Source organism: Microchirus variegatus, assembly GCF_963457635.1.
Source record: "Microchirus variegatus genome assembly, chromosome: 11".
Taxonomy (NCBI): Eukaryota; Metazoa; Chordata; class Actinopteri; order Pleuronectiformes; family Soleidae; genus Microchirus; species Microchirus variegatus.
Window position 1 is genome coordinate 8,475,891 of NC_139812.1, and position 144,179 is coordinate 8,620,069.

The 144,179-nt window shown below is 41.7% G+C and overlaps 1 protein-coding gene across 2 annotated transcripts; it reads right to left on the reverse strand.

Annotated features, from left to right (window-relative positions):
- Positions 1-34,224: 34,224 nt before the first annotated feature.
- meis1b (Meis homeobox 1 b) lies at positions 34,225-111,716 on the reverse strand. Of its 2 annotated transcripts, XM_083897602.1 has the most exons (13): positions 111,259-111,716; positions 109,267-109,481; positions 108,027-108,168; positions 107,655-107,705; positions 107,053-107,103; positions 105,596-105,742; positions 96,508-96,619; positions 74,462-74,607; positions 57,137-57,213; positions 43,774-43,832; positions 41,969-42,058; positions 41,064-41,161; positions 34,225-35,138 (listed from the first exon to the last, which is right to left on the reverse strand). In XM_083897602.1, the coding sequence occupies exons 1-12, from the start codon at positions 111,268-111,270 to the stop codon at positions 41,103-41,105; spliced, it is 1,161 nt and encodes a 386-aa protein (XP_083753728.1). In that variant the 5' UTR covers positions 111,271-111,716; the 3' UTR covers positions 34,225-35,138; positions 41,064-41,102. The 2 variants fall into 2 exon arrangements, with proteins under 2 accessions (XP_083753728.1, XP_083753727.1); XM_083897601.1 differs by lacking the exons at positions 34,225-35,138; positions 41,064-41,161 and having other exon boundaries at positions 41,370-42,058.
- Between the last annotated feature and the right edge of the window lie 32,463 nt (positions 111,717-144,179).

A 144,179-nucleotide genomic window follows, 5' to 3' on the forward strand; every position in this document is an offset into this window, starting at 1 on the left:
CCCTCCTTTTTGCTCTCTGTGTTTGGAGATTCGAGCAATCTGATTGGTCCAGCAGGAATAAATGCTGTGAAGCCAGGCTTGGAGAAGGAGTCACTGTGTTTTATGAGCCATTAAAGTTTTATTCATCCCTGCACCGAGGCAGCCTTCGGCCATGGGGTCACCATGCTTTAAATAAACTCCCATCATTCCTCTACCCCCCTCCTCTCCAATATCTGCCTTGCACCCTCCTAAAACCCCTCCACCCACAGACTTAATGGACTGTTTATTGTTTGATGTTCAAGTCCGACTTCATCATTTTTTCTCTCTTTCTCTCCTTCTCTCTGTTTTTTGCCCTCCACTGGTGTTCAGTGGTGTAGAGGTTTGACTGATGTGGTCGGTCTGTGTTTTCGTAGTACGTGAGTGTGTGTGGAAGAGAAAGTGAGTGTGTGTCTCTGCTGTGTGTGTGTGTGTGTAACTTACTGATTATGTCTCTGTCCACTCCTTCTACTCTGACGGCTGCATTTCAAACTTGTGAGGGAGAAGCCTCGTATGGCGGAACATCCACCGTTGTCCAAAAAGATTATTAAAAACATCATTCCGTGGCTCACATCTGCACTGGAAGACATTCCTATTATTGTCTCAATAACTTTGAATATGTGTTCGTCTACAGTTGAAAGTGCTCCTAACTTCTAAGAACTGTGATCCCTAGATGTTTTTTCATATCGCAGAGCGATAAGGATTTGCCGACGCGACACTGTGGTCTGCCTCCTGACAAGAAGATGTGACATCATGTGACAGGGTGCCACTCCTGTTTGTTCCCTATGTTAAGTGTAGGCTGTATCTTTACCTTGCGAAAGAACGCCGTGATAACTTTTCACACTTGTAAAAACCAGTCTTGCTGTTTTGGGAACAGCTATGCAGTGATTTAACCTTTAACCTACAACTATTTATCAAAATGGACCTTAATGGATGCAAATGCACATCCCCTTTTTCCCCTTCACTTTATTACTGGTTCCGGTCTTTTCATGCTATTTTTTTGACAATAAGCTTATCTTTATACTTTGACGATGCAACAGTTCACCATCCTGGAGCCTGTGAAGATCTTTCTGGCCAAGAGGGACAGGGAGTTTGTAGAGTTTCCCCTTGCATGTTGTGTTACAGCTGACCCTATCCTCAACTTTGACCCATGACTCCAGCAGAGATCTGTCATGAGAGGGAGCTGCTTAACACAAAATGGAGCCTGGTTCAAGAGTCAGAAAGCGAGAGGGAGAAACGTAGACAGAGCAAGAGAGGGAGAGAGGCGCACAGGCGACTCATTTATCTTCTCTCTCTCTCAGCTGCATTTTTTTTTCCCCCTGCTCGCGTTTGCTTTCTCCTTTGTTTTCTCTGCACAGAAACAGTTGCTCTTTCTTTCCTTTACTTCTCTGTTAACACTCCCCGGCTTTCTTCTTGCCCTCCCTTGGTTTCTTTTGGACAACAGCATGCAATCGTCAGTGGCCACCACAGGTACGGATTCATGGCAGCCAGGACCAGCAGGATTCTGGGAGGGAATTTGTGAGACGAGGCATTAATGAGAGGGACAGAGAAAGGCCTCGTCAGCCGGCGAGAAATGTATGCAAATGAGATGCACACACCAAAAGGACCCTGGGTAGGCAAGGCAAGCACCCGGCCGAGATCCCGCTGAGCTCTGAGGAAGATGAGCGGCTCAGGTCAGAAGAATGGCAACAAAACACCTCCTACTTCTTTTCTTCTGCTCTTTCTTTTTTCTTCATCCTGCATCTGAGAGGGCAGAAAAAATGCAAACAGGTTAACACAAAAGCAGAGAGATGAAGTGGTTGTTGTTGTTGTTGCTTTTACTTTAATTACTAGGTAGATAATTTATTTATTTTATAGGTTTTTTTTAATATTCATCTCTGTAAGCACAGTAGCATGTGTGCAATAGCAGTTTCAACACGTGTGTTTTACATCAAAACTTTGCACAATTTTAATTAGTCGTGATTTATGAGAGTTAAAAATAAAAGATAAAACTCAAATTAAGCTCTGAAATTGTGCTTATTGAAGTCATTTTTGTTAATAGAAAAAAAAATAATAACATTAATTACTTATTACTTATGTCACTTAATTTGGTAATTATACTCCTTAACTGTTTATTTAATCATCATAGTGTAGAGTATGTAATAGCACATGGTGTAAGTTTCAACAATAAAATCCATTTGTCTGAAAAGACAAAAGACGGTTGTTATTGGCACATTTTTTTTTTTTTTTTTTACACATTTAATGCTGAATTTGGTTTAAATTCACTTCCAGCATTTTCAGGTCTGCTTTTAATTTTGTATTTCATTTTTAAAGTAGTAAAATGCTTGTTTTTACATTAATTTATTTCTTTATATGAAAGTCTTTTTTTTATTGTATTTATTTATTTTACAAATCTATGGTAATAATGGGCATACTATCTAACTTTTAATAATTCCCAATACAAAAAGACAATTGACTTTGCAATGGGTAATTATATTTAATTTGGTTTATTTGCTTTTTTTTGTTTTTGGTCAGTGTCCACAGAAGATTATTAAATAATCTTTTTGCAAACATTTAATAACAAATCGTTTTTATCCTAATTGAATTCAAATTCTAAATTGCATAATAAACATGAAATAGTGTAATTTTCAGGGGTTTGCTTGTGTTTATTCACATCCGCCGCTGCTCCTCCTCTCCTCTCCGCATCGCTCCTGCAGGAGTTAACGCACCGCTGACTGTTTCTGATGTAACTGCCGCTGCAGAAGAGAAAAAAAAAACAGAGAAGGGAAATAAAGAAAACGAATAAAACTCGGGATGACACATCGGTCATCGCCTCGATAACGTTTGGGGAGCGTTAAATGCGCCGCCGCAGTTTGAGAGAGAGAGAGAGAGAGATGGCGCACAGATGAAAACCTCCAAACACCGTCTCCTTCGGGCTGGCGAATAAACAAGAGGAAACAGGAGGAGAATAAAAGAAGAAGAAGAAGAAGAAAAAAAAATCCATTGAGTCTTGGGGAAGAAAATGAGAGTGGCACCTGATGATGTCGACTTTGACACGTGTTAATTGCTGCTCAGCTCTCCTCATTAGGGAGTCTCAAATTATTTTAGCGCTCCGGGCCACAACGGCTTGTTTGGTTTGTGAGGAGAAGAGGCAATCTGGCCCAAAGTTAACCAGGCGTTATAGAGCACAATTTATATTCGGCTATTAAACAAACATGTAAAATAATAAATAACTAATTATTAAAACCAAACAAATGTAAACATATACAAAAAAAAACAAACAAAAAAAACGTAATATTGTTTCATAAAGAAACAGAGTATTTCTACAGTATTTTATTTTATTGTTGTATTATGATACAGTGGAATTATTTTATTCCCAATCAGGACATTTTGTGCTCCATGTTGCGCTCTGATAATCAAAGATTTACAGTGAAGGACTTTGCTTGTATTGCTAAGTCAATAAAATGGTGAAAATCAATCACATCCTCTGCATATATATCCTGCATTTAAATATCAAAATATGTGACTTCCACAAAAGTATGCGCAGATATTCAGTAAACAATATATGCATATTTGTTTTTTAATTCCTTTTTTTGTGATTATAATCAGATACGTGTCTGCAGCCTCGAGGTCAGACTGTTCCTCTATATACACACACACACACACACACACACACACATGCTGATTCAGTCCAGTGCTTGTGCACCCTCCCTCATCCATTCTGCAGGATTACTTGTTACCTGTTGACATGTATTTATATGGCCTTGCATGGTGAATTATAAAGCCTTTGTTATTGCCCTGGCTTGGGGTCGGGCCTCTTGTTTATGACACCAGTAATGGCGGTAATTGTTATTGTTGAGATTACCTGTCAAGAGGACCTGGGTGGTGAGCTTGGGGAAGGCGTCCCTCTCTTGACAAGGGGTGACAGGGGGACGGCGAAGAGGACAAGGGGGTAGAAAGATGTGGGAATGGAGGCTGGGACACCCTGATGGCTTCTCCACTGATAATCAGCTGCCGTGGCCTGTGGGATAATTCAGCTGTCAATGCCACCTAGCAAGTTCCAGCATCAGCCAACTGGGCCCCAGCTGGCGTCACTCATTTGGACTGAAGATGGGGATGAAGGTGAAAATAAGGGTGAAGAGATGCTGGAGCAGGAGGACACAAAGGTGTGGAGACGGTGTCTTCCTGTCTCTCTCTGGGTTGGCCTTCAAAATTAATAAATTGCAGTTATTATGAAACAGATTGGAGGAGGAAACATATCAGCTTAAAAATGTTTATCACACATGCATCTACTTTTAGAAGCCTAGAAGAAGCTTGTATCCCCCTCCAACTGTTAGCTTTTCATTAATTACACATTACAATTTGCGACAATACAATTAGCAAATCAGAGTTTGCAGGTTAAATTTAAAATATTTAAAAAAAAAACATTTAACACATGTTGGAAACAATTAATATATTTATATCATAAAAGTATTTTTTTTTTAGGAGAACTCATGGTAATGTTCGTTAATCTACAATACAGGGAATATTGAACTGCAACTTGACTTGAAAGCATCACAAAATAAACATGCAATCACAATATCTGTCAGGAAAATCACAATTAGATATTTGAGACACATTTTTAAGCCATTTTCAAGCATTTAGCAATAGCGAGTGTTTCCAACAGAGTTTGTTTAAGATTTCAAAGACCACATATTATTCCCAATTTCTTATGTTTTATTTATTAATATAAAATAATCGATATTTACTAAATTTATTGACTGAATGTGTTTCTGTTTCTGAGTGGAACAAATATGTATGCAACTGAAACTTGAAGATTTGATTGAAAACGCCATCACATTAACAGCATCAACGTCAAATTTGTGATAGTGTTGGGTTTAATTTTCATTTAATACTTTATGGACCTAAATGAGATGTTTGTGGCCTGTTTTTTTTCTTTTCTTTTTTTTTGTACGGTGCAACCTAATTCCTTCTTGTGCTAGGAGAGATCTCGTTGTCTTCCCGGACACGTGTGCATCATAAAGAGGGCAACAGCAGCTAAAATGGCAGGCAAATCACTTTTCGAATGGTTTTGGAGCAGCTATCAGTGTCATCCCTGAAAGGCTGTCTTTATCAATGATTCTGCCTGATGGAGTGGGGAGGTGTGGGTGGTGGGGTGTCCTATCTGTCTCTGAAATCATACATACTTTGAGGGCTGGGAGCTGCTGAGTAACGGTCAAAGATTTGGAAAAGCCGAAGCCCCCGGGTAGCAAATGGCAAGCTGTTTCTTTTTTTATCTGTATTCCACTGTGGAAACACAGGGTTGTAACACTGCACCACTGCTACTCCACTGGGATAATGACACCGAGGAAATAGTGCCAGGAATTTGTCTCCACTGCTTTTTCTTATATATGATATGAGGTATTTTATGCACGACTGAAAGACTTTTGGTCCATATTTTTTATTCACCATGCAGAACATGATTTGAAATACACAGGTCTTTTCAAAATGTAATGAAAGGACTGAAAGGTATCATTCACTATCTACTATCTATCTACTGTTCTCTGTTGTTGTATTATCGAATTATAGTTTTTGTCTGCTGAAAAAGTGAAGTTTCTGTCCATTTACTCATCAATGCATACACTATTTCACCCTATTTCACCCACCTAGGGCTGCAACTAATCACCCTGTTCATTATTTTCAATTATTTCCTCTATTAATCATTTAGTTGTTTGGTCCGTAAAATGTACTAAACTTCAAACTGTTTACAAATGTCTTCTTTAGGCCAAATATATTTGATTTGAATGGAATAGAGGAGCAGAGAAAACAGAAAATATCAGAACTTGTTATTTAAATAATTGAAACTCAAAGCAATTAATTGAATTTCACGGTGAGCAATTAATTTAGATGTTAATTACTGTAGCCCCAAACAAGACTTGTTTACTCTTTTAATTTACATTTATATTGCAGATCTCACGTTACGCGGCAAGGCAATATTTCAGGATGTGACAGAAGAGAAAATAAACATGACGGGGAGTTTACAAGAAACGAGTTTCACCATGTTTAGGTTCTTAAAGATTTTCTTTTTTTTTGCAGATTTGTAACTCCAATAAATCCATGTTGTGTCTAACTCTTTTTTGGTTTTGAACCACTCCTGTTTGTATCTTGTTGTCAGGGACCATGAATCACGCACAATTACTTCATAACTTAATTTTGCATCATCGCATGTTTATTGCAATGGCCTTTGGCTGATTGACAAAATGGAACATCATCATCATCTTCATCATCATCTTCATAATCATCATCATCATCACGACTCCACCAAGATATTTATATTAACGCGATCATTCTTCGATATTAAAGTAAAGCACAATCTCATTTCTTATTCAAATGATAGCATTAGCAAGTGTGCATTTATCACCAGATACAGGAGTGAGGTTATAAACAATGCCATTCATTATCTGGCCCAGATGCAGGGCTTGTTGATTAAAGGGCTTTGAATGTAACAGCCACACACACACACACACACACACAGATGGGTGGACATTAGGAAAAGAGAGAGGCCATCTGAATAGGCTGGAGGGACATTAACGGCAACAATGATTGATATTTGCCGCACAGGCTTTTTAATGGTATTGTTATTCCTCAGAGTTATACCCCGTCCTCCCCACGTCTCGTCTCGCAGATAAATGGAGGTGTAATAATGAATAGAAATTATCCTGATTATTTTGGTGGAGGTGGCGCGAGAGAGAGAGCATGCAGGGAGGGGGATGATTCATAATCTAACATGGAGCTTCAAGCTTAGTCATCAGTCTGCTCTGGATGTTCTTTAATGTTTGACAACTTCCTCGTGATGCAGGGTGCAGCTCTGAATGCTGGATTCATTTATTTATTTAATGTTTATTCAGATTTCTTAATATTAAGGAGCAAAAAAAAAATTATGTGTGTCATCCCATAGCAAGTAAATGACACTAGATACAAACCTCAAGCAGATTGATTACTGATCCTCACTGACATGTGATGCACAAAAATCATCCCCCCTTTACTTCATTAATGTCAGTGTTAGCAAAAAAAAAAATCTGCATTTAATATAACTTGGTAATATAACTCTGTAAGTTGCATTTTTGAAATAAAACCCCTTGCTTGGTTGACTTTAATATGTCATTAATAGCTAATAGCAGGCAAACGGATCCATAACTAAACCAAAATGCTGTGGTGATGATCAGAATAACTACTGTCTGAGTTTTCTTGAGAGCCTTCACTGCGGCTGAGTGTTGATCGTGTGCACAGCTGAAGTGGACAACGCCAAAACACATCATTTGATGTGGGAGGCCAGCTTGTCCAAAGCAGTTGTGTTTATTACGTACTTCTTTTGGCACCTGCTGCAGTGAGTCGGCCTGCCAGGACGCACACAAACACACACACGCACACATACAGTGTCTTCCAAAATCTCATCATTTAGCCACTTTCCACTTAAATGCTGGCCATTATCACTTTTCAATTATATTTGCACGACTCAGCTGTGTGTAATGCATCCAAAAACTACATTTCATTTAAAGTCACATCGACACATTACCCAACTGGAAGGCTTTAATAAAAAATAAAAAAATGTCTTAAAACAATATTAACAACCAGTGTGGTTTTACAGGTTTGAAGAATATTAAAACGCACCAGGGGTGGTGGAAATAATAGTTTGTAAGATGCAGTTTCAATTTTTGTTTTTGTGGATGAAATGTTCACATTGAAGCTCATAGTTATCTGACTGCTCATGTGGATTGATGAAAAAGTAGCCGTGTGCATTAATATGGAAAGCAGAAGATGCAGTGCGTCGTGGAATTAAACCGCTCACTTGATAATTGGAACCAGATCAAATCATGAACCAGTGAAGAGGCACAGCCCTCGTATATGCATACAGTGCCTGATAATGGATATATGAGGGTATTGTTTCTGCTCGAGCATACAGTGTATTTATAGCGAAATTAGATTTAAATCAATTAAAAACGACACCATCCACGTTTGTATATACTGTATAATGACATTACTTTCAAATGCCAATTTCTTCATTCTGTAACTGAAGCAATGAAGACAATAGTGTTGATCCTCTATCGTTCATGTTTCTCATGAAGGTGTCCTTATTAAGACATGACACCAGCCCTGAGGAGGAGTCTATGTGTCCTCACCGTCGTCTCACCACTGCTGTATCTGTATCTGTGCAACAGTTACCAAATAATAAACCACCAGGAACCACGAGGGACATGGAAGTTGTCTGTCGCCTCTTTAACTCTGGTCTTGATGCTCGTTGCCTGTAGCTGTCACCTGTTGTTACGCGCTCTCTATTTCTCCCCCTCTTCCGTTTTGTCTCTCTTTATCTGTCACTGTTGTGTGTTTTGCTCACCAGTGGTAACTTTCATTCCTCTTGTTTTGCTCAAAGAATCATTCTATTGACTTTGCTGTTTTTCCAGCTTCTGCTGCCTCCAATATCACTATTCCTTATTCGTCCTCTCCTACATCCAAAACACGGGGATATTTCCTATCCTCCCTTCTCTCTTTTTTTTTAAAAATTCTTAAATCTCTCCAATTCACTCTTCCTCTACTTCCTCCTCCTTTTCCTCCTCTACATGTTGTGCATCCTCCACTCCCTCCATCCCTGTCTCTTTTTTTCCATCTCCTCGGGTGTAATGGTGTGATGCTTCCCTCCCCCCCCCACCCCTGCACCCTTCCACTCTCTTTCAGTAATCAGGGCCAGATGGAGGCAGAGATGGAGTGATGGAGGGAGGGAGGATTGGGTTTGGTCCTAGCAGTGTCTTAGATCGTGGGGAGCTGTCAGCCCTGCAGGGAGAGAGGAATTCTCCAGCAATAAAATAAGGATTTATCACCACTCTACCACAGCGAGAGAGGAGAGAGAGATGGAGAGAGAGGGGATGTGAGGCAGAAAAAGGGACAAAGAGATCAAGAAAGTCAGATAGAGACGGGTGACGTGTGAGAGAAATGGATAGAGAGAGGCAGAAAGAGAAACCCACAGAGGGACAAAGAGAAAGGCAGGAGGAAAAAAAAAAAACTCCTAGAAGACTCTTCATCATTGAAAAGCTTCAGACAGATGAGGGAGGTTGAAGGAGGGAACATGCACGATGATGGACTGATAAAGGTCTGGAAGGGGGGACCGAGCCAAAAGACAAGAGGAAAAACAAAATTAAGAGAGACAGTTGTGTGATGACACCCGCAGCTCATCTGCTCACTTTTCAGCAGCCTGACAATTTCTCTCTTGCCATCTGTAGCATCAGGAGAGGCTAACATCTGTCCAGAGAGTAATACCCAGTTGTGCTCATGGGGATGGGGAGTTAAACAAAAAGACTCAGCCTCCCCTACTGGGCCAAATGAACCTGCTAAAATAACTGCTCCCCACAATCGGCTGTGTAATTGAAACCAGAATGTGCAGGATTTGATAAATTGCTTGACCCTGCAGGAATGTTAAGGTTGTAAATTTTTAGTGCATTTTGGCCGTGCTGAGGTGTACATAGGTGTATGTTAAGAGCTCGTCCATTAAGTGTGTGTGTGCGTGTGCGTGTGTGAGAGTCTGAGATTCGCAGAGAACGGCTGTGTCTGTATTTATTGTTTCAAAACATAAAGGTCTGCCAAAGTTGTGTTGGGATTGCGAGACACACACTTATATTCACATACTGTATGTGTGTGTGTGTAACCACAGTTTGCTGGATTATATTGCACCTTGTATTTTAGTGACTAAATGCACTATACATTATCTGTTTTGCATCTACACTGGTTTGGAGATCTAATGAGAAAGCAATCACTATTATATGTGATGCCTAAACAGATGCATTTAAATCTTTAATACCAGGAGAACATGTATCTATTGTTAATTATTAATTAATGAAACCCTAATTTAATTATAATAATAGGCCATATCTCTCTTAAAGAGTGTATAAATAATCCAGTATATGCTAAATGTAACTGGGTGAGCCCCAGTCTGAAGGAAAGCTATTTCTCAAAATGGCTACATTTCTTACATCTTCCTTTTTTTTCTCTAGCAAATGGTTGCAATGAGTGTGTTTCATACGAATCTGACTTTATGACTGCTGCTCAAATGCCGCTCCAACTCTTTCAAATATTTTGTGGCTGAAAAAAAAAAAAAAAAAAAGTTTCTTTTTTTTTTAAATGCACTCAACGGTCTTCTGTTCACAACACAGTTTGAAAGCATTTCAGAAAATGTGCGCCAGTGTGTAAATCACTAACCCCGGCAGACTAAAAATGATGACTTTGCAGTCAGCTGCTCTGTGCAGGGTCAGGTCTTGAACATTAATGGTGTTCAAGAGTTGAGGGATGTTACACGCATTCATTCAGGCCCTTTTTTTTTTTTACTTGTGTGGTTTTTTTGTTTGTAAGTTTTTATTTCAGCATGTTCAGCATATACAGTGTCTGATCTTGTGTGATGCTGTCATGTTATGATTTTGAAGCAGGATAAGGTTAAAATGTCCTGGTTTTAAAGTGTTATACCTCTCTCAAATGGCCACACCCACAAAGATGGTGATGGCTGTCATGTAGAACAGTGGAATCAATGTGGTTGCTCTGTCAAATCTCTTTCTGACATCCAGTGTTGCTCATGGTTGCCATGAAATGTGATACAAGGAGATGTGCAGTTCATATGCTTTACCTTCTCTAGTCAGTTCAAAGATTTACGCAAAAAAAAAAAAAATTGCACAAATACTGCTCTGCGACCTGTCCAGGGTGTACCCCGCCTTTTGCCCTATGTCAGCTGGGATTGGCATCAGTACCTCCCGTGACCCTCATGTGGAGGATATAGTAGTAGAAGATAGATGGATGGGAATTCTGCTCCGGATGTGCCTGTCCGTGGAGTTTTACAGCCCCGAAACTGAAAAGTTAGTTCATTCAGGAAGAGCATTTCAATGAAAAAAAAAAAAAAAAAAAAATACTTTATAGGAAACAAAATCCACACATACCCATATTCACGCTACTTCTGAAACAGCACTGTAACACTTGTCTGTGTGCAGATTGTTTTTATCTGAAAATGAAATACAACGTATGGATGTATCCAAGATTAAAGACACACTTTAAACTTAACATTGCCAAAAGTTTTCTTCTGCAGGTGCCGCACCAAAACCTTTGGCAGACCTTAGTAGGTGATTATCCATTGTTCAGATCCTGGTCCAATAGTGAAAAACTACACCTATATGTTCTTCTAGCTGCCTTAGATCCTGTGCAGCGTCCTGGTTTCTTTAAATTCTGTTGAATGAAGCAGTTGCACCAGCATTAGAGCAGCAGCCTGGCGCTGACTATCATAATTTTTACAGTTTACAATTACATTGTAAACACAGTTTTGAAGAGAACAAGGACAATTGCAAATCCAGATTCCAAAATCCAGTGACATCAGAGCCTGAATGATTTGACTCAAATCTGTATACAATTAGCCATATGCAGACACTACTAAAGTTATGGAAATGAAATGTGTGTGTAAAAATCGTTCCCGCATATGTAGAATACACTCTGTCTTTCTGTATGTCAACAGTGCTGAGGACATAGGGAGCCCAGCCAGGTCCAGAGGGCATAGAGGGGTCAACACAATGTAAACATAGAGTGCTGCACAATTTATGATGTTTTGTGGCTGTTAAGACGAGGGTCTGCACATTCTCACAATCATAATTGCTTTTTGCAGCTTTTCAATCAATCCGACATGGTGGACAATGTTTTTGTATTATTTTTTTTTCTTCACCCCTTGTCATCAGCGAGACTGCTCTGTGTGTCAGTCGCTTCCTTTGTGTGTATACGCAAATCTCCAGCAAAAGTCCAAAACTCAAACAAACTTTCTCTCGGTTTTGTTGTCTTTTTTAAAAAATTTTAATAATTCTCTTGCATTGTTTTTCTCTGTGTTTTGAAAACTACGACTTAAGCCACTCTGGGCAACGGAAAAAGGGGAAACCCAGTCACATATATTGACATCTGGTTGGACGCAAAGAGCATGCAGCTGGTTGGAAAACGAGAGAGCATGCAGCAACTCCACCCCCCCTTCATCTGTTGACAGTCGTTACCTGTGCCCCAGCGGGCCCTCGCTGCCCCTAGATAAAACGACCTCTATCCAGAGCCAGACGCATAAATATTTCTCTTTCTATTTTCCAAAATAGCTTTTAATTTTACAAGTTTTATGACCCTAATATTAAGTGCATATGTTTTACAAGACAGGGTGTCCTCTGCTTCACCCCACGGGTTCCCTATTGGACTTTTTTTTCTGTCTTTTAAAGAAAGAAGGGAGGAAAAGTAAAAGGCATAAATGGGGAAAAGGTAAACCAGAGGAGGATTTTACTGCAAATCTACATTTCACCCGAATCCCCGGAGGATTAGTTAATGTTACATGTGGCTTTTCTTTCTTAGCAGTTAGCAGTTCAGATGTAGCAATGCTAATAATTTTACGCCACGCTGAAAGCACAAACATAAACAATGGCAGACATGAAAATAAGCATAACAAGAGGGTACAAAAATTATTTAGCAGGGTATGAAGCTAAGTATCCCACGTGTTGGCTTTTAGAGCTTTCTCTGCAACTGTTTCGCCTTTCCATGTGTATCAGTGTTCTTAGCCTCTCCATGACCTCTTTTTCTCTTCTCTCCCTCAATCTCCTCCACATCACCCACATGTGTTTCAGTGACCAGTATAGGGCACAGAGCTCTGATTCATCTCTCATGCTGCAGATTTTTGATTTTCATGAGGATACAGTGTGTAACCAAGCAGCATGCGGTCACTTGAAAATCTCTCTTTCTGAGAAAATAATCGAATCAAAATACACTTTATTCTGAGTGAGGAAAAAAAATAATTAAAAGCTTAATAGAATCAATTTGTTATCTTCCTGTTGCTTCAGAGATATATCGATCTGAATATGAAATATCATTAAAATACTTTTTGAATAAAATAAGTTGTGGATTCATACAAAAAACTTTAATTTACCTTAATTCCAGTAGGGGTATAAAAAATGTTTTACATTTTTCTAATGTTTTTATTTATTATACGATGAAGCAAACCTGAATATTACATTTTCCTCGACAGACACAAGTGATGTCTTTCATTTTATACACAAACAGCCTCAGTTCCTTGTGGCAGAACTTACACAAATGTTGGAAACATTCTTCTGAAATTTGTGTACATGTGGACATGCTTTTTATTTTTATTTTTTTTTAACATGATGTCTACAGATTTCTCAGAAGCCAGTTTCACACAGGGAATCTCTCTGTCTACCAAATCTCAAAGCTGTCTGAGTGAAAGTTGATTTGGTAGCTGCGGGAGGTCAATGAAGTGAACTCATCATCACACGTGTATTCTGCCTCATGATGTTGGTGCATTGTCATGTTGGAAGTTGTTAAAGTGCCACTTTAGTCAGCAACAACACTGATATTCTGTGGTTTTAATAAGGATACAAAAATAACTGATTTCATGATTCTCCTCTATCTGTCAGCACAAACCTATCAGACCTTTCTCCTTTAACCACTACTCTCATAAAGCCATTGCTGTCTAGAGTTTTATTTTATTGTATTTTTATTGTTTTGGGGCACCCTTCTGTCTGAAACAATGCAGTAGGCATCGGTCTCAAAAATAGTCAAACTACGTCGCATTTTTCTTCCTCACAATGTTTGATATGAAAATTAACTGAAGCGGCTAATCAGTATCTGCATGGTTGCATGGTTTCTCAGAGGTACCACATCAAGATTAAGATGCCTTTATTTTTATGTTTCATTGTGGGCTTCCATACAAAAATCTAAACAAAATGCCAGTCCTCTTAAAAGATGTGACGGAATATTCCCTAAATGAGTATTCACATAGTAAGTCATTCTTTTTTTAGTCATCGTGATTAAAAGGATGTTCATGTCCACATAGAGTGCAAATGCAGGAAATCCGGCAGATGTACAAAGTGTCCCTCATAAAGTGCTCAGTAAGTATTAAGAAAAAAGAGTAGAGGAATAAGATCAAACCAAAATGAAGTAAAACCGAGCTTGATATTGAAGGATTTCTGTAACTCAATCCTATTTTCATATCATTGCACAGTCAACGGCACAGCGTGTCCATGTGCCTCTCTGCAAGACATCCCGGTTCACAAGTGCAAAACAGACATCAGCGCAGGTCCAGCATTGCCTCAGATGAAATACGGCACAATAAATCCCCTCGTGTATATCTCCAACATGTTTGCATCACACCGTCCGCTGTGCTCAGATTCGGCTCCACTGGTGACATGAGTTATAGCACTCTGTCTGAAACTACCTTGTGAGGATTTATGACCGTGGCATACAACTCTGAATGGAGGAATATGTGGGGGGGGGGGGGGGAGACTGATGAAAGAGAAAAGTGGGACAATTTATTTATTTTTGCTTTAGATTGAGACAGAAGCATTTGGATGAAGGACAAAGGCAGGATTGTGGCAAAGATAGAGACTGAACAAATATTGTTATGTTGCAAAATGAGGTAGTCGCTCTTTGATAAAACACATCACAGAAGGATTTATTGCAAAATGAAAACAAAATGATGATATTTTCTTTGAGAATATCAAATAACTTGATGTCATCGATTGACAAAAATTATAAATCTTTAATGGCACCGTTCCTCTATCTTTTAGATATATTGAATGATGAACTTTGGAATTTTTGGCGAAACAGATGTTTTCAAATATTTTTGATAAATCGGTGATGTTCCTGAGGTACCGGTGGAAAAGCCATTTGTTTTATAGCTTCCACTTTACAGATGTGGAGAAAGGGAGAAATAAGAGTCGGGCAGAAAATGGAGATCCTTGTTTGTTCTTTACTTTGTCTCTTTTCTACTTTTTACAATGTGATTCCACATCTCACAAAATACACAAATGTTGAATAGCTTTTTTGGAATATATGAAATCCTCCCAAAACTGTGGAACATTTTAGGAACTATTCTTATTATTATTTGACAATGGTTAGAATTTTGTTTGTAAGTCAGTTAGATGGCATTTGTGTTTCAAAGAAGCACAGTTGACCAAACAGAATACATTTTAAATGTACATATATATATATATATATATATATAGCTTAGAGCTTGGAGAAAGATGTATTCTATGGTTGATATTAAAACTATTTAGTACTTTAAACTTCCCAACTGCTGTGAAATACATTAATACAAATAAATTAAAGTGTTAGTCTTTTAAATTATACTCTAAACAAACAAGAAATAATATTCCTTTCTAGTGTTCACTCTTATTGTTTACCTGTATCCAATTTCAGAATTGTGTTCTTTTATGGTTGTATTACAATTATTATGTCATTAAAATGAATTACTGAAGCTCTGTATTTGTTCAGATGTGTCAGATACAGGTAGATCTGCAGAACTCCCAACTATTTGGTAAAAAGAAAAACAACACAAAATGCATATTATTGTCCATGTTCCGTTTTTACCATTCAATGAAATAACTCAGTAAAATGCCTCTGATTTTCACCTTTCACCATGCAGCCACCGAGACACACAGTGTCACTTTAATGCAAACTGTTACCAAAAGCAGGTGTTGACTTGTGGAAAGCTGCCTAGTGTAAAACTGCTGCTCTCACCAGCAATTTCAAGTGTTAAGTGCCTTGCTCAAGGACACTTTTATAACTCTGAATAAAGAGGTTAGTGTCTCTTGTCCATCTTGTTCCATCCACATGTTTTTTTTCTGTGGAGGGGGGAGACAGAAAAGAGTTTGGCCAAGAAACAGAGAGACGAGTGAGGCTTCAGGGAACTTGGCCCGGGGCCGTTCCCCTACAGGGACGAATTGATGTCAAGTCTCTGTATCCTCGAGGATTAAGTGTGTGTTTGCTTTGTGTTTGCACGTGGCACTGAGGGACAAAACCCACATGTCGTCACGACTCACAAAGACACCAATGATTAAGCCCACGCAGACAGGGAGGAGATACGTAATCTCTTTACCTAATCTGTATACACAAACAAATGCACATCGTGTTTTTGAACAATTCAATTACCCCAGGATAGCAGCTCTGTGCTCAAACTGTCAGATATACTGTGTACAAGTGTGTGCCTAGTGTGTAATATCTATAGAATATTATTTAATACAGCTGCTGATTTTTATTTGAATTTTTCCACAAATAGTATTCTTCATTTTTTATTTTATAAGCCCTCACAGCCAACATGGTTACTGCAGCGTGGCAGACATGCAGCCTCTCTCACATGATAAATGTTCCTTTTTTTCTTCTTCTACTTCTGATATCCAATCCAGTAATTTTCTGATATTCAATCTAGTGGTTTTAACCAGTATCAGACCGTGTATTGTATCGACTCATCTCTCTCTCTCTCTATCTCTCTCTCTCTCAGTCTGAGTTGCAAAACCTGAAACACAAAATCCAGCCCGCTCTCCTGTTCCTGAAACTTTGTGAACTGATGCTTCAGTTTTCTCTTTCTATGCTCTGCTACAGACCATAAACCCCTTGGGCTTGGACCGCAATCCTCTAGCCTGTGTGTTTTAGAGAGCCTCCTTGTCCATAATGCCATATAACATAAACACATTGCATTTGATTGGTGGACATAAACATTGACTGTGGCTGGAGCACAGTTTAACACCAGGCCACAACTCATGGCCACTGCTAACGGGCCTGCTGCCATAACAGAGGGAAGCCAAGGTCGACCACTGCCCTGTGCACTCAGGGTCACGGAAGAAGATGAGAGATGAGAAAACTGATGTGAGGAGAGTGTAAATAGAAATTACACCTGTTTTTTTTTTGATTTTTTTAGACGTCAATAAATTGAAAAAGGGGTAGAAGATGAAAATAGTATATATACGTTAAGGTCACGATTTGACCAACTTTACCGGCATATTTAGCTGTGGCATGAGGAGCATTTTACACATATTTGCCTGTTTATTTTTTGCACTGGACAGTGAAAAAGTACAACCACTAAGGGAATTATCTGGTGCCTTTCCTCCTAGTGCCAAAAATACCTCTCTTGAGCACTTTTGAGTTTGCACAGCGTCAACACAACTTCACATGTTGGCACGCAGGGAGAGATTATTTGTAGTTGATGTTAAGACCTTGGCAGTCTGGTGTGAACCCTTAATATCTGACTGTGCAGAATCTGTGTGGTACTACAGTATCTATAGACACAAACAGGGAGTGAAGAGGGAGTGGGTATAGGTGGTGAAATGAGCAGCTATCTGTTAAAGGGAAGTTGCTTGTCCCAAATGGGACTGGTATATTTGGATTCAACAAACACTTTAATCTTGTTCATGTTATGCTTTAAAGGGAAAAGCCGAGGACTTAGGCGTGGACCCGAATGCAGAGCAGGACAACCAGGTATCGATAAGACAGTATTTATTATAATAATAATAAATATATATATATATATACGATGACAACAATAGCCGAACAGCAGTATACGTGATATGAATATATATATACATATATAACAATAACAATCTAGATATAAAATATAGATATAATTATAGGTATATATAGATATATAACAAACAACAACACGCGCTGTGTTAGCTAACGTGACAACGGGGACAGAGACAGTAACAGATTGAGTGTCCAGCAAACGCAACGTCGGCGAGAGGAACAGGAGGAAGCGATTCCGGGGTGGTATGGAATCCGCGGGAGACTCCGTGATCCTCTCTCGGCAGGAGACGTGGTGACCTGAACAAGGACGTGAGGTAAGTACCAACAAAGTCAGGATTTCTAGCAGCAAAGAACGAGAAGTTACCAAGCGAGCGAAAACATGGATCTGACACCAGAAGACGCGAAGCTCCGCCTTATAAGCCCACGTGATCGCTGATCAGGAGCAGCTGGGCTGGAGCTGCGCAGGTGGAAGTCATTCTGGTGTCATCAGGGAACTAGGTCAGCCACGCCCCCTGCAGGGTGGAGAGAGAGAGAGGAGAACACAGAGTGGCAACGAACAAAACAACAACAATAGGTCTGTGGTGCGAATGTGGATCGTGACAGTACCTCCCCCTCAACGGGCGCCACCTGGCGCCAAAGCAGGTACATCGGGGTGATTGCGGTGGAAGTCCTGGATCAGGGACTGTTCCAGGATGAATCGACGAGGAACCCAGGATCTCTCCTCCGGACCATAGCCCTCCCAATCGACTAGGTATTGGACCCCTCGACCGCGCCTGCGAATGTTAAGAATTCGATTAACTGTAAATGCTTCTCCGCCCTCGATCATCCTGGGCGGAGGCGGGGGGTCGGCGGGAGGGACCAGTTCGGACTCGACCACTGGCTTGATGAGGGACACATGGAAGGTTGGATGGATTCTCAGAGCTTGGGGTAACTTGAGGCGGACGGATGTGGCGTTGACCATTCTGTCAACCGGGTAGGGACCAATAAATCTGGGTGCCAGTTTGCGGGATTCGACCTGCAGGGGTAGGTCCTTGGTTGATAGCCAAACCTTTTGGCCAGGAACATATTCGGGAGCAGGAATCCGATGGCGATTGGCCTGATCCTGGGAGCGTTGGGACGCCCTGAGGAGGGAGGCTCTAACCTCCTCCCAGACCGCCTGGCAGCGCTCCATGTTGGCGTGGACCGAAGGAACCGCCGCGTCTCTTTCCTGGTAGTCGAAGAGGGGCGGCTGGTAGCCGAGAGACGCCATGAACGGGGAGACGCCTGTTGACGCAGAGGTGAGAGAGTTGTGTGCATACTCGATCCATGGTAAGAAGGCGCTCCACTCCTCTGGATGGCGGGCAGCAACACAGCGTAGGGCCACCTCCATATTCTGGTTGGCCCTCTCCGTTTGTCCATTAGACTGAGCGTGATAACCTGAGGATAGACTGGCAGATGCCCCCACCGCTGAACAGAACGCCTTCCACACCTGGGAGGCGAATTGGGGACCCCGGTCCGACACAATGTCCGTTGGAAAGCCATGAATTCGGAAGACGTGCTGGACCAAAACCTCTGCTGTTTCCATAGCAGAGGGGAGGGCGGGGAGGGGGATGTAATGGACAGTCTTAGAGAACCGATCGATGACAGTGAGGACAGTGGTGTGATTGTTGGATGTGGGAAGCCCGGTGACGAAGTCGACAGCGATGTGTGACCAGGGACGATGGGGAATGGGAAGAGGGTGTAGTAATCCAGACGGGGGACGATTAGACGACTTGCCTCTCGAGCAGGTGGGACACGCTGAGACGAAGGTGGTAACATCTTGAGACATGGTGGGCCACCAGAAGCGCTGTTTCAGGAGAGTGCGTGCGCCCCCAGGGTGGCAAGCCAGCTTTGAGGAGTGACCCCATTGGAGAACCTCCGAGCGAGTGACCTCCGGCACGAATAGGAGCGAGTGACCTCCGGCACGAATAGCCGGTCGGGAGGTCCTCCTCCGGGGGCAGGTTCGTTGGCTTGAGCCTCGCGGACTCTGGTTTCCACAGGCCACGTAGCTGCGCCGAGGATACAGGTAGGGGGTAGGATGGTGCCTGGTTCCAGCTCCGGAGGATCAGGTGAGTAGATTCGGGAAAGGGCGTCGGGTTTGACGTTACGGGAGCCAGGACGGAATGTCAGGGTGAAGTGGAAACGGCCCAGGAACAGGGCCCAGCGAGCTTGCCGGGAGTTGAGCCGTTGGGCGTTCTGGAGGTAGGCCAGGTTTTTGTGGTCCGTCCAGACGATAAAGGGTTGGACGGTCCCCTCCAGCCAGTGTCGCCACTCCTGCAGGGCCAGGACGACCGCCAGGAGCTCCTTGTTGCCCACGTCGTAGTTTCTCTCAGCCGGGGATAGCTTGCGACTGAAGAAGGCGCAGGGATGGAGTTTCTGGTCGGCGTGGTTGCGCTGGGAAAGGACCGCCCCTACCCCGGTGTCGGATGCGTCGACTTCGACCACGAACTGGAGATCAGGATCCGGGTGCGACAAGATGGGAGCGGAGGTGAACATCTCCTTCAGGCGTATGAAGGCTGATTCAGCATCGTTGGACCACAGGAACGTCTGCTTGGGAGAGGTGAGGTTAGTCAGAGGTTCAACAATGCGGCTGTAGTTACGAATAAAACGTCTATAAAAATTTGCAAATCCTAGGAAACGTTGTAATTGTTTCCTAGATGTGGGTGTGGGCCAGTCTTTTACTGCTGCGATCTTTGAGGGATCAGGAGCGAGACTACCTTGTTCGACAATGAACCCCAAAAAGGGAACCGACTGTGAGGACACTACACTTCTCGGCCTTTACGAATAGTTTGTTCTCCAGCAGCCGCTGGAGAACGAGGCGGACATGCTGGACGTGTTCCTCCTCCGTCTCCGAGAAAATCAGTATATCGTCCAGATAAACGAAGAGGAACTTGTCCAGCATGTCGTGCAGAATGTCGTTGACGAGGTGTTGGAACACCGCAGGAGCGTTGGTGAGGCCAAATGGCATCACCAAATACTCGAAATGTCCACTGGGTGTGTTGAAGGCCGTCTTCCATTCGTCCCCCTCCCTGATTCGAACCAGGTGATAGGCGTTGCGTAGGTCCAACTTGGAGAACACCTTGGCTTTGCTGAGGGGGTTGAATGCGGCATCTAGGAGAGGGAGGGCGTACCGGTTCTTGACTGTGATGTCATTCAATCCTCTGTAGTCAATACATGGACGGAGGGACCCGTCCTTCTTCTCTACGAAGAAGAAACCTGCCCCCACTGGAGAAGATGATGGTCGGATGAGACCTGCTGCAAGCGACTTGAGACCTTGACGGGAGGTTGGCGCCAGGTAGGAGGTCGATGCAGCAGTCATAGGGTCGGTGCGGAGGTAGGGAGGGGCTCGGTCCTTTGAGAAGGCCTCTGCTAGGTCGTGATACACCTCGGGAACGTTGGAGAGGTCTGGGGGTGCTGGTGGTTCCCTGGGTGATCTGGTCGAGGATGGTTGAGCGGAACGAAGACATCGGGAGTGACAGGAGACGCTCCAACCAGAGAGACGACCAGAGGACCAGTCGAACGACGGGTTGTGGAGGGATAGCCAGGGAACCCAGAACCACCGACGCCGAGGACGCAGGGATAAGGAAGAGCTGGACCTCTTCAACGTGGTTCCCGGACAAGGTCAGAGTAAGGGGAACGGTACGGTGAGTCACCTCGGCCAATAAGTTGCCATTGATCTCAGAAATAGTCTTAGGTTGGGTCAATGGTGTCGTCAGGATGCCGGTCTGTACAGCGAACTGAGTGTCTATGAAGCTTTCGTCAGCTCCGGAATCCACCAAACAAGTAGTGGCAATGTTCTCCTGGCCCCAGCGAAGTTGGGCCTTTAATGACACACGGGTGGGTGCAGGACTGGAGATGGTCAGGCTCACCAGCACTCCTGCATGAGCTGGTGAGCCTAGGCTTTTGGGCGAAGTGTGCAGGCGGCGATGAGGTGACCCATTTGTCCACAGTATAGGCAGGCTCCCATCTGCCTCCGACGCTGGCTCTCCGTCGTCGAAAGACGAGTGCGGCCCAGCTGCATGGGTTCCGAATGGTTAGGAAGATCAGCAAAACCAAAAGGAAGAGAGGGGACTACTGGTGATGGGGTTAGAGAAGAACCTCGGGTGGTTAGCTTCAGTCGCCTGTCACGGTTTCGCTCCGTGAGTACTACCGTCTAATCGAATGGCTAATTCCATTAATGAATCGAGGTTGGGTGCGACATTTCGTGTAGCTAACTCGTCTCGTAATTCGTCATTTAATCCCCGTCGAAATATTGCCCGTAATGCTGAATCCCCCAACCACTCTCTACAGCTAGGATGCGGAAACTGATTGCAAAATCTGCGGCCGACGATCTTCCTTGGGTAAGGGACAGTAGCTGATTAGCAATATCACAGTTTTGAAAATTATGGTCAAATACCCGGGTTAGCTCTGTCGCGAATGTCCCGAAAGTATGTCCCCCCTATGATACCCGACTGGAGGAATGCAGAAGCCCACTGAGCAGCTCGACCCGTCAATAAGTTGACGACGAAGGCTATTTTAGCATGGCTAGTAGGGTAAGTAGCAGGCTGCAAGTCGAACACTAACGAACACTGGAACAAGAAACTAGCGCACTTGTTTAATTCCCCTGAAAAGTGTTCGGGTGTTGGGACAAACGGTTCGCAACTCGTGTGTGTGGTAGGAGCTACGGGCGAAGCGACAGGAGCTGGAATGGGAGCGGCGGCGAGTGAGGAGGGCACCGGCGGCCTAACGCTAACAGCTAGCTCCCGGAGAGCGGAGGCTACGTCGGTGAGCAATCCCTCATGCCGACGGATAGCTTTGCCGTGTGCGGCGAGCGCCTGCATAACCTGGTCTCTGTCTGCCGGGTCCATGGTTGGTCAGATCCAACTGTTATGCTTTTCCCTTTAAAGGGAAAAGCCGAGGACTTAGGCGTAGACCTGAATGCAGAGCAGGACAACCAGGTATCGATAAGACAGTATTTATTATAATAATAATAAATATATATATATATACGATGACAACAATAGCCGAACAGCAGTATACGTGATATGAATATATATATATATATATATATATATTTAACAATAACAATCTAGATATAAAATATAGATATAATTATAGGTATATATAGATATATATCAAACAACAACATGCGCTGTGTTAGCTAACGTGACAACGGGGACAGAGACTGTAACAGATTGAGTGTCCAGCAAACGCAACGTCGGCGTCCTCAACGACTCTTCGTGGCAACACAGTTCGTAACTGTTCCTCCAGGGAACGGACTCACTCGTGGTGACGAAGAGTGGAGTCGGGAAGCACACGAAGATCGGAGAAGAGCGATGAGGCGATGCTGGTGTGGAGACGACGACGGAAGTGGAGAAGAACAGGAGGAAGCGATTCCGGGGTGGAATGGAATCCGCGGGAGACTCCGTGATCCTCTCTCGGCAGGAGACGTGGTGACCTGAACAAGGACGTGAGGTAAGTACCAACAAAGTCAGGATTTCTAGCAGCAAAGAACGAGAAGTTACCAAGCGAGCGAAAACATGGATCTGACACCAGAAGACGCGAAGCTCCGCCTTATAAGCCCACGTGATCGCTGATCAGGAGCAGCTGGGCTGGAGCTGCACAGGTGGAAGTCATTCTGGTGTCATCAGGGAACTAGGTCAGCCACGCCCCCTGCAGGGTGGAGAGAGAGAGAGGAGAACGCAGAGTGGCAACGAACAAAACAACAACAATAGGTCTGTGGTGCGAATGTGGATCGTGACAGTTCAGATCATTTTATTGATTATGCATTTACTTGTTTTGTTTTTTTAAGAAACCAGTCAATTGCTCTGTGTACTAGTTTATAATAGTTGGTTAGTTATTCTCTTAGTGCAAACTTTAGGAGCTCATTTGCATATTAGGGATGTCCTGAATTTCAGGACACATTGTCTGTATTGCACCTCAGGATCCTTGGACAACGTGTCCATCATTTGGTAAGATACTTTATTGTCATTGTAGTTATACAATGAAACTGCACATGGTCTGTATTTATAAAGCTTTTCCAGTCTCGATGACCTCTCATAGCTGCTCTACACTACAGTTTTGCCATTCACCCATTCACACCTATTCACTAACACTTTCATACAGCGCATCTATCGCTCATCTTTCATACCCATTCACACACTGCCGTGGGGTTAAGTGTCTTGCCTGAGGACACATCGGCATGTAGACGAGCGGAGCCGGGAATCAAACCCACGACCTTCAAGATGAAAGCTACCATCGCTGCACTGTGCCAGCTGCTGTGTCTGGTAGCTCACCGACAAACCATCAGCAATAAGCAAATGCCCTCATCTGAAAATGGTCCAGGGTCAACCAAGGTTGATTAAGCCCTGGGTTGCGTCCTGCAGCCAACTCGGTGTCTATTGTTTAGAAAATGTCATGATCTATAATTTTTAATCATTTAAATAATTATATTTGGGACTCTGGAGGTCGTATCACTCGGCAAAGTGTGAAAAAAAGATTACTCACTCATGTTTTTGTGGTCCTCCTCAGTCTAAGTACAGGAGATAAAACACGCAATGTTGACTTCCGTGCTCATTGTGACGTCACAATGCGCTAAATTCCTGGAATTGTTGAGTTCTTATTGAGCTCTTACACAAACTTCCAGCCTCAGATGATTAGAATTAGAAGCGATTAGAAGAGATACTACTAAACAGAGCATTATGAACAGGGCTGTTTTGGCAGGGTGATTGAACTGCTGTGGTGCTTCATCCTTATGGTGTTTTGACCAAAGCATGTCACAGACATGTTCATTAGGATACCAGGGAACAAGGTAAACTTGGAGAAATAGGGTATAGTATGATCCCTTTAATTTATTCATCCTTTCTTTGGATTATTATAATAATAATAATAATAATAATAATAATAATAATAATAATGCATTTTATTTGGAGGCGCCTTTCATGACACTCAAGGTCATGAAAGGTAAACGGTTTTATTATGATGATAATAAAACCGTTTACAGTGTCATTTCAGCCAGACAACAGCCATTACTGTGCACATGCTACAGTATTGACAGAATCTAAGGTTGTTTACTGTCACCTGATTCTAATTCAACTCCCTGTTTATGCTTGATTCACCAACATGGTGGTAACTATGTTTGTCTGGTCTGATATGCTTGGATTTCTACGCTTATTGTCAATGTTTAGCAAAAGTCCTTTAAATGTTTCCTCAGTTTACTATGAATCACATCACTCTGCTATAGCAATTGATAACTGAGCGTGGTGGATGTTATATTTAGAGACTGTAAATCCTGCCTATACTTTCAGCACTCACATTTTTGGGTTCGCACTCAGGTTACCATCTCACACAAGTGCCTCCTTGTTTACCTTGAAACTGTGTTTGGCTCATTGACGTCCCATTCAGATGCAGTGATCCTGCTTATCCGGAGCCTAATAAATTCAGCTGTGTTTTAGTCGGTTAGCACTAAGGCACCTCCGTTTCATCCATCATGGAGCTTAACAACAGCCATGTCTTCAGCTGTTTCTGCACTGCTAAAAGCTTTTCATGTGAAACCTGCAGCCGTGCTGTGTGTGTGTGTGTGTGTCCTGAGGGGTGCATGTGTGTGTGTGCTTGTATGCTGAGCCTTGTGCGTGTGTGTGTCCTGGGGCCTGCAGCTCTCTTTCAAACCTCTTATCAGATGGATGTGTTTGATAACTCTGCTGCCAAGGATTTCCCATCTATACATAAACAGACCTTGAAACACTGGCAGGTTGCACCGGTGAAGGCACATCATTGAACTTCTTACATGTTTAGCAGATCTGTTTCACCGCTCTTATGTCTCCCACCCTCCCATTCAATCACCCTCGATGCTTTATTAAACAATATATACTCGGTGAGAGAAAAATGGCCCCATATTCGATGAATGTCTCTCGCTGACAGCAGCGCTTGTTTATTTAAACATCATTTGAAAAGGTGGAGAATGTGAGCGCGTAACTCACCTCCCCGACCGGATCAGTGACGTCTGCATTGATGTCAAGCTAACTAGCAGCTTTGGCTTGCCATTGTCTTGTGGGAATCAATCATCCATTTGCATAACAAGCCATCCTCATGACACCAACGCCTCCACAGATGTCAGGCCTGTGAGGGAAGTTGCTACATTTTTTTGATACAAACATTAACATTGTGGTTTTGGTGGAGTCGTCCGTGTTTGACGCAATGTCATAAACATGATTTTAGGACATGATAAGATGTTTTTTCATACTCGAGCTTTTGGAATTTTTTTGGGGTTCCTGTGAGCAAATCCGTCACTCTGTTACAACTAATCTTATACAAGTGGTAAAATTGTGTTTTTTTAGGATTGTTCTTTTGAACAAATAACACAAAATCTGCTAGTTCAGCACAATTACCAATAGAAGTGTTGTGGCTTTATATTGGAACAAGATGATATCAGATGTTGAATATGAAAATTAAAGTTCATTTATATTGTAAACCAACTAAGTTGTTTTAAAAGGATTTAAAAGTGGATTATTGTGCAGTGTATTGGTAATGTACTTGCATTGAACGGTTGTAAATGATGCAGTTACTATATAAGTACAATGCTACATAACGTATACATTTATTACTTTCAGTCAGTCCCAGTTTTACTTTTATGGCTGAATTGGTATTAGACCAATGTCAACACACCCGGAGACTCCTACATGATAAACTGTCGATGTCATAGTCTTTTCAACAATTATCCTTTACATCCTGACTCAAATGCCATCGACAATTACTTCTGGAAAGTGAACTGAGTGATGAAGCAGCCAAAAGCAGCACAGACTCAACATCTCAGTGTTTCACACAAGTCAAACAAGAGGGGGGAGGGGGGGAGTCATGGCAGCTCAAAGACTCTCTTTCATATTTGGTTGGAATGGTAAGTGGCCGTTGGTGCTCCCTGCTGTTTTACGTCACAGGGGAAACATCTTTATCAGGGCGTATATTATTCCAAAACACAGCATCCTGCATGGAAACCATCCCCTCTGTCCTCGCTCCGCCGGCCTCTCTGATAGACTACATTGCTTCTTATAAACTGTCCATGGTCCATAAATTGTGCAGCGCTGAGCATAACACTGCACAGTGCCGGCCTGCAGGGACATGCACGCTCATGGCCCCCGCCTCTCCTCGCTCCCCTGGCTGAGTTTTGCTTAGTAAATTGTGCAATAAGATCCCAGGGTTTTTGAGGAAAGATTGTTGTGAGGCAGAAGTTTAAAGAGTGAGTGAGTCAGTGAGTGAACTCGGAAAAATAAATATAAACATTCTGAATATCTCGTATATACTTGATACATATTATTAAATACTATCTGTCTGCCTGTGGTTCATACCATATAGATGATGTAAACCCCATTCTTCACCGCATATGCCATAGTGTTTGTTATATTTATAAATTCACAAGCTTTACTTATTTTAATTATTGCTGACTTAGCATATTGTCAGTTGGTAGATTAAGTGGCTCGTGACATCCGGTAAAAATTACAATGTCAAGGCCACTGTCATGCCAATTTTTTCAGATGCTACTTTGCATCCTGCCATGAGACGAGAGTTTGTGTGTGTGTGTGTGTGTGTGTGTGTGTGTGTGTGTGTGTGTGTGTGTGTGTGTGTGTGTGTGTGTGTGTGTGTGTGTGTGTGTGTGTGTGTGTGTCATTTTCAAGATAACACAAATACACAAATAGTCAACATGCGGTCTTTAAGAAAAGTGGATTGTTGGCATGTAAAATCATGTGCATTTCAGCTGAGACACTTCAATGACCACCAGTAAGATTTATGACTAAACGCTCCTTTTAAAAGAACACGCACGCACACACACAAACAATACAAAGCAACAAATCTTACTCCAGAAATAACATCTGTGTTGTGTTGAAGAGTTGAAATGAATGAACTGTCAGACCGCAGCAGTGGGGCAAGATTCTGACATCCAAAAATAAGAAAGAGACCAGTGGACAGAGAATAATTATTACATCACATCTAAAAGTGTAATCTGTAGGTCTGTAAACTAAAAAACTGAAACTCTCATTCAATTGGAGAAAAGTGTTAAATCACAATAAGCCAAATGCTATTTATATAATAGTGAGGTTGGTCCCATTACTTTATGCACATCCAAATTAAATCTGAACTGTTACTCTTCAATGACAAGGTCACTGGTGCTTTGATTGTTTCAGTTGCCCCTGTGCTCTCCCTCTATCTCTCTCTCCCACTCTCTCTCTCTCTCTCTCTCACACACACACACACACACTAAAGGCTGCAATTTGAGCAAACAGAGAGAAACCCAGATGAAGACACAAATTGTCATGGTTGGAGAGTGGAAAGCGGATGACAGGGTGAGAGCGTCTGGAGCTGACATTTCTCTTTACCCATCACTGTTGTGAGGCTGACGAATATGTGAGCTGGAGAGCACATAATATTCACAGCCTCTGGTGAGAGGGTAGAGAGGAGACTTTTGACAAAGTATTTCACTTTACCTGTTTACTTAAACAAAATTAAACATGCAATTACCCTTCATTTGAAAAAAGATTTAAGGAATTGTTTTTGTTTGTTTGTTTTGTTTTTAATATTAAAGCAATTATATAATCCAAATATAGGAAACAGTATTTTCCAGCTTGCCTTCATTATTAGTATTATTATTATTATAGTGGGAGGCTTATCTGGTTATTAAAGCTCTGCCTACAAATATTGACCATAACAGGCCATGCCGTTATTATTTAGAGGAAATGTAAAAATTTAAATGTGTATTTATTATAATAACAATAAAGGATATTGACAACAATAGTGTAATATAAACCTAACAGAGTTTTAAACTGATTTAGGGAGGAAAAAAAGAGTTGGAGTATAAGTACCATATAGGTGAATGCTGTTTTGCCCGCATGTGCATCCATGAATGGAATATTCTGGGAAATGTATTCTTCTAAGAAAGCTGGATCCTATACATGTTGTTCATCACACTTAAAAATAATGAATTAAATCTTTAGGATGCTTTCCAGCATTTATATCAAGCACTCACGCTGCCTTTGTGAACTATCAAGCTTACTTACTTACAATTCCCTAAAACACTCACAATCACCACCCAAAACACACTTCTGAGATGAGAGCAGAGAGGGGATTGTGTGATGAATGGGCTGAAGTCGCCTGCACATACAAATGAACTAATGAAAGACGTGGATCTGGGCCAATCATTTATCAGTATTGTTCCTGTGGCTGGAATTCAGCCCCTCATGCCCAAAGTCTGCACTTGCTGCCTCGCAGTTTGCTTTTGGAGGCCTGAGCAGTCCGTTTGTGCAGTCACTGCAATTAAAAGTCAACAACTGCGCATGAGCTAATTAATGAGGGCGGCTGCTGGCTCACACCTCAGACTGCGATGCCTTTTTTCTGCCTTTTCCCCCTGGATAATGATAATGAGTAATTGTGTGGAAAAAATAATAATGATGACCTTGCAAAAAAAGAATATTTTCATTTTGAGACTGTCAGACAGAATGACAAATTAAAATGTTCAGCCTCCTATTCCAGATAATCTAACCTCTCATTTTGAATGAAGGCACTGGCAGAGTGGTTATGCAAAGAGGAGCAGAAATGAGTATTCTACTCGGATCCAGCGTTATAATTAGGGCATCCACGACAGCAGGTGGCGTCGAGAGGTTAAGGTGGGCACGTGATCTTGTGTCTGAGATGTGGAGGAGGGGGTGGTTGCTATTGGATGCGGCCTCACAGGTGAGCTGATCCTGCGCTCTGCTCCTCTGGCCCTGTTTCCCTGCTGACTCTGCCAAGGTGACTTTTCAAAGAGAGAGAATGAGGAGGAGGAGGGGTTGAGGAAGGTGCTGACAGGAACATCTCTGGTGGTGAACCAGCCGCGGTTTGTTTCTCGCTGCCAGAGACCTGCGTCTCAACGCACGCAGCAACAGCCATATCAAGAAAAAAAAAAAAACACCAGCCAAAAAAAACATTGTTGTCCTTCCCAAACACCGACATCTCTGGTCACAAGCTGCAGTATCCTGCGGAGTATCTGCTTGTCCACAAACCAGACACTGTGTGTCTGTGTTTACCTGTAACCGGCCTGTGCGCGCCCTGAGCCACAGCTTGTGTCTGGCGCGCACTAGTACGCATGTCTCCAGTGTCAGGCCTACATATCCACGTTCAGAGACTATACCTGCTGTCAGCAGCTCCCCTTGGGCGCATTGGCGAGCAAAGGGTTATCTCCAAATTTGCAGAGCATCATAGCAGTTGCAGCCTCCCAGATTATGTATAATTTTATTTCATAAACCTATATGAATCCTGGATTTCTAAACTTTTTTATATAAATATGTGTATTATTTTCTTATATATAATCAACAGAATATATATCAAATCATCACATTCACACGACATTGCATCTTGCGCATAGTCCATGTGATATTTCAGATTATCCAAGCTAAATCCTTCACTTTGTTCCAGGGTATAAAACACACTGAGATAATATTTAATTTGTCAGCTCACCTTAAATACATCACTGCACGTCTCCTCTTTATTACGGACCACAATAAGGAGTTTGTATTCGTGTGCGAACTGAAATTGAAGGATGAAGAAAATTTAGTCTGCAGGGGAAACTGGACCGAATGACATCATACCCCCCGTGAAACAGGGCCATCTCCCACAAATGCGTCAGAATTCCAAGCTTTATAAAAGTCTTTCTGTTCATGGAACACGTATAACCGGAATCAGATTATGCTACCGTTTCGTCATCTGCATAATACGTTACATGTTACGTACTATGACGTCTCCAAAATGAGCGTAAAGCTGCTGTGCACTTTAATTCAAAATCTCGTTTTTCAGACTTAATGGAACTAATGGCATAATACTTAATCACGTTATACTTTCTCTCTTCCTCGTTTGCATTTCTATGTTTTATCTGCAGTGGCTTGGGGTTAAACAAATTAAACGAGCTGTTCCCTCCTCCTTCTCCTCCTCCTCCTCCTCATCGTCTTCCTCTTTTCTGTGAAATCTCAGTAGAGAGCAGACCTAACGTTCTGCATAGCCTGAACGCAGAGAGGCTGCAGATAATGAGAGCCTGGTTGCATTAAACGGACAAACAGCAATCCGGCTTCTCCTGACCCCTCGATGCTCCTCTCGGCTCCATTGATCATCCCCCCTTATGAGATAATGCAATTACAAACATCAATAAGGAGCTGCGAGGGGAATCATTATGTGTTGACAGTGATAAATGATGCTGCAGAAAATAGCGGCTTCTTCTCAAACAATCCGTGCGCCCAAGGGGCTTTTGAGGGCCGGGGCCCCGTCGCCAAGGAGACAGATGACATCCAAAATGGCCCCAGCTCAACAGTCTCCCTCTCTCTCTCTCTCTCTCTGTGTGTGTGTGTGTGTGTGTGTGTGTGTGTGTGTGTGTGTATCTCCCTCTCTCTCTCCACCAACAGATTTTTGTTTTTCTCTCACTCCCTTCCTCTTTTTCCCCCTCCTCTTTTTGTTTCAAACCCAGCTGCCATGCGACCTTTGAAGGTGCAGTTTTTGGGAGGGGGTTTGCAAAGTCTGTCCCTGTCATGTTCGGATGCTGCAGTTCCTTTTTTTTTGTATTGATTTCATAAAACCCCATGTATTGACAACACATGTCATCTATGTGTCGGCTGTTTCCTGTGCATTGTTTTTTCGAGTTAGAGACAATGAAAGTTGAATATTGGAAGGTGGGATCACGTGATTGCATATATAGGCCCATAATGAAGCCTGACCAATCTGCACATTTAATGACCAGCGTTTAACTTCTGGCTCTATAAAAAAAATAATTTATTGCACCTTGATCTAACCTGTGGTTTTTATATAATTTAATCTCAGTCATCAGAAACATAAGACATCCACTTTTTTTTTATAAAATACAATATCAGCAAGGACACGTGACTATGGTAAATCATATCCGACGTGTGTGTATAAAATGCGTATGAATACAGCATGGGATAAAAACAAACCTAGTTACAAGTGAAGTATTCAGTCAACACACATTTTGCCTAAAGGCCCCATGCATCCAGCATGCAGTGAATCGGTGGTTAAAATTAATGAGGTTACACACATAATTGCCACTGAGATTTGTCAGGGCTTGTGCTGTAGTGTTGCACAGAACACGAGGCGCGCAGTTACGTGTCCAAGTTCCCAGTTTTCAGCCACAAAGACGCACAAATATCTGCCTTGTGTTGTGTGAGTAGGAGGACAGGCCTGTCCGGGCACCTCCACTGCTCTGGAACACATTTCTGCTTCATTCATTACAGTTCACTCCGCGGTCAGTCGGTGTGTGTGCGCGCGTGCATGTAGTCGGGTGAGTGCATAGGCCGCTCCATACCATCATTAGTGAATTCCAACTATAAGCCAAACTTCATGCAATTCCGTGCGTAAGATCTCAGATTTTTTAAAAACTGCTCAAGCACGCAAAATGTGGGTCAGCTGTAAAATGAATAAAAAAAATAAACAAATAAACAAGCAGGCACAAAACAAAAGTTTTCAAAACACAATACACTTTTCACTCTTCTTTTAAAATACGTCTTATTTATGAATTAACAGTTATTTGTAAAGAACTGTTAGACCTACAGTTAGTCTACATGTATAAAAGCTCCAAAAAAATAATGTTATTTCACTGACTGAACAGATTCAAAGATGTATTAATTCCAATGGACTGATGTCACTCATGTATTAATACTAAGATAAACAAAATGTATTGAATGAAAATACATTAAAAACAACAAGAACATGTTATTATATCAGTTACAGAAATGCCCAAATCTTAACTTGTGATTATGGGGAATAAAATAATAATATAAAATAATAGTTCTTAAAAACAACAACTTTTTTTGTCTTTTGCTGTGCAATCTGTTGCAGCAACACATTCTTTTAAACTCGTCTTGCGTTGTTCACAGTGTTTTGCTGCGTTTTGCGTCCGTGCGTAAAAGAAGGAATGGTGCTGTGCGCCATCTCCAAATGTCCCTGGCCCGGACAGTTACCAGGCCTCCCTAAAGAGGGCAGTCAAGTATGGGCTTTCTCCTCCTGTCTCCACAGCTCCCAGCGGCCACGGGCTCAGGAATTCACATTTCACAGCCTCGGATTTTCCATCCGCGGTGGTGGAGAGGAGAAGCAATTAAAACGTCGCCTGGGTTTTTTAAGAGCGTGTCTTTTCACCGTCTCCTCCTCCTTCTTCTTATTCTTCTTCTCTTTTAGTGTAAATATCATTCAATTCTGCAAAGGCAGTAAAAACACAATAGTTGCGCGGAGGAGAGATGGAGGCGGAGAATGGGGAGAGTATTGATTTATACGCGTATATTGTCGTGGATAAAACAGAGTCTCTCTTGTTTGCTGCTTTGGAGAAAGAGAACAAAAAAAACAAGACAGTGACTTTGGGATTCAGAGCTGCTCACTGAAATGTTTTAATCAGACTGAACTCAGCTCGGCGCGTCTCAGTCGGCTCAGCCTCTGCCTCCTGAAGTGCAGTGTATCAAGGGAGACGACATCGGCTGCAGAGCGGAACCCTTTGACTGCGGGCAACAAGGCGTGAGGGAGAACAAATCTCCCCATTTACATGTTTGTAGCACTTTTACCTAAATTAATTTTAATGCTAAACGAAGGATAATTCGTTTTCTTGCCGAGCTCATCTTGTGTCGCTTCCCAGCTCCACGTGTGAGACAATTACAGCATTAAGTATGCATTAGCTGTACCCATTATCTACAGCAATGGGCTGAAGGTTAACTTAAGTGCACATTCCTTCGAGTCTAAATTGATCTATTTTCTTCAGTGGACATTTGTTGACATGTAAATATGTTTGTTTACAGCATCCCCTCGTCCAGTTATTTACTTTTTTTTAATTCAAACCACTTCACCACTAGTAATAAGTACGTTTAAAAAGTTCTATACAGGCATATGATGGTAGACTATAGTTGTGATTCTGTTACTTGAAGAAAAAAAAAAGTATTTATTTACGACACAGATGCACGTATATACCCTTCTAAATAAAAGCATAAGAAGCAAGACGTCTTCAAGGGAATTTTAAAAGATGTGCGTTATACATGTTTGAAGCAATGGGTAATGGATGGTTGGAAGGATTTATGCACACACATGACTGTCACACTGACACACACACACACACACACACACACACACACACACACACACACACACACACACAGTCTCTCACTTTCCGGGTGACTTTTACATTCTCCCCTGTCTGTTGATCAGTATTATATCATGAATCAATCACTTTAAAAATCATGTTGAAATCAATGTGGATTGTGGTATATGTGGTGTTATGTCATAGCCTCTGCCTCCATAAAACTCTGTGTGGATGTTGTTTCTATTGGAGATGCGAGGGCTCAGAGTTGTGACATAAAACACAAATGCCCTCACTCATGGACACAGTGAGACACAGGAAACGTCATGTTTTCAGGACACACACACACTTAGTGTAGTTTCCCATCCACAGTGATATTTGTTTTTTAGATTGTTAGTGAGCATTACTTGAATCATGTCTGTTATAGCCATGTTGAACCCTACATTGCAGTTCTGTCGTTCATTTGAGTATAATATGCAAAATGTTAGTATATCAAAAACAGTTTCTAACGTTGTCATTATGTCTGGAGAGTCAAATAATTTTCTACATCAATAAAAAAAACTTTCCACCAGTAGAGGAACATTTAATAAACTGATATGAAAATATCTTAAACCCACCAAAATTAGAGTTACAAGGTGTAGGCACAGCAACAGTAATACAATTAGCTGCACCCTGTATATGAATGTGGATGGGCTATGCATACTGTACAACGAAAAAACAAACAAGCAGACAGACAAAAAAAACAAAAAACACCAGGACATTTGAATTATCATCACACTCTCTCTTACCATCCAAATAAAAGCTTGCCAGAAATGACAGACTGATCGTATTGTCCATTTATTAAATTGTTTTCTTTTAAAAATCGTGATTTAATATGGGGGGAAGGGGGGGTCAGAGTTGATGATGGAGACGGCACACACATAGTGTGGAAAGAAACCAGGAAAAACAAAACAAAAAAAGTTCACATCCTTTTTTTAAAAAAATCTATTAGAAACAACATAATATGCAGAACAATACAATAGCATTTACAATACTTAAATTCCCAGTCCGTGTGAGAGTCCAGCATAATTTTACAACAGTATACAGTATATTTTCTTTCTCCACTCACTTCCCAAACTAGGGTTTGATATAGTTATAGTTTTAATTTCTTTTCTCTTGCTTTACCTCTTCCCATGTTTCAATCTGCTATATTTTTAAAGGGCACCTCTTTTGCTTTGTTAGTGTCCTGTCAGATACAGACATTGGCTTCTCCTTGGTCCAATTCCATCGTCCCAAAGAGTGGAGTGCTCTTCGCAGGAAGTCTCTTGTGTTTGCCAAAGAGTCTAGAAAATATCACCAAGTGCCACATTTGCTGAAAGTACAGGCAGAGGACCCAGTGTGTCTCTCGTGTGTCATCTCAGTCGCAAACACTTTCAATGGAGGAATCCATGTGAAAGTAGTGGCCGGCAAGAGGGGAAAGTCGAGTGCCCACCAGAGAGGAAGCAGGGGTTTGTCTGGGACACGGGTCGTCTGAGTTTGGTGTGATTTGATCTTCTGTGAAGCACCGTCACTGGATACATAGATTGAAGGCAGTCATGGAAGGTTCCCATGTTGCAGATGGCTGAATAAAATGCTGTCTGTTCTTGAATGTTGACATAAGGGTTGCTGTTTGTTGTCGTCGTCTAGAAGTCGTTGTCCCGTTCCCATGCTCTGTAGGCCTCTGTGAGACAGGTGATCCCCATGTTGCCTTTCAATTCTGTGCAAAGAGAAGAGGAAAATAGTTCGTAAATGATCAGTTCTGCAAAGATACATGAGAGAATTCACATTTGGCACGCAGATTGGATCCTGCTGCGCACATCAGGGGGAGGATTTTGTTTCAAGCTTCAATCCAGGAAGTTACACACTCCTTCATAGGTTGAATGACATTCAGAGTCAACTACCTATAAAGCTGAACAAATTAAAACGTCCATTAGATGTTTAAGCTCGTAGCAGGTTGGGCTATTGTCTCTAACACTAGGGCAGAAAGCATTTAACTGCATATGAGTTAGATATCATTAATCATTCATTAAATACAACAATTGATCACACTAGACTTCAGAAAGCAGACTCTCGTGTTACAGACTGATAACCCACAAACATGGCAAGACCTGTTAATAATACCCTGGAGGAGCAACACAGTCTGGAAACTGCAAACCCACCATCGTGTTAATCTCAGTCAGAATACAGACTCTTGTCTGCCCTTCACTAAGACTGTGTGGATGTTTGAGAGAGAGAAAGAAGGCATTGGAGGGTTTAGTGAGTTAATCCTCCGCCCTCAGTAATGCTACTTTAACAGTAGGAGAGAACTTAGAGACCAAACACACACGATCAACTTGAAATGATACAGAGGTCCAGTCCTTAACATTTTCTGGATAATCAGCTTAACAGGACTACAGGGAAACTTAAAATTAGCATTGGATTTACTGTTTTTTTTCCCCTTCTTCTTACAGTCGGCATTTAGCTAAACAAATGTTTGTGTCAGAAAAGATCCAGCCTCATAAATTCAAATGACCTTAGTTGTCACATCAACCAATACATATTTAAGTGATGTAACCTGCACATGCCTTCAAATCTCCCACTACAATGAAAAATGATGCACAGAAATCCATCTTCACCCACTTCTCTCCATGCATTCCTCTATTTAAGGCCAACAATAGCCACCATCCATCTCTGAAGGTGGAAAGTCACTGCTGAAAAGCCATGGCCATTGTTGTCAAAACCAAAGAGGAGAGGTGAGGCTCATGGTCGCCCGTCACCTGAGAGTGCCTGGGGCCCATCCACGTGTTCACCGCACACAAGAGGAGCACAACAGATGACACAAAGGCAGAAGAAAAGGACAAGGCGGAGCAGCAGGATGAGGACAATGGAGAAGTAAAAAGCAAGGACCTTTGTTTGTTCGTTCCCTCATCCATCAGTTTCACCTGCGCTACTAAGCTATTATGTGGGCTGTGCTAGCGTAATTTAGCTTGCTTTCAGTGAGAGAGGTGGTAGAGGTTACATATCTCTGTGGACCTAATGGCATTACACCTGTGACCTTTCTATTGTGGGACAGAACCTGTAGCACCACAACAAGCTGAGTCATTAGTGACGCTAGCGGCCCGTGCCCATTGTTAATGCACTGATCCATTACATTTTCATACAGTATTAAATGTCTGTAAGGGTGAATTCCAATTCCTTGCTTAACCCTAGATCTTAACCCTCAATCTCAAAAATGCGCGCCCCCACTAGTGCAAGTGCTGTCCCGATTCTCAGAAAAATTAAGTTGAGGGGCGAGTTTAAGGGCTGTATCGCCTTCAATATTGAGATTTTCCGAGACCACTCTTGGGAGCAAGGGCTACCCAGAATGCTTTGCGTGTTTTGACATAACAAAGATGGCGGTGAAAGCAGCTAAACAGGTACACTACAAATTAAGTATTTTCTTTGTTAATAGAGATGTAAAAATTATCAAAACCATTGTATTAGCTTAGTTTAGGCCCATATTATGGATTACTTACGTCATTGTTGCGTAACATTTATCTTTATTTTACGATCGTTTGTCAATAGCCGGCCGGTGCGGACAATCGATCGTTTGCTAACGTTTCCTTTTTAATAAGCCGTGGTGTGTGGTAACTGTCAGCTGAATATGTCCGTGGTTGTGGTATTTGTAAGAGTATCATCTTATAACTAACTGACAACCTAATAACTTGACTGACAAACGGATCGTAATAAATAATTGTGACGTAAATGTGTTCTTCTACAGACTGGACGCAGCTTTCGCGTTATTCTGCCCCCCACAGTCTGAAGACGTATCTGCATTTAAGGGGTGTCCCATTTCTAAGTGACAAAATAACGCCAGTTAATATTAAGGGTTGAGCTTGAGGGTTAAGATTGAGGGTTAAGATAGGACTTGGAATTGGCCCTAAATAACATAAGCATGTTGTATGTTGTGTTGTTGGCTAGCATTGTTGCCCCACAGCAAGACAGTCATTGGTTTGGATCCTAGTTTGACCGTGGTGGTTCCAGCCCCCCGCGATCCTTATGTGGAGGATAAAGCAATGGAAGTCACAATTTAAATGACGAGTGACTAACAACCCTTTACAGTCAAAAACAATCCAAAACCCAAACATCCAAGGGTACATTGGATTGCTACTTGGATTTTTTTTTAGGGTTTTTGGCAAATTACAAGAACATCAAGGTTGGAGTAAAAGCTTCACATGCTTGAAGGGACATACATTGCTAGTACTTTTGTTTTTCACTTAATAAGCCAATCAATACATTGAGCTTTAGGCCTCCTTTCTTATTCTCCAAGGGGGATTCCAGAGGGACCAAATCAACAGGGACACACATTCACACACACAATACAAGGGGGTACTAAATCCCCATCGGGAACTGTTTTTTTTTACCCAATGTTCGTTAATAGAAAAAGTTCATCCAACAGAAAGAGGAGTTAAGGGTAGGGGGTGACAGTGGGAGGAAGAGGTGGTGGGGGGTGAGGGGAGATCTTGACCCCTCAGCAGAAGGTTAACAAATTTGTGCTTAATGATTTGAGCAATGAATGCTGGGACAAAAGGTCTCCAGCCGAGAGCAAAGGGGTTACTCGCCGCGTCCACTCAAGCATTTTTCCCGACATTTTGGGAAAAGCTCTGAGTGGAGAGGTCCAGGAAAAATCCATATGCTCTGCGCCATGATTAATTATTCCCCGTGTGGTAACTATTGTCCTGAAACTTAAAAAAATACAGTTTTCCAGGGTCACCGCAGGCTAATTCTGTGGACGAGGGAAAGCAGGATGGAGGAAGAGGGGAAAGGGGGTAAGGGTCATTCGAGAGTCATTTTCGCTGCTATCAAAGGCTGGGCTCACTTCTGCTTGACTTGCTGGGCTTCATCTCTGCTGACAGGTGTATTGTTTCGCAAGGGGATATAAGCTCTGTAATCATCATTGGGTGGAAAGCATACACTCTTCACTAAGCAGGACTAATTGGCTTTAGTTTTAACTAATGTTGCAGTGTGACTGCTAGGCACACCTTCTGTATCAAGGATGAGCACTCCCCGGCAAAATAACCGCTCATTTTAGCCCGGCGGTAACAAAAACTCAACTCTGCTAATGAAAATTGCTTATAAAATATAATGAACCTGTGCTCTCTTAATCAAATAAGATAACTGTTCCAACCCCCCTCCTGTAATAACCTATTAATTTAATTGGTCATGAAAGAATATAACACATCACTTACATTTAATTGACCTAGAAAGGAAAGTAGCAATTTGACGGAGACGAGCTAGCAGCTAGTGGTGACTAGCTGATGAAGCTGTAAAGAAACGATTAGTCGCAAGGAAGACATGTTTCTGTCACCATCTCTCACCCAGCTTCATTTTTCTTCCTTCCTTCCTTCCCTCCCTCCTTCCCTCCTCCCTTTTGTCATTTACTCTTTTCTCTCAAGCCATCTCTTCATCCGCCCCTCCCTCTTGATGTCTACCCCTCTTTTTTTTTCCACCGCTGTCTACTCGTCTTCCCTGTGCTTTACCCGTCTCGCAGAGGATTCCTCTGGTGGCCCAATTACGAGATTCAGCAGTCAAATTGAGGCTGTTTAAAGCAAGGTCTGTTGGGAAGGCTAGCAGCTGCTGAAAGAGGCTGCTTGGACACAGTGAACCAGCCCTCATGTTTACACACTCGCACACATAAACACAGACGCACACACGCCTCATTCTGAAAACACAGCCTTTCTATTACCATGTCTCCCTGCATTTCAAACCTGAAAGATGCCATTCGATGGGAGATTTTTATGTTTTTTTTGCCTTTGTTTTGGTTGTAGAGATTTGTAATGGAAAAAAAAAATGGTGGTATATTTTCATCGTGACATGCACACATACGCACGCACATTCTGTGGAGGGTTAATGGTCCCTATTTTTGTAAACCGAATAAGTCAAATCCATTGGTCACACCTCTGGTGATGGCATATTTAATTTGGATCTAGTCAATTAGGCCCAGCTAAGCTCCATACCCTGCTGGCTATGTCCTCCATTTTGCACTAGTTTGTGTCCCCTCCCTGTGCCAGGAGTAATCCTATTACCATACACGCACATGCACATACACACACACACACATATACAGTTAAAGACACACTCAATTGTACACGAGTACACACCCACACATGGACAAATGTATGTATTTCACATGAATGTTTCTGTGTGGTATATATGTATGCACCTATATAGGTATACACACATGGTGTACAGACAAAGACATATGCTCGCTCGCTCTCTCTCTCTCACACACACACACACACACATGAAAACAATGATATTTCACTACAACCGGTCCTGTAGCTACTTTATACACTCTGTGCACCATGACAACACCAAGCCTGTATACATCCAGAATTATGTGGGAGTCTATTTGGCCCTGGGGCAAGAGAGAGGAAGGGAGGGGAGGGGAGGGGGGGAGAAAGAGAGGGACAAGCAGAGAATTAAAGAGAAACAGAAAAAAGGTGTTTGTGAAAGAGAGAGATGGTGAGAAAAAAAAACACACAGAGGGGGTGAGAGAGTTAGCATTAGAAAGACAGAGAAAAAGAGAGAGAGAGAGAGAGAGAGAGGGGTGGTGGTGGTGGGTGGACTCCTCTCGCTGGTTAGTATGTGTATTAATGTGGCTCATGCATCAACAGAAACCTGGCAGATTTATGACACTTAAGGGGCACTCACTTCTCTCTCCCCTTCTCCTTGCACCAGCGACGACTGCTTACATTTTTGCCAATCAGTCTGTTGCCACGGCAACGTCCTACCTAACCCCCCCACCCCCCACCCCAGTCTCCCACCCCATCCTTGCCTTCTTCTCCCTGTCATCACTCCTCTACTCTCTTTTTTTTGTTGCCCCGTTTCCCTTCTTTCTCCTCTCATCTGTTTGGCACATACACAAACCAAGAATAGTTTTGTAGAGATGCGCGCGTCAAACACTCTCAAGTTGACTCTCAACTCAATCATTGAGATTTTTGAGAAATTTTTCGTGACACTCAAACCATATTGTGTAACAGATGTTTTCATTTGTAAATTGTATATGAATGAGTGCATGCACCATTTGTTTGCCCCTGTCTTCTCCCGTTCTCATTTTTTGAAATCCTGAAATCCACCCTGTCCTCCCTGATATGCAGGATGTTTAGTCCTGTAGTTACTGGATAAGTGAGAGCTACACACACACACACACACACACACACACACACACACACACACACACACACACACACACACACACACACACACACACACACACACACATACACTCTCTCTACATACACAGTTACAAGGTTGTGATCAAAGGCTCTTATCACCAGACTGAGGGTGGGAGAGTTACAGAAAGAGAGTGTAACAGAAAAATCAGTATAGGAGGAACAAAAGCCTGTCTGTACCAACAAATTAGATTCAACGCAGAGGATGAAGGTAAATTTAAAAAAAGAATAATAATAATGATAATAATAATAATAATAATAAATAAAAGTTTGGAAATTGGAAATAAGCTCTTAAGAGCAGATCCACAAAAAGTACATGTATTTGAATCATGTTCTGTAATCACTTGAAAGATCCAAATTCAAAAATTATGTGTACATGCTTCTGCTTAGCTGGAAAGTTAAAGACATCTTTCATTGCCAGAAGTCAGAATGTTTAGATTTTTACTTACATCCTCTTTTGTGTTGCGACTGGTTGGACTGGGAGGAGGCTACATGTAGTGCCACTGACCTTCCATGCCCATGTTCATGCCCATGCCACCCATTGGTCCTGAGAGACACACAGTAAAGTGAACTTAAATGCAAAATCATAGTAAAACAGTTTAATATGTATAGAATCGGACTATGTTTATTCAGGAGGAAAAGAAATGCTCATGAGCAAAGTGGCAAAAGTCTAGGTGTGGAGGGTGAGGTTGTGTGGTGGACTTGAGGTTTAAGCAGCCTGGCAGTTTATCCAAACCTGCTGACTTCGAGTGGAGGTTGAGATAGGGTTAGAGACTTGGGAGAATCCCAGAAAACAGGGGATAGAGGAGGAGGAGAGGAGCTTAAGGACAAACTCTGGGATTAGACCTGATGGCGTGAGAGAGGGACTGAGTGCAAGGGAGTGAGGAGAGAGAGGCGATGGTTGTGTAATGTGATTGACCACACCTGTTCTGTTTTGTGTTTCAAGGGAGGGGGAGGTGTGTATGTATGTGTGTACATTATGTGTGTCTGTGTGATGACTGTCTTTATCACTATGTTTGAGGGTGCACGGCCCAGCTTACACTTTAAACACAAGGTTGCTATACAGCTTCCACCGAATCCATGTCTGTTCTCTGGCAGAGTAAACTGGTATCATGGCAGATACTGTATCAATCACCTTGACATCTATAGATGTCTGTAGACGATGAGAAAATGTGAGTAAAGAATAAAATAGGAGAAGATGGTGACTCCATGTGAGGAAAGCATCAGCGGTGAGATTCATTAAATGGGGAAAGGGAGGGAAAAAATGCATGAAATTGACTAATGACAGCAAGGGAAGAAAAATGGGAAGTGCAAGGTAGGAAAGAGAGGGACAGACATGCAGAGAAAGCCTTACCAGGTGGTCTGATTCCCATGTGCTGTTGGCCGTCCATGACGAAGCCCCCCATCGGCTGGCCATCTGGATTGTAGGGAGCTCCTTGACTTACTGTGGATGGAGGAGGAGACAGAGGGAGGGATGGAGGGAATCGAGGGAGGGGATGGAGTGGTCAATTAGTGCTTTTAATTAAGGCTCAGTGGCCGAAGCAGGGTCATCTGTTGGCTGGTGCACGCACAAGGAGCCACCGTTGTTTTTCAACGTCACTGTGCCCCGTGTTTCAGCAAACGGCTTTTCAATGTAATCCCCTGGTCAACTTTAAATGCATCAAAATGCTCTTACAAAGACTGGACCGAACAGGTTAAACCAAACCAAGTAGTTTTTACAAAACATCGCTTCTAAAATGCAATTTGAACCATCTGGAACAACAATGTTGTCGTTTTTTTTACTATGAACAATCAATAGATCATGTTAAGAGGCCTTAAATTATCTTGAAGTTTTGCTTCTAATGTAAAAAATCATCTTGTTCAACAGACTCTGAAGATATTGTACAGTTTTTCTGTTTGATATTTACACTTAGTTGAATATATTAACCCTCTCTGAGACTCTTTTATGTTCTGTGCATAATTTTATGTTGTATCAGAATTTCAAATTAAGTTCTGACTGGCTTACCAATAAGATCTGTTTTAAAGATGGAACATCTAAGATATGAGTTTTTCTCATAAAGTGAAGAAAGAGCATTTAGTGAGTAGAAATGTTTGCCATACTGTTTTGTACTAGTTTATACATACATACACAAACAAAATGTGTTTCATGCAGTAACTGACAAGTTTGACTAAAATGTATTCCCTTTAATCTCTTTTCAAAATACTTCTACTCCTATTTAGATGTGATTATACACAATAGCAAAAGAACAAGACGTCAAAGCAAATGCTCCACTCAGTTTTCCTTTGTGACAACAATATGTAATTCTTGCTGAATGACCTGCAAATCTACTCCTTCTTAAATGCTTTATTTAATAAATACTGCTTAGGGCTGAGCAGCAACTATAAGTGAAACCTGATAGGGTTCCTATTTTCGCTTGCCTCCATTGTCCTGCCCTCATAGAAATCCACTTACCTTCGATTTAGGCTGTTTGGGGGTCAGTCAAGCAAAAGCAAGAACTCAGCCCCACTGAATGCCTTTGAACTTTACTGCGCCCCTAATGCCACCCTGACCTCTGACCCCTATTACAGGTAATAAAGTTTACGGCAGTCCAAACCAAGCCATGCACCAGGGGGACCGCTCACTCACTCACTCACTCCCTGAAACACTCACGAATAGGGTTGAGGTGGGGTGTCAAAGAGTGTTGAGGGGGGTGGGTAAAAACAGGTCTGGAGCCAAAAAGCCAAACAACGGTCATCCAAAAAAAGAAACAAGTGTAGTTCTCTTTATGTTTTGGTTTGAGCCAGGGAGGAAGGGTTGAGTGGTATTTTTTTTTTCTTTGGTGGGAGGGGTTAAGAGCAAACTTCACTTCAGTTCAGTTTGTTTATGGATGACGACAAATAAACCAATTTGTCGTTAACGTATTTGTGAAATTATTATATTTGATAATTAATAGAGCTTCTCACCCCAAATGGCATATCAAAGTTGATTAATTGTTGCTGTTAATGTTGTAACATTAATGCTGTAATGAAGGGGGCAGCCCCTGGAGCTTTGGAACATTCCAGGATTGAGGGGGGGGGGGGGGTCTGTCCTGTATTTACCAGCTGAGAGGCCTCCAGGTGCATGGAGTGTGGACGGCTTTCGCCTGCGCGACTTGAATACAGTTATTATAGGAGACTTGCCTGCACGGTTTGACTGGTCGATCATGGGCTGGACTATTCTTCTCCTCGCGTTAATGAACCTGAATAAAATGAAGAGAAACGGGAAGGGTATGGATGGGAACAGGGAGGGTGGAGAAGAGACAAAGAGGGAGAAAATCAGTCAAAAAATGCTGACTCAGACTTTGGAAATCCTGGCACTCATCATGAAAACAAACACATTGCAAAACCAGACTCTTTCTCCCAGCAAACCATAACAGTAATATGGAGAAATGATTCACATATAAGCAACCCTGAGCTCTGCTAAAGCCTCTATAGATCCACAGCGAAAGTCACATCTTAATAACCTTAACAAATGAGGCAGTTGTCTTTGAAAAAGCAGCAACTCCTCGACTTGTACAAGCTTGCACAGCCATAGTGTACACAAAGTCGCATCGACCTAAACAGTGAGGTCTTTGAGGGGCGAGGCTTAGTCGGGATTTTCTCTCTCTCTGCCTGTTTGAAACATGTCGATCCATTTTGCTTTGTTGGAGATGTTCCATCTCACAACGAGCTGAGATTGCTGACTGTTTAACACACTTGGCAGTGTGGGAAGTGTTGCTGACGGAAACATGTCACGTCGCCACTGGTGCAAGGCATTGTTGTGGGTGATAGTCAGTTAAGACAGGTGACCATGTGTTACAGCAGGAGCTTTTTATAGTCATGTGTGTGTGTGTGTGTGTGTGTGTGTGTGTGTGTGTGTGTGTGTGTGTGTGTGTGTGTGTGTGTGTGTGTGTGTGTTTGTGTGCACGTTTATGTGTGTGTGCTCACAGGAGCAGTACATATAGCCTTGGACCAACCCCTTCACCCTGTGACCTCCAATAAAAGCACACGGTCAGGCCATTTATTGCACACACTAGCACACACACACACATACAAACACATACAAACACAAACAGGGTGATTTACCTATATTTAAATCTGATGCTTGCTCATTTTCAAATACACACACACACACACACACACACACACACACCCACACACACACACACACACACACACACACACACACACACACACACACACACGCACACACACTTAATCTCTCTCCCTTCAGTTCACACACATTCACGCCCTGGCACACACTGGCCCAGCTAGTGCTCTGGCCTTGCTCAGCCTGACCCCTTGTGAAATGACCCTCTGACCTGTGATGACCCTAAGGAGAGACGGCTTTTGGGGCTTCTGACTTGATTTATGTGTTCCTGCTGTTGCCCCACCGGACACTTCTATTTCATCTCTGAAAAGGGAGCATTAGCTGAACTTTAAGGGAACAATGGCCCTGCTACCCTTCTGAAGCTGCAAAAAGGAGCATTTAAGGGGTCAAGGGAAAAAAAGGGAAGGATGAACAGAGACAAAAAGACTCTAGATGGTGCATCTGTTTGACTTTTAATTGGAGAATTGAATCCTCCCGTTTTATATCACTTTAATATATGCTCGGTAACTGGTTTTATTGTGCTCCTCTTTTTTCTGCTTGCTATCTATCCTGTATCAATGTCTACAAGCAAGGCTGCAGGGAGATAAAGACTGGTGGAAACATAGCAAAATAAAGGATGATTAGCCATAGAATTGTGTCCCTGTATTATTTTGTAACGTATTGCAAGCTGTTTTTAAAAAGTACGTTGTGGTGGGGTGCAAGTGGAACTCTCTGTGATATTAAACGAGGAAGAGAAAAAAAACCCTGAGATATTTGACATCATTGCATTGCCAATTTTGTTCTGTATTTTGTTATAATGTTAATAAAGTATGTTGAATTGGAATTTAAAGGGGGCAGAGGGAAGGGAGGAGGAATGCAAGAATGCACTGACATGGCAGAGCACCATCAAATGAGGGAACGTCTGGAGTTTTATCACCAACACCCCCTCCCTTCCTCCCTCACTACCCTGTTTTGTTGGAGGAGATATGGAAGGAGGAGCAAGGGGGAGAGAGTTGAGGAGGCCTCACAATTCTTCTCCTCTCTTCTCCTCTCCAAAAACCAAAAACGATGAGGTCAGCTTGAGGCCAGCACTGCTAACGATTGACTTCTTCTCGTCACCTCCTTCCTCTTGTCTTTTAACTGCCGTCTCCTTGCCTCTGCTCTTCCTCTCTTGCACTTTTCTTTCCTTCCTTTTTGTTTCTGTTCTCCCCGTTCCTCTCTCAAAAACAACACTGATGCAACAAAGGAGGCTGATTAGGCAATAGGTGTGCACTTCTTAGAGAGCCAGGCTTACGTTCCTGGTACAATTGAGCTCAGGGAGGAATCTAACTTGAGTTTACCCCCCAGAAATATGGCACCAGTGCCTATTTACTCTTAGGATTTTACAGACTATGAATCAGAAGAGTAATAATCCGACTAATCACTGCTACTGCAGCTACGAAACAAGTGCTACTCCCAAAAGAGAAAAAAACTACAGCAACTCTACCTCTCATACCTCCCTCCCTGTTCCCTTCTATATCTGTTTCCTCCTCCTTATCATTCCTCTCCTGTATGGTGGAAACTGTCCACCTCCCAGCAATGAATCCACACTCTAACCCAGCAAACCCCCTCCTTCTTGCAAAAACTCTCACTGGTTTCCTGTCCCCTTCGTCCCCATATCTGAGGCCAGATGCACCATGGGGGCTGGAACAAAGGATAAAATGCCTCTCATAATAGCAACCAGGGGAACTGAGCGATGGAGAATGGGAGGGAAGTAGGAGTGAGAGGGAAAAGGGGGAAAAAAGGGAAGGGGCTCTGGTCTGCAAACCAGACACTCTTGCTGTGACCGTTAATAAGCTAACAGAGAGAAAGACTGAGAGAGAGGGAGAGGTTGGGGTGAGGGAGAGGGTTAGAAAGAGCAGTGAGGCAAGAGGGAGGAAATATGAAAAGGGAGAAGACTCACAGAGATAAAGAGTGATGGAGAGACAGAAAGGAAAGAAAGAAATAGAGAGAGAGAGCGCGGGAACGCAGAGAGAGAGCGGAGCTCCTCTATTAGGGGAGTGAGGCTTCACCTTTGCACGACCCTTGGGTGCTATAGGGCCAGTGTTTATGGCCTGTTCATTCCCCTGCCTCCCATCACAACACAATGAGCTGCACTATTCAGCTCTGCTCAGTGCAACAATAGCTGCGCTATTTTGGCATGACACACCACTGGTGGTACACCCAAAGTTGGGCAAAAACATAGACAGACAAGAGGGAGGAAGGAAAATGACCCGAAATAAAATGCAACCATCCATAGTTCAATACATCCAACACAAGATTTGAACTCAACAGGCTTGAGTTCCACTCCCACAGTGGGCACAGTGGATCAAAAAAACATGGCGGCCATATGTCATGGCAAAAGTGATGGCTCTAAGAAATCATTTAAGTCTACTGGGTGAATTTTATTCTTTGTTGTTTTGCCTTCAATCTATTTCTCCTTCTGAGCTTTCTAATGTCTGGATTAATCCTCCTGCCCCTCTCCCTCCTTCTCTGGAAAGAGTGGAACTGATTGCGACGGCGTCTGCCAAGCCCTTGCTAATGTCCTATTCTCATTACACCCGAGACACACACACACACACACACACACACGCAGACACTAAGCTGAGACAGTCGCACACAGGTGTACACGAAGCACACGTGAAATGCCCAATTAAAAGCAAGAAATTGTCTTTTTCATCAGCTGCCTTTGATGCGTGACCAATTAGGGGATAATTTAATAACGAGCACTGGAAAGATGCAGATTGGATATACAAAAGGTTACTCTGCGAGCTCGCTGATTTAAATTCATGTGGAGTTCTCAATTTCTCATACTCGCACGCACACACGCACATCTCCAGAGCCTACTACCAATATTATATTAGTAATATGAGACAAACTGAAACGCACAGGCGTGCGTGCATGCACATACACACATCCTCTGCACTCACTAGCAGTATTACATTAGTAATCTGAGAGAATGTGCACACGTGTAGAGGCCTACACACACACACACACACACACCTCACATTTATGTATTTGAGTTTAACACGCATGCCATAAAGACTCGGCGGTGGATATCAGTGCGTGCCGACAGAGCTTTACATGCATATTCAAATGGGGGGATCCGCTTAAAATAACTGTAACCGCACGCTCCTTCTGGCTGCCAATCAATGTGATTTAAAAGCACTAAAAAGAAAGCGAGCTCTGATGGGTAGGTCATGTAACTTATCATCAGGTTGTCACTGTGCACTATTGATTGTGTGCCGCTCAACCACAATTAGTGCCTAGCCCTTGTAGCCGTCCTACTCACTGGTAAATACAGAGAGAGACACAGATCTGTAGGCTGTTCATGTCGTCTATCTGCATTTTCTTTGTTTAACTGATCTATAAATGTGATTTCAACACAAATTAATCCATGCAAAAAAATAAAAACTTGCACGGAAGTGGCTGATTTGCACTTGTGCACCCACACAAATGCAAAAATAAATCATGAGATAAGCAATCACAAAGCAAGTTAGAACTTACCCACACACACACACATTACACAGTCCAATCCGACTGCCGTCACACTGTATCCTGCAGAACTTTATTATCCTGTCCTGTGTCCCAGCACATCTCCATCTTCTTAAGTAATTAGTTATTTTATTACAGAGCTCACATATTCTTTTATGTGCAGCAGGGGGTGGCAGTGCATTCGTGCACATGTACCTACTTTATGTGTGTATATGTATGTGAGCGTACAGCGTGTGGGGGTGTTAAGGGGAATTGCAGCTATGATTTTCTCCCCTTGTTCTCCTCAGTTGACAACTTAACTCATAAATCACCTCCTTCACTTTTCTTCACATCCCTCCCTGCCACCCTCCCTCTCTCCTTCTCTCCACCTCGATGTTGGTTCTCAGGTCAGATGCTTGGATTAGATGCCTCTGATTAGTTTATATAAACTGTGTCAAAGCTGTTTGCAAAAGAAAGGCATAAAAAGTAGTTCAAGGTTTGGTCTTAACATGAAACAAATACATGTCACTAGTTTTCTTATTAACTACTAAAAGTTTATAGTGTGTGCATGATTTGAATTTGGGCCATTACCACGAAACAACTATAACACCAAAGTGTGACTTCATAAGCACTATTTCATGGAATTATATGCTAATCAAATCACTGAGGGAAAAATGTCTTCTTTCTTTAAATCAATAATAGCTATTCGAATAAAGAAGGATTACAGCAATTGTTACACATTTTGGTTCTGGGAAAATAAAGCAGTGTGAACCCTCATCTGAGAGAGAAACATATTACATTATTATTATCATTATTTGTTTGTATCGTCTCTGTTAAATAATGACATGACCACCTCTTCAGATTTGGACTCATTTGCAACAACTAAATTAGAGGAATTTTAAGAATAAGGATAAGATGTAAGTGCAAAAAAAATATGAAAAACTAGTGTGTTCTTCCCATTTGTCTGTGCATATTTCAACAGGTACAAACACTTAATATTCTGACACATGCGCTCACTTGTCAAAGGATAGCATCACTCCCACCGGTTTTCCAACATTACTCATACTGATCATACTGATCCCTCTGGCTTCAAATAGCAACACATGTCAGGTCCTCAACACCTTCTTTTGGAAACAAAACAGGCAGCTTGCTAATTCCCATGATCCTCTCTGTTTCAGTAACTTCCTCCTACAAAGGGAAAGGAGCTGTGAGCATCAAGGCGTGGTATCTTAGATATTACTTTGGGATTAGCTACGCCACTGTGATAGACATAAACACATGCGTGTTCTCACAAGTGCAGACACGTCAAATTAATATGAAAAACACGCGCACATCCACACTTGACAAGGAAGGTTGAAGTGAGGTCATGCAGGAGTCACATGGCCAGGTCTGAGTGCTGCTTGGCTGCAGCTATGTTGTTATTAGAAAGGAGGCCCATGTTTTCAGTCACTGATACATAAAAGTTTTTATTAGCAGCCAAAAAGCTCCTGGGCCATCTCTTAATGCATTGCAGTGTGCATACACAGGCACACACCCTGACACACGTATATACATGAATGTATGTATATATATATATACATACATATATACATATACATATTTGTGTGTGTACATATATATATATATATATATATATTATATATACACATATATACACACACATTCAGGACATGCAAGTCTGCTGATCCAGCTCATAATAACATGAGGAAGATTAGCTGGATCCGGAGCCACATATGGAGGGAAACATTAGAAAGCTGTGAAATTTAAAAGGAGCTTTAGACGGAGAGCAGCCATGGGGTCACTTAATCCCCATTACTGCTTCCACATAAAATACAAGTATGTAAGCACATGTGCACACACACACTCCCTGTTGCTCCACTGTCCAACTATCCAAGAGCCCGATGTCCATTAAGTGAGCCATGAATCTACCACTAAAGCTGGTTTTACAGAGTGGAGCGACAGGCTGTGTGACTACACACACACACACACACACAAACTAGAGAAGAGCTCAGTGAGTGTGTGTGTTTATTGTGTACGTGTGTATCCATGACAACCAGGTGCCTCACAAGGGTTACAGAGAGGAAATGTTGGCCACTTGAAAAACACACATGAACTCATTGGCTGGGCTGGATTTGCAAAACTCACTGACTCCAAACAAGGAATTGCCAAAAGACAAAATATAAACAGAAAGTAAGAAGGAGAAGGGAAGAGAAAGAAGGAGGGAAAACAAAGAAATGAAGATAGAGACCAAGAAGGAGAGTGTATCTGTCACATTTGACCTCTCTTTATCTCTGTCCCTGCTTCCCTTCACACACATTCAGACATTCTTGGACTCAGTTAGCCAGTCATCCATCAATGCCAGAGAGAGGGTGATGGCTCAAAGCCCGGCTTTACCCAGAAACAACATGGCTGCCCTGTGCTGCCCACTGCACAAACACAACATTGGACAGAGTCTGTGTCCTTCAGCCTGGACTTGAATCAAAACATGTATGCATCTGTGTGTGTGTTCAAATAGCTGTAGTAGTGCATGTGTACAACCTCTATTAGAAAAGCTTGCCGTGTGCATGTTTTTTTTTTTTGTTTGTTTTTTTAAAGATTTTCAGAAGGGTTTTGTGAATGCATTTGCATGTAAACACAGTTTACACACACACACACACACACACAGAAATGACCACAGTGTGTCACACAGAGGCAGCACTGCTGACAGGGCTCACAGTGGGGACTGCTGCAAATGCAGTGGTTGACCTAAATCCCCTCACACGACCCGTGTCATATCCTGTCTCTGTGCGTATCACTTCCCCCCACTGGCTCACAGCAGCCGACACTATGGGGATCCCACTGAGTGCCCAGAAACTAAAAAAAGGCACTTGACATCCACCGAGGAGTGGAAGACTGGTGACTACACAATGTCTGAATTTAGAATTTATTTTCAGACATTACATTAGGGGGTCAGGTATTACAGCAATATATCTACAAATCAAAGTTAATTAATGATTTCAGTCATCAAAAATTTAAAAACACATCAGTGCCAGTGTCAGTTGCTTCCCTAATATTATATAAACATTATACACTTTCATGATACGTCTAGCCTGATCATTGTATACTTTGTTGACACATCCATTACATACGGTAAAGCCATTACTTATCTTAATTGCATGTAATCAATGTCTTCTGCCAGTAAACTATAGATGTAGGTGTCCTATTTATTTCCCCAAGATATTCAATTCTGGAGCAAAACGCTCACTATCACTGCAGACTCACTCCAGTGTACGATCAACACTAGAACACCAACATCAGCATGAGAATCACAACTATTTGAGCAAAACAGCTACCGTATGAGCTTCAACACAGACCCTGGCATTCACTTTGTGCTGTCTTTCATGCTCAGGACTGCCCCCCCCCAAACACACACTACAAAAGGAGGTTGGAAAGCAAGGGAGAGGGGTAGTAAGAAAAGAGGAGGAATTAATAAAAAGACAGAGAGAGAGGGAGAGAGGCAATGCAGGTTTGGCCTTGGGCAGCGCACTGTGATGTGAGGAAAACTGGGGGAAAGAGAGCTGGTGATCAGTTCACAGAGTGTCTTTGCAAATGGACACCTATATTGTATGTGTGTGTAAGCACTTTCACACATCCACACACGTCTCTGTTGCCATAATACGGTAAAGACAGGGTCGTGTCTGCACAAGCTAAAGATTCCTGTAGGAGCTTATTAGTAGCAGCACACTTTTAAGCTGCGTGGAGAAGATACTGTTTTTGACAAGATTTTAACATTAGAACTTTGTGTTGTAATCTGAGGGTGAGGTCATATCTGCTCAAAAGTGTGCACTTGTGTGCGCGCATGTGCAAGCGTGTGAGGTATTTGCTGTAATGTCAGTTTCAGGCTGTATAACCTGTCAAAGATGCAGTGTATGTAACAGGCTTTAGGGCACTGACTGAAACTGGGCCTGCTAATTCCAACACACACACGCGCACACACACACACACACACACACACACACACATACTTCAGAAGACTTTCTCTGAACAAGTTCCAGCATCTCTCTCTCTGCAGCTTGTCACCATACAGTCATACACCTCATCTCCCCACCTGTTTGTCTGTCACACATTATGTAAATGAGTACAACACAACAAGTCTTATTTGTGTTTGGATTTCACCATTATTTCAGTTGGTTAATTCACAAAAGCAATTGATCATATCATACAGAATTTATCAAAATACAATTACAAAATCCAACCGTAAAGATTCTACAACAAAACGTGTTGCCACTTTTGGTCAAAGTTGCAGCTGGTGCTTGGTTTGTAAAAAGTGCAACGGAGGTTAATGACAGATCGTGTCGGTAATCATCGCACTGTGTTCTCTTCCATGGGTTGTTTGGAATTCGTTTGAAACCTGTCTGTCTTCTTTGTTGCGACATACTCAGAACAGTTCAGTGTCATCATAGCTGCCAAAAAAAAAACATTGGGCAAACTGAAGCAAAGACAATTTGGATTTACTATAAAGAGCATTATCATTTATGTAAATGATGTTAAGATTATAGGCTTTTTTATGCAAATTAAATAAACAGTAAATACGTCATTCTCCATTTCTCTCTCACCCCACCCCTTCTCTGTGTTCTCATTCACTACTTCCTTTCCCTCACCTCTTCTTCTCCTCTGCACTTGCTCAGCTCGTCCTTTCAGAAACCCGATAAGAGGCATATACTGTATGTACGCACTGCACCGCTCCTTCCTAAGTAGCCTCCACGTCCGTCCATTCTGCCCTTTTAAATACTAGCTCCCTCTCTTTCTCTCTCCCTTGTCGTCTTCCCCGTCCATGCTTTTAAGACGTTCGTAAAAGGAGGTCTTATTGACAAAACAATCACCCGGCAAGGCTTAAACACTGCCTTTAAAGGGGCATTATTAAATTGCAGGCAGGAAAGGGAGGGGCAGCCAACAAGGGAAACCTGATGACCTTGCCATCGATTTTTACATCACTGAAACGTTAGGAGAACTTAGCACAGAGATGCTGACTGTAGCCGGAGAAAGAGAAAGACAGGCCGTCATGTTACACCTTTGTATTACAGTTTAAATGTGTCAGCAGGTACAGGATTGCATAACCAGACACTAGCACTAAACCATGGACAAACAGGAAACACTTTTGTTTTTTGTAACTGCTGGATGTCTTTCCTTTTCCATCATGTGTTGTGGAAATCTTTCAGGTCTTGTGCTGCTGTCAGTCATTTGCAAATGTTTGTCACAGATTTCTGCAAACATTATGTGAAGGAAGCTGCAGGCTAGTTGTTTGGGTACATCTTAGGTTACACTGGTTTGTTGTAAAGGTCAAAATAATTTTTATTGTTAAGGTAAAGGTAACAAACTTACTTTTCAAACACTTGTTTTGGAGGAAATATTTTAATTAAACTGATTTTATACTTTTTAATACCGTAGTTTCACTGAGAACACGGCGATTTAGTTGGTTTGGCCCGGGGAACATCTTTTATTATGCTGTTGTTACACACTCCTACAGTTGTGTGAACGTTTGACTTTCAATGACATTAGATAAAAATAAAAATGGTCACAGAACAAATCGAAATGCGAGTGGTTCTGTTACACAGAATTGCATTATTCTTTATGTTTTTCACGACAAAGAGACATCACAAATCAAATCAAACATTGATGTCCGTTTTTTTACCGAACAGGAATCCATAAATACACAGAGAAATGTTCAGAAGTTGTCGGACAAGGTTTTTGTCCGGCTTCCTTTGTGTCATGTGGCAACTTATATTATGTGTGTGTGCTGTATGGGTGTGGGGAAAAAAAAAAGTTTGTATGCACACCTAATAGGAGGTGTGAGTGTATGTGTGTCACTACCATATAGGGATGTGCCTGACTATTTGTATTTGGGTGTGCGCAGCATTGCGTGTAAATTCTCTAATTGTGCAAATGTGAACATGCACTACCACCCACACCTACACACTTTCCATTCAAATTGAGATTCCCTGGTGCAGAGTATTTCTGCCAATAATTCATGAGTGATCTGCGCCCCCTTGCCGGCCTTTAGCATTTTTATTTAATCTGCTGAGCCCTACCGCGTGCTCGCTCATCAATAATACACACTCGACATGTGTGTTAACACATCTATGGTGTGTGTGTGTGAGAGATAGAGAGAGAGAGGGACAGACAAGAAGGAAATCACATTGCACACATAAAAAAGAGAAAGAGGTGTGTGTGTTTGTACTATGCTGCGCTGTAACATGTCACAGGGTTTCACTGTGCGTTTCATTTGTCAGTTGTACATGTTTTTTATTGTTAGGTCTCCCCCCCCCCCCTACACAAACACGAATGACCTGCAGTTCATCTGTGGCCATTCGATGTGAATTCAATTCAGTCCTGATGGCCTGCGTATGACCGTGAAACACACTCCCAGTAAGTGTTTTATGCTGTCTTGTGTCCTCTTTGCCTTGATTTCACAGCTGTAGAGCTGATTTGGCGCAAGTGAACACATGAGAAAATGTGTGTGAGTGTGTGTGTAAATCTGAGAGACTTTAGACATGCATGCATGTGTGTGAGAGAGAGAGTGTGTGTAAGGGCAAGTGTGTGTTCTTCAACAGCACTGACAAACATAATCACAGCTCGGGAAATTGACTTCAACAAATCAGTGGGTCAGGAGGTAACATCACCATGGGTTGCTATGGAGACACCCAATGACAGGGCTTCCCAATCAGCACAACAACATGCCTGTGAAATGGCAGTTCCCCTAACGTAACCTCTCTTCCCTTATCTCGCTCTCTCTCTCTTTCTCTGTCTGTAATTGACTCTTTTTCTCCCCCTTTTCTCCTCCATCGTCTTTTTTACTTACTCTCCTCCTTCAATCTCTCCTTCCCCAATCCTGCATCTTTTTTTGTGACAATTAGTTTGTCTCCAGCTCTCTGTCAACCCGTCTTTTTTCCTTCATTGTTTTCACTGTAGGTCCCCTAAATGCTACGATGTACTGCTCGCTCAAACAACCGTGCATGGAAATATGCCTGTGGACAAGCTCGCACACACAAACAGACACACTCATACAACGAAATGTGAGGGGGCAGCAGGATCCCAGCATGCCGGGTTTAACAGCTAATACCCCTTAGATTAACCACCCCCGGTTCATCTCTCTCGCTCTCTCTCTTTCTGACTTTTTCTTATGCGCACGTACATACACACACTCACACACAGACACTTAACACAAACCAAGATTAACCTCCCACAATTTACACAGTGTGTGTTGGTCTCGCACAGACACACACACACGCACATGCACACACCTCCAGGGTGTGTTGCTATCCCCCAACCAATAAAAATAACAAACAGAATGAGAGCACACATTCAGCCTTAAGTGACCAAACTACTGTTCATGTGACTGCCTGTCTTGCACACACACACACACACACACACACACACACACACACACACACACACACACACACACACACACACACACACACACACACACACTCCACACGCACACAGCTTGGCTTTATCTCAGCTGTAAGAATTGATCCCCCGTGGATTTCAGAGAGGTCACGTGATTTGATAACCTCAACAGGATTCCCTCTGGTCAGGAGGCTTTTTTCTACCAGTGTGTGTGTGTGTGTGTGTGTGTGTGTGTGTGCACGAGAGTGTGCATTGTTTTTGGCCCAGAATGAACTGAATTCTCCATAGACTGATACACCATACCCTAATCTAACGTCTGTCTGTCTCTCAGGTCTCAGATTGAACAATGGCTGGGAATAATGTTAACATCATTAGACTCCTGGTAATGGGGATTTATCATGTCTCATCTCCTTCTCTCCCTCTGTCTTTATCCCTCTCTCATTCTCTTCATCTCTTTTTCGCTCTCTCCTTCTGCTGCTCTTTACGTCTCGGCACTCTCCACTTTCATGCTCCTACCTCGCAACTAACTGATACTTTCAAGGATTATTTTAAGGGCTGCTCAGATCAAACACCCTCTGCCTGGGCCTTACCTCAGTTACCCTGACTCCAGCCCATTTAATTAGACATGGCTAATAACACTAAGCATGTGCTGATAGCCATCTCTCTGATAAGACTAGCTGCACAAGGACATAGGGCCCCTTTCTACCTTTTACAGTGCTACCTAAGGTTAAAATGGCTAGTAAGCAGCCTCATTTTATGGCCCCAGCCAGTCACGCTTGTTCCCAATTAACAGGCTAGTTGGCACTTACAGAGCATTAATTTGCAATGGCAGGTTTGCAACCAGGCTGTGCAAGGCTCCCTGCTAACAAGGACAACTTCACATGCTTTATGCATTATGAAAAAGTACTCAATAACAATGTGTAAAAAGATATAAGGTCAGCGGACTACCAATAAAATGACCTTTAAAAGTAATGAAAAGAGGAAAATACCTAGCACCTGCTCTAATGTCAGTACATTTCCACTTTTTTGTATTTAAAGTTAATATAAAAGTAACTGAACTGCATCAGTGTGTCTTAAAAAATATACTTTTAGGATGAACATGAAGTGGGAATAAAAAGTATGGTGAACAAGATGTTCGCTGTTTAATTAAAACCAGCATTAATCACAGTAAAGGTGCTACAAAAACCCACAAAGTACACCAAAGTAAAAACCTATAATTAGTCTCAGAGCTACCACTTTGCAAGTAATTATTCTCGTATAACTTGTGCATGTTGGATGCTTTTATTGGATGTCTTCAGAATGTAGTTGGACTCTTAATTAACATGGCTGCTCATGTTTGGGCTGAGTTAGGCTGTTGGTCTGGAAAATCACTGCAGGCCATATCTCTTTAGATGGATTGATCTAGATGAGGATGATTCAGTAAGTGGTGTGTTTGTGTGTGTGTATGAAAATAGGGTTGGAGTGGAGGCATTAATTCCGATCATTAAGAACTGGGATAGCCTGGAGGGATCAAACCTCTGAAGTCTACTGCATGTAAACTCCGAAATGACTCACCAGTTGTTCACTTGTAGGATGGTGAGGCCTGTGTCTTGTGCCAGCTGTTTCTTCTGTTCTTCTGATGGGTATGGATGCTGCAGAAGAGAGAGACGACATGTATGAGAAAAGACTGGCCACATATTGTTAAATGAAGCACGCTCTTGTTGGGTTTGATGCATCTTACAGCGATGATGCTGGGCAAAGGTTACAAACAGACACGCACACACACAACCACGCACAGTAATGAAATGAAGAAAGTGAGACGTGTGCTAATGCTCATTGATGCACAGGTGTCGACATGGGCTTGTGTCACTGCCTATCTGGACGTATACTGTAATGTGTGAGAGTGGGTGAGTGGTGTACACGTTAACGTGCTTCTCTCACCGATCATTAATGGAAAATGAAATCATGTCATTAATGGCAGCCAAAAAGGCAAGCCAATTAGAAAGTTAAGTGAAGTGAAGAACCAGCTCTGGTAATTAGGCAGCCTCTTACACAAATATATTTGCCCCACTGCATATGTAATCAGTGAGCTGGAAATATGCAGTGTTCATTTGATGGAATATAGACAAGAAAATGTTACGTTTTTCTAGTGTGAGATCGCTTTTGCAGTTGGTGCAATAACATGTAAAGTTTGCCACTTTTTTTGCTGGAGTTGTTTCTCCAGACACAGATGGAAGTACAGAAAGCCTGGGATTATTCATTCATTCCTTCATAATTACAGCAAACAATGATTTGCACTAATAGTCAAATCACATTACTCTTGAAAACTTTATGACGCTGTAAACTTGCAAATATGACACACAAGTGATAAATTGTTCAGATGTTGCAAAGGATAACACAAATTGACCAACTGTTTAAAATACAAACTGTTGACTGCATGCTCTATGTTCTGGAGCAGCTGAGAACAGTTAAAGTCAAGCCACCTGTTTAAATATATAGAATGAATAAATTGGATAAATGTGAACTTGGAGAGTGTGTTGATTTATATTAGAGTGAGTTGGGGGGTATCACAGATGCAGGGAGCCTTGTTCACGGAGGACAATGTGCTGGTTCATGACTGAAACAAGACATGGACTGTGCTGAACACCAGTGGCATGCCATAAAAGAGGAAGAGAGGAGGGAGAAGCAGAGGAGCAACCAAGAAAATAGATTGTTGAATGGATATCACAACTAACTAATGTATATTCTGAAATGTTTGTACATTCAAGACAGAGAGATTACCCAACTGATCCATTTTGTGTTTTTATTTTGTCAACGAGAGGTGTGAATTACCTTGTTGTCACTCATTTGTCAATACTGCAAATAGAGATAAAAATTCAGCTATATAATATATTGAGTTTTAATTTCTGCTAACCAAAGAAGACAAGAACAGTAACAAGATATTTAACCAGCAATATTATCAATATCAAACATCTGTAATAATCGTTTGAGTAGATCCATTCGAATGTCATATTATTATTATTATTTATTGACTTATACCATGTCATGGTGACCAACAATAGGCGCCACTCAACAAATGGCCTCTATAATATATACAGTATGTCTCCCAAGAACACACAAACACTTAATAGTCAATCAGACGTGCAAAATCAGTGTGGCGCCAGTGTTTTCATATTTTCATTACAGTTTTTTCAGCGCATAATGAGCACGATTGTGTTTAATGCTGGAACAAGTCAGCAGAGAGACAGGAGACAGATTTCCTCCCAGCCGCTGTTCCTCCATGTGATTGGTTGTGGTGAATGGGAACACAAGGAGGCTAATTTCACGCGCTAAGTTATTACTGCATTGTTGCCTCCGGCCAAATTTGTGTCCACTTCTCTTTCTGTCTCCAATTTTTTTTTTTTTCAGTGCACTTGCATGTGACTGTGCCAGTGTTCATATGAACTTTCTGGTCATTCATATATCTACCGCATGAACTATCTCTCACACTGCGGAGCGATAATATCAGAATCGAAATTACTGCAGCGAATCGGTGGCGCCACTCGTCTGCCTGAGTGTTGAAAGTGAGGAAAACATTCTTTAGGGCTTATGTCATGTGAGCACTTTACATATAGACATCACACACGCTCTTTGCCGAAATATTAAAACAAACTGACTCTTATGTCTTTCTTCTTGACAAAGTTGATTGAACATGAGAAGATCAATTCTACGTATTGCAGATCTGTGGACGTAGGACTGTCTGCCTTGTGATATATGGGAGCTGAGGCGACGCTAGGAGCCACAATACAGCACAAGTGCACCCTGTTTCTGCGCTGCTGTCCTTCCTGCTTCTTGGCAGACACAAGCAAACAGATAGATATAGGCATAAAAAAGTTAGTAGCCCTGTGACAGCAATAAAATAATTTAAAATGATTAAAATGATGGATAAATTGAATATAATATGGTATACACAAATATGTCAAGTGCACTCCAATAATAATCAAATAAACATTCATAATAATAATAGTATTATAAGTATAATATAAAAAAACATGGATACATTAATTTTATTATAATAATAATAATATTTTTTCATTATATATGTATATATATATATATAAAAACATAAACTGTTACTGTGATGTATGGCTGGGTATTTAATGAGTCACTAGGACAAATCTGCCAGAAACATGAAAACAGTTTTTTGTCCTCCCTCTACCTAAACCATCAAATTAGCTCCTGTCTTTCAAAGCACTGTGATTTAGTTTCCCGCTTAGCAACAAGTTGCCATGTTTTAATATTGTCTGTGAGTGATTTTGGTCCTTTTTTTTAACTGCCTTTGGCTATGGTTCAGTAGGCTGAGGGAGAGAGAGAGAGAGAGAAAGGCCTTTAGTGAGGAAACCAATAACATGTTCTTTAAAAGAACAGATGGAAAGTTTCTGCGCATCCTTTCCTCCCTTCCCTCCCCTCCGCCTATCTTAATGATATGTCTTCTCCAAATATACAACTCCTTTCATGAGAATTTCCACCCTGCTCTCTGCTGGGCTCCGAGCATGTGGGTGCCAGGAGGGGGTGTGGGTTTGGACTTCTCTCTTTTCTGTGTGTCTTATCAATCCCAGTGTGCGTGTGCACGTGTGTGTGTGTGCATTTGAGTCAAGATTTTGCGTTTTTGTGTGCGCTGATATTCATAAGTTCATCTGTGCGTTTTTTGTTCTCATTTGAGCCACTGAGCTTGCTGGGCCAATGAGTAAGTTCAGCCGGGCATGATCGTGTGTGTGTATCTGTGTGTGTGTGTTTTAGCGCAGATGTGTGTGTGGGTGAGTAACAGAGCATCAGTAACATCCCCTCCCTGTCTGACTGTCTTCCTCCCTGACCCTGTCAGACAAGAACAAGAGAGGGACAGATAGTCAGAGGGAAGAAGGAAAGAGAGGAAGAGGGAATGAGGAGGCAGAGGAGGAGGCATGGAAATGGATATCTGGAGCCCTAGGGGTTTAGCATAGAGATAAGAGCATAAATATTCTGCAAAGACCCCTCTTTACTCCCCCGTCCCATACCTAACGCAGAGGAAAACTATTCTAGACAATGTGGTAAAAATATGTTGACTAAAATAAGCATACTACAAAATATGTACTTGAGCTGTGTATATTTAAAATACTGTATATATAAGACAATCAATACAGTCCCAACATTTAAAAATATATAGTTTTCTTTTATGTTTCAAATGTGTGAAGACAAAAAAATGCTAATGGCTCGTTGCCATGATTAAGGTCATTCAGACAGAACACGCAGCTATTGTGATGAGTGAACTTTTGACATTTATGGGACAAAACTAACCCATCAAAAATGTTATCTCCTCCGCAGAAGCAATAACTCACTGAAATGTTTACAGTCATAAAAAAGCGAGAACTTTCTAAAGGTCATGGCTTACTAATTCTTGTTTTCGCAACTTGCAAACTGAATAAAGCCTCACCTTTAATGTCTCAGTGAGAGGTGAGAGGAAATGGAAAAAGAGGACGACTGAACAAGCCTGACTCACTCTTTTGCTGGGGATGCTCCACTTCACCATGAGGGGAGGGTTATTTTAGAAATGTCTTTTATCTTGCTGCTGTTCTCCATTCTCTTGATCTTGCCGCCTCAGCAAAACCAGTTCTCTTCTCTACTCTGCTCTTCCTGCTCCATGTAGTTGGAATTTGGCTCAAAAACAATGACCGAAATACTGACAAAGTGACTTTGTAATGCAATTTTTGCACATTTTCTTTCTGTTTTGATTTATGAATAATATGCACTGCATATGTAGTGCGTTTTAAATGTGACCTTACATATTACTGCCATAGTCATTACATTGCGGCGTTGTCATTGCATATATTCCTATTCGGTGCTGTGCTTTCTAAGTTTCTATGTATCACATTAAAAAGACTTGACGTGCCATTTAGCTTTTTAAAACTGTAATGGAGGATGGAGGCAGGAATAAGAAAGAGAAAAATCACATTCTGTCAGTCATGTGATGAAAAAAAGACACAATGCGTGGATATCAATAAGGTTGATAGCTTTTACTGCACACTTATGCAAGAGATCTTACACGTCTGACACTGTTTATCCCAACAACCCCAAGCGTACAGCATGCACCATTACAGCAGCATTATTCATGCCGCATGTGGCTGTTGAGGTAAAAGTGAACAGTCTTGACTTGGCCAGGTCTGTTCCCCTCACTGTTCCCAGGTCAAATCTCTGTGGAAACTGAGCTGCCCATCAGGAATGCCTGACGGCTAATCCGGGGGCCTTTTTGGCTAGAAGGGCATCAGAGTATCATACCAAACTGTCTTAAACACACACACATGCACTTGCACTCGTGCACACACATGCACACAGTTTACTGGAAGTGTAGTATTCCCCCTGCCAGAAGTGTATGAGATTACCTTAAATATTTGGGGAGGCAAGCACATTGTTATGCTAACAACAAATGCCCAGAACCCTGAGCATGAGCAGATTTTAAAACAAGCGTTCGGAACTGTACGCCTGCTGTATCTCATACACCAAGCTTCCAATTTCCCAACTTTGTTGCTCATTCAGTGGAAGTTCCATCCTCTGTATGTGTGTGCATACTGCGCTGTGAGAGCGTGCACCATTTCAAATTCCTCTCTGTGTAGGTGGCATCGACTGACATCCCTTTGACTTCATTAGGGAGCAGGGACCCAGCAACAAAGCTGGCTCTGGGAGAAAGGGGGGATTAAAGAAAAGAAAAGGAATGGGAGTGAGGGCGAACAAAACAACAACAGAAACAACAAAGCACTCCTAACCTAATTTCCTCTGATTCAGTCTGCACCGATGCAAAATAACAAATAGAGCAAGAACAGATCTTTTGAGAGGCTCATTATGAACCAGTTACAGGATGAGAGTTTTTCACACTGCCCTTTGCTAGGTCTGTGCTAAATAAATGCCGTTCATTTTCCTGTGCTAAAACAAAAAAAAAGGACAAAAACTGAATGTTACACTATGGTAAACCAACTCAAAGCTTGTACCATGAATAATTCACCACAGCTCTTTTTTTAAAAACCTCAATATATGCACCAAAAATGGCAAAGAAACCCCCCTTTCAAACTGTTTCTGTCATCAAATATCTCCATTTCGTCTGGACCCGGAGAAAACCAATGAAAAGCATACAGTATTTTTTTTTTTTTCTATTTTATTCATTAATGAGCATTTCCACTCTCAAAAACAGCTTTTGTTGATTTAGGGAAATCTCACAGCTTTCTGGCCTATGGGAATTACATAAATCTAGTTAGCTGGTGAGGCAAAGGGTGAAAAGTATATTAAAGCTCCAGTACAAAGTGGATTAGAGAGTGTACAGCATTAACAGCTTCTCCACTACGGTAATTGATGATTATCATCATTCATCACTTTTCCAAAACTCTACGAGCTCAAAACATAATGCAGGGCAGCAGCAGTCACTGCTGCACCTATTGTTCTAGCTGCTGTGCTAAAGGGTTTGAACAGTGATCCCTGTGCTTTACAGCTGGGTGGGTCTCCAGCTTATGTGTATTCTGAAGCTTATATCATGTATGCACATGACTGTCTCAAGTCTTAACAAAGTGCTGCATTGTTAACACAGAGCGAAGGATGAGGTATGTTGATACTGAAGGAACGCATCTCTATTGTGTGTTGTATGTGTGGCATCTGCACTCTCTGGCTGCTTTCACTAAAAGCAAGGGCGTGCTTCATTAGTCCTCCCTATTCTAGCTCAGGGGAGGCTAAATTTATTAAGGGGGCCGGATGTTGCACAACACCTGCTGCTGTGCTTCCCTCTGTGCAATAAAGGGAAGGGGGTGCAGTATGATAGCTAGTGCTAGTGGTAAGCGCTGCTCGTTGGACTGAGGCTGATGAGCTGGGGCTAATTCAGGGGGTGATTATGTAGTTTGCTGGACCACTAAACCTCTTTAAGCCCATAATTACTGCCTATTTGAGCGAGGGGAGGCACTCCAAAGCAATCGGTACTTGCACCAAGTGGTGCAGTGAACGGCAGCCACAGCTGGAGGTGTGCTGCCTCAGGGCTGCCTGGAATGGAGGGGGTGTGTAAATGAGGAGAAGGAGGGATCCACAAAGCCTCATCCCAGTCAGGTAGCGCGTAAAGCTTTGAGAAAACAGTGGGACGCACCTCGGAGCGCCAGTTTGCAATCTTCAAGCTACAGTGCTCGGAGCTAGCATTCTATCAGTGATCTGTAAATCTACAAACAAATGTTCTCCTTTTACAAACAGCCACTATACACAGAGCTGCAGAGAAACACAACGTGACTACAAGAGAGTTAAAGCGGAAACAAAAAAACTATTAAACAAACCCTATGGACTAAATTAAGCTTGTAAGGAGTATGCCACTGTGGTGAGACACATCTCTTAAGAATTGGTGTCCATAACATACAAGAGGGAATCAGATTTGAAGATTGTACTTGGGGGGGAAATCCACTTCAATTCACCTGACTTTGAAATTTGGCTTTATGTAATGCCACTGAAATCTGATCTCTCTGAGGAAGCAATTTGGGGACCACAGAACATTCTAATAACCCTGGCGATATTATTATGTTATTATCATAATTACCCTTTTGCTCCTGTCGTTTTAATTAGAAACTCACCGTTTGCCCCTAGGGGCTAAAGAAAACCAGGATTGGGGGAATGCTTAAACTCGGTAAAGGTATTTCACAATTGCTCCCTTATGCTCTTTGGAGCAGCGAGTATAAGAAGCAGAAGGAAGCAGTCGCTGCTATTGAAAGATGAAGCTTTCTCAGCCATGTCATTCAGTGTACACCTCCACCCCTCCCTCCTTCTCCCATCCCTCTATCGCCCCATCTAACTCACCCGTCTCCACCCCTTCATCCCTCTGTTCTATATTTAGCTTTTTTGCTGAACTATTTTTTGCTGCCTCCTTTTCTACGCTCTTTAATTCCACCTCCACTTCACTCCTCTCTTTACCGTTAGCTCTCATCTTTTCCTTCAAGTTTAATATCCTCACCTGTTCCTCCTCAGCCAAAAGCTTCCCTCCACCTCCCTCCTCTGCTTTCGCTGTCTCGCTCTTCGTCTCCAGCAGCAGAGAGCCTTCTCCATCAGTGCACCGCTTTTACAAATCAATGACTTAATCTGTCGTAAAAACAAGTGAGCAGCACCCTCAGCCATGTTCACTTCCCCCTACCATCACCAACATCACAACAGCATGCATCAGAGAGAGTGGAAGGAGGGCAGAAAAAGAAGAAAGCTGACAAATATGCAACATAAAGCTGAGAGGTGGAAGGTGGAAGAAGAAATGAGTGAGAAGGGGGGATGAAGTAAAAGAAAGACAGCATAGAAAAAAAAGTAAGAAATGAGACTGTGTTTTCCCACCACACCCCCTCAGCCCTCAGCTTGGTCCAACTCCTCTACCATGAGTTATTTCCTGTCTGCATTCACCACCTGGGTCACTAGTTATGATTTCTCTCACTCCACTGGGCACAGACACACACACAACACAGTCAAACACACACTCAGAGACACACATCCACATGAATCCTTGCATATACAAACTGGACCATCACTCTCCAGGGCACAATGGGTCAGCTGACCAAGTGTAAACCACAAAAAACCAATAGCCATACCTTCCATGCCACCTGCCTTTAACGCTGCACTCACACATACGAGGTGGAAGCTTCACCTTAGATGCTTACGTTTAAATGGGACGGTGTCACACATTGCCAAACTCTCCATTGCTACTGTTTGTTTTCCTTGTGTGTGGCAGAAGCTGAGAAATGATCAACTTTCAAAGCAGCAGCACAAGAACCAGACAATCAAACCCTGTGCTGAAAAATATTGCAGCACAGGCATTAACCAATCAAATCACATTTATGCAGGACAAGCTCATTCTCCTCATTGCAAGGTTGTGTTCTTTGGGGGGGTTTTTTGTGCATGTAACAACAATACAGAACACAAGACACTTTAACAACATTAGCAAGTTATTGCTACGGCGTCACTAACTTTCCATAAGCTGCCTTTAGCATTAGGTTTAAATGACAAATGTGTGTGGGTGCAGTCTTCTAATGCAGAAAATGTCACTCATAAGACAAGTCGGTGTACAGGAGGAGTTATGGGTAGATATCACAGGGTATCTCATTTGTAAATAATAGCTCCCCAAACTGCCCAAGTGCAACAATTGCTATAACATCATGGTTTAAGACCATTAAAATGTATAAGGCAACTCTGTTGTACATTATAGAAAAATAGAACGAGAAAGAGTCATGGAAGAAAGAAGGAGAGGGAGAGATAAGTCAGAGAGGCACAAGGCATGCATAAAAGATGGGAAACCCTTACAGTTTCTCTTAAAGGAGTGTTTTGTCTGAGAAGGCAACAGAGACGGAGAGTGTAGAGGAAAGAGAGCGGGTTCACGCATGGGAGAGGACACAAGTGGGAGGAACTGAATTGATAAATTAGTTCAGCCAACGTGCAATCTGATTACCACGACGACAAAGCAACAGGATCCATGAAGCGCACGCATGGAACGAGGCTCGCACACACTCGCGCCGCTGACAAAAAAAGAGACATAAAGCTGACACATACAAATACCAGTGCAACTGCATATGAAATCGCAGACAGATGTGCGCACGCTCATACACAAACATGCACACACACTAAATGTATCTAGGGCAGGCCGCTGCAGTTGCTGTAAGTAAAAGGTATTGAGCTGCTGACTCCAGCCAGAAAAGATTCCACAATCCTGTGGATCACCAAACACAGCCTAATGGATAATGGCAAACAGCTAGTGCTAATGTGATTTCACACTTAGCGGAGTTCATATATCAGTGGATGAACAAAGTCATGCTGCACACATAGCGTAGCTTAACTATTTTTTTTATTTTTTTTTTAAAGGTGATGAATATAAGCTTCACTGATGGTGTTTTAACTTAAATAAATGGAGGTTGTGCATTTGCTTGGCAGTAGCAAAGCTAGTGAGTAGTATTGATAACCTGTGCTGGATCATCCATCAAGCTATAGCCACATACTTATGACAGTGATTTTCCCTGACTCCTCCACACATCACCATTGCCACTCACTCTCCAATAAATACCACAGCAATGGTGGGGAACTCCACACTCCACCCACCCACAGACATTACTACTGGAGGCCCATGTTTGAGCGTTTGTGTGTGTCTTCATCTGAGTTTGTCTGTGTGTGTGTGGGCTGAGACTGAGCCTCTTTTTCGGATTTGCAGATCATCGTAAACTGATTAGTGGGTACCAAAACCAAGAGTGATTTCACACATCTGAGTTAATGGGCCTTTGTCCCACTCTGAAGACACACACACATACACACACACACACACACACACACACACACACACACACACACACACACACACACACACACACTCACATACGCTTATCACACACAACTGATAATGAAAAATAGAACTAGTGTGAAACACAGCTTCAGTATGAAGCTATCAATCACTCTGACGTACAACAATGAAACCACACACTGAAGTGTCTCATAGTTTCCCAACTATGAAATTATATGAGAACCAGGTAGAGGAAAAGAGGGATGATGAAGGAAGGAGAAGAGATAGTAATGATGGTGACAATGTAATTGAATAAATACAAGTAATATTGAATGTTCCCTCACCTTTTGATAAAACTCTGTGATTGAAACAGCTTAGGGACTAAAACATTAATACAACATTTAGATTCTGTAACCATGATTTGTGTGTGTGATTGTGCTGTTTTCCACAGCCATATTAGATCTCTTGTGACTGTTGATCCACTCCAGTGCTACTTACCGACCTTGAGTGTCTGCAAAGTTTTCACGTTCTAAAGGAAACACATCGACCCACCACTCGGCTAAGGTCAGATCAACTCACAGACACACACACACATGCTTGCTTCCTTTTGGCTTTTGTTCAACGGCTGCCATTTTGGAAAAGTTCAAAGGTGACATGAATTAAAAGTTAACTGCCCTTGAGCACTTATAAATAGACAGAGTAAAATGATACGAGAAGAGAAAGTGGAAGAAAAGCTGATATAAAGGGTTATTACAAATAAAACAATGATATTTCTATCTTATTATGATGGTATTGCGAGTAAAATTTCATTTCCAAGCCAGCTGTGGTAGCTTTGTATTACTGTTGTGTGTTTGAATTTGAACCCAGCCAAGTGAAATGTCAAATAAGTTACAAGATTTATTTCCGTGTATAACGATTAAACAAATATGACATCCATCCACACACAGGTTTGGAACAGCAATGATTCAATATTCAATTTAAAGACAAAGCATTTAACAATGCAATGTTTTTAAAGTGGCCTGCACCCCGTCTTTTGCCTTGTGTCAGCTGGGATTGGCTTCAGTGAACCTCATGTGGAGAATAAAGCGGTAGACAATGAATGAGTGAATGAATGTTTTTCAAAGAATCCAATCGTAGGATAAAAACAGCTCCTGAACAACATGAACTTGTGAAGACCAATGTAAGATCAAGATGCCAGTAACCCCACAATAATTCTGCAATCAGCTTGGCTTCCAAAACCTCTACATCTGTCTCTCTACTGTATCCCGCTATCATCTATTCATCCATCCATCATTCCACACATCAATCATGGAACAGATGGCCTTTCAGGAGCCCATGTCAGGACTGATGGCTTCCCTCTGCCCTCTCCATACCATTACCCCTCCCTCCACCAACACCCCCAAAACCCCACATAACACACACACAAATATATACAGACACACCTCCTGTCTGCCACACATCTACCAGATGGACCACACTTACTATCTTCTCACTATCACCATGCACACTCCATGGTCATCTGACTATCAGCTTCTAGTAGACAGGATAAAAATTAAAAAAAACATGCATGCATCTTATGAAATGATTACAAAGAGCAAGTATGTGAGTAGCAAGTTTGTGTGTCTGTGAGGGTCAGTTCACAAAGAGAAGCCCCCAAAGAGAGCTGTCTGCCTTTGGTCTCCGGGGCCTGTCAAGAGGGATAATTGATGATGTTTTCATTACAAGGTGTGGGGTAATGTGGGGGTTGGAGCACAGTAATGGTGTGTGTGTGTGTGTGTGTGTGTGTGTGTGTGTGTGTGTGTGTGTGTGTGTGTGTGTGTGTGTGTGTGTGTGTGTGTGTGTGTGTTGTGGGGGTAGGCAGGTTGACTCAGCTGCCTCCTTTCTGACACCAACCACTCCTCCGATTGGTACACTGGTTTCAAATGCCCTCATACAAGCAATCGCACATGCATTTCCACAAACACTACTCCTCACAATCAGATACACATGCGTACAATCGCCTAGCCCAAAGCCAATTCCATTTGTAGAGATAATGTATCTGAAACCAAATAAAACTGTTGAGAAAAAGACTAAATTGTTCTCTTGTTTGTCTCTGTTGCCCTGTCTCGTCACAGTGTCACGCCAGGCCTTTGGCAGATCCGTCCGCCTGTCTGTCGACTCTGAAGTCCTCTTTGAAATCCTAACGCTGAGGCGCCTAAGATTCTGACTGCCACTTAGATTAAATTAAGACCTAATCGAAGACACCAGGCCACATAGACCACTGTATTACTTTACAATATCGAGATGGACATCATGCCTGTGTTGCTGTTTATGAATAAATGAATGAAAAGTCAGATGATGTTCTCTTTTTTAGGCTCCCTTCCTGATGAATTTGCAAAGCTATATATTAAAGTGATGTCTGCCAGCTAAGAAAGTCACGTGTTAAAAAAAGAAGGAATATATGCAGTGGATAGCAACAAAAATCACAATACAAATAATACTGACTTTTATCTTACTATATCTCCTTTCTCTGCCCTGTTTTATCCTAATCAATATCACTGTGTAGTGAAGGCAAAATGAACAAAAGGTAGAATGAGGACACGATCAGTATAATCACACTCTTACAGGCCTGTGTTGCCCCAGGTGACTGGGGTGCTGACATGTCCAGGCTCCAGCAATAAACAGCCGAAGACTAATGGCATCTGAGGCAACGTCGAACTTTGACCTCTAGCAAAGTTTTTCCCCTCTCACTTGTGTTGTTTAATTGAGACTTTGCATATCTGGTTTGTGTTCTCTTTGCTGTGAGGTTAAGGTAAGGTTGAGGGCATATACAATAGTCTATCTACAATTGTCACAATTGAGTTGTTGGGTTTTATCCATACTTTGGATCAAAAGTGCTTTTATAAATAACGTCTGATTGTGAAGTGATTGATGGCTCTTGTAAGGATAGATGTTTCCTTTAAAGCGACACAATGTAAGATTTCAACCTTCAAATAAGGTCTACAACATTACTTAGATTTTACCTCAACTTTTGGTTTTGTGTCTATGCCACAAAAAGAAGAATTCTACCGGTATCATTGGCTTGTCAACAAATGATCGTGTTACGCGACATATATTTTAAAGTTGCAATAAACAATACCGTTTGCCAACTGTGGGGGAACCCAAGAGCAAATCATGCACTCTACGTTCTCTGAATTACAGAATTATCTCGACATTAAAGATTTTTCACAAGAAGAAATATCTTCCTTAATGATTGTGACCCGATATCCCTTCGTTCATTAACATCACCTCTGCCATTGCCCCCAACCCTCCCATCCTGTGCACCATGTCATGATTTCTCCGCCACCCAGGTCCCACCACAGCGAGGCTCCTTGCCTCCTCTGCCAGCGCAGAAATGAATTATATCACTTTTCACACCTGTTTCTGCTCAAAACCGACGGTGCATGCTGCTGTGGGGGGGGGGGGGGGACAGCTCTCCCCCAGCTCAGCTACATCTGCGTATGCAAGCGGTTAAATTAGACTTTAATTGTATTAACGGGGGATTATGCTTTTCAGTTGTATTTTTTAATACTCCCTCTCTCCCTCTCTCTCCATCTCTCTCTCTGTGCATTTTACATGTTTTAAGGGCTGAGAGAAGGGGGGAGGTGGCTCACTAAGGGTTTGCGGGTTGGCTTCTTTTATGAGCTGCGATCACGGCTGCCCCTCGTTACACTGACTCTGTGTACAAATAGGAGGGGCGGAGAGCCAGAATGAGAGTGTTGGTGATAATGTGTAGGAGAGTGTGAGTCCCAGTCTGCCAGGCTAATATAGCAATGCTAACACTTTCGATGCCAAACCCCTCCTGCTCCCCTCCACACACACACACACATACGCATGTGCACACAAACACCTACTTCAGTTTAGCAAGGCAACAATCTAAATGAGGATTTGGGTAGTGTGTGTGTGTGTTGTAGGAAGGCGGGAGTGAATTCCATCTAATTACTCTATCACATAATTTCACAAATTGCCTTTTCATAGGGGAGTGGAGAGCAGAGCACAGGGCGCATTGGGGATTCGAGGCCTGAGCTTTCATTTACTACTCATTTCTTGTTAAATTAAACAAGAAAATACCATTTGTTAGGAGAGGAGGGTGCAGGCAGGGGGTGGATTCCAGCAGCACAATAGGAGAGATGAAGGTAAAAGAGATTGGGTACCAACTCTTTCTTCATGTTAAGGCTCATCTCGTTGGCTGTAACACAAAGCACTAATGTATCTCAGCCATTTACGCTATCAGATTCCAATAATTCAGCCTTAATTATTTTGTCATACATGTTAAAATAGAATTATTTATACAAAAAAAAGTGCTTCAGTCACTATCTACAAGTTATCAAATTAATTCTTATTGGTGTCAAGCGGATACAGATGTGACAAAAAAAACAACAACTTTTTATGGACTTCTTTCATCAAATATCCCATTCACAGAATGTAACTCATCACATCATCAGGATATCAGTGGAAAACAAACAGTAAAACAAGATGAGGACACAATTTGAGATGCCCCCTGCCTGCTTTATGTTGGTTCCCCACCAAGTTTACAGCTGCATGTCAAGCTGGCAGCAAGCTGCATTGTGTGGCCATTTGTGACAAGCGGTAAACACTAATGTTCTGCAGTCGCTCCAAGTGAGAGCAGCCAAATTCTTCCAACAAACTTCTCCCACAAGCACTTGAGAACACATGAGCTCATTGGGCGTGTTGGAGAGAAGTCAGAGTTGCAACTGCCGTCATCGTCACAGATTCAGTACCACTTCTCTGTCTTGTCACTCTACCCATTGCACAATGAATAAAAGCACAGTCAAAGACAAAGTACTGAGGCTTTCACTGAGGCCATGAAAATGCAGTTAACCTGTAGGCATAGTGCAACCCTTTCTGCTGGTGATGTTTGTGCTTTTTTTTTATGCACATCATGCATAAATATTTCCTTTGTTTTTCAGCAAGGGAAATTAGCATCATTGATGAATAAGTGAGGACAGATGCAGAACTAATTTTCAAAACAACCCTAAAAGAAAACAGCTATTTGAATGACATCTACCACCTACACTTCTGGTGCACTTGCAGCCACTGTTTGCCACCTACCTTCTGCTTCAGTGTGATGTGAGGGCGAATAACAGAATATACTCCAAATTGGGTACTGAAACATCAGCCCGTAGTGATTCTATTGTATTCTGGTTTATTCTGTCCTCTTGGTGTATCAGTACTTCATCAAACTCTGGCATATTTATTATCCATGGGAAAGGGAAGATCCTGACTTCCATGTGTGTGCATGCATGTATCTCTCTGTGCCTAATTGGTATTTTGTCTATCTCTAAGAGGCCAGACTCACATCCTCCATCCCTTATGTGCAACAAAGGTGGTTGATGACGCTGTGGATGAGCTTGGATCAGCTTTCCATGCTCATGTCCACACCAGTAGAGGCAGAGAGACATTGCATTGAAACTGTAAATGATTTTTGCAGTTTCAAATATATGGTGATTTAATTAGAGACCACAGAGAGAATTTCTCTGACACCAGTGGTATTGTTGGTGCCAGTGTTTCTAAAAATTGAGACCAGATAGCCCAGAAACAAAGACAATGCTCCTCTTCTCTTTGTCTGGGTTTAATTTCTGTTTGGCTTCACGATTGAAGATAAACACTGGAAGACATGTTTTTGAATCAACCATTAAGATTGAAACAGATTTAAAATCGGTTTGCAGTGAGGGAACACCGTCAAATTATATTATTGTTCCATGCCATATAGAGGGATTAAGCCAATGTGCCACTGTGTGCTTTAAATGTGAGCATGTTTTAGTGCCCTTAGCCTGGGAGAAGAAAAAGGTTGATAGATCCTCCTTATCCCCTTCTTCATCTCCTTGCCTTCACCTCCTCCTTTTCTCTTCTCTTTTACTCCCTTGACAATCACTTCCCACAGTTTGAGAGCTGACAGTACAGAAGTCTTCCATAAGCCATACTCCCAGTGTAATATGACACAGCAAGTGTGTTTCTCTGTGCGTGAATGTGTTTTAGAAGATGTGTGTGTGCTATGCTGCACCTCCATAGACAAGATGTGTGTATGTTTTAAACACCTTTCCTCTCTTACACCAAAGGTTTCAGTGGATGCATGAGTTGAGGTCAGGCAGTTGGAGGAGAAGTGAATGTGTATGTGTACTGGGCAGTGCAGGGATAGTGATTTTTTTTCAGGAGGAGGCAGGGGTCAAATGGAAAGAGAAAAGCACAAAGAGGAAGCTTGTGAACTGCACTGTGTGTGCACATCACTTTGTCTAGGATTCTCAAATCAAAAGCCTGTTTTCCACTGGTCAGAAAAACCCAATAACACCTGCAAACATCTGGCTTTTGTCTGCAGTGGGAACGAATACAATGACTCTACAACAAAGATGGGGTTTTATCAGTCAGCTACTTTTGGGAGAAAGAAATTTGTCTTCACCACTTTTAGGAAACAGGGGGACACTGCATCAAAGACAGTCTCCAAATCAATCAGTCAATAAAAGTGGAACCCATGCAATATCCATAATCCAGCAACTAAATTACTTTCCCAAGCATCTTCCCTGTTGGCCTGTGCAATTTAAACCAACACCCACTCAGCCAAACTGCATCGGGTTCTCCACAAACACCTGACACAGACAAATATGTGGAGCCCAAGGCTGGATGAAGTTAGTCCCTTATTTAAGATGTCACAATTAAACACCTGTTTTAGCTGCTGCTAATTTTTAGTTCCATAAATGCATTGGTGCTGCACCCTAGACTTGTGTTTTCATTTGGAATCAGACATGTGAGTGGCCATCCAGAAGCCAGAGACCCAGCTGTATGAAACATGCCAGTTAATGGGACAGGCACTTGTGTTAATGCTATTTTGGGCCAGCTGTACTACCAAATAATATATATATATATATATATATATATATATATATATACATTAGTAACAGTAACATGTTTCTGTTTTTCTATTCTCTGATGTGTACTATGGGCTCATAATGTTTTCTCTGGCTGGAGTTGAAATTATTTGAAACTTAGGACAGGATAGTCCAACTGCATTTTTCCCCACACCATTTTCCCCTCAGACAATTTCCAGTTTTCCAAAACCAGTGCTGTTTGCACCAGCTAACAGCACTGGTGTTCTTTGCTATAATTGTGCAAAAATAAAGCCAAACCACAGGCCTCTGCAGCATCCCAGGCATCTGTTAAATAATGACAGATTTGTTCCTAATAAGGTTCATCTATGTATCTGCGGCAGTTATGGCCAGGGGCGTCTCTCCTTGGCTTCAACCTTATTCAGTTTCAACAGATGAGGAGCGAGAACGCAGGCTGCTGAGATCACCAGCAGATTAAACAGGCCTGTGTCTTTGAAGTGTTCACTGTACAAACCAGGATACTTTGTGCAGTAAGGGAGGGGCTCCAGTGCAGTGGTGTGTGTGTCTATGTATGTGTGTCAATGAATGTCCCTTTGTGTGAAAGTGAATCTAAGTCAAATAATGGAAGAGATCTAGAAAGACAGAACATATGTGTGTATACTCTATGTGCCTGTCGATGAGTCAGAATATTTGTGCCCGTGAAGTTTGGTGTGCACACATGATGTGAAAACTGGAGGAGATTGAGAACAAATGCAACTGCATTCAACTCACTGTTAGGTGCTGGAAGAGCCATGCTCTCATGATGTTGGTGGCCACCTTCGGGAAAATGCCTCTCTTTTTGTTGTGTTTCTTTTCTTTTTCCGGGTCATCGTCGTCCCCTGTGCTCGGTGAAGCCACGCTGTTGTCCAGGCCATCACCTGTCACATGACAAGAAACAGGAAGAGACAGATCAGACACACCGTTTGTTTACTTCCTGCATTTGCTGCGCCTCTGCATGCATTCAAAGCAAATAAATATGATTTCGAAGGAATTCTGCAGGGCTTTGTATGCACAGATGGAGTGGTATAGAGACACAACAATAGAAAGCAGAGAATGGCTGAAAAACAGCACCTCATAAATGCATTCATTTTTAATACATTTATAAATAACCCTGCCTTTCATCCCCCCCCCTCCGCCACTTGAAAACACAGCAAGCGCTCGCATCTTTCTGCAAGAAAAAGAGCGAGAGAGACGGGGAGCACAAAGGACTTGTAAGGTCGCATTTCCCCACTCTCCCATCCAAGCCCGCGCAGAATTGAAAATGACAGAGAGATTTAGTCTTTATTATCCTGAGGGGAAAATAGTTATTGAAGCGTCGCCCTGGCGCATTCTGCCATTTTACCTGAGGTGGAAAGAGTAACATGGCACTACAAAAGGGGAGGATGCCAGGAGAGGGGAGGCAGAAAATAAAAGGAAAATAGGTGGAAAAAAGGAAGTCAGAGGCACACAGCGCTAACAAAGCTAGCTGTTTTTCATAACAATGGCGTCATGGCTGCTTACAGCAACCTGTAGGGCTTTGATAAGGCTCTATTAAGGGCAGTTAACCTCACCTAAGGGGGGAACTGAGACAGCTTAGAGTATTTGAGCACGGAGAGGAAAAGTGAAAGGAAAGTGTGTACCATGGGCCTTTTCTCTGCATACACACTGAACATACAGCGCATACACACACACACAAGCGCACCCAAATACTGCACATATTCAAAACTACCCAATTACTGTTCACATTCTATACAGTGCCATTGGAGAGAAAGAGGCTCTTCCCATCTGTGGCGGTGAAAAGCCTAATTGTTATTATCATTATACAAAAATGCGAGCCACCCTCAATGAAGATGATAATCATAAAAGAAACATGAGCCAGGATAAACAAGTGGCACCCTCGCTGCCTTTCTTAACTGGGAGTAAGGGGAAGCAGAGAAGGAGAAGAAGAAAACACCGAAGCATGGCACAGAATTGGATCCAGTTATTTATTGATTACACACAAAGCAGGTCTAAAGCTTCGAGTGCTATTCACTGTGGCGGGAGTAAATAGCTGTGTTCTAGCGGGCCTGTACTCCACTAACTTGTAGTCAGCGACACCTCGCACCTAGCTAAAAACTAAGCCCTCGATTCATCGATAATTAATGGGGATGTTGGTGCTAATCCGGTTGGAGATTACTTTTTTCCAGCCTGCCACATCAATGGAATAATCATGGGCCAAAAACCCAGGCCTTTGCTCCCCATTACCTCAGGCAAAAGAATTCCTGAAAGCATGCCTGGAGGGCACCTGAATTATATACACCATTAGGAGAGAGAGGCTCTCAACGATCCATACGAAACAACGTTGTTGGCTAGCTCTCACTCTCTCACTCCGACTGTTCTGGCAGAAGGAGTTACATATGCACACATATTGAAGGCTTTTTAATGAACCTCGTGTGGAAGTGGAGGTGACGCTTCGGATAGTGGGGGAGGGTAAAAACAAGAGCTTGCTTTTCATAGATGGTGTGATACTGATGCAAACGCCAGCCACTGCACATTAATAATGCATATGCATGTAAAGCTGGTGAAGTTGGGTTACTGTTACAATGCCAAAGGGTCATAAGTTGGATTTGTGGCGAAAAAGAAAGCCTCATGGTGCGTTTAAGTGCTTTTAACACAGCCAGAAACCTCTTTGCAATTATGTCTCATGCTCTGAGAGCAAATGTACAGCACGTACAGACACACTTTTAATCATTATGCACTCGTACTGTATAACTGTGATTATCGAGTAACATGTTTATTTATTTATTCAGTTAATAAACAGTAAAATTCCACTTGCAAAGTCAAAAACATTGGATTTACAATGTGAAGAAAAAAATAAACATTCACACCTGCAGGCAGGGACTCTCACTCTGGCAGTTCAATTAATTACTTGTACTTGTAAAATAATTGATTATTAATTGATTAGTTGACTAACATTCACACATTGACTAACACTACACATAGAATGCATCACATCCACAGCAGCTTCTAGTCCTAATCTCTCTGTCTGAAAACACACTCACACTACAGGCTTGAGTTACATCATTAGCCTGGGACAAACGCAGCCTGAGCTTAACATGTGAGGTTTTTTTCTGCCTACTGTTTCAGGGCTAAAATACACCCACCCCCTTTCCCTCTTCCTCTCTACGGCTGGTGGAAAAAAGGGGTGAGCTGAGCTGAGGACCTGTAATCTAAGACCAGATTTTCATTGGAAGCAAATGCTTTCAATCCATTGTAAAGACCGGCTCATGTTCAGCAAAGCCTACAATAACAAACCCAGGGGCTTGTCCCATGCGAGTTGGGAAAACAGAAGCAAGCAGCCGGAGTATCAGCTCAGTGAGTGAGTGAGTGAGTGAATGAGTGAGTAAGTAAATGAGTAGACTCAGGAAGAGGTGAAAATTCATGAGAAGAGTAATTTAAGTGTGTATTCTCACAAGATATTACATGAATCGGATATGTCTGTTGCCACTGTTTCATTTTATACTTCTTGTTTAATCCAACTTTGATGAGTACTCTACTGTACACTTAGTTATATTTATTTTTCGTTGTAGCTATAATAAATGAGAGGAAATATCAAAGAGGTGTTGTAATCGATCCACCAATTTTTATGCTTTTTTTCTTCCCTTTGCCTCATACATAGTAGAACGATATCATACCACCATAACCGTCATTTAAATTAGGACATATTTATTGAGATATGGCGAATTAAATGGTTTGCAAGCAGCTATGATCTTAAAAATGTATTAACACAAGGCTACAGAATATAAAATAACCCCAAAGACCTCATTATAACAAGATGCAAAATGTGAGTGAAATAGTGCCTACTTCATATTACTACAAGAACACAGAAGCACTGTGTGTTTTCATTCCAAAAATGCACAGGATCTGCTCAACTTATTTACAGCTATGAGTAAAACGAAACAAAAGTTAAACAGTTTGGGAAATAAATGTAATGATGACCACTACTAATTGAATTTAACCCTCAAGTTTGAGAGGGATACCCACCTAATATTCCTTATTTTACCTCCTTCCAACACTTCTATGTATGTTTGGCCTACAGACACTTACTTACCGATAAGGGAAAAAGGAAGGAGGAAGGCTGGGGAAGGGCTGTCAATTTTATTGGCATTTTCATTTCCACTGCAATTTGATACCAATCACCTCTGCAAGGTCTGGGGCTAATTTCTGCTTTTTCCTTAACCCCAGCATATGAGGGGGGGAAACAAGAGAGGAAGACTGGGGTGAGGCGGGGAAGGTGATGAAGTTGTGTCTGGCAGCCATGTTGGGGGAATGTCAACAGTGTTACCTCAGCTTGTGTAAGAGAGGGAGATTAAAACAAGGGAAGAAAAGGAATGCAAGATGGTGAAGGAGGGTAAGAAGAGAGGAATAAGGAATAATCAGCAAGAGTGAAAAGCTGTTAGCTCAAACTCAATGGGGAGAAAAATAGGATAGATATAGATAGATAGGAGAGTGGGGAGATGTGTGGAACATTAGAGTTATCAAAGGAAAAACACTTGCTGTATGGATTGCAATGTAAATATTAGTTTCTCTTCTTTTAGCCTTTCAAACTTTTCCACCACCACTTAAAAAAATGATCAACATGGGGAAATGCAATATGAAACATTCCTGTGCAATTAGAGCCCATTTTAATAACAAAACAACATAGGTGTTTGACGCAGACTTCTCGCAAATGCTGAAGAATCGTCTGTTATGTGATATGACAGCTCTTTGTGAAAACAACAGGATAAACTGGACTTGCTGGTACATTCTCTTCTCCACATGTTTGCTCTGTAGTCAAAGAGATCTTTCCAACCAGGCGTTGCGTCATTTGATGCTCATCAATAGATGCCTGTAGCACAAACAGCATACAGACAGAAGTGGCCAAGCGAGTATTAGTCGAGAGTGAATTTGAAGGGGGGGGGAAGCGTTTTTGTCGGGAATTGACTCACAACCATGTTAAATATATAACACAATAACATGTAAATATAACACACAGTCAGAAAGCTACCCAGGCAGCTAGTCAGCCAGTCAGCTAATGAATCAGTCACTCTCCATACACAGGCTGCCAGGCTCATTAAGAGCATCAGCAGGCTGTAACCCATGGGCTGCAAACATGCGGGCAGCTCGACTAGCAAGCTCCAGTCTCCCCACAAGGAAGAGCCAACGGCACAACTGTGGGCCCGGCCCACTGATCGGCCACGACAACGTCTTTGCAACTAGTTAGAGGAGGAGCTGGGAGGTGGAGGTGGTGGGAGGTGGGGGTCGAATCAATGCAGGATGGTGGGGGTGCATGTTCGTGTGTGAAGAATGCATGCATGCATGGATGTGCATTCATCTGTGTGTGTGTGTGTGTGTGTGTGTGTGTGTGTGTGTGTGTGTGTGAGTGTGTGTGTGTGTGTGTGTGTGTGTGTGTGTGTGTGTGTGTGTGTGTGTGTGTGCGTGCGTGTGTGTGTGTGTGTGTTAAAACTGTCTTTCTTTGTGTGTGTGTGTGTGTGTCAATTAGGGAGCAGGCCAGTGACTGGAAGGAGCCAGGGGCAGTTGAAATGCCCCGGGGCCAACCAAGGGAAGGAATATTTTATCAGTCCCCTCACACGCTGTATACACAAATACACACTTGAACACACACCCCACACAGATAATGACGTAAAAAAAAAAAACTGGGTTAGCTTTGCTCCGTGCATTTCCACAAGCTTCGTTAGCATCAGCTAAACACACTTAATTCTGTGCTCATTCAACTTCAGTGCCGTTTCTTTAAGTCTCCTTTTCAATTCATGTTTCATCCCTGCTTCCTCCTGCTTCCTACTCCATTAGTTCTCTCTCTCCACTTTCTCTGTCTGCTGGAGTGTGAGGTCGGGAAGGAGGTTATTTGCACAGTGTTTGGGATGTAAGAGAGAAGCATTGTTATCTTTCAAAGGAGTGTTCCTCCTTTGAAAAACCAACAGAAATGTAGCAAAATATATTTCATTAATTAATCTCACATTGTTTGACATATTTATTCCTGTCATTTTCAGTAGCTTCAACAAGTTCAACAAGTAGAGTGCTAATGATGCTTCATCTGTCTCTTTGTCTCTCTCTCTTATGTCTTTATCACTTCTCTACATCTCTCTGTCTCAAGGCAAACCCTGACATTATCAGGCAGTATCTGGGCTAATCTGTTATGATCTGATTATGAACCATATCTCGGTGTAATGCAGAGATTGGTACTGCCTGCCCCCTCTGTGCAGGCACATGTGCCATTTGCAGGTGTCAGCCATTTTTCTGCTGCCTGGCAAATTAACAGCCACAGATTCACCAGTCACTCATTTGCAAACAGTGATCTTGTCAGACATGTTGCTTCTAGCACAGCGCTGGAAAATTACGACATTTAGCTTTCTAATATTTTTCTTTCTGCTGAGTTGAAGAATATAGGTTATGAATATTAGCTTTGTGCCAGATGTCATGAGTGGAATCTTGTGTGAGGAATCACTCGCATATGGCTTAACGTTTTTGGAGGTTACTGTGAGATGTTCTTGCAAGGTTTTATAGGCTGTGGATGAAGTGAGAGCGAGAAGAGGTGGGGACAGGTCTTTTTTTTTGCGCATTTATGACAGTGCATTTAGTCTTGGAGAGAGCGAGAGAGTGTGTGTTTCACTGTGAGTGACCTGGAGCTGATCCCTCATGGGCCACTCCTAAAGTTTCACACCCCAGAAAACTCACATGACCCTGGGTTGACTGCCCAGGCAAGACTCGGGCCTCAGGGGCCTGCTATCCTGTTCCAATGGGATCCACACATCTCATATTGGCAGGCAAGACATTCATACGCATACACACACTCAACACATGATACACTTAACACACACACTTGCAGAGGCACATTTACTAAAGTGCTCTCTTTCTTGCTAGTTTTCTCTCTTGCCTGAACACACAAACATGCACACACTCGCAAACGTAGGCATACGTTACCTTCTCAGAAATCCCCACACGGGTAAAGAAGGGCTTGCAACGGGAGGAGGGAGAAAAGTGGCATTTATTGTATTCAGGCCATTCATAAGCTCTAGACCTGGTTAGGGGGTGTGGGGGTGCAGGCGGTGGGGAGGTTCCCTTCACATGGCTCTGGAGGGCCCCTCCCATCTCTAAAAAATCTGAACATGCAGGAATTCCTTGCAATGGAATTCCCAAGAAGGGGCAGATTTTCATGTGTCTCTTACCGTGTCTTTACCCATGCACCACATTATTAAGAGCACCACTATTTTAAGTCCATAGCTTCCCAATGATGACCACACAAGTATTCCAACTCAACATATACACACACAAACATTTACTTCAATACAAAACACTCTATGTGACTAATGCTGTTTTGCCTTCCTTTTACTCCATGGACTCAGTGGAGGAGGAGAGACGGAAAGAAATCCCCATGACCATTTGACGGATAATGACATGTGCGTCGATATAACAATATGGCCAGTCTAGAATTCCCTTCCTGCCAGAGAAACACTCCACTACAGTGAGTGTATTGTGATCAACTAAAGCATTGCTCATTCTCTACAGAAAGAAATACTTGAATGTAGCATTTAGGCAAAAGTTTCATGCGGGTCATTTAGACAATTCTTAACTGATAAACCTCACAAGCATATGAGGCAAAATGTCACCCAGGGACAGAAAAGTTTGTGGTTTGGTGTCTAACATATGAGCAAGAGCGACGCCACTGTTAGAAACCAAATGTCAGACGTTTGTGTTGCAGCGTCCATGTGACCAAATGTCAGATTTAGTTTTTGGATGGATGTTACCCGCCTTTTGCCCTATGTCAGCTGGGACTGGCACCAGAACAACCCCACGACCCGCATGTGGATACAAGGACACAACGGTGTGTTACGTAACAACATTCATAACCAGGAATTAGATACCACCCCCCCCCCCCCTAAATTCTTCTTTCTTGTTGACATATGAATAAGTCATGTCATTTTGGCTGAGAAACGTGAGCTTACACATGTCTGAGGTTTTCAGATGTGTGCACAATGGCATCCTGCTGACTGGTTTGTAACCTAGATTATTGTACAGAGAAAGTTGTCATTATTACTCAGGAGTAGAAATGAGGGCTTGCCAGGTACAGAATCATGAAAGAGCTAAGTAATAGCTTCCTGTAATCAAAGACAATTCCATTGAAGTAATTATGGTAAGCAAGTGCGTTGTCATTACTGGGCCGGTTACTTTGATCGATGACAGTTCTGTGGACCAACGCTGACAGATTCAATAACGACACTAACTAGTGAGTTATTTACAAGGGCTATTCGTAATTAAAGCACACTGGAGACTTCTTATTGTGAGCGTTTGAGCCAAGTTTTGGAGCAATTATTTCATTTGAGGTGAAAGAGGTGATGAGAGGGAGACCAGGAAGCCACGCATAAGGCATGTGTTTAACTAACAACAGAAAATTGAAAATAAAGAACAAATATGAGACAGTTATCATATTTATGGCGTGATTAAAAGTGTTATTCAAAACCCCTTAGATTCATGTGGCTTTCATTGAAGTGGTCTGAGAGGATTGTTGTTTGTATTCATATTGGATATTGAAATTAATACCAGACCTTTTATGTCTGAAGCTACTGACGTGTGTGTTTGCTTTGTTTTTTTGTATGGTTATAAAATGAATATATAGTCCTTTTTGGAGAAGCAACATGCAATCAAAGAGCATAACGCTGTGCTTTGGGAACTTGTGCTCGACATATCTCTGTTTTATGAGATAACCTTTTATAAAATGTTTAATATTAGAACAGTGTTAATGTTTTTTTGTTTGTTTTTTTCTGTGAAAGAGCTCATGTGTGCCTGTGCGTTATGGCTGAGGCCCATCTACTGTGGGCTGTGAGGGGGAGGAGGGATCAGGCCTGTTGACATAGCCATAGGTGATGGCAAAAATGTCAGTGTAAATGTGACTGCTCTCTCTGTGCCATTTTCCCGTAAAGGGTCATCTCCACAGGCTGCCTGACACGCTGGAAACTGCCTCAAGCGCAGGGCACCGGCACGGCATTAAACTGCAGTGCACCTCCATGCACACAAACACATACATACACACACACACACACACACACACACACACACACACACACACACACACACACACACACACACACACACACACAGAGCGACTGCCTTTTATTCCCACTTCCAGATCATTCCAGAGAAAAAGAATTGGGGGAGGGTACAAGCTAAAATGAAAGCGTGGGGCGATGAATTCACCCTTTCATATTGAGCACTTTTGCTGTGTAACTATTGATTTTCCCCCCTCTTGCCTTTGTGATGCTGTTTTCTTTTTTCTTACCTGAAGATAGAAGGCCAGACTCGGTTCAAATGGGAGCACTTGTTAGGGGGGCCCTCAGATTCTTGGCTTCAGTGAAGGGAAGTCCTCACACAAATACACACACAGGTGGTTACTGTAATTATGACAAGATTCCTTCAATTGCGCCTCGTTTGCCCTTTTCACAGTCTTCTCTGTCAATCTCTCCACTGTTTTGCTTCATATCTGACGGCTCTTTGACACCCTCCAAAGCTCAATCCAAATCCTCAGCGCACAACAAATGCACATGAAGGGAGTCAAATGGAAGAAGAGGGTAAGGGGGATGGTAGAGAGGACAAGGACTTTAACAAAAGCTAAGAGCACTTAACAACACAATGGCATGGCGGTCCTTTCCAAAAGTCAGCTGATGTGCTGAAGGGCGTTCCAAAGTCCTTCAATGAAGAAGTGGGACAAAGAGATGGAACCTTCAGCTTGACTAAAGGAAACTCAAACTGACGCTAAATACATCTTTCTTTGCACAAAATCACTTTTTGAACTTCGAGGATCTCACTACAAAAGTATAAAGGTATCATTTTAGCTAACATCAATTCACTGAAACGACACCCTGTCATATGTTCTGAGCATCTTCTACAATGAGCCACATTTAGTGAAATTACAGTGGGCTCTATCATGCAGCACTGTCTTGTTTTACGTCTACCAACCTATTAAAAAGTGCCAGTTTAATCAACTAAAATAGAAATGTATAATTTCAGTACCAACAGTGTGTATGTTTAGTCTGTAATCATCTCTGTGTTTGCGGTGTAGATGCATTAACCAAACTCGAGTTTCCCAGCTTATTTTTCAGAGCGAACATGTTTGTCTCTAGCCTGTTTGCGTTTTTCCACATGGTGACTATCTGACTGACACAGCCTTTGATAAACACTCATAATGTACAAGGATTTTCCCACTCACACTAACTTATCAGCACTCGCCAAACTGCAGTATGTAGTTAGATAATGCAGGCACGCTAACCCTGCGGTGGCACAACCTAATAATAGCACATTAGCTCCCAGTGAGTTTTTTGGGAATTACAGAATGTTTTAGTATTAGGAGGGAATATAAGGTCTGCACCCACAAGCTCAGGTTACTGAAGGGGTGGTTAGAAAAACAGGATAAGTCATTATCTGAGCAACAACCCCCATTTAAATACTTGTGGAGTTGTTTTGGGGTTTCATGTTCATGGCTTTCCTGCTTAAGCCAAGTTTACACAAGATGATTTTCAGAGTCAGAGAATCACTGTGCATCCCACACTACATGATGTGCTGTCCACCAATACAGCACTGATGGGGTCACACGCCACATGATCCTACACCTGGAGGAGGCCTCGCTAAATACATCTGATCACGTGGTCACCAAGACGCACGTGAGATATGAAATAGGGAATCGGTCTGCTCGGCTTTGTGTCTCCTGGTTGACAACTGAGCATTCATTGTAGCAGTGCAGATTTGTCACGTTTTTAGAAGTTGTATTTCTGTTTCACATTCTCCCACCTCTTTTTTCTGATGATGGTTGAAACTTTTACTTTTATTTTACACTGTTCTGGTCTCTGATTAGCCGGGGTGGCTTGAGTGGCTTGAGTGGTCTCAGACTCAGCACCAGTGGGTCTTTGCAGACAAGATCAATGTATCAGTAATAATAATATCAATAAGGGATAATAAGCTTTTATTTGTTTATTGAGAATTAGGCTTTTAAGGCTCCTTCTTCAAGATACCCACACTATATTAACCTTTCTCCTTCCAAAGTAGCACTCCATCTCCACTTCCCCCTCCTGTCAATGTTCTATGATCGGCACAGGATGCGGTGTAATGGGGATGCGGGGGATTTGTAGTCCTATCAGCCTCCCCATACGTGGACCTAAAAAGGCTATCAGGACCGGAGCACAGGAAGAGGAAGTGAGTGGGTTTACAGCGGTCCTACTTCCTGTGGAGCATGGGCCCATGTGGCAGGGTGTGATATGCCCCCCGTGGACAGCAGCGCTCTCGCCACACAGTCCTACCAAGTCACTTCCTGAAAAAGCAGCCCTCTCTGGGGGTGACTTCCTGTAAGAGTATGACCTCTCTGCCGCTAAAGAGAATCTCACTGGAACAAAGACCTGGGGCTGCCCATGGGAGTGTGTGCACAGTATGTGTATGTTTGTGTGTGTGTGTGTGTGTGTGTGTGTGTGTGTGTGTGTGTTAAACACCACCACTGAGGCCTTTACCCTTTACTCTAAAGGTTATCACTTGTGAGAATCTCACCCTCAGTCCCTGCTCATCTCTTTGAGTTTCACTTGCTCGGAGCGAGAGGGAATGATCGGGTTACATCCAAATGTGTGTGTTTGCAAGTGCGTGTACTGCAAGTGGCATGCTTTGTGTTGCTCTGCAAACACACAAAGTAAACGCCCATGCTGCCCTCCAGCCCACCCCGCTGCTTTTGTGTTTACTTGCAGGTATTTGTTACCTAGACCTCTCTTCCCTCTCTCGCTCTCTCCCTCTTAAGTTTTAGAAAAGCTTGGTGAGGTCTTTATCTCTCATTCAAATCCCAATAGCAGGTATCCATGTCAAAAGGACCAATGGGAGGAGGCCTCAGGGAGGCACGTGTTTGGTCTGGGTCAGCCCTGGGTCAAGCTTTGGCCCATTTGACAAACTTTACCTCCAACCTCCTGCATCCCAGGCTACCCTGGCCCACAACACTACTCAACTACAGTACTTCACATGTAACTACATTAACGCTGACATTATCAGAAACATTGCAACGGTAATTTAATATGTGACTAAATCATACAATTTAACCATTCCAAGAGCTGTGATATTGTTCACTCAGAATTGTTTTGTAGAAACAAGGTTTGGATGTTGGAAGCAAAAGAAGTCGTTTGGTCAAAACAAGGTTATCAAATAAGCCCAAACAAAAAAAAGAAAAGTATTGTCAACCCATACAGTATTCAACAATGAATGAAATCTACAGAGATGCAGGTTGTGACCAAAAATGGTGCTTCTGCTGGTGTTTTCCTGGCATGAAATTGGCTTTGTGTGGGTGTCGTTAGGAGAGCCGGCTGGTAAATTCACCCGTTCTTTTGTTAGAAAAGGGGGGCTCCATGCATAATGGTCTTAGCCAGGGAGGCCTGGAACTGTGTCCATAAATTGAATTATTTCAATTTGAGAGAGAGAGGGAGAGAGAATAATGGAGAGTTGCCGCATGAGTGTGTGTTGCATTTCCATGTGAACATATGCATGTGTGTTGATAGAGAGAGAGAGACTCATTCTTACTCTTCAACGAGGCTCACATTTTCAAATAAGAATATAACCCGAGATGCAGGGAGATTACAGTAGAGGCCAAATGTTGCTTTGCAGCTCGGAGATATGGTGTATTTCATAAACAAAAACACTACTACTGGTGAGGCCACCATGATGTCAGTGTGACATTATGTTGTGATATCACAAAAACTACACAATTACAAACAAAAATGGGACACTTAAAGGAAGAATGAAAACTTAATTTGGTATATGTATCATATCTACATGTGGTGATAAACAGATCTCCCAGCCTCATAAATGCTGAAACAACAGATATGTATTTGTGTGTATATGTTTGCGCCGTGGTGGGGTAAAAATATTCCTGACACAATATAATCGGCAGTGGAACATATGGCAAACTGGCAGCAAGCTATTTATCCTTATCCTCTTTGGAGGCTAAAATTAGCACTTCACTGTTTGTAGCTTTAAGCTGGACTCCAACCACTGTGATAGGGCTAATAATAAAAAAAAAAAAAAAAAAAGCAGCCCAGCTGGCAGAGCTACTGCACCTCCTCATTTCCAACCATTTAATTTACTTAGAAAAACGTCATTCTTCTCACTCTCCCTTTTCCAACACGTCCACAGAAATATATAAGACTAAAATGTCCAACCAATCACGTTCCTCTGACCATTAGAAATTCCATATATCATATAAGTGTTGCTTAAGCCCGGTTTTCACCATAAGACCATGTGTCAGGAAAGCCAGGATTTCCTGAACATGGACCCCCTCGGCTAACCTTAGTGCATAGGATGATGAGCCTAATCTCTTTATCAAAAGGTTGAATAAACATCGCTGCTCTCTGCATGCATGCATGTGTCTGTGTGTGAGTTGATTGTTTGTGTGTGACAAGAGGCCAAACAATGCTTGAAAAAAAAGCTAATACCCCTTCTCTTTGCTCTTACCCTCCCTCCTCCATTCCTTCTCTCTCGCTCTTTCCTGTCATTCTCCCGCCACATGACTGAAAGCCAAGCCAACTGCTGTTGGCCTCCATGACAGCCATCTGAAATTAATATTTTACGACATATAAATGATGATATTGCTGTTTATGTTTTCCAACATAAACAGCAGGACAAGGCTCGTGTATAAAACACTGCCAACTACAGGCAGAGGTAATTATCTGAATTCTCCAGCCTGCTATCAGGGTTTTGTCTGAAAAGTTAACATCTATCTGATCGGAGGCCTCCTGGGCCCTGAGCTCAGCTCCACTTCAGAGGAGGCAGAGGAGGGAGCGGCGGGCTGCAGCAGGCAAAATGGAATGAGAGAAAGAAGTGAGACAGTTTAAGGTTGTTTCATCAGCCAGATGTAATGTGTTGTGACACATCAGTGATGAGTCGCTGTGATTTCACTGTCAGATTCCCTATGAACCTGTACTGGTTACGATTAAGAGCCAGGGCATTTTCTGTCTATGAGACCTTGTGTGAGTGTGAGTGTGAGTGTGTGTGTACTGTATGTTCCAGTCAATTTAGAGCAGAATTGAAAATAGAGCAGAAAGTGGTCAATTTGGAATTTGTCACATATCTGCACTATGACAAGTTACCCATGGCAATGACACAAGACGCCCACCTCCTCCAAGCAAACGCACTCACACAGAAAATATCTTCACAAGTGATTTTTTTATGATATATATATATATAATCCTATTTGTTTGCATGACAAGTGCATTACCACATTTAAACTTGTTTTTCATTTGCAAATCAAAGCTACAGTGTTAAGTTCCAAAAGGAGATATCCAGTAATTTGACAAAAGTGGCATCTTCTTTTAGGACATGATTACACAAGAATGGTGCAAATTATGGTGCTTCATACCAAAATAAACCTGAATGGAGTCTTTGGTTGACACTTGTCAAACATGATAGCGAATGTAGATGTTCTCTGTGTAAATATCTTCATGATTAAATGTGGAAAAGATTTCCTTGTTGTAATCTTATTTTCAGCAAAGGCAGCAAAAAAAAAGCTTTACAGATAAAATTGCAAAAAAAAAACAAAAAAAACTAGTCATTGCCAGGTTTACACATTTAAATTTTCTTGTCATAATCTCCTCACCACGACACACAAGAGAACTCTACAAGGCAAAAAGTGTGTGTAAATAGTATCTTTTAGCAAACACCAGTAATTAGATATAGGCATTTGGCATTCACGCCAGTCACAAATTAAAGAAGAGCGTTTCCTGTAAACAGACAGTGAGAATGTGTCTACATCATTAGCGTGCCACAATTATAACATGGGAGCTAAAGATACATTTTCATCCCGCTTGAATTCCCTCATTGGTGCAAATGAAGTGGAACCTCTTTTATATATATTTTTTTGTAAATGAACGGTTGCAGTACTGTTTCCTAGAGCAGCATCAAACTACATGATGTGAATTTAAGGGTAAAATAAAAACAAAAAAAGGAAACACAGACAGTTTTGTGAGAAATAAGAGGACATGAATGATAGCAAAATGTTCAATTAAAAGACATCCTCAGCGAGCGCCAAGACGGCTACAAGGCAGACAGGAAAAGAGGGAGAGGGAAGCTGTTTGGTGTGCACACATGTCACAAATGAATATGTATTTCATGTAAATTGTGCACACGAGGCATATTGTAATGGTCTGAGCTAGACTTTGCATTTCTTTGGTCATGCAAACATGCCCATATGTAACCAACAGTCCAAGAGACGCTGACTGAATGAATGCAGGGGATATTTTAAAGTAACAGAGAGAGAAACATTATATATACCTTCATGTGCATGTCTATTCATTTTGAATAACATTAAAGGAAGTAGAAAAACACCATGGATGCATTGAAATAAAAAAGGCATATAGCAAAAAAAAAGCAAAGCAACAGAGGCTATGGGATAAAACAAAGACAAACAGATACAAGGCTCTCATAAGGTTATGTAAACGTGATCAGTATCACACAGCACATAAATCCCAAAGTCAAACACTGAAATAGCCTATGACACCTTATCAAAATGTTTTATGGCCATTATCTTCTCACAGACGATATATTCACCAAAAGCCAATAAAATACAAGTTGACTAACAAAGATTGCTTCATGCGTGAAAAGAAGGAGAGGAAAGGAGAGGAGGAAGTCACTTTGTTTACTTGTATTTCTGATTCTTTCTTCCACACGACCCCAGCAGCCCCAGTGACACCAGCCTTAATCCTAAAAGCAAACTGGCCCCTTGCTGTGGGAACCTGATACAATTTCCTCTTTTTTGAGAGGGGCAAACTCAGGCCACTCGGAGTTTACTTATTGCCTATGAGGCAATAAAAAGTAATCGAGGGCTATCATTTGCCATACGAGTCACCGCATGTTGTTTGACGCATCGGCTGCCGCGATAGAGCGAGGTCATAAAGATCTCAGTGAATCTGAGAGAGACTGGTTGTGATTGGACACTGAAAGGCCAAACATCTATTTTCCCAGGTTACCACGGATAATAATGTTTGAGATGCAGTAAATCCAGTTGAGGCTGAATAAACACTGCTACCGGCAAAGCTGAGTTGTTGAGGGTTGTTTTCTTAGGGTCTTTTGAGATGCATTTACTCTGAAGGTCTTTTCAGATATTGATTTTATCAACATCAAATGAACAGAAAAGTTAAGGTTTGTATTCTTGTGACCCTGTGTGGTGATCCTCAAACTGTTGTTTTTTTTATTCTTAAACAAATGCACACATGAGCTTAAACGGAACGGCCCCGTGGGACACAGGGTGAGGTGAAGATGGCCCTGCCACAACCCTTTCACCTCTTAAGTGCCAGAAAAGATATAATAAAGACATAATGCTGTTTGCTAGCCGCAGTGCATGTGTCTCAATAGACTCCCCAACAACACTGAGCAGCACTTAACACACTCATCAGGGATAACTGTTCTGTCTTTTTCTCGCCCACTATAGGCTTTTCTAACGCACACAATCACACACTTGCGCAAAACAAAACACTTTCACCCTGAGATTCTCCAGTTTTTTTTTTATTCTTCCTCTCAGTCTTTTTCTTCCACTTTCATATTTTTCCTCTCTCTTTTTTCCCCCCATGTTCAGGCTGCGAGCAAATCAAAGAGAGATTCATGTTTGTGTCTGCCAGCTACTGTACACACACTCACAAATACACGCACACACACACACACACACACACACACACACACACCTCCAGTAATACAGACTGCAGACTAATGAAGGGAGCCACATACGTTTTATCTACCCACAGAGCCTCACATTTAAACAGATTACCGGTAGAGCTGGACACCAGTAAGACAATTACTGAACTGAGGATCTTCATCCGTAACGTCTAGACAACATCTAGACAACCTGCACGCAAAAACTCTCTCATCTTCTTCATTTTAGTTGCACTTTTCTACACACTTTCCATGTTTGTACCGGTGCAGTAAACACCTCTGATGTGTGCAAACTAAAGCTCGACTTAGTTATTGTATATGCATGAAGTTTAAAACTCCGTAATTTATAATCAACTCTATGAATAAATTAACTCCATTAACTCTATAAATAACATATTTTAAACTTGCTACTGTGTCAGGGAAGCAAATCAGGGAGGAATATACACACAGTGAACAGAGACACACACACGCGCAGTTCGTTCTTCCAGTCTACTGGACAATCGGACTAATTAATTGGTGACTTTGAGGGGGCCACGTGAAGCCGAGGGACTGGACAAGCCGGGTTTTTGCCACTGATTGCCTGACACTACTGTCCACGTCCCCCTTTGCCCGCCCCCAACCCTAGAGACTGGCCAATGAGACAACAGAAAGCAACAGCTCCTCTCTGGCCTGACCTAGTTGGAGACTACAGAGGTCGGATGGATGGATGTCATCAAGAACATTCCAGCCTGATCAATGAGGATTCACAGCCAGTGGAGATTATATTTATCCACATAAAGTTAAGATGAAAGGGCTGAATCAAACTCATATAAAATTGAACCAAACAAGTGGATTATTCGTTTGACTTTTGGAGCCACATCCTGAAGATGAATAGGGCCACATCAATCAATCAATCAATCAGCACTTTTCATACAAAGCAAATCAGCTCAAAGTGCTTCACAGAATAAAAACAAAACAAGGAACCCCCATTGCTACTTACAATTTAAACATCACACATGTAGCAGAAACAAAACAAAAACACAGATGAGGAAGAGAGGAAACACTATCATAGATCAGTAATACAATAAACAATCGGATCAAATGTAAGAATAGACATATCCTCCACCAAGGTTTGGAGCAGCAAAGTAAGGTTTACTTATTTCCTTCAGGTAATCCTCAGAGTAGTCCTTATTTAACAGTTCTGTGCTTTACTCGGCTCTTAATACAGTTATCGATTCAAGCTGAATTCACTCTTATCATCAAGCACAAACAAACATGCAGGAATCTGATTGCACAGACTGGAACAATTCGTTTCACAGAAAACAGACCCTCCTGTGCAGAGGAAATGAACAATAAAGATAAACAGCACCGCTGAGTTTAGGTCTGTCATAAGTCACGTTTTGTGTTGACCAACAACCAGAAATCTCAGGCCACTACTCAGACACCAGAAATGTATGCAAACACGTACATCTAACTTTACAGGGAGCTATTTGACTTGGCCCAGCTGACCTTACTCTTTACAAACGGCCTGGGTAATTGGTGATACATATCTAATATATCCAGTCATCGCCTCACTCCCTGGATGTTTCTGACAAGCAGAGAGGGAAACCCTGTAGCTTTCAAAAACAGAGCAAACCACTCTGCTCCGCTCGTCCGCTCAGCTCACATCCACACCGCTGCAGCTGTCTGATTCAGTGCCTGAATGTTATGCTGTTTCCCTTGCATGCCAGGCCCTCGGAGAAGCCAAGGGGTGTCTTTAAAAATTCACACAGGCAAAGAGGAGTACTTTATACTGGGAGAAAAAGAGAAGGCCCACTCATGTCCGTGAGGGACCCCCCCTCCCCCCTCAATTACATGCATACAGTATATGATCTGTTAGCTTTTCCTCTGCCCTTCGAGCATTACTCTTCACAGAAAAGCACGATCCAAGGCACAACAGCTACAATGAGGCTTCTCCAGAGGGCTTCGGGGTATTAAACAAAGGGGCCTGTTGGTAGGAACTAGCTAGCAAACAGCTGGGTTAATAGAGTGGGACTAATTAACTTCAGGGCCGTTCTCAGATTCTCCCTGTCGAAGCTTGCTGGATGTTTACAAAGATCTCCCAGAGAAAGGGAGGAGAAAAATAAGAGGCTTTCTTCTTTGTCTGCTCTTTAGGGAAAGAGGAGACACCCAGAACTGATTTTAATGACATGTGTGAAGCAAATGTGATCCTCCCTCCACTTTTTTTTTTTTTTTTTTTTTTTGTATCTGCCAATGGAATTTAGTGCTTAAAAAATACCATTGCCTTGTGGTCAAAGCATAAACAACATAACTAAGAGCTCAGCATGTGAGCATTGTCACCACATGCAAAAATAAAAAATCTTTTTTTTTTTTTTTAACTGCACACATTGCCACTGGGACACAAAGCGCTGGAAAACATCTGCTGATACATGAACAAACGTGAGCATTATCACGAAATATCATATGGCAAGAGAATCTTCGCTCGTAATCGAACTCCGCCACGAGCACATCGAGACATCTGATCTTATGTAACGCAGAGACTAACATTTCCAGGTAGAGATGGTGATTTTTATTACAGGAGGCAGCAAACGGTTCAGAGCAGAGCCTATGTCAATCTCAGGCTTTCTCATAGAATAAAATCAGAAAGAGAGGGGAGTTAGATGGGGCGTTTCGGGTTCACTGTAGTTAAAAGCCCTTGACCATCCAAGATAGGACACCAGGGATATTTGGAAGAAGAACAGGAGGCAATGAAAAGAGTAGAAGTCAGTAATGCTAAGTTCTGATGCTCATGTTGTAAAACACCATAAACAAACAAATAAATAAAAAGCATCTTTCCTTGGTGGTCTAAGGGGCAGAGTGGCATGAAGACGGGGGATAATCTCAACTATGATGAAGCAAACAATGGCGAATTTGAGGAAAACCTGAGTGCAAGAGGAGGTGTATTAAATGTGAGAACATAAATTGAAAGACCAAGAGTTGGGGCCGAAGGATGAATGAGAGGAAGAAGAAAAGAGAGATGGCCATTAGCTGTGCTGCTGTACAGGCAGAGGGGAAATGAAGAAAGTGTAGGAGAGAGATAGAGGGAAAGGTCAGTGAGAAAGCAATCTGTTAAAGGTAGCGAAAGAGGTAGAGGCAATATGATGAGAAAGAAAAGAAAAAATGAATAAAGGGAATATAGAAGGAGGTAAAAGAGAAGGAGGAATGGTAAAAAAAAAACCAGGATGACAGAAGTGAAGATAAAGACAACAATCAGAGAGAGACTGGAGGTAAACGTAAATGAGTGAGAGAAGTATTAAGAAAAGGGAAGAGTAAAGGATGACGAGATAAAAACATAAAGAATAAAAACAGAGATGTGAGAAAGGCAGATGGGTAAGGGGGTGCAGAGGGAACAAAGAGGTGAGAGAAAGGGAAAGAAGAAGGATAAACAAGGGTTGTGTTTTAGCATGAGTGGGAGACAGGGAAGGAAAAGGGGGAGGAGAGAGAGAAAAGAACCATGATACACAAGAAGAGAGAAACCGACTGAGAGCAAAATGAAAGAGAGTGACACAAGAGTAGGTGGCAGACAAGGGAAAACAGGGAGGATGCAAAGATGAAAGTGAGAAAAACGGAGGAGAGAGAGAGTGGGGTGAGGCTGTCGGAGAGAGAGAGAGAGAGAGAGAGAGAGAGAGCAAAGTGCCAAACAGATAAATAACCATCTTACTGGGATTACCAAATGACTGACACACAATTTGCCAGAGTCAATATGACGCATCAGTGATAGTGCTTAACCCATATAAACCTGAAACCAGTCCAAGATGTTCTCCAGTATTTACGGTGTCCTGACACACACACACACACGCACACACAAACACACACACTGACGTACACATTTGCACAGGATGACATCAGGGTATATCTGCAGGTCAAAGAGAAACACTGGCTGAGCGCCGTAGTTATCCGGTATTTGGATTACACTACATGCCTAAAAGTATGTGGACACCTGAATACTATACACACGAGGGATTATTAAAAATCTAATTCTATAGCCATGGAGATTAATATGATACTTTTATGTTCTCTGCTGTCCTGGAAAGGCTTTCCACCACTTCTTTTCTGATGTCATCAAACTAGATTTTTTTCTATTGTTTTGATTGAGAGACTCCTAGCGGTTGAAATGACATACTGTGCATTTAAGATTATGATTTTAGGTTAGAGTTAGTCTCATAAACTCATCTCATTTAGCTAACATATTAAAACACAAACACACACACACACTATAATATATATGTGCAAATAAAGTTTGCCTCCCAACTCTCGTGTAATACTTAGACAAATCAAAGTACCGCACTAATTAAGCTGAAACACACCAACACACGCATGCACGTCAAACGTGCACATGCATACACACACCACTTCACATTTTACCCTCTAATGAACTTCAACAACAAACAACACCCTACAATAGCTGGGGACAGTCCGAGGGAGGGAGAAAAAAAAGAGATATGAGAAGATGGAAAGAGGGATGATGGAGATATAGAGAATAAGACAAGAGTTGGGTCAACATAAGGAGTGGGCCTATAATTGGAGAGATGTGAAAAATGAAGTGTCAGTTTGGTCAATAGAGGGCAAGGGTCAGGGAAGCAGGAGTCCAAACTCTACACAGAGCGCACTCATTAGAGCGACCAATCAGATCTAGCCTGGCTTCACCAGACCATTAGTCATCAGAGGTAGCAGCACACACACACACACACACACACACACACACACACACACACACACACACAGAGTCTTTCCCTTTACTGTTATTTCAATAAGAGGAACATTGTGTGTGTGTGTGAGAGAGAGAGTGTGTGTGTGTGAAAGACAGAAGCAGAGAGGATGAGTCAGAAAATAAAGGCAAGGAGAAAGAAGAGTGTGTGTTGACCGTATAAATGGCTGCTCGTTGGAGTGGAAGGTATGACGGTGCTCCCTGCTCCCACCCAGGCTCTGCCTCCTGGCACTAGCACCCCTGCAAACTGCTCGCCTTGACATCACCTTCAATAATATATGAAGTGGCTTTTTTGCCTACAGTTTGTTTGCGGTGCTGCCCGACCGTCACACAACCTACTCTCCTACTGTACACACACACACACACACACACACACACCAGGCCCCAGCATTGTTTTAAAACGAAGGGAGAATAGACAAATGTATGGATTTGTTTTTCATATTTTATTCAGATCATTTTAGTCCAAGTCCAAATTAAACCCATGTGTAAATTTTGGTGATTTTTTTGTTTATGTTGATATTATTCTGCCTCCTGTTTCCAGCCATGTGGCTTCACAAGTGCTGTAGTTGCCTTCTGTCCTGTCATAAATATTATTATTTAATTTTTTTTTTAAGTTTAATCAAACAACACATTTATGAAACATATGTCTCTTGGCTGCTCTAAAACGATATATGGTGTTGGCAGATATGGCAGTAAAAATCAGTTGAAACGTTATATTTCGCACGTGTTTGTTCTCGTCTCAGTTCCAATTGCCAATTGGGTCGCAATGGTTTGTCTTCTTTTAACAGTGGGTCCCCATATCCCCGTTTGGAAAACACTGCTTGAAAGTTTCTGAAATGGTTTTATGGGCCAATAGTAAACCATGAAAATTGCCATTAACACCTTAAAGTGGTTTCCATCCTGAAACCCAAATCCTAATGACAAAGAACTGAGGCATAAAATTGTAAGAGTTCCACAAACTATACGATCGAACAGTATGTGGAATACGAACTGTGGGTTATAGTACAAGCAGGAGCGCATAATGCTCGTTATGCGAACTATATGGTGAAAGAGTTTAGCATGAAACAATCCACAGGGGGCACAAGGAAGACAGAAACCACACTTTATACTACAGTGAAGCATATTCCACACTGCTTCTGCTCTGGCAATGTGTCCCTAAGTTGCGCCCTCCAAGGCCCACGGCTGATCATATATGGATAACAATGACATTTGACCTCTCTGTGACTTACTCGCAGCACAATTCTGCATCGCAAAAACTGAAAAATCCTTTGAAAGTTCTCTATCCTGTGTATATTTCATATCCCTGAGATAACGTAGCTGATGTAATATACTCAGCGTTGGTCTCCTTGGACTGATAGAAAAATTAAAATGTGGTCTCTACCTTGTTCACTGCTGTTGTCCCCGCTGTGTGATGTGTGTCCACCGCTGGACGGTCCTGGTGTTCCTCCAGAGCGCGTGGATCCTGTGTCGTCATGGTCTCTGTTCCAGGACGTCTGTTGAACAGAGAGAGAGGACATTTAGTTAGCCGCTCTTTACGTACGTCTTTCCGTCATTTTTTTTTACAACCATCTTTTCAAAAGTGAAGTACATGTATGTGGAAGAAAGCCCACGTACAAACACATGAACTCACACTCCGCACAAGCCTCATAATTCGCCTGCTCTCTGCCCTGTCACGTAGTGTGCAAACCCTGTAACAATCTTACGAAATGAGGAGGCTTGATAAAGAGAAAGGCCCAGATGAATAGAAAAGCGAACATGTTGTATTAGTTCCCAGATTTCTGAGGCATGCAATCCACGGCTGCCTCCATTTGGCTCAAACCACTAGCAGATGAAAATACAAAACAGCTACAACTTAAGATAGGCCACAGTGAGTGCCAGGGAGTGATGTCATCCCAGCAGAGCAGACCAGACGCAGAGGCAGAGAGAGGTAAATAATTCAAACTATTGCTACACAAATATATATCCTCACTTCTTTTGTCCAGGATTTCATTTTATTTGTTTAAAAAGGATAACCAATCCGTCTAATGTACTGTAGATTTAAATTACCTTTTGGGAGGCAGAGCCGGGGCAGACACATCACCAAAAGAGCTTTTCCCACAGTCGTTTTCTTACGCAAAATATGAAAGAAAACTATGATGTATGAGCAACCAAACTGACACAGACTGAAAACTTTAATTAAGATTAATTTAAACAAGTTTTTTTTTTTTTCTTATGTTACCACTAGCACAATGTAATTCAATTCTCTTTGACTTTAAAAAATAAGGGATTAGTGACCAGACTGAGAGACACTGGACGATTTGTTTTATATATTGTGAACGGTGCTTGTGTATGTATTTTCATCGAGCTGCAAGTGACACACACGCAGGTTTGTGCAGATATTCTTCATAGGACGCTGCACTGACAATGCATTGTCTCTCACCTAAAACATAACCAGTTAATGCCTCGTCTTAAATTTAATCTAAGTGCAATTCAAATCTTAGCCCTAAATTTAACCAGTTCCTCAGAAATAAGGTTCTGCCTCAGTAGGACCAGAGTTTGGTCTCCATCAAGACTATTGGTCCTGAGAGCAGTGTTTGTGCCAGAAAAGGTCCAAATACAAGTATACACACAAACACCTCAGTCTGCTCCATACAAAGCTGCTACATAATGTTGAACCTAAGCCAGATGTTACCTCTTATCTGCCAGTGCACAAAATTAGCGCTGAGGACAGACGAGAGGAAAGGTTTCAGAAAAAGAAGGAAATGGAATCTCGTGTTTTATTACACACGGGGACCTTTCACAAACAAACACACACCAAACGTAGAATGTGCACATCGACACTTACTTAAGCCTCCTCTAACACCCGCCTGAGTCTATCTTTGCTCGGTCAAATTAAATGAGGCAAATATCACAGAGCAATGCGTTGTCCGCATCACACGTTTAGGGCCATGCGAGAAAAAACGAGCGATAGAAACCCACACTGTAGAGAAACACAGTGAAAAAAGGAGTGAAGAGAAATACACTGGAGAACAACTGGTTTCAATTGAGGTACTACGAGCCTCTGTGAAGACGCTTGGAGCTGAGTTTAGCATTTTAAAAAAAGTAACCATTAATTCCTGAAAAAAGGTTTGCTTTAAGCAAAACGCAAAGGGAATAAAAGAAAAGAAAAGAGTATCCAAGTCAGCGAATTCAACACATTTGGGGTCTATTATAGCCCATTTGATGTTCCTGGGCTATGAAATTATAATCCAGTGCTTACATGGTCGATATAATCGTTGTTTTCCAAATTAGGCTTTGAGGCTTTGCAATAAAGAGGAAATCCACTGCACAAAGGCATGACTAGGATGGTGATTGTAGATAAACATTGATTTTAAAAGGGATAAGACACCAAGAGGTTCTTTTTTTTCCACCTCTGACAAATTCTTTTTTTTTGCTGACTGGAGTACACTGAAAAATGAAACACCCTTGCATGACTGAGTAACTCCAGAGAACATCAGAAGTGAGGTAATCCAGACCACATGCTCAGCACGCAAACAGTTAACGCTGGCTTTTGCCAGATTCGCCAAAAGTGCAGCTTTAAAAAATGAGCAGAACTTGTTTATTCAGAGCTACGTGAAAGAAAAAAAAATTGCAGAGAACCCCGGAGACATTCAGTGGCAAGTATTAAAAAAAAAAAAGAACTTGGCTCACTTAAACGGATGTGTCCTTTTTTCATTCTCTTTTTGTTTCAATTCTGTAACAAATTCCACTTGAAAATATAATTAGAAAGTGGAGGGGGAAACGGCAAACTACTGCATTAGCTGTAATTGAACAAAAGAGCGCTTTGCCTGCTGGGAGGTGGCCGCCGAAGCCCCATGGGAAAGGGGGCGGGGCTGAGACAGGGCCTGGTGGCATCTCCGCAGGGACAGAGAGGTTATTTATAATCACGGGCCCTTAGATCAGACCCAGAACTGATCTAACACACAATTAATACACAGCTGAGATCACACAACCCACACACACATGCCAGGACACACAGCATGTGCACACACACCCATGTACAAATACACTAAAACTGTTTTTTGGTCACTTAACTTGCACCACACACCCACACTTTTTATCTACCTTATGCACACATCAAAAAAACAGCCACACACGGTCCTTTTTTTAACGTAAGTACACACCTTGACACCAAGACACACAGTAACAAACACACACACACACACACCTTCTGCCAACAAGGCAACAACGTAACCATGGAGAGGTCAACCTTTAACATGTGAAATGTTTAAATTCACAAGGTGAAAATGTGCATAAACAGAAAGCTCAGGGAAACAGAGAGAGAGAGAGAGCTTTCCCTCTGCATACACACCACACAAGTGATATATTATGTTCTTTAATGAGCCACTATATGGTCTCTCTCTGACACACACAGTCTCTCGCTCTCTCCCTGTGCAGGATGTAGATTAATCCAAAGCTTAATTGTTTAGTAAATTCAATTTTCCACGTTCTATTCTACTTTGCTTCAGCTAAAGTTCTTAAATCTGCCACGCCAAGCCGAGGGAACCCTGTTTGTGAGCCATGCATACCTTTTTTCCTCTTTCTTTTTTTTTCTTCTTTTTTTTCATTACCATTTCTCTTCCCTCCACCACCCTAATTCACCATGAAAAGATTTTCCTTGCTGGAAATTCTGATTCCGCTATGATCGGTGAGGCATTCCAATCCAATGCATTCTCATTGTGCCGCATCTAAGATGCGAGGGGGGGCTTCCCTTTCTCGCTGTGCCAGGCTCCATATCGTACAAGCGCTCATGCAAGAAATGTTGCCCTGCCAATTCATTTGCAGTAATAAAGAAAATGGTTAAGGTTGTTGAGCTTTGCTTGCCTTCTTTCCTCACACTGAAATATCTTTTGTGATGATATGGATATTTACTTTTCACTCCATGCCAGCAAGCGTGCTGGAATAATCATATGTGCATACTTAACAGCACAGACATAAATATCCAAATAATCCCCCACGCACACAGCTACACACACTTATAAACTCTTCATTGGTGGTACATCTGAATCAAAGATGACAGTTGGGCTACTCCATCCCCCAGAATGCTTTGGTGCATATGTTCTGTGCAGTTGTTTTTCTTTAACATTTTCTTTGACACGTTTCTGACCTTTGGAACAGCGCTGAGTCCTGAAGTTGAAATCTGTGAGAATAGCATGTATTGTAGCAGTGAGCTGGCTTGTAATAACTCCGGACACATTCTCCCACTCAGCTGAGTGCTGGTGGTGAAGCTGTTAGTGAAACAGCCTGAAAGGCCACCTATTGTAAACTCTTGTTTACTTTGGTTTCCACTGTGACTAGATAAAGCAGAAGCAGGATCTGCCCCTCTGATAACCAGCCAGGCAAGTGGTTGCCCAACTACCTTTGCTTTCCCTGCTCTCTCCACCCCACTCCTCTCCTCGTTGCAATATTAGTACTTCCAAAATGAAAGGAAGGGACTGATAATGGTATGCATGGTACAAAAAAAAAAGCAAAAGACCCCCTCCCTCCCTCTAAGCCCTCCCTCCTCCCATTCTGTTCTGCACTCCCCTTCTCTAACTCTTCACAATAGACAAAGAAAGAAGAAATAACCTTATAATTGCTGGAGGGGTTGAGAGAGAAAACTGGATTTAGTCTCTTGAGTGAGTAAAGTATGCTACACTGAATAGCCGTCAGGTACTCCTCAGTCGGCTTTTTTAAACCGGTGGGTTCACCTCATAGAGACAACCAAAGATAATTACATGTTTGAGATAATTACCCGAGCTTTCCAAGTCCATTTAGGTGACACTCACAGAAACAGATTTTCTCTCTGATTTTCTTTCTCTTCCACTTCAGCTCTCACTTGTTTACTCTCTGTGAGCTGAAATCCAAACAAAAACATTAACTCAAGTGCCCTCCCCTCCACGCTATCTAACCCCAAACAGAGATTTTTTTTTTTTTCAGTTGTGAATGAAAAGGCAGGCGTAGTTTCTTAATGACATGTTTTGCTGTGGTTTCTTCGTTAGCCTAGCTTGACTTACAGCCGCTGCACTGGGATGTTCTCTGTGGACTCCTTGGAGACAGGCTGTTTGTGACGTTAGCCATTGTCAGAGGCTTGCAGGGGGTTAAGAGGGAGAGGAACTTTCCATTAGCTAAGTACACATGTGTTAAGCCAGGTTATTGTTTACTTAGCCAAAGAAACCACAGCACGCCTCAGGGACAGACATGGCGACCCATCGCAAGTAACATGAGATACTAGCCAAGAACTTTATTTGCCATTGGGATCCTGTGGCCGTCACTACAAAGTGCCTGTGAAACATTGCGGCTTCACTAGTTTTTGGCAATAATTAATTATTTGAAAACAACTAATAAATCAACCCAAAAAAAATCAGAAAGTAGTCCTTGATTACAAATACAATATACATGCCTGAAAATATATGAAAGCATATATGGGGCTCCTGATGTCCCTTTTTTTTTAAGTCACTGTGGTCTTGATTTGCTTAATCAGAATCACCCCTACTTGTTATTCCACCACAATAATGAAGAGGCTAAGAAACACACAAGTCACGTGGTCGCCTCTTTGTATCACTTGTTGAATTCTTAACAGCCGCCCCACATTCACTCCCTGATGGAAAAAAAGGGGGAGTTCAGGAGAGGGGAGGGATGAGGGGTGCAGAGGGGGGCAAAACTCTCCCCATTCAACAACAAAAGCTGCCGTTACCAACAATCACCGCAATGGTTCAAAAGTTTGTATGAAGAACAGCAGCGTGCCACTGTAGGAGAGGGAGCGAATGAAAAAAATAGGGAAAGTGAGTGGCTGTTAAGTCGGGTGTAACCCCATCCATACTTCAACGAGAGGCGGATAGATTAACGATAGTGGTGTACTGATTAGGAAAATTGTGGCTGACCCCAGTGGTCAGGGCTTTCATTGAGTTAGGAGGAGTGAGTAGGGGTTTGGGGGGGGGGGGTCATTCTTTGACCACCAGAGTTACCTAAACCAACACTGGGTCTCAAAGACATGGAAACAAAACACTTGCGTGGCATAACAGCGCCAACTGTTAGGAAAAGATACAGCGATAGTTCTCTCCAGAGTGAATTCTTACGCAGTGACCAAAACACTGAGCTCACACACACCGGGTTTGTTCAATGCGAGGGACACAAGGAAAAAGCAACAGATTATTTCAGATTGTAGTTCATTTCCACATTCTTTTCTCCTGATTTCAACAGCGAAAAAAAAAAAATAATAATAATCATGCTCTGAAAACGTCAGGTTTAAATCGAATTTCTGATCCAAGAATACCTCTCCACTAAACAAAGTCAACAAATCAACTGTCGAGCATTCGTAATCATTTAAGACGCTCTCACTCACGTCCACGGTAATTCAGCCAGTGAATATTTTAAAGGGAAATTTCAATTATTTCCAGCCCCACTTCAGCCTGCATGGCTCAATCAAGTAGAGGAGCTCTTGAGACTTGTAGTGAGTCCTCAGCACTATTAGTAGTGTTTTGCTCTATGGTAGAGAGCCCAGGCCCTTGGAGTTCATTAGCAAATTGCTGTGCCCCTCCCCTCACTCTCTGTGCAATTAAAGGCAACTGTGCAAATGATGTACAGCAGTGTGGAAATACCTCCTTGCTTCTTTGGTCTGGGGTGAACATGTGTTCTGAGGCAAATTGGGATGGCAATCAGCAGAGCAACTGACACCACACTTCCACAACAACACAGGGACTGAGAGAGAGAGACGTCGCCACATTCAGTCTGGACACAAGCCTTTCCACATTAAAAGCCGTCTGCAAAAGTCACTCACAATTATAGACTTCGAGTGTTTATGTACAGCCGGGCTCAGGGTTAAATGTATAGGTCTAGTGGGGCAACTGATAATGTGCTACTCAAGTAAAGAAGTGAGGCAAACATAGTGCGAAACTCTCCAGGGAGCAGCAGGGAAAGGGTTAAGGAAGTCCAACTGGTGCTAACCAGTCACTCTACTCACATAGCACCTGAGGGGGGAGCTGCATTTATCAGGCCAGCCTGAACACACACATGCACACACTGCAGCTACACACACACATATCCATACACTTGTAGACAGACACACAATCACACACAGAAAGACACACACCAACACAGGAGGGTGAGCCCAAACAGGCTGGGCTGCATTCACAAGCCAGAGCAGAGCCTCTCTGACTTTTTCACCTCTCAGCTATGCACTGCTTTCTTTTGAAAGGGGTGCTCAGTGGGACATATATATATGGAGGGACTCCATATACTCGCCGACATAGGCTGAGTTAAAAATAAAAAAAAAACACAATGTAAATACATGTAGAGAATATTCCTGAAAATTATTGTTATGACGCGAGGCTGCATAATGTCGCAACAAAGTCAGCGCTGTTGGACTGTAGAGTTTAATACATTCAAAGTTTTTTTTTTTTTTCCTCTGACATTTTTTTTCTTCTTCTCTGCTACAGTCGCCTTCACTGGAATAAATTGCTTTATGAATAAATGAGCCTGCTTTCTCTATCTTGTTAACATTGTTCTTTGTGCAAATTCTTAGTGTTTTTTTTCTTTTTCCCAGCCCACTTCAACTTTAAGCCCGAGGGCATATATTAAAAATACATATGGAAAGAGATAATGCGCACACAATGCAAAGACGTTAAGGGTGTCACCGCCTAGCAACCGCAGATAAGACGTGTCACACAAAAATAGCCCACAAAATTCACATATATACAGTATATATATATACACTATACTATATATATTCAGCTTCAAGTTTGTGCCGTTAGATTGACAATATAAGTATTCAGCAGTGAGACGCATGTACCCTCTCCCTGTTTGGATATGCCCATTTACGCACAGCCAGCTGCTGTGGACAGCCTGCATGTCATTGTACTGGAACATCAGTCCATCCCTCAATATTACACATATGTCAAAAAAGTTTCCCTTGCATTTTGATGCAAACTATGCCTGTAGGTCCTTTAAATTATTCTGACAGAGTAAACAGCAGAGGATGTGGATTTGTCCTTAATTGTATAGTCTATCAAATTAGGCCATGTCTTCATCTTACAGTCAATTAAATGATCTGCATCATGGCCCCAAGCACAACATCATTTTCTTCATATACCTTTACACCCAGGGGTTTTAACACACTCCATTTCCATATCTATATAACATAAGGCTCAATCCCATGTCCTGACCTATCTATCAAAATGAAAAAGGGAAAAACTTTTGACAACTGAATCCCCACAAGAATACAACAAGCAGTTCAAAGAGACACTTAAATGCACAAGTGGCTTCTGTGTTATTTAATTCTGTCTCTGGATTAAATGAAGTATTATCTTCCACATGATCTTTTTCTCATTTCCATAATCAGACATAAGGGCCAGGGATGGAGGGGGATCCCGGTCCGCTCCCAGTTCCACCATTCAGCCCACTACATAAAAGCCACTCTCTCCCTCTCTCTACTCAGACCAGCCACTCAACCATATGGAAGTCCGTGGATTTAAATTATTTAGCCTAATCGCTTCGTTACTTTTTATGTCGCACGACCCAACTAATCCATTTAATTTGGACACTTGATTTTTCCTCCTTCTCATCTGTATCCATATAGGTTATAGTCTGGACACTCATAAGCTTCTCCGTTAAAAAAAAATCTGGGGTAGTTTAACTTATTGATACACGGTCTCATAGCCTGCAACCATGTACAAATGACTGGAGCTATTAATGGCCGAAAATCCAGATTTGCATATTTCTAATCATGGGTTTGCTGTTATCATTATTTAACGGCAGAGTAGGGTGTGTGGACCATTAGGGTCATGCCTGTGCGCACACTACAATGTCCCCGGAGTGCCAACAGTCACTGGAGCACATAATGAAGGCTGTGGTTATCTCTCTGATATCTGCACAAAGGGAAACACTCCCTAATCTACCTCTAATACCCGCTGCTGCTATATGGCTCTGGAAGGTAAACGTCCTTATTGGAGCTGAATCTGCGCGCTCTGAGCGAAATGAAGGAGAGAGAGGGAGAGAGAAGGAAGCAATGTGAACTCAAGTCTGAGCAAAAACACTGGCAAGACGCGTGATGATGAACCGTGAACTTCAGACAAGCAAAGGCACCTTCCAACACAGAGGAGCTCATAACACATCAGTGTCTTTGAGGGGGGGAAAAAAGACCACAGAGACAAGAAAAAACTGGAGAGGCACTAAATTAAAATCGACATGAAGCAGGTCAAGTTTATGGCAATGCCTTTTCGAGCTAATCTTCTCAGGTCGGTTCCAGGTTCAAGTCTTAATGGGCCAATAATAGCAACATTATTCTGATTTTTCTTTTTTTTTTTTTCTCATTCCGATGGATGGAATGTAAAACGGCCCTAATCATTTGCAAATAACAGAGCAGCGGAGTAGTGACCCAGAATAGCTGAATAACCAGCAGGGAGAACACACACACACACACACACAGAGAGAGAGAGAGAGAGAGAGAGAGAGAGAGAGAGTAGGAGGTGTACCTGATCAAGGGCCACAGAAGATCTTGTGATATCCTCGTTGTCTGATTTGGAGCCGCCCTCTCTGTCGTCTATGACCAAGTCGATGGGCATCTTTCCTTTCAAGCAGCTGATGTACCGGTGACAGAAATTATCACACAGCTCGTGAACCTACAGGGAGAGAAGGCAGAGGCGTCACACACACACACACACACACACACACACACATACACACACACCAGCGTGCGCATATACACACACATTCACCCAAAGGGGACCATCATCACACCACAGTGACATGTGCAACCACAACATCCCATCTCTAACACACACGCGCGCGCGCACATACACACACACACACACACACACACACACACACACACACACACAACCGTTGGCATGCATTTTTAAATCTGAAATCTGATCACAGCGAGCTCGTAATTTACAGCCTATAAATGTTATATTTAAATGTGATAGAAGTTAGAACGGCGCAGTGACTGATCAGTGACGACGTGCTTATTGTTTTGGCGCAGTGACATATCCGTGAATATTGGTCAAATATTCAATTATTTTTGACACAAAAGAAATGTTGTTTCTTGTTGTTTTTCCCACATAAAAATGAGACCGTGTACATATTCCTCCAGGCTGCGTCTTGTTGTGCCGTGCCGTGCCGTGCCGTGCCGTGCCGAGGTAGCAGCAGCGCGCTCCAGCCGGACAGTGACAGAAACTGTTTTATTTTTTTCCTCCCTACTTCATCTCAAAATAGAGATATCGTCGGGAATTGACAGTGACAAGAGGGGCTCAGGGGCTACAACGCACTCAACACCCGTGTTAAATTCATCACCAGTGCCCCGGGTAGTGGCCATTAGAGGAGTGTGACCCGCTTGACTGACATTTAAGGTAAACCGTTTAATTTCTTCTACTACGTGAGCTTATCGCTGCCAGTGCGGAGAAACAAAAATGTCAGCAGCAGTAAAACAGATCTGATCCACTTTAAATTTCCTGCACGGGCAAGTAAAAGTTAAGGAAACCATGAGGTAAATCATAAATATTCCCCTTTATACAGATTTCATAATGTCTGATAATATTAACGCTGAGGTTAAAGTGACTGTAGAGATACTGTAGTACATGTGACGCAGAGCCAAATCAGAGTTTTACACCCACTCCTCCTCCTGTCCACAGATGGTTGCCTGGGGCCTTTTGCCCTCCACAAAGAATCATTTCAAACAAACCCACAAAGTTCGCCTATATGTTTCACCTTGCATGCAATTTCTGCCGACATTAAACTTCATTAAAGCACGCCGGGAGTTTCAGGGCACAGAGATATCCGTTCCAGTTGTAACAGCTTGCGTCGTGATTAAACGCGGAAGAAAAATGGCCCCATGATTGATTTTGACGCTAATTATAACCGACTCGCAAAAATACATTTATGCAAATACAGCCCATAGGTCTGAAGTGGTGCACCGGACAGAGAATATTACCTTCTCCAGCTCCAGAAGATGAAACCGTAAAACTTGGATTGCTTGAATCATCTGAAAAATTAAAGTAACAATATAAAAAAAAATGAGCCGCTTACATCTTTTGATATTAAACAGACATGATCCTTCTCTATACAAGTAAGTGCAGAGCAGAAAAAAAATATTCATGCGAGTAGATTTTTATGTGGAACTGATATTAAACTTGGAGGTTATTGCGATATGGAAAGTGGCGCTGCAGTATAAAGTCAGATATCTGTAAGTGCTCAAGAAAACCATCGTCCTATAACACATCCAAAGGAGCAAAACAGCACAAAGTAAAAGCATGAATTAGAAGAAAACAAACAAACAAAAAAAAAAAACTTCCCAGGCAGAGTTCAAAGGTTTGCGACAGCTGTCAAACAGCGGTCCTGCATCTGCAGATACAACCCGGGGCCATCGTGATATCAAACAGCCCCAAAAGGGAGAACATCACCTCCAATCGTGCTGTAAGTTTTCAGCACCACATGGCTCCCTGACACCAGTGCACAGCCCGCCATTATACTGTAGCAGCTGTAGTCACATCTAACTTGTGACATCAAAAAAAATATACATGTGACGTGTCTTACCAGATTATCCAATTCTGGATTCGATGAAAATAAAGGCTTTTCCGCCCGAATCTAAAAGCAAAAAAAACAACAAAAACATGTTTTATTCATAAAACACATGGATGAAAACTATTATCAAGTTATGGGCGATGCATAATTAAACACAAGTTCACTGTTTTACGCACAGCCAGCACACTGTGTTCAATCAAAAACATTTTACGCATGCCTTTTTTTTATTTCATTTGAGCTGTTGTGGTTTAACTTTACGCACATGAGTCAAGACTGCAGCACTTTGTTCGTGCAGGTATTAAGACTTAAACCAGCCCAAACATGCACATTTTACAAGAGAACGACAGGCAGAGAGAGAGAGAAAGAGAGAGAGAGACTCCTGACCTGTTTTGCAAACACTGCTATGTCTTCATTGAAAGATTCCGATGAACAGACGTCTCCTCCCGCCACCCCGGGCTCTCTGGGGGTGCAAGTCGCTAATTCACATTTCTCAAAAATCAGTGCAAGCAAGGGGAACAGGGGGTGCCTGCATGAAGACACACACACAATAATGTCACAAGAGAGAACAGCGCCGGGGTCAAGACTACTCCAGGCCAGATTTAGCCAGCCATACTCTACAGAAACTCGCCCGTGGGGACTGTTGTTGCTGCCGCTGCTGCTGCAGCCTGTGTGCTATTTTAATTTATTTATGCAGAGGCAAAGAGAAGGGCTGCAAAGGGCGGACAGACTTCTGTGATTAAACCTAGGCGCGCACTAATAGCACAAATGTTTCAGAGTCAGTCAAACTATTTCTTGCACAGGTCTCAGTTTGGATTATGGACGCGCGCGCGCGCGCGCGTGTGTGTGTGGTATATCATTTATTGTTTAAGGCACCAGAGTAAATATGTGCCTTCAAAAGTTGTGTCAACTGTTCGTATTATATAGTGAAACCGTTGGTGAGAAGCATGTTCCGCCACTATGAAAGCACAATGCGTAAAAGTTTAAATGTACTTAATTAACAATACAACAAATATTAAACGACACCTTGCTAATATATATATATACAGACATACATATTCTTGTTTAGCTGACACATTAAAGACGGTTAACTAAACTCGTTATTTTAGTCCTTATAATTTATTACATTAAAATTATCTCAGAAAGTGAAACTTTTATTTTACTCTATACTTATTTTTCAAGAAATTCAAACTGAATTCCTCCCTTTTTCAAAGTCCCCATTGTTATTTCAATATTATTATGAATTGATGTGTGAAATATTAAACTGCAGTTTATTCATGAGGCATGCAGCCTCCACAGGTTTTTTTGTTTGTGCAGTTGTCAGTGTGAGAACCATGTGGTAAACATCATGGCTGACGTTAAACTGTGTTAAAAACTCAAGAACAACAAAAGCCTCGTGCGGCACCGCTCTTTCTTTGCACCTCTGCAGCACTTTGTGAGACAAAAACACTTCGCCGGGCTGTCCCGGACAATGAGCCGCTGTTTTTTTTTTTTTTATTCTTCTTTCTTTTCTTCTCTAACGGCGCTGCCTTTGCACCCACGAACACACTTCTGACTGCCCTCCTCCGGGGCGTGCATCCACGGCTCTGCCCGCCACAGAGTGCACGGTTTCCCCGCTTGCACCTACCCGTATATAGCGTCTTTGTCTCTCTTGAGAGCGTCGTTAACGGAGGAGCCCATGCTGGGAGGCATAGTGTTGGTGTGGGCGGTGTGCGGGTACTGATGCAGCTGGGGCCCGTGGTTGAGGTGCACCGCCTGCATGGACCGGGCGCCGTGCGGGTCTCCGTACATGGTGGTCGGGATGCCCACACCGTCCATCGCGTAGTGGGGCAAGTCTTCGTACTGCACACAACAAACGCGCGGGTCCACAGTGAATACACACGCACAGGAATATGACACACTCTGACTGTATTATGACTTTTAACACGACAAGGCAGGACATTGTAAAAGTTATTTAAAGTTGGATAAGTGACACTTAAAGCCATGCATTTTCAAACAGGATAAGGTAAAATGTTGCAACTATGGTTTCATTTCAAAATTAGTCGACGTGTTTAAACATTTTCACTAATTTTACAAACTGTCCTGATACAAATGCACGAGGCTGCGTTTTAATTGTTTCATACTCTCAGCCATGAATTCTAATTTAAAAATGTTTTGATTATTATTTTTCCCAAAAACACATTTTACAGAGTGGAGATGGTTTTATTAAGTAGAAGATTGTTCACAGGAAGAACAACTTTAGCTTTTATTCTGATATACAAAAACTATTTTTTTTGCACTCAGCTTATTTGTGACTTTGTAACTTAAAGGTAAAATAAATAACATTAATTATTTAACATCTTCACGTGTACGGGGACATTACGGTTTAACTATAACAACATGGCTCAGTTACATTTTTATTATTAATAATGACAATGATATTATTATTTTAAAAAGCAGTAATTTGGTTTTGTAAACTGTATCTTGTGATTTCACTGTGTTCAACAACAAATGTATTAAACCTGTTGAACACAGTGTTTCCTCGTTTTAAAGGCTCATAATTTTGCAGCATGTTATTACCTATAAAGCACACTAGTATTAGTGTGTGCAGCAAAAGCAAGCAAACTCGTGCATTGTTTGGGACAATGTTAAACCACAGCTAATAATATTCAAATTTTTATTTCCCTCTTACTTTTTAGCCTCGTCTCTACACTGTTGTTTAGTTTGGTTATTAGAAACTGCTCGTTCATTATAACGCAGAAATCCTAAACTTGGGTCTGTTTATGCTAGAATAAAATCTTGATTTCATGTATGCCTCTTTAACTCTTAGAAAAAAAGAGAGGCTTGAATTATTGATGGTGCTCTCTGGAAGTGACAAACACGTGGAAAGAGTAGAAAAGCATTCTCACTTAAAGCTGAGCATTTGGACCCTAAAGGCAGAGAGGTGTAAACCCCAGCGTGGTGCAGCCTCGGTGTCAAACCAAGCAGCTAAATGTGCCCAGTGTGTCCCTAATATCTTCTCTGCTTATACACTGTTTACTGCCCGCGTGAGGATCTGAGCTGTCCTGAAGTGTATGAATCAAAGCATTTGTCATCACCTCATTACTTTAAAAAATGTCGCTCGCTGACATTATGCAAATATTGTGTGTTTAAGCACACTGCACCATGCAAAGCCGACGGAGTGACGCTGAAGTCATGCTGAAATTAGGGTTTTTCTTTATTTGTTTTGTTTTGTTTTGTTCATAAATGTTGCACTGAAGTGAAATCTTGAGTGCAGTCTGAGGAGAAATGCGCATATTTGTTTTGCCTCTCTGCCCTCCCCCAATTTCGCTTCCAGTAACTGGCCTGTCATAACTAATCTAAGAAACATAGCCGATGTGAGATATGATCACGCTCCCACTGTCCCTCGATGGGCCGGTACGTGGAGCAAACGAGCGCGGCCGCGCGTAATACCGTGCCAAAAAGACGACAAACATGAAACGGTGTTTCCATGTGTCAGCAGCAGGACGTAGAAAAAGTTTCGCCGCGAGTGCGTGTCCGTGCGGGTTTGTGTGTCATTAAGCCACGTTACAGCGCAAGGATTGCATTCAAGCACAGTTAGACTTGGAGAAACTTTTTGAGGGGGGATTGCCCTACATACCCGTTGCGCCATAACCCTCCTCACTCCCTGGTCGTCCTTTCAGTTAAGATAAATCCCCTCTGCGGCCAGGGTGGAGACGAAATAAATAAAGAAAATCCAAATAAATGGGAAGAGATGTCAGCCAAAATCCCGAATGCTGTTTTCCACACGGAACGGTGAAGCCAGTCCCCCGCTTTTCTGCTCAAGCAAAGCCCAGGCGCGGCGAGTAGGTCCTCGGCTATCCTCGGGGCAGCGGCGCGGGACTCCTTCTCCAAAAACCAGGGTGAAAATAAAAAAGCCCCTCAAACAGAAGTGGCGACTCTCATGGCTTTTTGTCACTCCCGCCTGTCAGTCAAAGCGCGACAGCTTGTCAAAAGTACCGGATGAATGATGGTCCGACGCGCGTCTCCACGGGATCGGCACCACCTCAACGTTAATGGTCACAATCAGAGTTAAAAAATGAAGCAGCCTCTCCTCTCGTTTTCTTTGATCACTCTCGGCTCCCGGCTTGATTTTCTTATGCAAAAGCGTCTAGAGCAGATCAAGAGGAGGTGGGGTGATAATTCTGGCTTAGGCTTTCTTAAAGGAGCCACGATCGATGCTGCGCGTGTGTGCGTATGCGTATGTGTGTGTGAGTGGATGTGTCTGAGTGCGTGTGTATGCGTGAGCCGCCTGCCCGTTTGTGTACAATGGATGTGTGTGTTGAGCTGAGGAGGAGAGGAGGATCCCGACCAGACTGCTGAAACCCGGAAGTAGTGGTGGCCATAACAGGTCGAGTCTTACACAACGCACCGGGCTGCAGCAAGTCGTGCGCACTGGAGGGGGGGGTGGGAGGAATCCGCGAGCCCAGCCAGTCGCACTGTGAGCTGGAAGAAGACGGGGATGAACGCTACATATCCAGCTTGGACTCCAGCTTCATGTCTCATCATCATGAAGTGAACTCTTCTTCACTCCGGACTCTGTAATCACTGGGGAAAACGCCTGAACCTCGGGGATGACGCCTTCGGGATCCACTTCTCCGCTCGTAAACTGTCTATTTTCCAGTCTTACTGAACCTGCGCTCAACTTTGATGTGACATAATCGGAGACGTAATCAAGTAGCTTCTCTATATGTGTGTTTTTTTTTTAAAGGAATTTACTTGTTTTATCTTAACATTCAATCACTTCCTATCTACTTTTTATTCATTATAAATCTTAAAACCAAAAGATTGTAGCAACCCCAGGCCCCTGGTAGGCTGTCAACGTCATGTCTGCATGAATTGTAGACCGTACACTGCAGCCAAAAAAATCCTGTCTTGCAAGTTTCTCGCAGCTTATTATCAACATTTACAGACCGGCAGTGTGTTTGTTTCAGCCTGTGCAAGAGAGCATTGTGCAAGAGAGGACATATTCGGCTTAAATGTTTCCAAAAGTACGTCAAATATTAAACAAAATAATAATTGCTATTATAATTGATTGTTTTCAATCCGACAGTAATGCAAGTTGTCTTTACTGTTCTACTAGATTACGGTGTAAATTATACATTTTAATAATATGACAATGTTTTTCAAAGCATCTCATGACAAGTCTCATCTCAGTCCACTCCGCTCTCCCCCGCAGTAGAGCTGAATGGGTCGCTCCAGTCTGCACGGGCTGTCCAATGGCAGAGAGGCACAGATATGGGAGCCCCCTATTGGCTCCCCACATTATCGATCCGGGGCTGATTGATCGGTTATAGGCCACATTTGAGGGAAGGCGCAAAACAAAACATCGTCCTAGAACAGAAAACCAGAAAAACACACACGCTCTCTGCGTTTCCCCGTCAGATTCTTTCTGCAGATTTTACATTTACTACCATGACCCCCCCCCCCTCCCACACACACACACACACACATACACACACCAATTTCCATTCCGAGTGCACTCACAAGTATATAGTATATTAGTATAATCTCACACTCGTAAAGATGCTGTAATCTGCCTTCTTTCCCTCTTTTTTTAATTCCCATTTTGCCTCTTTATAAATAACCGTCCGCTTGTATGTTCCTTGGTTTCAAAAGCAGAGATTGCAAAAGTTTGGTGAAAAAATGATAAAGACATAAAGACTCAAAATGAGGCTTTTAAAAATACCTGTTTTAATTGAAAGGAAAGGCAGCTTGATTTCTTAAAAGTCCCCCCAAGGAAAGTAATAACACAATTAGCCAATAGTGTGGATGTTAATGTGGATTCATTAATTAAATCGTTTGATTCATCACTGGGAAATAAGGCCTAATAATAAATGTAGTTTAATTTAGCTGATTCAAAAATGTAATGAAGAAAAGATAAACTATGTGAAATTATGAAAGATAATCCAAAGGATATAAAAGTGTGTGTATGTAAAAGTTACATGGACATTTTAGGGAACACGCAAACGTTACGTGTGCCCACCTGAATATTTTCAAGGAATTCTAAATAGTTTTTGTTTGTTTATTTTTGTGTTTGCTCGTTATTTAGATTGTTTATCCAACCTTTTTGAAATCAAATTCCCAGTTAATTACACATTAATGAAAAGTGTGTAAAAGAGCCACCCTATCCAGAGACTATAATGCTCATGGAAGATGTTGCTGGTCGGTGACAGTCTGCTTGAATGAGGGGGGGGGGGGGTTTCTTTCACCGTGCGTTCAGCCATCGATCATCTGCCCCCCGGTGCCAGGAGCGGTGTCACAACATGATAATGCGGCTTCACACATTCGGCGGTGATTCCTGTCGCAAAACTCGCAGCGGTGGGATCCGATGGGACAATTTTACAGGCATAATATAACTATATCAATGCCTCCCGCGTGCAGTCAGTCCGGAGGCGCGCGGACACATGAGCACAGATGCCAGAAAGCCGCGCGCTTGCAGGACGCACGGACTTTACGCACAGCAATACCGGACCATATAAAAAATATGCTGTGTGACTGTGGCCGTCGAGTTTGTTAATACAATTCATTTAATGGTGAGTAGAAGGCTCCTCCGTTCATTAATAATTGTAAAAGGGAGTTAAATAATTTCAACTCCCTTTTCTTACTTTTAAGATATTTTTCTCCAGGAAAGATTTATTGTTTTTGTTTGTTTTCACATCAAAGGAGACGCTAAACGTTTTTAATCCACTTGCTACATTTGTGCTCAAACAGGATTAGCCAACTCAGTCCACCACAAAAACACAAGGTACACTAAACCTGAGAGAGAAGCAAGACTAAATGAACATGAAAGGAGATCACGTCAGCGCCTTCCCACTGTAAAATAACTACTCTGGCATTATAAAGCAATTGAGGTGCTTCAATTAGCGTCTATAAAAGCAAACGGGAGCTACACTTTCTCTCCCCGAGTTGCTTTTTTTTCGTGAGGGTCAGCGCGTTTTGGCATCCTGGAGGAGATCAGAAGGGGGGGCGAATACACGGTCATTTCTCTTTAATCCGCTTTGCGTTGACGGTAATGCTTTAAGTCGTTTCAATAAAATCAGCAGGTATTACTTTCAAACGGCTGAATGCAAATGGACAGCCTGTTTGACTGCCCGAAACAAATGAAGAGCGTCATTAGATGGCCTGTGCGCCCTGACTTTACGTGCTTTGTGGAGACAAAGAGAAGTTGTTGTTGTTTCTGTGCAGAATCCAGTGTCTAACATGAGTTTTATTTCATCTGTTACATGACACCATTTATAGACACCGCGGGCTATTATTAAATCAGAGACATTTAGCTTATAAATACTGTAAAAATGTAACATTGTTTTTTTGTTGTTGTTGTTGTTTTTAATCAGTGCAGATTTAAAAGCAAAAACAGCTTCAGGTCAGAAGATTTGAATCAGTGTCCCACTCTTTGTGGCCGCCTGTGTTCTGGACCCTGCTTGTCCATGCATGGCTGTTTTTGAAGACAGAAAGAAGAAAATGGGGGGAAAAAACTAGGTACAACTGGCATCCCGAAGAGTCAAACTGAGGTCAAACTTTTTGCAGCCCCGCAGCTCTGCGCCCAGACGTGTTGGGATCTGCAGGAAAGGCCAGTGAGCCTCTCTGCTTCGTGTCACCTCTGCAGCTCACAGACAGACAGACAGACAGACAGACGCAGATTGGACCTGCTGCAAAGTTTTCACAGCAAATCTAATTATATGAAACTACTAGCATATTATCGCCTGTCAGAATAATCATCAGGATTCATTAGGGTGCGTTTGGGAGCTGTGAGCTTCGGTCTGTTAAAAAAAACAAAAAAAAAACATACAGTTTTGTTCATAGAGATTAGTCATAAAGGTGTTTGTAATGAGCTGTAATATCAAATATGCACGTATACGCTGTAAAAGAAGAAGGGGGAAAAACACTGATAAAATACAAATCCTGGTGATGGCATCGGTTACTAATTAATGTAACTTTAGTCACTTAAATTATTTTTACATATTACACTAAATTATTCTATCAGGAGGATATTTCTGACAGTGTGATGGTTTAAATAAAAAAATAAATTAATACCTCGGGAGACAATAGCATGGCACCGAAATCATGTTGTAGAACAGATGTGGTGTATAATATAATACTGCGATACAAACTATCGCAGTATTATATTATATACCACATCATTACAGATGTGGTATATAATATGAATTCTAACTTTCCTCTGAGAGTGTTCACTTGCTGGATCCTGCCGTTTGGCCAAAATGTTAATGTGAACTCGTCTCTCACACACATTAATGCTTAATCATTTGCGCCTTCTACCGGCGCTGTTGGGAACTGCATGTTGTGCAGAGACGCAGAAGAAGAACCTCTGCTCAGATAATCAAAGATAGGAAATAAACGTGAATTCACAGCTAGTCTTTTCCCCCTCATTTACGTCTCATGTTCCTCTTATAAATGTACTGTTTGACCTGCAAAGACATTACTTGCCATATTTTCCATAGTCTTTGTGTATTATTATTATTATAATTATTATTATTATTATTATTATTATTATTATTATTATTATTATTATAATAATTAATAAACAAATAAACGACACAACTGCGTCTTTTGGTGTGTTACTTTTTGTTGTAATTTGAAGCTTCATTTTTATTTTTTGACATTTTAACATTTGCTCATTTCTATAGCTGCATTTATTGTGAATTGCATTTATTTATTTTATAACTACAAATGACCTTTGAGATGTTCTATAGCCCAGAGTGATGATCAAATACTATCTGCAAATAAACAACCTCTTAAAGAAACACTTCATTTTTGATAAAAGCGCTGTGTTGAATTATGTTTACGAACGTGAGAAAAAGGAGAGTAATTAACAGTTTACTCTGTAAAACTCTATAATGAAAAAAAAGAGTGGGGGGGGGGGGGCTGCTGCCCTTTCTCTGAACAGTTGTTATGTAGGTGTTGCATGTGGATTCACGATAAAGAACCGCAAAGTACTGACAGAGGAGCTGCATGGATGTGACAGCGACACTGACACCACTGCATCACACCTATAGATACATACGTGATGAACAGCTGCTTCGCTATAGAGTGAGAGCTGTGAAAATAGGCAGATATAGACCTATTAATGCACACACACACACACACAGAAAGAGAGAGAGAGAGGCCTGCTGTAATAAATGTGCTCAACGCTGCCAGTGCCTAGCAACATTTGGCACCAGTGCTATTATTTCAGGTGAGCTAATGGTGTCACAGACACTTGTGCTATAAGCAGAGGAGAGAGGACAGAGGAGGACAGAAGAAGTTGAAAGGCAGAGAGGAAGGATTATTGCAGCCACCATTATCATCATCATAGTCGTCATCCTGATCACTTGAGCTCCTCTCTCCCCCCCAAAAAATCCATGGGTGAAGGTTTCGGGTGAGGGTGTCTCATGTCGGCCAGTCACACTATGCAGGGTGGAGGGGTAAGGGTGGCAGTGGATGAATGGGAGAGGGTGTGGGGGTGGTTGTCACACCTCCATGGAGACTGTGAATTGATCAGCACCTTAGAGAGAAAGACATACAGGGAAGGAGGGACGGAGGGAGGGAAAGTGAGAAAATAGGAAAGCGGTAAAGTGGGAAGATGAAGGCTGACGATGAGGACTGGAAAAAGCTGGGTGTTGGAGCCGGGCTTTAAAACCAGGAGGGGAAAAAAACAGGGGCAATCGGATGGGAGGATTGAGGGACAGCTGCACAAGAGGTGTGAAGACTCATCTTTTCCTGGATGGGTGTGAGTTTAAGGCTGGAGTGGAGAGTGGCCTGGGAGCACAGCATAGCCTAGTGGTAATAAATGAGCAGACCCAGTAGGACAACATAAGCAATAAGTGAGTCATATGAAGAGCTTTGATGCTAAATGTATCACAGAGTCTGTGTTGGACATGTTTGCTGACGTGCAAAGATCAATATTTAAAATAATGTAGTTCAACAGTCAAACACAACTTTATACAGTGAAGATATTTTCATATGTTAAATCATTAAAATAAGATACTTTAAAAAAAACACAAGAAAGGCAAGCTCAAGTCCAAAATCATTTATACGCACATGAAAAACGAATCTTTTTTTTTTTTTCATTTTGTTAAACTTACACCATTTACACAGTTTATTTTAAATCCAAGACAGTTTGTATATAAAAAAACTCCTACAGGGTCTTTTCGTGGATGTTTCCTTTTAAGTTCAGATGAAAAGTAAAATAAAGCAAAAAGACTGTTATTTTTACAGGAATTCTACAGCTTGAATGTACCACATGGCATTTTTTAATGCTTCTCAGAGTGAAACCATTCCTCAACATGATGGCCGGTTTCTTTCCCCAAGTGGCTGGTAGAATATAAAAACCTTTACCACGACCAACGTTTGGCTTGTGGCTGATCTGCATCTCCCAGTCTGCAGTAAACACATGGTCACAATGAAAGTGCAGTTGTAACGCACACACACAGATACGCACACATGCCAAAAAAAGCCACTGTGCAATATTCGAGTGTGTCAATGAAGGTGATGAAGACTCAAGTGTTGCAGTTGCCTCTTTGATTGAGTTACACCTTATGAAAAGTTAATAGCTAATTAATTATTTGCCAATACACATGCAGTGTATCATGTTTCAGGTCAAACTTTGACAGACATGTTCGACTGCAGCTTACAGATTGAATCACAGGATTCCTAAAGAGGCTTTCATAAATAAATGCTAAAAATATAAAATTAATACAGTAGAGCATTTATAAATATCCTATTTAATACATTTCAAATCAAGTCAAATGGAAAAAAATCTAATCCAATTTTGTTTATATAGCACTTTTAAAAAGGACACAGTCCAAAACACAAGCACAACCAACATCTCACATCAGTTTCACCAAAGATCTGAAATATATATAAATACAAAGCACTCAGAGAGTGCAAACCTCTGCCAAGGCTTAAATCGAAGCATCTCTGAGCCATAACCGACATCCCAGTCCATTTTTTTTTTAAGTTTGACAAACTCTAATAAAAATATAAATGCCTTGGTGGAGGTAAATATGAGGCTGTATTGCCTTCAGGAGGTGAGGACAGTGTAAAGTAAAAAGCTGCTCTCTTATTTTTGACCTGGACTGTACAAAAAGGCATGAGATATCACATCTGACATGTATCCAGGCCTAAGGCTGCTACTGATTTACAAAAAAAAAAAAAAAAAAGAAAGAAAAAACTAATAACAGACCCTTAAAAGAGTTCTGAAAACAGCCAGACAAGCATTGAACAGATTTTAAATGTGTGCCATTCTTCAAGTGTTGGTTTGCAGTTTGAATGATCTGCAGTTCATCCAAACAAAGCTCGGCTTCAGATTAGACTGACAGCATGAGAGACAATTTGGGGATACGCTTGAGATGAAAGGTAGGTTTGAGAATCGTTATGAAATGGACTTCAAAATAAATTCTAATCAGTTACCAAAATGTTGAGATGAAATTGAAAGCAAACATTTAGCATGTCAGCTCGGATACCCGTGCTCCAGTTCAGCGGCAGGGCACTCGTCCATCCTGGCAGCGCTGAATCAGATTACCAAACATACTGATTGACTGCAGCGGTTGCTAGCGAACCTACAGCCACAGCAACCTCTCCTAAACAAAGTTATCTCTCGTGAAGTTCATAAAAGGGTCAGCGGTCACATCATCTCATCTAAGATCCCCTCATATTATGTACGACTCTACAGGATCCTAATAAAGAGGCTTTCAAAGCATAAATTCCTGTCATAACAACAAATGTCAGAGACACGGTGAAGTAAAGAGGACAGCGTCTGCTGTGCACTAACTGTGGCGTTTGCTGCAATAAACGGAAGCAATTGTTCCACTCCTTTGTAAAATAGTAAAACCGGAGTTTCTTTTTTCCAAACACTGAAACACAAACTTGTTTTCTGAAAAACCTTTTGTCTAAAACTCACGTATAAACTGTCAAAGAATCAAGGTAACAATTTGCTGTAAATGTATTGCAGTTAGCTTTTGTTAATTATCGCAGGTGTCATAACCATCAAAAGACAACAACAGACGACTTGGCACTCGCTAATGTTTGACACTTCTATCTTTATACTCTTTGTTCTGTCGCTCTTTCTTTCCTCCTCTGTTTATCACACATTATACCACACCTGTCTCAGATAATTATTCTTCCCTCCCACATTTTTTGTTGTTGTTGTATTTCAACCTTGAAACACAGACAGAAGAGGATCTGTGCCTGAAATCTTTACCATGAAGTGAATTGTTTCCTATACATCACAGCTGTTTCTGTTCTGGAATCAAATTTTGATGTTAATGCAGATGTTTTGCTTAGGTTAAAGGCTAATTTTATTTAAAAAATCAAAAAAAAAATCATCTCAGTCAGGGTTATTTCTTCACATTTTGTCACATACGTTTACACAACTTAGTTTAGCTACATATTTGTCACAACAATATGTTTACAAATCTGAAAATACATACGGTCAAATAAAAAAACAAACAATCGCTTGATTCCTTTTGTGTCTGTCACTTAAAACCTTAAATAATGCAAATGTTTTTACTCTGTATACGTTATATAATATCAGTTCATTTTAGATTAACTTTTAAATAAATATAACTGGACTGGATAACAGACTCTAAACAGTTCTGTAATCCAACAAAGAGAGGAGCAGAGCAGAGGCAGCTGACCACTTGCACTTTTCCGAAAGGGGAAAAACACAGTGACAGAGTTAATCAGAGTGAATTGACATGTAAGCGGTGATTACACTGTGCCTGGATTCGCTCCTCACCACCAAAACCACCACATCTTCCATTGTAGGGGGGTTATGTTCCTAGTTCCTGTCATTTTCACCAAACAGTGGAATATAACTTGACATCAAGTATTACATGTGAAGTGATGCATTTTCACTGTATAGAACACACATCTGCAGTCGGAGAAAATATCTTAACTTAGTAGTGAAGTCTGCGTCAGCTCAATATTTATTGTGTAATAAATGTATATAATATGACAGCGTCAAAACTTTAAAGGAACAGTGTGTAGGATTTAGCAGCATCTAGGGGTGAAGTTGTGTATTGCTGTATGTTAAAGAGGAATTGGTTTTCTGGACCTGTATGGACTTTATATTCTAATGCAAGAATGGGAAGTACAGACATAAATTGTTTTTAACATGAATGTATTTCTTTTTGTATTATTTGAAAAGCAAACATACAACAATCAAGTACTAAACAATTAATACTCTGAAATTCATTGCATTGAGTCAGTCCCTTATTTGTATTAATTACTTAGCAAATTCATATTATAATTAAAAATAACCAAAACAAATCTTGAGTTACATTGATTAATTGACACAAGGGCATGTGAAATGTTAAAAAAGCCCCAAAGTACTATGATTAAAATGTTGTGTAAACATGAATAATCCAATAATAACAATACAGCCATATAGACTGTAAATGATTCAGAAACGCACTGAAATAATTCAAGCCCATTTCTGACATTTCTGTGGTTTTTTTTATCTGCATGTGCGAAAACACTGTTTTTCTACCTGTGGGAATATAAATCTACCTGTGTTTCAGGGGCAGCATGGGTTAATCTGAGTCTCCCGTGAGAGTCCACATCAGAAGGCAGCGCATGAACATTTTAGAGATTGACCTTTGACCTATCAGGCAGTGGAAAAGACTCTGGTGGGGTCGCATGTCCAAAACCATTACAGATCACATGCAATTTCCGTCCGACGTTCAGAAAAGCTAAATTGCATGCATGCGTGCACATGTTGTTGCAGACGGTCACACTGAGGGTCCACGGAACTAAATGCTCCTCAGAAAAGTTAAAGTCTCCCCTGATACTCGGCCGACTGCGTTGTGTATCTTGAAATTCATGCAAACACACACTCGCAGCCCCGTTTAAGAGCCAGTCTCTGACTGACAAAATCACTGCAACCCGATCTGGCTTAATAAAGGGCCTTACCTGCATTTACTGCTCAGTTTAAACGCCCTCTCGTTGTTCTATCAATTCACCACACTATAATTGCACAGCGGCTGCATATGGTTCTCATCTACTAGCCGGTGGAAGATAAAAGCCAACAGGCTGCGTGTGTACAACGCAGGGGAGAAGTGTGTGTGTGTGCGCGTGCGCACACACACACACCTGTACCTTTGTACATATGTATGTAAGCATTGTAGGGCAAATTGGACTCTACATAACTCAGGGAATAGTTGGAAAAACTGCATGATGTCACTGTTATTACACTATGAACGCAATTGATTTGGCTTTGAGGATTTGGCACGTGTCTGACATGTGCACTGAGGCTGCTTCACAGATCCCACTTCCACATCCAGGCTTTTAACTTCTCACCGAGAACCAAAGTAAAGTATTAACACATCAGGACAAATTAGTCTGCTAATTAGTCACCTATTATGCACGTTTTATTACATTTACAGGAATATTTGGGACAGTTTTACTGCAAAACGAGATGAAAGGAGGCTATTAGAAAGTAATTAAAAGTGCAAAATTAAACATCCTCCAGTTGTTTTTAAAGGAGAGTAGGTCACTTACATCCTTTGCTGATAAAACTGTAATACTCAGTAGGTTTTCATGCACAATTAATTCGAGCTACGCTTGTAGCAACTACGCCATTTAATTGGACCACCATCCTTTTTCTCAGCGTACAAACACGAGCGGGGAATTGATTTGTTGATCCACATCTGCTACACTAGGTGGCGATATGCCCCATTTCAACTTGATCGCAGTTTGCAGATGTATCCTACCTATTGCGGCACAGAACAAAACAACGTTGGCTAAATGTTAGCATGACGAGCGCTCTTTCAACCATCCATGAACTTAATTCAATTATTTGAGCAGGCAGAGCATAAAGTCGATACTCGAAAATGTTCCAGCCTTGACGTCACAATATTTTTTCTTATTTTTCCTTCTTTTTCCAGGGCTTTTATTATGTGTTTAAAGTATACACAGAGCTCCATAGACCAGTTTGACTCCCAACCGTACTGTGTTAGTCCTACTTTCAGAAATTTGCTTGAGTAAATTTTCAGTCAAACTACAATGTTTACATGTTCTGAGTTAGGTTTGAGTTAGGACTACTATTCAATAATTTCTAATGTCACATACTGACTGACACGGATAGGGCCTTCTCTTTTGATAAACGACTTCTGCGAGAAACCGAAACAGAATAAACAGTTGAATAAGTGGATTAAAGTTGGCAGGAGATTGGCTCGTGGACAAACTCATGGTGCTTCCTTCGTGCTAATGCCAGCGCTTTTGCCTCCTTTGCCCAGTCAGGTTTATGAAAGTCAGCTGGATTAGAGCCCAGCTGGGGATCAGTAAACCAACACTTGCTCCACACACTCACACCACCCATACATGACTTCCCAAACAAATCTCAACGTCCACCCCGCCCTCCTTTATTTATGGCTGCCTCACCATTCTCCCCTCGCTGCTTCTTTCCCTCTTCATTGGCATCGCTGACACGTCCCTGCATTGCCACTCACACGATTTTCCAAACACAACACACACACACGCACGCTCTGCTCCAAATTAAAATACCAAGGCTTATTGAGCAATAGTCCTCTAATGGTTCACCCCCCTATGGTTTTATCTTTGCACATGCACACAAACACATGCAGCCTCTCATCTCCAACCAAAAGGAGCCGTTCCCCTCTCTTCTTACGTAAGCTGGCAGAAAATCTCCTAAATCCCTCTCTTTTGCTGTTGTTGTGTTGCGTCTCAGCTGAAGTGTCCTCTCCAAGAGCATCTGATACCGGGGCAATTAGAACCTTTGCAGGGTCTTGGCGCATCAGACCATTTAGCATAGAGGCTAATAAGGCTGGCTATAAAAAAAAAACAATATCTATTGGCTTATTGTTGGGTACTGACGAGTCAACGGCAATGTATTGTATGAAAGGGCTTCAAGATGTTTGATTCTTCCTCCAAGAGCTCAAATTTGGATGGCTTTTCTGGGGCATGAGGAATTCTGACTGCTAAAATACTGTATAAGGAATTCTCGATCCTCACTGTCATCTGCTCCTGTTAAGTTTTATTTTTCTTTAATGTATTAAAAAAGTAAAATGCTCTGGCTCTCTGTTGGACACAGAGGAATTTTTAGAAAAGCCAGCTGTAGAACCAGCTGTAGAAATAAATGCTACATAAGGACATGGCCTGCTCTGTCATGTGAGAAACTTGGACAGAGATATAAAATTTATGAGGAGAAAAATGAATTTTAGATGCAGACTCAATGACAATTGATAAAATGCCAGCAAAATCCAGACTGTGGGTTGGCACAGCAATGCACTACACACTGTTGTGTGTTTTATGGAATTAAGCTTTACATTTTTAATCTTTAAATATAAAGAAACATTCTTAAAACCATTTTTTTGGAAGATATGTTGACTTATAGACATCGAAGCATCACTATATGTCTAACACTGTGACAGGTGTGTGCGTGTGCGAGTGGTCATATTTGTTGCGTGACCACAGGAAGACAGCTGGAAGAAAGCATCGGCGTGACAAGAGACTGTGACAATGAGAGGAAAGGTCATAAAGACAGAAAGATGGAGTGAACAAGGCAAAAGAAAGGCAAGAAAGAGAAAAAAGAAAGAGCAATGGAAGGTTGCTGCTAATTCTTCCATATCTAAGCCTCTTTGCAGAATCTCCCTTTGTCTTCCAAGTCCCAGTCATTAGAGCCTAATCCTATCAACAAGGGGCTAATCTGAGGGCAGAGGGTTCAGCCCCTCAGCTCCACAGGCCAACACTCACACACACACACACACGCACACATTCACATACATGCACACAGGTGCACACAAAGATAAAAAAGAAAAGACCACAAAAACACATATAAAAGGGCATTGGGAAATGCACAGATGTTTTAACATTCACGCACACACACACACACAGAGAAACACTGGGTGCCATTTTTTTTGACTGAAATAATTAAATCCAAACCATTATAGTGTTACACAAGAAGAATCTTTCCCTATCCAGAAAGTTCATTTCCAACCCAAACTTTGAAAGTTTCGTGATGATCTACTTTATGCCTCAGTGGACCTGTCTACGTGCCGGATGGTGTGTGCGTTTGTGTGTGTGTGTCAGTATCAGTTTCCCACACATTCCAGCAGAGCTTCTCACCCCACCATCATCATTCTCCTCTTCATTTCAGTGCTGACCATGCCCAAGATTAGTTATTGATCAGAGGGGTTATAAATTATTCTAAAATGAAAGCTCAACAACACAGTCATTATAGATTGACTATTGAGCACCTCCGATATATCATTCCATTTCCACTGCACTGCACCCCTGCCACCAGCTGGAGAGATGCTCAAATAATGAGATGGGGGGGTTTTATGACTTGGGCACACTCTGTTTGACCTTTCAGGGGAGGTAGATGGATAATATCAGCAGCAGGTTCTTAAAAATGCAATCCTATTTGGAAAGTTTGGCCAGAGTGATCCTGCTAAATTAAGACAATTTCACTTGAGAGGAATTGCCAGGATGAGAGGTTGTCTGAGGGTGCAACTTGGTTTCAAACTATTAAAATAAAATCTTACCTTGTAACCATATAAACAAGTATTAGATGATTAATTTCATGTGACGTTTAAACAAATAGCTTGTTTAATGTTTACATATTTAATAAAACACAATCTGTTTAGTATCTAGCTAAAGATTTAACGGCCATGTACACACGGTGGAAACTATGGCCCCGTTAAGACCGCCTGGAGTAATCTGATCTGATCACATGCATTTAAGTACAACTGTTCATACCTGGCATTAAAATGCATCTTGAATGTGTCTCCTGTGATAGCATTAAAATTGGATCTGGCTTTTCCCTGCCCTGTATTCAAACAAACACTTATGTTATTTCATTTCATCGTGTTCGATTGCCAACTGTGTCAAATGCATCCTCCAAACATGTGTTTCCTGACTGGATCTGAGGATATGTTCAGGATGCACTCGGTACGTTCAGACCTGTATTTAGAGTAGAGTAGTAATGTGATCAGATCACTAAGGATGGATGTTAATACCAGGTCTAAATGGGGCTACGTCTTAGTTAGTGTCAAATATCTTTCTTTATTGTTTAGTGATTGATCAATCGTTTGGTGGAAAAATAATCAAATTAATTTTACATTACCCAAAATTCAAATTCTGAAATTATGTGTATTATAAATTTTAAATAATGTGAAGCGGAGAAAACTCACTTTGAGTGAATGGGTGTGAAGTGGTGAATGGCAAAAATGTAGTATAAATCAGATTTGAATGGTCATCAATACTTAAACTAGTGCTATATAAATATAAACCATTTACTGTTTATTTGCATTTTAGAAATTGGAACCTGGTTTTTCAGACTAAAGAAAAACGGTAGATGATCAAAAAGTTATTGCCATCGAGAATGAGCTTTTTCTGATGTGACACCCTTATTATTTATCTTAGGCTTATTACTGTTACTCTAGCTTAGTTTTAAGAACCAAAGCAACTTAGGTTTAAGGAAAAACATCGTGGTTTGGGAGAAAAATTACAACGCAGGATACATTGTACATTAGAATTAGGGGACTTCCATAAAACAACAATCACCGTTTGCTTTAGGTTTGTGGTGATGATTAAAAGAAACCAACATTGAGCAACAAACAGCTTTCCACACTTTACATTCCTTTTTTGTCTTAACAGATTTCTACAGCAACCAGAGGAATTGGTTACTTGAACATAAACATATATTGTTTTGGGGGAATATACTCACATGACTGATGCACTTGTTTTTCATTACCTGATACTTTTCAGTCTTACAACTTCAGTATTCCCCTGTATATCTGACTTTATGTAAAGTTTGCGAAACCATGCCTTATTGAGGTGAAGTCCCACTTTGTTTCATTGTTGCTTTGTTCAGCGTTGTGAGGAGGACGGAGATGGGATTGGTGTAAATGGGGGGTTTTATCCACGGGGTTGTCAGAGTTAAGCAAAGTGTAAAATGCATCAGATGCATCAGGGCAACACAATCCCCTGCTGGTCACAGTATAAATCACCATATATTCTTATTGGCCTAAGCCCTTGTTATGAGTAAATACATCTCAGGCAAAGGCGGGCTGGCAAGGTTCACAGGAGATTCATCCAGCAATAGCGGAGAGACAGTCACAGTGCGTGTGTGTGTGTGTGTGCGTGCGTGCATGTCCATACCACTTAGGGAGGCTAAGGAAGGATAAGGAGATCAGTGGAGGGGGAGAATATCATGCCTCTTAAGCATGTATACACTTTCTAACTTTTACTTTTTCACCCAAAACCCAAATAAATCCCTGCAAGCACGATAAGCCTTGCCTCACCCCTCTGTATTTTATTCTGTAAACAATCAAAACTCTTTTATTTACACACTTTAGCATGACCACGCTGTCCTCGGTCTGACGAATTCCAAAGAAAACCAAGTATGAGTGTTTAACCACTGCATGTTATTTCTAATCGGCGATGCTTGTTTACAGTGTTTCTTTCTCAATGTGTTGGAAAAGCTTGTTGTATATCAACCAAAACCACAACATCAAGTTTTTTAAATTATTATTTTATTTTCCATCCCAGTGCCAAATTATTAATCACGGTCAGTTCTTTGTTTATTTAATGGATGGATTTGGTAACCGGACAGATGAAGTGAATGAGGGGGGAGAGAGAAAAACAGTTTCATATTTCTGTAAGCCTCAAACTTTTGGCAAATAGAAGAAAAGAGAACTTGGCCCTAATTCCATCTCATGCTGGCGTTTGTGCATTCTAAGTTCTCGGGGCTGCTCTGGCGAAGGGCCTGAGCCCGTAAATTGGATATTAGGGGGTGATATAAAGGAGCCTGTGTGTGCTCCCGTCCCAGGGAATTATTGCCTCCAATATCCCTGCGTATGCGTCCCGAGCTTCCGAAGCCAGGCCGGATAGATCCTCATCTCATAAGGGGGCCAAGACTATATCCAATGCTCCTTAACTTTTATGAAGCTCCCAAGCTCTACAATGGGATTTGCCAGGGTGTCTTTTTCCCTTATCCAAGCAGGGGGGATGTGACAATGCAGATATAGCTGCATCCTTTGGGCTCCAAAGCTCCGACCTCCTATTTGAATACAAGCATTCCAAATTGTAAAGAGGCATTCTCTTTTTCTCTGAAGCCAGCTCAATGGTGGTTTTAAAAAAAAAGCTTCCAACCTCACTTTTTACTCCTTTCTTCTCGACTCTCCTCTCTCTTTGCTGCTATACTTCTATGATTTGTCTTTTTTGCATCTTTTTCTGTTCCTTACTCCCATTCCCACCTTTCTGAGTATACATCTCTGGATTTCCTCCCCCTTGCTTCGTCTTTCTTAAGGCTTGTTCACTCTTTGCAAATGGCTTCAGTGACTGCCCCGCTACTCTCTTTGCACATGTGCCCCCACCCCCCTACTTCCCTTGGGTAATCCTAAGAAGGGGCAACACCATCAGAGGGTGTGAAATTAAATACATTACACCAGCGCGGATTAAAGTGTTTCATAGGCAGTTGCTCATCCACATCAAACTTTAGCTTTTTAAAGCCTAACATTTGATCTAGGTTAGAAACTGATGCCAGAGGAAGGGATTGGGACACTTGTAGCCCCCACAGAGCAGAGTGAACTGAAGAGAGGACCATGTTTAGCAGCAGACAGGGTGAGAGTAGAAGGTGGAATGAGTCTCATACTTGTAGAGAGAAAAAAAAGCTCTAAATGAAGGACGTTGTAGTAAGAGGAGGAGTTGGACTAAAAATTTACAGCATTTACTGAAAGTGCCAGCAAGCAGCAAAATAAAGGACTCAAGTGTTCTCTCACAAGGCATAATATATATATGAGGATAGCGTAATCTGGGAATTAAACTGCTTGCACACAGGACTGTGCTCAACCAATGTGAACGCAGGTAATCACACCTCTTTCAAAAGTAATAAATGTTAATGTTCCATTTCCCGGTTAATGAGAATTACTCACATCATCCATCACATCATCACAATCTGGGCCACACATGGCTGCCACCTCACACGGCAGCATGCTAAGGAAGTGAGACTTCGTAGGAACACAACTGTGAGACGCATTGTCCGTATACTGCGAACGGTGCATGTTATTAAAGTTATATCAGCTGGAAATACATTATACAGTGATTCAGAACTGGAGGATATTTGAATAACTTTTCTATACTATTGTTTGTATGACAGATTTCACCTTTCAATGCAACTATAGTAAATACTATTCTACCTATATCACATGAGCCAATAAATACAAATGTTATCAGCAAATTGTGTAGAAAATGTGCAAACGGAGCCATTTGTGCATTTATTTTAAACAGAAAAAAGTAGCTAAGAATATATGCAAATGTATTACTGTGATATTGTTTGTGCTATATTGAAGAGCAGCATTAGGGTATATGTTCCCCCAGTCACTGCCGAGATGCTGTTGGGCAAAGTTTCAGTGATGGTTCATAGTACACCGTCTGATCAGTGCTGCTTTAAGGCAGACTGATAATACAGTGACTCACACAATGATGAGACTGGATAGGTCAGCACAGGGAAAAAAGTTTTAGGAATACAAGTACAACATGAGTTAATGTGCTGTTGGCTAACTTTCTGTCATTGCTCCTTCCCTCCTCACCTCATGAATGTGCCTAAACTCACAAGAAGAGAAGACTGTCTGTCTGTTTGTGGAGTTCTGGCTCCTGATTGGATACAGTCTTGTAGGATCCTGGAAAAGTTTCTCCCCCTGAGACAGAAAGACCCATGTCACTGACCACTCACGATGGGTGCTAGCTGTTTGAATGCGGAGCTTTTTAACACATATTTCACTCAGACTTTTCATGTTGAATGGGCATTACATAATCAATTATTTAAAATAATTCTCAGAATATTGCACAAAAAGTACTGATTAGGAACTGTTTTTCTTACTGAAATAAGTAATAATATGTTTTATTTTTTACTTTAAACTTACACCTGCCTCAGTGTTGTTTTCAAGTTCAAATGAACACTCATGACTTCACCACACAGAGCACTTCTTCCGTCTTTACTGGTGATGAGATCAGATGTGGAGGAAGTCCGTCCAGCTGGGATTGGTCTTTTTCTTGCTCCCTCTTATTTTTCTCCTATTTTAATGAGTCTCCAGGGACACTGGCTCTGACTTAATCCACTCATCTATTTTGACTTCCTCCATAACCCTTAGAACTCCGGTAAAGGTCATGTTCCATCAGCTTTTCACTGCAACTACAAATGCAACTCCTTTGCATAAAACAATGAGTTTGGATTTCATCAGCAATTCTGCACATGTAAACAAATATAATGTGTCATAACATCAGTAAAGAGTAATATTATTTAGGAAAAGATTGATTGTTGGGGTTATATTTTTGCGCCTTTTGAGTCCATTATCCTGATCAGTACAACTGAGAGCAGTGATCTTTTCTCAAGAGAGAAAAAAAAGCAGCACAGAAAGCAACAGCAGCTGTCTTTAAGACTAAATACAACAAGTACTTAAAGATCTAAAGGACACAACAGAAACATCTGTGCTGTCTAGACAAAGCAACTCATTAAGACAGACAGAGGGCATGACTAGGTTGGAGCACCTTCTCTGAGAATGTAAATAGCGGTATTTTCTATGTGCTGAATCATAAAGGTGTTGGCAGCACTTCAGGCCACTGACCTGGTGCAGTATATAAAGCTTCATTTTATTTAATAGAAAATAAAAATACGTACAGTATGTCATGTGTTTGGCTCCTCTTACCAGTTTATTCCAAAATGTCAAATACACAAAAGTGACCCTCATCAATGCTTATGTGTGTTTTTTACTGCCAGAACTATCTGTCTGCTTTAATAATATATTCTTGTACTGTAGGTCCATTGCATGAGCCATGATGACCTCTCTAAAAGATGTGTCTTATTTTTTTTTTTCTTCATTATCTGGATTTTATGAAGATTTTATGTGTGCAAATAAAATAAATATAATAAACCTGTCCTGTTTCTTAGGTAAACACCACCAGTTAAATGGGGTTCATTGAGGCTATGGCCACATGAATACATTTTGGTTTTAAAGCAGCAGTTTAAACTTCTCCGTCTAAAAGAGCTCATTATAAATAATCTCCATCCGTATTACAGTAACTCGCCTAAAAATTATCATTCACATACATGAAAATGGCAGCTTAAACATCATCCACTATGAAGTTAGTTATGGATCAACCAATGTACTTTGCATCGCTGAATAATGCCTCATTATTTTTTTATGATACCTATATAGGACCAACCCGTTCTCTTTCCAAGAGCGTCCCTCAGCGTCCCTCAGCGTAGTGTCCATCCACACTTTAGCATCACTGTGAGATTTAAGCTGGTACTAAGCAGTCTCTAACAACGAAAACATACACTCGATTATTTATAATTATTCATGATTTATTATTGGTCATGAGAATATTGATGCTAATAATAGAATGAAAGTCTGTCTGAGTGTGAGGCAACAGTGAATATCCAATAAGCCTTACCTGGATATTTATCCTAACCCTAACCTCAGTCCTATTCTGTCCCTAACCCTCTGCTCTGAACATCTATTGTCGTATTCACACCAGCCCTTCTAATTCGAATCCTTGTTAGTTTGTTTGGAAAGTCCGGTTCGTTTGGGGAGGTGTGAATGTGTGACCAAACTCTGATCTGCACCAAAGCGAAAACATCCAGAAAAATACACACGTGTAGAGCGATAGCCAGAAGAAATGGTGAGCCCATTGATGCAGCTCCATGATTTGCTCTTATGTGGAGGAAACAGAAGCTATCCTGCATTAACCAACAGATTGGCGAGTTTTTCCTGTTCATTATTGTCATGTCTCCTCCTTCAGTAATTCTCAATGCAGCGCTGCCTCAGGCAGGGAGGGGAATACGTTGTTCAGAAGGTTTGGTTTGTTTCGAATGCAGTGTGAAAGCAAACTCTGACCTGCTGAATGTTGCAACCCCCAATTGAACTGGGTCCCCAAAGCGGACTATTAGGTGTGAATACTACTTAAAAGTACCAGCACTGATTGGAATCAGTTGAAAGCCTTATAACTTTTCTTGAGGACAAGTGCAACAAAATGGGTGACAGCTGTCTAAAGGCGGATTTCCACTGGACGCATATCTGCTTTGACCTCTGCCCAGAAGCAATTCCCATCAAGAACTGTTGATCTGGTGTCATAAATTATTTTATGTTTCTCCACTTCAACAATCAGTCTCTCGTCATACATTATGACTCTACGAGATGCTCTGATTAATTGACTGTTGACCTGGTAGCACCGGTCACGATGTAATGTTGATGTGAAGTTGTGACTTGCTATATGACCTGCGTATTGTGTTTTATTTTGAAAGGGGGGCGGAAGCGTTTTACTTTGAATCTGTGTCAGACTTCCCGTCTGGTGCAATCTGCTCTGTTGAAATTTCCAGCGGTTCAGCAGCGGCAACGGCAAAAATAGAACTGCTACCTATCGAAAGCGCTTCTGCACGGCGAGCCACTTCTGGGACGCTGCTGAGACGTGCCGCAGCGCTCCAAGTGGAAATGCTCTAGAATGGAAGCTATTTGCAATGGTGACCACGCCGCGGATGTGCCGCGGCTGTAACGCGTCCAGTGGAAATCCGCTTTAAAGCGGCATGTAGGACTGTCTCTATATCTTTTTCACACTGCCTTTGAGTGTAGCCAGCTATACCAAATGTCCTACAAACCATGACCTAACCTTTAAAGAACTGTTTTACACATGAGTACATCACAGGAATCATCTGAAGCCACATTTTCAACCATTGTCTATGTTGCAGTTATTATAGGAATCGTTCTATTCTACACTATTTATGACAACAGTGTTGACTGACAGATCTGTTTAACTGCAAATAAGCATTTGAGTAATCTTGCTTATAAAATGTGTGCTAGTTAAGGAATAAGCAATCTCCGGCTGTTTTCTGTTCACAATCTTTTACCTATAACATCAGGTTTATTATAAATGGTCTCCACTCTTGTATACTGAGAGATGGAGTAAACATGAACCAAGAATGAAAGCAATTAACGCATCTGAGCATGAATTACCAAAATGACGTACATCAAGATCTCACTGGCGCTAATGTGACAAATGCATTCACATCTCCACCCCCTAGAATGGGAAGATTGGCCTTTGTGTTTAGGCTGACTGAAACATCTGAGGTTGATGCTCATGTCGTCCTATATCCACTGTATGAACAAGCTTTTGACAGCTATAAGTCAATCATCCTCAACCTTCCTCTCTTTGGTAAACAAGCAGCGCTGAAAGAACTGCCACGTGCAAACCAGTCAGCCCACAAGGACACTTGCTGACAATAACACAAAAGGAAAACAGATAATAAAGAGAGAAAGGGCACGAAAGTAAAGATAAACACAAACAGAAAGGAGAGCAGTCGGAGGTGGTTAGTGGGGGTTAGGAACGCTGGCTGGCTCTGTCTCTTTGGTGAAATCTAAATGAGAGTGTATAATATGGGCTCTTCATAGGATTGATCCAGAACATTCCCCCCTTCACTGGGCTTTTCTTCCTGTTCAAACTGAGGGATTACCCCAGGAGGAAGTGCTTTGATTAGGCACAATAGGCATCTATCCTCTGTTGATTTGTGGGATTGAGGAGGCAAATCCCTGACAAAAAGCTGATACAGAGAGCGAAGGCCGCTGGATGATGCCTCAGCTGAGGGGGGGTGGGGGGGTGTTGGATAGTTCCACATAGAGAAACAGTCAGGTATGTCCTCTTACAAAAAATTGTATTTTTCAGCAAATGGTGAAAGAGAAAATATGAAGGTGAGGTCAGAGGTCATATGTGAGGGCGGTGGAAAGGATGAGAGTGGAAAAAATTAAATAGAGATGCAGATTCTTTACTCCGAGACATATTGTAGTGCTTCTGAGGTTTTTTTCTTTTGCTGCTCTCTGTCTGTCCATAGATGATTTACTATTATTTTCTTTACATCAAAAAACAATAAAGAGAATGGGCCGTTTGGACAGCAGCCGTTTTGGCATGTTTTAGTAGGGAAAGCACAGAAGGAAAAGCAACAATGTCTCTGTTCAGTACATTGAAGTCAGGACAGTGTAACAGTGAACCAGCATCCACTGTAAAGCTGAAGGAGCTGAATGGAACTGAGCCATCATTCATTTGATTATTGACACCTGTAGTGTACACCTACTGTGTGAAAAGCATATTCTGAATAAACTGGATGAAAAAAAAATATCATGACAAACCCCCAAAAATTCACATCACACAGAAGATTTTTACTTGTTTGAAGAAGACAACTGCTCACCCATGTCTTTTTCAAGACATGGCTTTTTTTTACAGCTGTCAAAACAATCATGCAGAATATAAAAACTTTAAGGAGGTAAAACCTATGGATAAAAGGAGCATAAAACCTTTATTCCCCATCTTCTGGTCTTCAACAGAAGCCAGTGTAACTTCAGAAAACCCATTCAGACTTTTCTTTTGACCCCAAATGAATTATAGAAATTTGGGCTCAGGGGTAAGATGGGTTGTTTTCCCACCAGAGAGTCAGGGGTTGATCCCCAGTTCCAGTAGTATAGCTTTTCCAGTCTACATGCCACATGCCACAAAACTAAAATCAGTCCTGGAGGCTGTGCTAACAATGTGTGAATTAGTTTGACTTGCATTGAATGAATGGGTGTATTGCTTTGAGGGATCAATGACAAAATACTAAATAAATAAATAAATACAATTACCATTTACCGTAACAGGTGTCCATTATGAAAGGATCATGAAACTTAGTTGACGCACACCATCAACCAATGTTAACTGTGTGTGAGTGGCAGCGAAGTAAATAAGAGGATCAACTTCTTTTGCAAAACAGTTACCTCAAGTCCTTTAAAAGACTCTAATCTGCTCTCCTTCTCTCTCCCTCTTTCTCTCCCTCTCTCTCTCTCTCTCTCTCTCTCTCTCTCTCTCTCTCTCTCTCTCTCTCTCTCTCTCTCTCTCATGGATGATAGACTCAGCCCATCAGGCAAGACCTGTCTCAAATGAATCCCTCACTCCTCTAAACACTGCTGTTATCCAGTTTCCGTGGGGACCTGGAGCTACAAGGCACAGACAAACGTGGCCAGGGTGGGAGTGTTGGGCAGGGGATTTTTGTCGGATTTACACATATACAATTTCAGGGTTTTAAACTAAGTCGCTCCCTGCAAGGTCAGAGCCCGAGTAAAAAGGGCCGTCAGCGTCGGCATTAGCTGCCAGTGTGATGCCCAAAGGTGCAGTGGGGGCCACATGCAGTAGCAAATGGAGGGGTGTGTTTTATCTGTTAGAGGTGAGAAAGTACAGCTATGATTACAGTGGACTCAAAGGGACAACATTTCAAAGGACAAGAGGGGGTTTCTCATTTACATTCTTCAGTTCAATCCCTGGGATTTGGCTTAATGAGCTGAGAAGTGGGGATAGACAGCTGACTCCTGACTGGTTGTGCATGCCTGTGTGCCTATGTGTGCGTGCATGCCCGGTGTCAAATGAGTTTTCCCACCACTAAGTCCATAAGTGCACGTATGAAAGTTTGGTTTGCCAGATTACTGTGGCCATGCACCAACACATGCACACACACACACATACACAGACTCATGCACACGCTTTCCTCTTCTCTGAAGCCTCTCCAGTACTGGAGAGTCCATGCACTCACACTGTAAAGGTCCAGCAGGTTTTGCCAAACTGCAGCTGACTGGGTTTCTACTCAGAGGCCAGAGCTCTCCCTCTCTCTGTAAATGCTGCCACTGAAACAGGTCAAAGCTGGCTGTTTTAGTGGCTCCAGAGCTGCTGGCAGCAAGTGTTGGCAGCCAGTGTTGGCAGCCTTACATCTCCTTATATTTTATTTCTCTTCAGGACTGTTTTCTCTTCATGTCTGTGTGTGTCTTGTTCACTCGAACAAGTGGCATCTAAAATATGGTGCTGTGTGCTGTGACACACATCCTGGCTGACTGACACTGTGACACTAATCCATCCTGTGTATTCAGCCTGCTTATACATGACAGTAGGGCTCGCAGCCATTTCTCTTTGGGGTTTGAGAGAATCGACTGCCATCAACCAGCGCCTTGACTTCTTCTGCTGTTCTGTTTTTCCACACACGTCATCAGCCAAAAGGAAATTATGCTGTCGGCCCTTTGCTTTCTGGCAGAGAAGGCAGATCTGAAAAAATAAGTAAGACACAGGAGGGGAGGCTTTAGTTGTGATGAATGCCATTTTGGCTGCTTGCTTGTATCAATACGTGAAAAAAGCAAAAAGCCCTAATCCTGAATATTTCAGTACATGTGTTAGGATAATGACATTTATAGTGCAACCAAAACAGCCAATATAAATATGAATATATGATCTGTCTTCATATTGACTACTGTACAAAGTGGCAAATGTAAAACCACATTATTTTGTTGCTAAAAAAAACATGTGTCTAAAGATTTTAACACATAATGCAAAATTAACACTGAAGTAATAATGTGTGCAGATATTTGCTCTTAAGTCTGTATAGTGTCCAGGCTTGTTAGGGAGTGTGACACAGAGGTCCAGCTCTGGCAGACAAAGCCGAATATGACACTAGTGTTAATCTCTAACCCTGAAGGGGAAGCAGTCCTACAGAGGGATCCTATTACATCTTTCATTGGGCCCCAGCGGGCTCCATCCTGAACAGAGGGATTACTGTGGGCTCTTGCAGTCACTTAGGCATACACTCCCCCTCAAACCAAAAATCCACAATCCACTTCTGACATCATCAGATGGGGACACGGTTAAGGAGGAATGTGTGTGTGTGTGTGTGTGTGTGTGTGTTGATGGGAATGCAACATCACACTGATTTACAAGGGGTAAACAATTAGATGTCAAATTTTTTGCCTTGGTACTGCAAATAAACAGGCTGCAGATCATTATTCGTTAATGAACGGCAATTGAGTGAAATTAAACTTATCGTCAGCAGATGTGATGGCCGGGGCCAGTGGCACGCCGCCCAGAAGTGGGCCGTAGTGGGTGGAGGGGCGGCAATGTGGTGGGACTGCAGAAAAAAAACAGAGCAGGGAGAAAAAGAAACAAGTAAATGAGTAGAATGTAAATGAGGATGGGAGGAATTTGTATGTGAGTGATGTGCAAAAGAAAATTAGAGAAAGAAAGAAAGAAAGAAAGTTAACATCTGCTCAGGCCTCAATGCTTTGAGTCCCACATTGAACTTGAGGCTCGTGCTGTAAGACAGCTTGTATGAACGCCGCCATATGCACCACCTTCCATGTTCTGTCATGTGCGAGACAGATAGAGCAGATAAAGTCACAGATCTGTCAAGCAGCTCTGGTGTGCACCTGTCCAGCAGTATTTTTTCCTGATTTCATTGTTCTGGATTCCTCTGTGATTACCCAGCAGCATGCTGCTCTGCTGTGACATCAGCTTGCAATTTACATCCAAATGAGAATCAGATGAATAGAAAAAGCTCTTTCCTTTACTTGTCTTCTGGCCATTCCTCATTCTCCTCTCTTCCTCTATCCCTCCATTTCCTCCTCTCTGATCATGCAGAGGCAAAGTTAGTTTAAAAAAAAATATGTGACATGACTTTCACTCAGAGCAGACTGGATGTATCTATCAAAGCAGTCCTCTGAAGTGGGTGAGTGCTGCAGTTTGGAGCTCTGGTGAGAGGAAAACTTTTTTATCTGACTCACATCAGTGTTCCTTTGAGACCAGTAAACTCAAGTACTTGAAACTGGGGAAAAAAGAGAAACCTACTGAAAAGAAAATTATTATTTTGGCTAAAGTGTAGTATATGTCAGGGGTATTATTTTTAGTCTGTCTTTTAATCGGGTTTAGGGTTCCTTTTGAACATCCATGTTTGCACAGGGAAACCACCCAGCTGTCCGGTAATACAGTTGATCAGCAGTTTTTCTTCCTCCATTGTTTTGAACATGATCATCTGCCAACATGTACAATCCCAAAACATGGTTAGCATCACCTTTATGTGACTACAGTGGTAAGCGTAATGTGACTTTACAGTTACTCAAAAGCTTTCAGTGGTTGGAACACATTACCAATCATCTTGGAATATCTCAATTACTATTATTAAAATAATAATATCCTTCTGAGAATCAGTGTAAAGTGTAGTTTTCTGTTTATTGGTCAAAGACATATCCTCTATTCCAGCTGCCCACTTTAGCTCTGCTTTGGTCTTCACCAACTGAATGAGCAGTTCAATAAATTATGCTCAAAGATATTTCAGAGTAGAATTCATAATTTAAATTAATTGATTAAAGGTGCCATATGTAAGAATGTGGTCAAAACGGTTACTACATTCAAATTCAAAATACAGAGGTCTTTTAGGTTTCGTTTTCTGACGTAACTGGCAACCCGTGGACGCTCGGCAGCTGAGACTCTACTGACTGCAATGATTGGTAGACGGTGGTAGGTGGCGCCACATGCCAAAACATGATTTCAAAACATAAACATGATTTGCAGTCTGCAAAATATTTTTATGAATGCAAATATTTTGGCTGTACTGTTGTTGTTGGTGAGTTCAGTTTGTTATATGAACATTATTCCTGAGTCTCTGTGACATAATAAGAGGATTTTATGGCCGGTTGCTTTAGATTTATTACATAATGCACCTTTAATTGCTGAACCAGTTTCTGAGAGCTAAATTGCTCTTAATACAACCAAATACAAATTCCTGTGACACAGATATGGCAAGTGATAATTTACTTAAAGGTGCCATATGTAAGAATGTGGCCAAAAACGGTTACTACATTCAAATTCAAAATACAGAGGTCTTTTAGGTTTTGTTTTTTGACGTAACTGGCAACCCGTGGTTGCTCAGCAGCCGAGACTATACTGACTGCAATGATTGGTAGACGGCGGTAGGTGGCGCCACATGCCAAAACATGATTTTAAAACATAAACATGATTTGCAGTCTGCAAAATATATTTTTAATGCAAATATTTTGGCTGTACTGTTGTTGTTGGTGAGTTCAGTTTGTTATATGAACATTATTCCTGAGTCTCTGTGACATATTAGGAGGATTTTATGGGTCCGGGTACTAAAGTATAATCTGTTTTTTTCACAATACCAACAAACGAGAGCACAGAAATTTCCTTGTTTCGTATTGAACCAAAATACGAAAAAACGGAAACAGCGCCCCTATTTCCTTGTTTCGTATTCAACCCAAATATGAACAAACGGAAACAGTGCTCCTTTTTCCTTTTTTCGTATTTAACCAAAATACGGAAAAACGAAAGAAACAAAACAAAATAACGGCCCAAATTTGTTTTTTGCAAATTCCTTCTTTTGTTTTTCGTTTCTTAATTCTCGAGACGGCGGCTGACAGACCGGAAGCGGAAGTGAAGTGTAAAAACTTCAAAATAAAAGCGTGCTAATTTATTGTCATACAGATTATATACCATTCTCTTTATACACTGTAATGTAGTACATGTATTTTTGTGAAAAGTGAAACTATAACAGCTGGTTGTTTGGGAGAAGGACATGTAGGCTATAATTATTATTTTAGCTGAGTGTGTGAATGGATATTGTAGAAAACGTTTACCCTGCCGAAATAAACTAGCATCTAATGTCACCAGCAGAGGTCGCCATCAGCCGCAGTCAAGACAGACATGGCCAATAATAGTGTTAATAATTATCTGAAAATCAAAACTTGTGATTAAGTTCTGATGACTTCAGCGTCGATGTTTAGCCACAAGGTGGCGCCCGCATCCACCCAGGGATTTATTATGTTTTGTCTTATAGCCTGTAACCCTGTATGATTTAGAATACAAATATGCTGAGATGGAGCTATAGTATGTAAACTGGCTCATGACAGGTCATCTGAAATACAAAGCAAACATACCTGTCTCAAATGGATCAACATCTATGGAAGTCTTGTATTGTCGTCCCAGGGCAAAATACAGTAATGTAATAATATATATATATTTAAATGCATAGTAATTATTGATTGTTTTTATTATTTAATTAAGGGTTTTCTTATTCACGCTCAAGTTCAGTTTTGTTCCCTCTGTTATAAACTCTTCCAATTGGTAATATTGTGTTGTGATCAGTTCAGTAATTAAGTAAGTAAGTCATTTTCATTTGACAAATGCGCTTTTAGACAGAAGTCAAGTGGAAAAGGTCACCTTGTGTCACTGGAGTGTGACACAAGGTGAGAGGGAACCCAACAATCTTCAGTGTTGCTTTGATTACACCCTGAAGCCTCTTCCTGTTGGTCTCAGGTCCAATACCATACTGTGATACAGAATGCCAAGGGGCTCTCAACACATGATGGTATTGAAAGCCTGTTACAGTAAAATACACCTGACATACAGTTAAGAGTGAACATGTCAGAGCCTGTAATGTGACCGTACATTTTGCTCATTTGAAAACAGCTTAAAGGTTGCAGGTGTACTGACAAAGTGGAGTATCATTTCAATGGTTTGAATGTGTGAAAACAAAGCAATTTTAGGCTATTCATATCTGTGTATTATGTGATTAACTAATAGAACTAGCACTTGAACCCCAACGCACAACCCAGGAAACAAATAAGTACTCAGTCAACAAAAGACTACAAACAAATTGTCATTAATCTAATCCATAATCTCAACTGAACTACTGTATATAGTACATACATGAACTTTCCTGTTTTGAACTATAACTAACAAAAACTACAAGTAAAAGAAACAAACAATTATAAAAAAATCCAATTAATATTTTCAGTGAATTAATCACAAATAGTGTCTTACAGGATTCCTATGGTCTCCTCAATCCCTGTTATTGTCCTGTCATGAAAACATGTTATGTTCACCCTTAACTGTATGTCAGGTGTATTTTACTGTAATCTCCAGCGATCCAGACATGGACCCAACAGTGAGGAGCACGGGACCTTTTCCACTTGACTTCTGTCTAAAAGTGCATTTGTCAAATGCAAATGACTTACTTACTTAATTACTGAACTGATCACAACACAATATTACCAATTGGAAGAGTTTATAACAGAGAAAAACCTTAATTAAATAATAATGCATCTAAAGATATATATTATTACATTACTGTATTTTGCCCTGGGACGACAATACAAGACTTCCATAGATGTTGATCCATTTGAGACAGGTACGTTTGATTTGTATTTCAGATGACCTGTCATGAGCCAGTTTACATACTATAGCTCCATCTCAGCATATTTGTATTCCAAATCATACAGGGTTATAGGCTATAAGACAAAACATAATAAATCCCTGGGTGGATGCGGGCGCCACCTTGTGGCTAAACATCGACGCTGTAGTCATCATAACTTAATCACAAGTTTTGATTTTCAAATAATTATTAACACTATTATTGGCCATGTCTGTCTTGACTGCGGCTGATGGCGACCTCTGCTGGTGACATTAGATGCTAGCTTATTTCGGCAGGGTAAACGTTTTCTACAATATCCATTCACACACTCAGCTAAAATAATAATTATAGCCTACATGTCCTTCTCTCAAACAACCAGCTGTTATAGTTTCACTTTTCACGAAAATACATGTACTACATTACAGTGTATAAAAAGAATGGTATATAATCTGTATGACAATAAATTAGCACGCTTTTATTTTGAAGTTTTTACACTTCACTTCCGCTTCCGGTCTGTCAGCCGCCGTCTCGAGAATTAAGAAACGAAAAACAAAAGAAGGAATTTGCAAAAAACTAATTTGGGCCGTTATTTTGTTTTGTTTCTTTCGTTTTTCCGTATTTTGGTTAAATACAAAAAAAGGAAAAAGGAGCACTTTTTCCGTTTGTTCATATTTGGGTTGAATACGAAACAAGGAAATAGGGGCGCTGTTTCCGTTTTTTCGTATTTTGGTTCAATACAAAACAAGGACATTTCCGTGCTCTCGTTTGTTGGTATTGTGAAAAAAACGGATTATACTTTAGTACCCGGACCTTTATGGCCAGTTGCTTTAGATTTATTACATAATGCACCTTTTTGTGCCAAATCGCAAGACCTTACAATAACATAAGGAGAAATGCAAAATGACCGTGCACAGTTAAAAAACAGTTGCCACAATCTAGTTACAGGCAGCATGCGATACAGTTTAGTCCAGTATTTATATCTGACTGGTCAACTATAGCAACAAAAATCGGACAAATATTAGCCCTGTATTTGCACTGTATTACCTTTCAAATACAACTCAGTCTTATTCTGAAACAAGAGAACACAGACATATGGAAATTAGGCTAAATGGAGACAGGATCCTGTCAAGAGACTTTGCAGATTGAGGGCATACCAATAGCACAACTGGTTAATATGTACTCATACCATGTGTATGAACTTTGTATATAATTTTGAGACCTGAGTCCTTCCCTTTCTTGCAATATATAGTCTCACCATTAGATGTCACTTATTCTTACACACTGAACCTTTAAATGTAGCTTAGGCCCTCTGCTACATGTCGCTACCACCAACACCTCCCACTACTGCACTACTCTGTCCGTCATCGCCATTAAAAAGAAAACATGCCCAAATTTAAAAAGAAAAAAAAACAACCCGACTGTTTAAAATCCACATATGGTGCAAACCAGCTTCTCTCTCTTTAATGCCCAACCTTTGGATTCCTCATGGTCTGTATTCAAATTGCAGCCCTTACTACATCCCGCATGATCCATAATCTCAACTCTCGCTCTCAACAACATGCACCCCTAATTTTAAGGCGACCATCTATTTGTACATGTAGAGAAGCAAATGCGGATTGGGGCTTTAAACCTCAAACATCTAAGTTGCTACTCCAGCTCCTTTTTGGATGTGGCCCCTCATCTTCACTCAGAATCCACATCAACATGTTTGCTGTCCTGGCACTGAGACAGTCTGAGGGGACACACGCTGTGTACGTGCATGGCTAGTGGGCCACGGGATCACAGACACAAACATATGTTCAATGGCAGCACGGAACTCTGGGGGATGTAGACTGGCAACCTTTTAACCTCCACATGCTCTCACACATATACTGTGTGTGTCATATAAAACTCATACATCTGCACAGAATAAACAAATGTGCGTAAAGATGACGACATCCACGCACAATACACACACACACAGCCTCATCCGGCAGGCAATACTTTTTTTATTATTCATGAGGGAGAAAATATTCAAATAATCATGAGCTTCTGCGCTCTCAGTGTTTCTGTGGTTCATATTCCGACATGAGAGAGACGGAACGAGTCTGAGTGGAAGAGAGATTGAGAAAAGCGATCAGCACACTTCATCTTCCTTGATATCAGTTTGACCAAAAACATCTTTGATTTAATGATGTTTAAGATTTGATATGCTGAGAAAAAAACCTAAAAACTTTGTCTATGGTTGTAATCTAATAGAAATGAACAGAATACATATTTTATGACATAGAATATAATAGTTTTTTTTTCTCTGCTGATATATTGCGTCTGACACAAAACAACAACAAATCAGACTCAAAATTGCTAAGACTGAATGAGATTGTTATTTAATGATGTATCTTTCACTTGTACACAAGATAATACTATCTTAATTAGATCTGCCCTCAATTTCAACATTTTGAAAAGTTTTGCAAAAAAAAGTTAACTCACCGTTATGGTCATGTAAGTGATTGTCTCAAAATGCCAAATCCCAATTAATATTCTATTAATTATGATTTACCATTAGGAAGCAGAATTGAGTACAAACAAAGGGAAATGGAGAGAACAGAATAGAAAGCAACACAACACAACAGACAAATATAACAGAACATACAGAAGGTCATTTTCCTCACATCTGACTAAACCACGACTAAACCATCAACAAGTCGGCCCAGCCAAACAAAGTGAACACTTTTATTTCATTTCTTTTTTCTTTTTTTTTTAATTGTGCAAGCTGAAGTTTCGAATAACCCTAACCCTAACCCTAACCCCACAATGCTTTTTCGGCCAATCAGCTGCTCAGGAAACACATGGCTACTTAATATGCAGCAGCTGATCACTGTTGCTATGCTTTGAGAAACTGTGTGTGTTCACCGCTGAATGAAGATGGACCAAAGGAAGAACGAAAAACACAGAATAACTAAATCGTGGCTGTACATCTTAACGAAGACAGAGGCTTCTGGTCATGCCGACGGTGATCTCACTTCTGCTATGAGCGGACGCGTTAGCATTTAAGCTAGAGGACTTTATGCTAATGAATTAGCATAAAAGTTAGCAGACTTCATCCGCAAACTTTCTCCAGAGCTTATGTACAACAAACGGATGGATTGTTTAGCAGCTGAAAGAGAGCAGGACATGAGAATAACTGGACACCTTGAGGCAACCAGACACAGCAGTTATTTCCGAGATGATGACATGAGGCCAGCAACCTGATACTCTTATTAACCTTTTATCTTCTTATTGAGTTTTTTAAAAAAAAAGAAGAATTCATGCTAGACACTGTCTTTTAATAATCCACTGTGCGTTTCAGAATGTTATATGGTTACATTGTTATTAACTAGCTCCAGGGTCGGCCCAAGCATTTATGGGGCCCTAAGCTGAATTTGATTTGTACCTCAATAAATTCCATTAACTATAGCTCTGTTATTTACCAGTGTCACTCTTGTTTTTGTTTTTTTGTTTTTTTGCATTAGGGGTGAGTAAAATCACATGGCCTA

Excerpts from the sequence above, each read along its gene's own strand:
- meis1b (XM_083897601.1), bottom strand. Across the intron at positions 57,214-74,461 it reads GGCTCTTCCAGCACCTAACA|CATCCATACCCATCAGAAGA; the intron begins GTGAGTTGAATG and ends TCTCTTCTGCAG. Across the intron at positions 42,059-43,773 it reads CGACCAGTCAAACCGTGCAG|TAAGTCAAGGAGCTCCCTAC; the intron begins GCAAGTCTCCTA and ends CTCCATCCACAG.